Here is a 133920-nt window from a genome sequence, read left to right as displayed (position 1 = left end):
TGCAGTCTAGATCGTCGGAGTTCTATCGCAAAGGCATTAATAACCTTTCCATTAGATGGCAGCAATGTATAGATAATAATGGCAACTATTTTGATTAAATAAATTTGTTAAAACATTAAAAAATAAACAATTTAGATTTTCAGTACAAATCGGCAATTTCATACTTTAACCCCTATTATAAGGTTATATTAATTAATTAAGAGGTTTGATTACAATTAAATAAACAAGTAATAAATAATATACGACCTGTAGAAACGCATACGTTACATCATAACGGCACATCAAGAGCTACGAAGGATATTTTTGAAGTTAGTCTTCGAGTCATTTTTTGAAAACCAACAGTTGCTCATTTGTTCAATATAATTTCCACACTAATTAAATACAACAAAGAATGCAAAAAACGTCAGATTGACGCCGTGAAATCAGCGTTCGGCGCATGTGATTTGTTTTCTAAGGAAAGATTTTCTGCTCATTTTCTTAAATAGCATAATATTTTCCACTGGCTCTGGCTCTGTTAACATTTTCATCCGATTTACAAATAATCAAGAACTATTCACCATTTTCTTAAAACAATTCTAATTTTATTATTATTAGGACAGAGATCGTACAACGCAAAGAAAAATCCTTCGGTCGGACTCGAACCTGTGTCTGTTGCCCCACAGGCGTCACCGCTCACTGAACTCAGCTACAGACCGAGACTCCGTTGGAGAGACCTTTTGTTGTTTGATCAATAATAATAACAAACTAGTGGAGTATTTTCACAACAAAACCATTTTATAACTAAATTTTAATTTGACTTTACTTTTGTAGATGGCTTGGGGGACTGCCACTTGTATTAGTTCAGAAAAGGAAGTAGTCGTAAAAAAAATACAAATATAAGAATTTATATATCTTTGTCATTGACTTACAAATAAATGGACGACGGGTCTAATACAAAAACCACGAAAAAAATGTCCCAAGTCAACCTATTCGAAATTTAAATTGTAATGTCATCGCAGTATCGCGCTGTCAGTCGAACAAATGAAGACTAAAGCGGAGTTTGGCGCTCTGTATACGATTTTAGCGCCTTACAAGTGCGGACACTTTTTAGCGCGGACCCGACGTCCATATAATTGTAAGTCAATGATCTTTGTACACCAATTTACAAACTTCGTTCGTCTCCGGGCTCAATGACGTGAGCTAATACTATTAGGCAATTTTTTTAGGGCAACTTATTTTCAGTTTAGCTTCTCACAACTATGTAAGTCGAAGGCAATCTCCAATAATCTTTATTTCTTAGGTAAGCAAATTACACTCGTGATATTGAATAAACTCGGCTGCTCATTCGTAAGGCAGATTACCCTGAGGAGAATTAGCAAAAAACTCTAGGGGTAGCTCTTCTTAAATAAGCAAGTACATTTTTATCATTTGCAATATTCATTTTAAACATCTTTGATCGAGAGCACCTGCAAGAACTAAACGGGCCACTACTGTGGATTTTTGTCATCCAGTACACAGAAGCTGTATAATATGCTTTCGTATAAACTATTTGTTTCATTATATTTTAAACCTCGCGATTTGCAAATATTTGAATATCAACTGGAACTTTATTATAGAAGCATATGCATTTCCCCATATAGCGGTTACACATGGCGACTTAGCAGCGCGTTTGCAGCGACGCGGTCGCTAATCTTCTACCATTACATACTCACGCGACTCTAGGAGTTATGCAAACGCAATGCAAACGCGATGCAGACGCAGCTGTAGTGCAAGATCGCGATGCAAACGCGCGAATGCATCGATGCAACTAAAACACTTAAATGAATTTGTTACTTTGTGACGACAACTATCAAGAACAGCTTAATTTAAATTTTAAGTTTTAAGCTTTAGCTCCTATCAATCTAGTTGTGTCAATAAGTTACTTTCGTATACCAGAATATGGTACATTTCACTCAATGACGTTATAATGTTATATAGGACGGGACGAAATACGTCATAAGCATTCATATAAATGTTATCGAATTTAAATTTTGACTACCCAAAAACGAAGCTTTTAAATCAATACAATAAGACAATAAGCTTCGTGTAATATTTTTGCACATTGCAGGCAGGAAACATCCTTCCCCTTGTTACGGAACTATTTCTCTTAACCCTAATCATCAAAGTATCAAAGGCAAGGCATGCATTGATGTACCAAGCGAACTACTTTACTGCGGGTTAACCGCTCGCCGCTTTACAGGGTACAGTAAGTGAGAGTACACCTCCGAATTATTGAAACCAATTGTCGATGACCAACTAAACTGATTATCCTAAAAATGAGGAATCTATCACGATTCGAGGGATTGCGACGACTCGCCGACTCGCCCAGAGTCGCGAACCACGGCGTGAACTGTTTGCATGACCTTAGTATCGTCGTCAGGAAGTGGACTGCATTGTGGAAGTGTAAGTGGAGTTAAATGCTCCCTAAAGAAAAAGTGTAAACTTAGTTCATTCTTTTCCTGCTGGTAAAGTACTGCTTTAAAAAAAAATCTTTAATCATCACGATCATAACTTAAAACTGTCTACCTCTAGTCGAACAGGGCAATAAGTTAATCCCGTACTTTCGCTTAGTTTCCAGCAAAGCCTTAGTCTTTTCTCTTTTTAGTCAACTCCGTAAACACAACCCACTCGCTTTTATTTCAATCCGACCAAAACCGTTTACTCAGCAACCTTGCCACAGAGTAATATGAGCTAAATTATGTTATGCAATGAAGTGTTAAACTTTTAATCAAACGTAGTTAACGTTTACAAACGGTTTAATTAATGCTCGTGTACACTTTTTGTCGGATACTCACTTAAAGTTACGAAACAAAGTTGCATACGATGTTTACGAAACGTTTAACAAAATGAGCAGTCAATAGATTCCATTCATCGTTTTCCTCAAAAAAAGAGATATTGCCATAGTCCTGGTGCGATCTCGTTGTCTCAAACTCATACATACTCTTGTTAGATAAAGTAATTTCAACAAGTAGTACCTAAATCCTGAAAACGTAATTGATAATTAGCATAATAAGCATCTGGCACACAATACGCTGTATTATTTAAGATTCATGGTACAGTGAGGGATTACGTATAATTGCATTATTATCGTAGTTTATAGATAAACCATTTACATGTCCAGTTGTTTCACGAGAACTTTGCCCAATATCCACACCTGTACTAAACGAATTTCGTCAATAAATTGGTACACAGAGGTGCGTCGTAATATTTTGCATAAATTAAGTAAAATTAACAAGTACTCCTAATACAACCAGTCGATTCATAACGATAATTAGTGTGCGTTATTGTGGTAAAGAGTAACCACTGACCACTCTGATAAAACCACAGATATATAATATATCTAGATAGACGCCGCAAGTACTTCGCGTACCCAATGTAAGTGAAATACACTTAGTTACCGCTGCTACCGTTGTAGATAAACGCCAGTCGAAAACGCGAAATATGCATAATTGTGCCATTATAAACTGCAAAAACTCCATAACTGTTGGTAAACGAGTAAACAGGAACGTTTCCTTCCACGGGCAAGTGATTTTGTGATCAGAAGATACATATTTTTATTTTATTTTAATAATTATTTTGATTTTGTGTGAATTTCGAGAAAACAAATATGCAACCGATATGTGAACCGATATGTGTCATGATATGTAATACATTGCGGCTTTTACTTCGCGCGATATATTGTGATCCTTTGTTAATACGCCAGGAATATCGGACGAACGCACTTTTGTATAATGCATTCAGTTTCGTGATATGGCCGCTTGTACTTTTTTGGCCAAATTTAACATTTAATGATGTATACGTTAGGCAACATTGTTCTCGATTCTGATCGATTTTGAAAACAAAGGGACGAAAATTATTATGAACCTAGCAATATTATAAAAATATTCTATAACTTTTTTGTTATAATGCTTAGTAACGTTTCGTTTTTTTTTTTTCAATTTTGTAGTATCTATTATCAGTAGTATCTGCAATTTAGATAATTTTTGCAGCACGTTGCCTCGAATGTCCGAATATAGTGAGCAAATAATTACATACATCGCCGGATATCTAGTACAAAGTAATGCAAAAAAATACAAAATGTGAAGTATGTAACAGTGCGCTGTGTTTACAAAAACCTGGAGTTGGTCATACGTATGAGTTCGTTGCTTTCAAGGACGAAGGTGGTCTAGTTTATCCCACCTAAGATGCTATCCAAATATGCAGAGTAGCATGTTAGAAATCCGAGAAATATAAGTTTATATATTGACGGGCGTTTTCATTATTTAAGTTAATCGATAAGATTTTCTATTACAAAAAGATGTTATATGATAAGCTCATTTTATTGGAAGGATAATAATTTTAATATTTGAAGTCGATTAAAAATTAAAGTCTTAATTTTTCTAAGTAATGAACATTTTTTTAAAAACAAGTAAAATAAAGGAGTTAACTATCTTAGTGTAGTATTTTATTAATATTACGACTACTTGTAATCAACAAATACTTGAACAAAAATTATTCTATTTAGAATCGATTAATTGAATGGAATACGTGTATTTAAGCGCATTCCGTTCAATCAATCGATTTAGAGCGGAATGATGTTTCTCATCACTAAATAGTTCTTGTGACTTCTTAGTGGGTACAAAAAATGTGGCACGTTTGGTTTTCACACAAATTGCTGTACTTGCGGCGTCTATCTAGATATATGTCTGTGGGTCAAACATATCCCGAGCGAAATGCATAAATGCCATTCCCAAATGACCGCTGCATTTGGTACTCTCCCCCGAAGCTACGTTTCATATAAATCTAATAATATGTACCTCTCTATGTCGCCGCTCTAATCTGCTCGAGACTATGGCTGTTGCAACCGCACTGAAACGTCGAGTTCTAAAGGTATTTTACACCTACTTAATTAATTCAACAGTCTCGAATGCGGTGTAAATAAAAAAAATATGTATCTAATAAGCTCAAAAACGTATGTAATAACTTATTAAATACAAACTATATAATTCACACTCTTATAGTCTGCTATTCGCATTTATTAAGTAATATATTTGGGTAACAACTGAGAACTATGTGAAAGAGTTCGTCCAGAAAGTATTGTGTCATCTTACCTATTTCTGCCGCCAATCAGTAATGTGTATGCGTTTGCAGCACTACGTTCCGGTTACCGGCACCAAGTGCCTTGTCAAATTATATCTCAGGGTGCGGTGCCAGTGCCCCACAGGCATTTGCGATTTAAAGCTCTGAGTGGTATTACAACTGCCATGGACATGTGTATCGCTCACTACCAGGCACACGACTTGTTCTTCCCGGTACTTGATTTTATAAAAATAAAGTTGGTACGACATCTAACTTTGTCTGTGGCTACTAGCTATGAATGCTTTCAAGTTCAATAGCATTTTTCCTATTCTCATTTTTACGAGACGATATTAACACAAGGTCGAAGGAACGTAATAAAATTCTTCGAACGGTATGTGACGTGAACCCTCATCGACGTGCGCTTTTTCTATGATGTTTAGTTTTTAGTCTGGACTAGCTCACGTAGGGCGACTATTCTAAACAGGTGTAATATACTTTGTTCTACTTAAGTAATACCTAAGGAGTACCTGTAGACCGTAGTTTCCCAAAATAGTCCCTACCACTGCCCAGTGGGCGCTGAAGAGTCCTAGACGGGTGGTAGGAACATTGGAAGCAATTGAGGGGAGTTGATGCTCTCCAGGGAGTCCCATCTCTTGAAAAAAAAAAAATCTGAATTTTCTATATAAACTACTCTACAAATATATAATTTCTTAACTTGTGATTTTTTGTGTTAGGTTAATATAAAAAACATGTTACGTTTTCAACAATTTTTTGTGGTGGCGGGCATTGAAATTTGTTTATCTTACCTAAGTGGGCGGTGAAATCAAAAGTTTGAGAACCTATGTTGTAGACTTTTGAAAATTAACTATTTCCACAGATAATACTAATGTTTGTTAAATTTTATCACTTCAACATAGAATTTGAAGCAAGTAAAGTATATCGTATCGGTAAAATATAATTTTACTTGAAGTTTGAACTTGGTATGTTAGATGAAATACCTCGGGAACTAATAACAAGTTGTCTAAAACAGAGACGGGGAGAAGATTAATTATGTGTGAGCAAAGTTTGACGATGTGTATTGATGAGCCAGCTGTGAAGACAAATTTTTAAGACAAACGAATCTTCGTAACACAGTTAATTACAATTAGTAAGTTTCTAACCTTTTTGCTAGTTGGTTAAGTATGTCTAATTTCTTAGTTTCCACTAGATCATAGGTTCCCAAACTTTTTGGCTCACCGCCCATTTAGGTAAGATAAAAAAATTTCAACGCCCACCACAATATTTTGTTATTTATTATAAAAATAATTATTATTATTATTAAAAGACGTCTTTTTTATATTAACTTAACACAAAAAATCACAAGCTAAAAAGCTATACAAAATTTGCCCAACAGCAAAGCACTGATTTTCAACCACCACCTTCGAGGGTAGCGCGTTGCGGTGCATCAAAAGCAAAAACATAGGAGGTGAATGTAGTGTGCATATGTGGTAGTATCACGTGAGTATTATGTAGATTCTAAAAATATTTAAAAAATATATAAATTATAATTGATATATTTAAAATAAAATAATAATAATCAGTACTTAATAGCGATGAAAGTCATTGTCACATAAAAATGATAATAAATGTTTATGAAGTAAAGGGACTTCATTCTAGAAGCCTCCGCTATGTAAAGCGTTGAGGATTACCCAGTTTTTGCCTATCAAAAATAACTTCCCTCAATTGTTTGTTAAACGTAAACTTAGTTTTAAGTAGTCTAAGCGGGGTGGAATATATTTCCAACACTTTGTAGCTTGATAGCGGCAGCTTCCAGTAAAGGTGTGCACTGTGCGATGAATTTGTCCCGCCAAAAGACGTCTCACGGTTCTAATAGAAAATTAGTCGTGAAGAATTTTAAAGTGGAGAATTTTAACTTTCCATACAAGTACTCTGGTTTTTGGAACTTTATCACGCCAAATAGCATACACGCGAGATGTAGATGTCTTCGCGAGTCCATATTTAACATGTTTGCATTATTTAAATATTGCGTGATATGGCTGCGAGGTGGGATTTTAAAGCAAAATCGACACCAAGCGTTTTGTACGTGTTGAATCAGGTGTTGGGTTTTACTCAACAAACAATTACCGTAAACCATAACCCTGTTATTAAGTTTGGAAATAATCAGTGATTCGCAGGTGGTAATACAAGCATGCTCACTTAAATGATGACGTATTTTGTATAAAATTTTTAAGACGATAATAGCAGTTCCTAACTTGATCTAGTACGTGACTTCCAAAACTTAATTGACAATCAAGTGTTATGCCAAGATTTTTTGCCTCTGTACTGTTACTAAGTAATGTATTTATCAAGCATTAACAGATAACTTACATGTCAACATCACATAGCCGTGTGACGAGGAGCAGTAACTTCTTTAAAGTGAAAGGTTCGGTCCTGTTCATCCGTAATAAGTATGAAATTATGCCGAATTCCGCATTCGCCGTTTTTGCTTACGATTTTAGGCAAAAATGGATAAAATCCGGCGCTTTGAGTAAAAACTCGGTTAAAACCAGAGTGGGTTGATTGGGTTCTAACCCACTCTGGATATATCTGATAAATCATAGAGTTTCATTTGGACAAATTTAAAAATACGTTGTATTGTGTTCTGTACTGCAAGATACATATTGCACTATGTGTATTTCAAACATACTTACTATTTTTAATTTTTTTTTATTTTGCATTATAAGCACGGCCGAGTTTATGTCACCTTTAAATTGCACTAACATGAACATATTTTACATATTTCTTATTTATAAAATTTCTTTTTCTTTTCTGGGTCCAAAATGAACAGTTGTTCTGTACTGGTTTTAGGACCACATAGTTCCTTTTTGTGTACTCGTATTTATAAACCATAATAATTATGTTATTAAAAATACGATTGGTGCTTGCCCGTTATGGCGGCAACAGTACTACACGGATTAAATCCTCTTGTGGGGTCTGTATGTTGGTTGGCAACCAATCACTAATTAATTAAGTACCTACGTTATTATCTCTCCTGTATTTGTAACTGGCTATCAATAAAATTATTATTATTAAAATAAAACAAGAAGTAACTTGGCATAACACTTAATATTTGTATCATTTCACAGTTGAAAAAAAAAGACGTAATAGGTCAGTTTTAAAAATTTTATATTACAAGGATGGATAGAATTTTTAAGAGGCTGTCTCTTGCAACCTTTATAAATGGGTGAAAATTAAAAAAATAAAATAAATAATAAGTATTTCCTCGCGCTCTCGACTGCTAACGCTGACCAAGTGATTGGATATAGGTACCTACGTCAAAATAGTTTGCACAGTCAGCGACACGAAGTACGAGGTAAGACCAAAAAATACGCGGAATTTTTATTTTCTCTAAAAAAACTTTTATTTACTGATTGATTACAATGTTGCCCCCTGCAAAGTATTCCAGCTCAGTAATAATTCATATCTATATACTCGAAGCATTTCTGGAATGCAATATTTTAATGGTGTTATTCAATAGTGTAACTGGTCCGTAGGGGCAATTTTCGGTGTGGTTTTTAGTTCATTCGGCTGTGTCTTCTCAATATTGCCAAAACGTTGTCCTTGCGTTTTTTTCCGTTTCGTAAATAAATTAAAAAATCACACATATAAATAAAAATTGTTTGGCATGAGCCAATTGATATTCCAAGTTCATCAGCAATCTCTTTTTAAGTCTTTTGTAAGTGATTCAGCGACTGCCCATAAATCTTTTCCTTCACGTTTTTGATATTGTCTTCGGTTGTCGATGTGCTGAGACATCTAGGGTGCTCGTTTTCTTCGGTGTCTCCACGGCCTTTAAAACTTTTGTACAACTTGTAAATACTGGTTTTACTACAACGACATCAATCTATAGACAAGAACATTCACAGCAACTACGTGTTAAAAACAAAATACTATCAATAGTGATAGTGTTTTGTTTTAGTATTGAATTTTAACAAAGAGTATCACCGTAGTACCGTGGACAGACGTGACAGTCTATACCTATTGGAAATGAGCTAGGCAGGCAGATAATATTGAGTGTTTACCAATGATATTTCTCTATTGTTGAGGAATTAACGTAAAGCCTCTGGCAGAGTTAGTTGCACAATACATTTCATTTTGCTTTGGCCCAGGGGCCCCGCTTGCTATTTATTATTACTACATTACTAAATAGAATTTAAATGAAAAGCAAATTTAAAAGTAGTAGAATAAATTAAATACAGTCGAGTTGTTGAAATTATTGATGTAATGTTATGTACTTTTCCTTGCGGAAAGGCAAAGCTCTTTACACCACGCAGTCTAGTAAAGTATGTACATAGATATTGTTGAGCCTAGTCTTTTTGATATTTTTTAAACTTTTATAATATCCTTAATAACTGTTATAATCATATTATACTTACTCTGTTACTGTGTAAACAGAATAGACTTTTCCTTATTAAACTATGATTTATGGTTTTGTCTTTTTTTTTGTCTTTTTCTTTTTTTGTCATTCCATACTTGCAAAACGAGATGGATAGTGTGAAAATTTGTATACTGTGTCGGGATTATCAAATATTATACTGCCCAAATTAATCAAAAACCACAACATTACTTACCGAATCAATGTGAATAATATAAAACTTTAAATTTATGTTCACACAATTAGTCAAATAGCGAAATGTGAGCGACACACCGTTGTAAATTAATATTCAAAGAGGACTGCATTTGCGTCCGCCATCTTGAATGTTTGACAACCAACTTAATGATGTGCAGCGTCTTCACCGCACATCTAGTACGCTAGTACACAGATATCGTTGTTTTACTCAATGAACATTGGCCAATAGCAACATTTCCAATGTGATGCAGCTCTTTATTCTAATCCGCATAAAGCAGAATTTACGGTTAATTCTTTATTCCATTTTTATAATAATAAAAAAAGTTGCGATTTCTGTTAATCACTGTTTACTTTATCTACTTTCACAGTTTAATGACGTACGTACTTTGTTTGGGGATAATGCCGCCAATATTAATATAATCTTTGTCCTGCAGGAACGTGCGGTTAGGGCAATTTACAATCTGAGCCCCAAAGTGGCTTTGAGAGACAAGTTGAAAGAAATCAACATTCTTACAGTAGCCTCACAGAATATTTATGAAAATGTAATTTAGGTATGTTAAGAAGAATAGGAATTTTTGATGAAAAATAGTGACAAACATAATATTAATACGAGGAATAGACATAAACTGGCTGTTCTTGATAGTCATCTTCACAAAGTCATAAAATAATAACATTCAGGTCGATATTCAAAATTTGCCATTCAGAAGAAAATTTGCCATAACGATATTGTAATTAATATCTCGGGAATTAAAAAAAACTCGAAACCTAGTCTTTATATCCAAGCCATAATAACGGTTTTAATGACAAGAATTAAATAAAAAATGAAATTTTCTTTAAGTGTAGACATTTATTAGCTATAATAAGAAATTGGATATTATAACCAACCACTGTGTTACCCAAGAGATTATTCGTATGTATTAGTATGATACGTAAGTGATAAATGGTTTCGCATATGAAATCGCGGGCACAGTTAGTTTAGTTTCAATGTGCGCTAATAATGTTATTACAGTTTCATAACACTATACAATATATTTTCTGATCTGGCGAAAAAAGACACTTGTTACCATTGTGTACGGATACGTATTTAAGTTATGGGAAAAATATTAAATAAGCTAAATATGGAAAAATTTAATTTTCACCTCAGCAGCTCGAACAAGGCTATTTTGCTGTGTGAAATCAGTGAGCAAAATCTTATTTTGCTCACTCCGTGAGAAAAAGTAGCTTTTTGCTTTTTAAGTGGAGACTTGTCATTTAATGCGAAGGGGTCTAATACAAATTCGACATATTTCAAAATCAGTCGCTCCGTCCCTTTCACTTCATTACAAGAAAAAGGAAAAAGAAAATTATGGTTTACTCGTACTTCGATATTTAAGCTACATAGTAGACCCCCACAAAATGGCTGAACGAGTGCACGTTCGGAAACTCGTCAATTCATCTAAAAGATAAATTATGTGAGAAATACAAATACGATTTTATACTATGATAATTTAGTTTTTACAATTTTCATTAAAAATAAAGCAAGTGTTGCAATAAAAATATGCTAAATTTATAACGTCAATTAAAGATAACAATATTTACAATGTGTGATTTCAATGAATACAAGCGAGAACGTTCCGGAACGCAATAAATAAAAGCGCGCTTTCTTTTTTTTTTAATTCAAAATTTCTTATTTGCTTGCGATAGGTACTTCTTTGATAGTTAATTGGATACCTACCTACGTAATAAAATAGAAAATATGAGCGATTCCAGTGAAGACGACAATTTTTTAACTCCTCCAGAGTTAGTTGAAACTGTTAAAAATGCTGAACTAAGTTTCTTGCCTAGTAAATCTCGTGAAAAGTACCTGAAAGTCTACGAACATTTTGACAAATGGAGGCACGAAAAGGGCGCAGGAAACACTATGTCGGAAACTGTGCTTCTGTCTTATTTCATTGAAATGTCGCATACAAAACAGCCGTCAACGATGTGGAGTACATATTCGATGTTGAAAGCTACATTACAAACTAAAAATAACGTCCATATAAACACTTACGCAAAGCTGATTGCGTTTTTGAAAAGATCGGCCGTCGGCCACAAATCAAAAAAATCGAAAGTTTTCACGGCTGCTAATATTGAAAAATTTCTTAATGAAGCTCCAGATTGCACTTTCCTAGCCGCAAAAGTAAGTATTGAATATTATTACTGTTGTCGTAGCGTTATATTTTAATTGTTAATACAATTTGGACTTTGGTAGTTATGTTATCAATTTCTATCAACATAATTATACTTACCTACTTAAATGTGTTGTTTTGGCGACTTGTATTGGAACTTTATGGTTAAAAATAACGCTACATATTATGAGAAATCCACGTTTAAGACTGCTCTAAAAGACACAATACTTATTGACGTTTTATTTATGTTTCAGGTCATCCTTATCATTGGAATAAACGGAGCATGCCGCTCCAACGAGTTATTGAATCTAACTCCTAATGCCATTGAACAACATTCCAGCGACCTTCTTTTGATTAACCTGCCAAATACGAAAACAAATATAGACAGGTCGTTCGTCGTCCGTGAGGAATACGCACACGTTGTCCAGAAATATAAAGCATTGCGCCCTCCCAATACGATCACAGACCGCTTTTTCATACAATATCGTAATGGAAAATGTACGCGGCAACCGATGGGTATTAATAAAATAGGAGCGACTGCACGAGAAATCACAACATTTTTAGATTTGAAAGAGCCGCAGCTATACACTGGCCACTGCTTCAGGCGAACATCAGCCACTCTTTTGGCAGATGGAGGAGCTGACCTCACAACGTTGAAGCGCCATGGCGGTTGGAGATCAAATACAGTGGCTGAAGGATATATCGAAGATTCAATAGAAAATAAATCAAAAATCTGTAAGCGTATTATAGATTCGATAAACCTAAAACAGACTTCGCATTCTTGGGCACAACCTAGCACCTCCAGTGATGCGAATCATACCCAAACCCGCCCAGAATCACCAACTTTTACGGTGCGGGAAGGGTCACAATCCAGCTCAACTCATAATGAAACCTCGACCACTACTCAAGTAGCAAACACTACGACGATTACTGTTCCAAATAAAACAGTAACTTTTAATCTACAGAATTGTACAAACTTCACGTTCCACTTTTAATTTTTTGTAAATTCTGTATTTTTGTAAATATACAATGATGCATTTGCTTTCATGACGTGTTTTTATTACTTGTCCCTTTAGTATATATATATGTTCTCGCTGCTGAGGTGAAAAGTTGTATGTATCACGCGAGAGCAAAGTTATTTTGCAGCTCGTATTTTTGAGTCCCTCGCTTCGCTCAAGATCCTAATTCTGAATCACTCGCTACACTCGTGATTCAACTATAGAATCTTTCGCTTGCTCAGGACTCAAAAACAGCACTCGCACCAAAAAACGACTTTGCTCTCTTGTTGAACAAATAACTATTTTTCATATTTACTTCATTTCATACCTGCGATATTTTTTTTTAATTTAAACAAGGTCGAGGCGAAAAATATTTTTTAATACTTTTCAATATGGCCATCATATATGATTTATTTTATTGCTCGGGAGGAATTCGCTTCTACGAACACTAAAGTAAAAAAGCGCAGTGGCGTCCGCCTCATGATTGCGCGGTAGTCCCAAGTCCGTCTCAGGTCGTATAATATTTATAAATTACCATAGTACTAAATTGTTCAATTGCACCCATATCAATTAAAGAATTGTTAAAGGACGTTTATAATACGTCCACCGCGTGAAACGGGATCCACGCGCGGGTTGTCTCACGATGAACTGGTTCGTTCAACAAATCAAAGCAAGCACCAGTTCAAGTAGACACGCGCCACCGAACGATTTCGGTGACTATGTCGGGACAACTTGAAGGTGATTCCCACTTTACTCAGAGGCTGCCTTTTGGAATGGAAATCGAACGGTGGGAGGAATTGTTATTAACTTATAATAACCGTGAGTGGTAAAATACATAAGATTAAGTAGACATATTTAAGTATACACACTTAAGTAAAAAAGCATCTGTTTAGCTTCGTCCGCGTAGAGGGGTACAAAAGATAAAGTCTAGACGTGGTAGAGGCACGTAAAGATGTAAAGTGCAGGTTCATAAAAAATTTAACGCGACGTGCGAACTAAGAGCTTGCATCTCCGAGTTTCCGGCCTTAGAGCTAGGATAGTCTATAACTTGCTCGTGCCTAAAGGGCCACGCGATGGGTATGTGAGGGGCAGGAGGAATGAAAAATATGACAAACCAGCAAAAACGGACAGTTGAATACGCCCGTTAGCATTGTAGTAAATATTGCAGGTATTAATGGCTTAGCTAAACATAGTATCGAACGATGTGAGGCCAGGCCTTTTGTTCAGGAGCGGAATAATTTACATAATACGTGTCGTAACTCGTCTACATGTGTGTTAAGTAGAGACTATGGCTTTGTATTTCGACGCTTCTCACACAAAGCCTTTCTTCCTTAGGATCACCTGAGGTTTTTCATACAGTTTTTTGTTTCGAATACATTTAAAAAAAATTATAGTAAGACGAGCAGACGAGTCACTTGATGGGAGGTGGTCATCATCGCCCATGGACATTTGCAACATCAGATGAGCAGCCTATGCGTTGCCAGCCCTTGAGAGCCCCGTTGATACGCTTTTTGAAGAACTCCATGTAATAGCACAAAGGAAATACATACTTTGTGCTATAAAATTATTTATTTATTTTTGCTCCATATATAACACAATATTTTTAATAGTTGGAGGCAAATGTTCGTTTATTTGTGTATGGTATTCATTGCAGAGCTTCACACCTAAATTGCATTTTTGTGGCTGACAGCTGGAATTTGCGAGACAATTCTTAGCGAGGTTGGATTGTACATTATTAAATTTTTATTAAGTAAGATATGGTATATTTAAGTTTGTTTTTCTCATTTCTTGTGCCCTTCTAATAGGAATGTTTATAATGTAATCACGTTTTTATAATTAAATCTTGAATACAAATGCTGATACGTCTCTTCCGTATTCATTTAATAGTAACTAATTATTTCCAAAATGAATTTGTTTCGATAATTTCTAGGTTAAAATTAACAATTTGGTATAATAAAACCACATACTTCATAAAGGCTTTTATTACAAGAAAGTCATAAAACCATTACGAACCATATTAAAGAGTTCGTCCAGGGAAGTACTGCCACCTTACCTATTTCTGCCGCCAAGCAGTACTGTCGGCATTACTATGATCCGGTTTTGAAGGGTAAGGGTGCTGGTGTAATTACAGGTACATGGGACATGTCAACTTGTCTCAGGGTGACGGGCCCAGCGGCAGTACCCCTTAGGTCTTTGCGAATTAAAGCTCTAACTGCAACTGTTATCAACAGACGTGACGCTACACTTGACTTATTCGTCCCGTCACTTGATATTATAAAAAAAAAGAAATACTGCAATTCTCGCATACTGATCTCTCGCTCTCGCGCAAGTCGCGCCGTATGCTAGCCATACTGAGGTCGGCAAAAGCAAGTACCTATAATTACCCAAACATCTAGGAAAGTAATAGACTTAAAGTGAATAACACCTTTCTCTGAAACACGACAATTGCGTTTTATTCTATAGTTTTAAAGTTGTAAATTGCTACGTATTGCATTTAGAATAAAAGTTTTGTTCTTGAGGGTAAAGAGTAAACAATTGTCTGAATGTTTGCTTTTTATATGTAGTAATAGAAGAATTTCAGATGAAGGTATTTGTTTTTAATTTTAAGATTTACTTACATTATACTGTCAAGAATTTATGGAAAATATTATTTTATGGAAATAACAATAATAATACATAATTAATATAAACAAAAAAGTACTCTAACTTAAAAACAACAACAAAGGAACATATAAGTACTAGGCTCTGCTCTAAAATGTATCCTGCTGTACATAATTTGTAATTGTCTCAAAATATTTACTTCTGAGAAACAACTGTAGGTATTAATTTAAAAAAAATCGTAATGTCCAGAAAATATGCGATACCAATATTTTTAATTTTTCGTAAATTTGGTTATTTTTTACGTTTTAGTAAGTGACTCAATTCATTGTCTGTAACCAAAATTTTTGTTGTGCATTCAAGTCTTTGTGCATTGTATAAACCAAAGAGGCGTATTGCAATAAATTCGAGCTTTTTGTTGCCGATTCCCCGGATAGTAGCCGAAGAGCGGAAATTATGACAAAGTTCAATCTTCTGCCACCCTATGTGTTACACCTGCTGGGCACGCCCATTCCCGATGAATTTCTCCTTTATTAATGAACAACTCAGATAGGTAAATTGTACCTAATGTTGTTCTGCCGGCCTTTCTCCTTGCAACACTCGGCACGTGTAGCCTCTTCAGTATTAACCTTTCTTGTGTAGGGGAGACCGGGACTGGTAATTCCCGGGGTAAGTTGTTCTCACAGCATTAACTTTGTAAGAAAAATATATAGCAATACATGTGAAGCACGTCGGTAAAGCGTCAGGTGATGCGCATTGCCGGCAGCTATTTCAGTTACTCCGGCGACGACGGATGCTTGGCTATGTGCGTGGAGCTGTCAAAACATCACGTAAGTGCATTTTTTCTTGTTTAAATTTTTTCTGTCTGTCTTTATTTATTATGGGCCGATTCACACGTAACTTTTCCAAATTGTAGTGACATTAGTAAGGAATCTTGTTGTTTGAGTACTTTTTAATTGATTCTATTCTTTGCCGGTATGTCAGTCTTCGTATAAAAACGTAATTTGGGGTTATAAGTTCCTCCCTCGACGGGCTGGTTGTTCCTAGGAACAACTTCCCCAATGTATTTGCAATCATACTTAAAATTTTTAAGACCATTTTTCTTTGTTTTAAGGATGCGAAACTACAAAGGGGCTCATGTGAAATATTTAGACAAGATGATAGAGTCACTTATGTGTTTCTCAACTGAGATTCAGATGAAGAAATGAGCGATGAATAATATTACTGATGAATAAGAATATAGTTTTTTTTTAAGTTAGTTGTGCATAATATAAACATTACATACATACAATTATAAAAAAGGTGGTTTTATTTAAGAAAATCCTTGTTATCCTGTGAGTATTTAGGCGGAACAATTTGCCTCAAAGACGGAACAACGCGCCCCAAAGCGGGACTGAAAGTTCCGCTTCGAAATTTGTCAAAAATTTGCCTCTATAAAAAAAACTAGACATTAGTAGAAGTGACTACACTATTACAAAAAGCTATAAACATTTGTTCAATATTTCCACATGTTGACAATCAAATGCTTCATTCTCAGTATAAAACTTCAACTTATTTGAAAATCGGAACATTCACCGTGTACCGTGGACCTAACGTAATTAGCTGTGGCCAGATGCCCTTATATCCTGATACGGATGTCCTATTACTTCAGTATTAACAAAGGCAAAAGATAGGACGCCCGATCTGCAAGACTGTTCAAAAAAAGCTTGTTCACTCTACCAGCAATCGAAGGTCGTTTTCGCTTAATTGTATTCTCCGAAAAAGAGCCCGGAAATCGGTTGTAGGCCGTAAGTAAGCCAGTGGCACTGTTATAGACGGTGTTTCCTCTGACTCGCTGTCTGCCTCCGACCGAGTTTAAGAACTGTTCATCCCTATTGTATTGATGATGTTGTTAGTGCATCGCAAAATACAGGCCGGATGTCCTGACATGCAATACGTCTCATCATGTTGCCCAGTGGTTTTTTTTTGAGACCTAATGTTTGTTTCAGTATGTTGTTGGTGTCTTAATTTGTTCTCGGGTTTTCGACAAAATAAACACTCTTTAGCCGAATAACAAAGTGCCCCATGTTTTTAATGTTAATCGAATCGTGGAGCGATACAACTTCTTTTCAAATTCATAACTTAAGTTGAGTAACCCCAAGAGTGCCAAATCAGTGATGATGAAAACGAAATTGGAAACACATTAAATACATGTCTGACAGACAAATGAAGGTTTAAAACCATAAAAACAACTAATAAATAAAACAAGGTAACTTCTATATTTACGTGCAACATCGGTTTCGCATGTTTGGCAAGTATTTTCAAACCTTCTGGTTTACTACTAGCCAAACATGTATATGTTAGACGGTCAAAAAGGATCGGGACATGTGGCGTGTAAAATTCATGTCCTCGTTTTCTTGTTATAATAGCTGTTGCGTGGAAATTTAAAATCTATAGGTACCTATATAAAATTATCATAGGGTAAGAAGTCAAAATAAATTCATACTTACATAATATTCGTAGATCAAATAAATATATTAAATATAATTTGAATCTAATGTCGTCCTAGCCTGTCTGTACTGTGTCGGTACCTACGAAAAAATCATTCAACGCTTTTTATTCCTGCACCGCATTACGCATCATGATTGAGGCATAACGAACTGAGAGTCTCTTTCACTTTTTAATATTTGAAAGCCGCGTGAAAGAGATGACACTAAGTAGGCGTCGCCGCGCTGCTATACTGTATGAGGATTGTGTTGTTGACAACAAAAATAAAATTAATGGAATATAAAATAGAAATACTCATTTATGGATATAGAATTTCGTGGATTTGGTTAGTGTTTGTTTTTGCGTGATGCTTGAACAAGCAGCACACAAATGTTTTGAATAGTGCGTGTGATCCACGAATTGAAAAAAAAGCAATGAAGTACATTCGCACAAGTATGTAAATACATGTAAATACACATACATATGTATATTTTTACATATTATAATGTAACGTAGGCTTTCCACCTGATCTAGTAGGAATTCAGTCTCTCGATGGAATTTAATGTTCACGTTATTAAAAAACCCCACATTCTTCACGACACGAAACAAAGCAAATGTACCTCATTACCTAAACAACTTAATTACGGGGTACTAGATACTATATACTAGGGCTTTATTCAATGGATGAAATTGCATCCACTCGACAGGCTGTCCAAAATCCTGTCTGCGTTCCCCCTTGATATGGCTATACTAATGAATTGGGCAAGGTAACTGCAAGCCCCTTGGTCTTCAATTCAGTCTGTTAATTTAAATCGCCACCCTCACCCCAATCTCGACCTGAAGTGGACGATATTAAATTTACACGTGTATATGTTAACAACACATCTTCCGATCACGATAATCTTATTAATCTTATTACAGAACATTGTTGAAATTAAAAAAGGAGACCCTAAACATGTATAACGAAAGCAAAACCAAAAGCAACATGAAAAATTCAATTAATTAACCTTTCTCCGTCCTATACATGCTATAGGTTCCGCGGCATAGTTTAATTTTTAAAATATGTTTTCTATTGTCATCGTCAATCGATTATAAGTCCGATTGCTATATTTAAACAAACTATATTTGCTTTGCTCCCTACGTAAACTCTCAGCCAGCGATTGACTTCGTAATAAAGATCCACACATGTGGTAACTGCTCCTATCAAAACTGGAACTGTTCACCTATACAAAGGACAGCGATACTAATTATCTGGGAATTATAATTGACCAAAGGTTGTCGTGGCTATCGCAATGGAGTTGATTTTTAAAACTTCAATGCTCGTATTCGAGAACTTTACTCAATGCTCAAGTCAGGACTTGAGTATGATTTCAAGCACCGGAAATACGACCATAATGGCAGGGACTGGGGGAAGAAATGATATCTTAGCATATTCACGCACTGTCCGAACAACTATTGCCAGTCAACAGTAAAACTCGCAAGCATCTTATGTTTACAACCCCACCAATAAAACGCTACGTGTTGATCCCATGAAACAATATGGTTGTAAGAAGGCGTTAAAGCAATGCTTAAAAGCCTTTGGTATGAAGAAGTGAAAAACATCTTGGAACGCATATCATAATTAGCAACACTACAAATCACTCACACGCGCGCACAAACACACACACGTAAGCACACACACATACAAACTACTGAACATTTGTTGTTGTGTTCTATTTTAAATACCACTCTATCTTAAATAACTAACCCACTGATCTCTTATAAAATCTCAGTTTTAAGCTTAGGCAAGTTGCAAGGCTTTTAGCCAACACAAGCATACATTTGCTTAGTGGGAGAACCTAATCTTTCCTATCCCTCTAACTCTCCTATGGATCAAAAGATTATTATATTATACGTAATCATTAATAAACTGTAGAGTTATTATTTATTATATTAAATCACAGAAATCGTGAACTGTTGCACAGCATAAATAATATTCATACCTACTACTAGACATAAATGAAACGAAGGACACAACAGTTTTTTTCAATTCGTGAATCCAGAGGATCCTCGTGATAAAAGTTATTAATATTCATGAGTCGGTCGGTTATCAGTAATTCCTTACATTTTACAATTACTGGAATATCCATAGAACAACATCTAGTCATTGCAGATCAAACATGCTCAAAATTACAAGTAAATTTTTCGCAAATTACGTACTACTCTAATGTGAATTGGGGACTTTTGTTTTTGAAAGTTTTGCAATCACTCTTTATAAGATACGAGTTTGAGAAAGTAAGGCATCGAAATGTTAAATACTATATAGTGTTGCCTCTGCCATACTGTGGGACCATGTCCATGAATAAAGGTCACAAACCATACACGACCCGCCTGCAAAAGGAACTCGCTCTTCCATGTAACATTAAAAATATCGCTCCTTATGTTAACGATAGACTCGACTGCGACAGTCTATACCAAAGAAACATGTTAACAACACGAAAGCCAAATGATTTCGCAAGGATGTTGTCACAATAAACCTGTCATCACGAGATGTGATTACTGGTGTTTCGCAGTTACCACATCCTATTTTGAAAGAACTTGTCTGTGTAAACCTTCTGTATACTCCTGAAATCGTACACTGATTTTTTAACAAAGCCCTCTACACCAATTCCACAATTTGTGCTGCCTTCTTTGTCCACACATATCCATATTACAATGAGAACAGTTGCTAAAACTGGATAGTTATTCAATTGGCAATGATTATTCAATTGGTAGTGAATATAATACCATAACCTGCTAGTGAGGGATTAAATTTAGCGTGAATTTTCTTTAATAAGGCATTATTCTCGTGACCATTCCATTTTTATATTTGAGTTTCATTAAGATTCTTTACTTTTCAATTCAAATAAATGTAAAAATTTGCATTGTTCAATAAATATTTTTAGTAGGTAATTGAGGCCGTCAATGTACATTGGGAAATGATTACATTTTCCTCAAAGAGCTTTTGCAAGCTCAAGGAGCATGATATTTGGATTGATATAAGGTATTAAAATAGCGAATAGAAAGATAAGTTTGATGCAAGAAATTTTGTGTTACAAGGAAGAAGATGATAAATTTGAATAGAGTAGGTACATATGGACTATATTTGATACAGATTGCTTTTTCATAACTAGCAATAGTGATTTACGTATTGTTCAAAATTTAACTTTTTTTTTGTTTTGCATTTGACGGTACGAACTATTGATGCGCCTGGTGGTAAGCAACACCCCTACCCAGAACAGTTGCAGTACCGCTCAGAGATTTAAATCGCAAAAATCTGAAGGACAATGCCAGTACATTACCCACCATAGATATAGAAATTTTTTCTATGTCTATGTTGCTCACCCGTCACTTATGCAATTCCGTGTGCCTGTAATTTCACCGCACCCTTGCCCTGCAAAATCGAAATGCGTAATACTAACATTACTGAATCGAGTTCTTAGGTTTTCGCGATTGACTCAACCAACAGTCAACCGTGACCATTCGACTTGTAAAGGGCCCGAAACGTCGATGTGTTTGAAAAAACAAATGTACGCGATTTAATTCCGGAAAAATAGTTTCATTAACTCACATTACTGGTTAACGGCAGAAATAAGTATGTGGGCAGTACTTTCCTGAACGAACTCTTCTACACGGAGCTCTACTGTTATTAACACTCTATAGTAGGCGTATAAAATATTCGTGCTCTGTAAACCACATCACAATTTTTTTTATTTCGTAGGTAAGCGAATCACATTTCAAATCGTCACGTTGATTAAACACTAGTCACGCTCGTTCTTGAAGCAGATTCCCCTGAGAAAAATGACTACGAAACTCGCGTTTTGTAAATAGATATTTGTACACATTTAACATTTACAATATTTATTTCAAATATCATAAAGAGTTAAAAGGGTCATTGAAATGTCAATAAATTATGCAAAGTTTACTGTAGTATTAAATCATAAGCAAATTTTGAATATCAACCGTTTCTCATTATGGAAGCGTTGCTTAATTGACAATGTCAAGAACAGCCAGTTAATTTATATTATTCGTGTCAATGTTCTGTTTTTCACTAAATATTTTTCATAAATAAATTACTTCCCTTTTAACATACTTCAATTACATTTTCATAAATGTACCGTAAGGCAAATTTATGAAATATGAATTTATTTAAACTTATCTGAGCCACAGGGGCCCTGATTGCAAATTGTCCCAACAGCGCGTTTTGCAGGACAAATATATTGATAACTATTGATTGGCGGCATTATACTGAGAAAATACCTAAAGTAAATCAATGCAGCAGTTTCGTGTCTTTATTAGTAATGGTTAACCATCCCATTAATTCTGTTATTTATATCCTGTCCCTATCTACCGACCCGAGAGATAGGGTTTTCCGGAGAGACTACTGGCTCGACGGCAAGACCAGGGTACGGCGGGCGTCCGGGCCAAGCCCTCCGCCAGTGATATGCCTCTCTGGCGGACCCGAACTTGGGTAAGAACTCGATGGAGTTTGTGGTTAGCTGCAGAGACGGACATGCTTGTCTGCCCCGGTTTTACTTGTGCCGTGGCGTCTGCCTCGTGAGCAGCTAGCGCGTCTTAGTAGCGGTCTAGTTGAGAGCATGTATGCGAGGAGACGTGCGGGGCACGAGTTGCTCTTTAAGTTGGAAGCTATGTCCGGATATTGTCGCAGGACACTGCGACTGGCATCTCCGGCACTAGCCCGGAGAGCTAGTAGAGGACAAGCTAGATATCCTCCGGTCCCTCCAGCCGCTTAGGTTATTGGGAACTGGAGAGACGTCGTTTATCGGCGTCGGTAGGTGAGCGTGTCTTACAGCTCCGCCACCAATGAGGATATTTCGTTGTCGAATCACAGTCGACGGTTTAGCGGTGGCAACTGCTAGTTGTGCAATGTGCAACGGAAAGTGAGCGTGCCTACAGCTCCGGTACCTATCTGGAAAATGGGGAGGGTACTGTACGTGAACCCGGGGCGGCTCACCCGAGGCACTAGCCTGTCGAAGAACCGGATGAAGTCAAGTAACAGAGGTCGGTGACAACCCTGTGCACTGGCTGATCTGGGGTCAGAACCTGAACTTGTAACGTTCCTGTGCGCGCACAGGTTATAGTGTCCTTCTCGTATAAGGGTAGGTAGGGCCCTCCCTAACAATAAGTATAGTCCCTGAAAATAAGTACTTTGGACCGTAATAAGCAATCCAGCTGTTTAGTTAGTCGGTTAAAGATAGGACAACCCAATGATGCCGTTTCGTGAAAACGAGGGATGGCAGTAGCAGTGGCAGGAGTGTGGCGTCTTTTTGTGTAACCTGTAGTAGTTTCCTTCGATCACTAAAGCTTGAGCCAAACGTAACGATTATGGTAATTCTTTGATACATTTTAAGAGATGTACATGTGTGCGCAACTGTAAGTTAATTTGATATATGCAAAATAATATAAGCGAACATGAATGTAAAGTAATAGTATAATTGTTGATTAATTAAATTTTGTTGTTCCGTGCCGGCTAATAAGGATAATTTCAATAATGAACTTTGAAACACAATTATGCGTATTTGATAACTATGATGTGGCGAGCGATATTCGGTAAAAATATTTACCAGTAACGTTTCGTTTATGTGTCGACAGTAATTTATTAATTTAACAAATTGTCCTCCACCAAATCAATAAGTGACAATCATTACTTCATTAAGTAGAAAATTGTTGTTTTATTTGTACGTCAACTCACGTACATAAAATATGTTTTTTTCAAACAAATGCATGAAAATTCTAAGTGTAGTTTATTGTATTGCATCAAACTGCATATGTTCCACAGCCGGATACGGGTCTCATCTAAGACGATGAGATGAGCGAAATTTGTTTCATTTGTGTGTTATGATAAGAACGTTAAATCTCTCTAAAATGACACCAATCTGTTTTTTCTCCTTGTGTTTGAATTCAACAGATTTCTTTAGTGTTTATGTCTGTTGAATATTCAAAAGAATAAAGTTTGATTATACTACAAGTAAAAAGAGCGACACCTAAAGACAAGAACTGTTGCAGCGTGGGCCGCGATGCCGCGCTGCTACATGGTGAAAAAAGGCGCTAGCCAGCGGCATGAGGGCCCGCCGCCCTGTAGCCCCACCGAAGCCAGCGTGGCGCCGCCGTGCTACAGTCCCACCGAGCATTCCGCGCTTACAGGTAATATTTTGTGATCTTTTTAACTTGTGATCGGGTTGCCAAAGTTATTTTGTAAAGAATGTACCTCTTTTAATGTTTCATTTTTTACTTCCTTCCCTACTTACACATAGAGTTACATAGAGGAATATCGTTCCTGTTTTGTAATAAAATTAAAATTACCCCGATACAAATCAGCAAACTCTAAAAAGTCCATAAAATTACCATATTCTGCCAATCTACTCGTCGAGATCAATCAAACGAATAAAACACGGTGGGTCTACGTCTAAAGAAGATTAGTTCCTATTTTAAACTTCCTTCTCCATCATCAGACGCTAGTCACCAACTGTAAGCCAGCTACAGGTCTAGACCAATTCAATGATCGCAAACAGGTTATTTCTCATGTAAGTACTTAGGGAGTTAGGTCGTCTGCAGACTGTCCTAGTTGCAGTATCAGATCGAGGCTATTATATTATCGTAGTGTCATTGGATTTACATAGTAGACTTAACAGTTTCAAGTCGTTCGGACAAGTGGAAGTAAAATAAACATTCATTTTATGGCGTAGATTCCTACAGTAACTGGAAAAAAAAACTAATGATCTTTAAACAGCTTAGCAGATGTTCAACGAACGTAGCTAAGAGCCATCCCGATAAAATTAGCACTGAAAGAAAAATCCGCTATGAGATAACTCCATTCGTTTAGGAGCTATGATGCCACAGGCAGACAAACAAACACACAAACAAAGGCTTCAAACGTATAAGTCCCCTCTTACTGTGGCGGCGTTTAAAAAAAATAGCCGGTAATTTTAAAAAAGACGGGAGAAATTTAAACAGTTATTGAACAATAAGTGCTCTTCAGTTAACGATATTCGGCGATAAGTGGAATCGGTTAGGTATTTACATGCAAAATAACTTTGCTTTTTGACTGGTTTTGTATTCATATTGCACAATTTTATAATTGCCTGTGAAATACAAAAGGGTTAATTTATGGAGTAGAGGTTTTCAAGTGAGACAAGGACAGAAGTTGTAACCCTTCTCCAAACATTGTAAGCTCCTGATATGTAATAGATACGTAATTACGTACTAAAATAATTGTCTCTAAGTGGGAGCTAATACAAAAAATTACTTCAAAGTGCATGCTATAAATAATAAAACAAAGCAAATGTTAGCACGTTTACCGGATCACGCCACCAAAGACTTGTCTGACCTGTCGATATATTATTTACGTGAACTACTATCGATATTGAATGGCTTTCGACTAGATTCAGTATTTTCAAAGCGGCACTGCAAAAATACGTCTAGAAGCAACTTCTCAAATTTAATTTTGAAAACAATTGTTGACATAAGTCGAAAAAGCTTTCATAGGTCTCACAGGTGATGCTAGGGCAAAAAACCATTCAAAAATCTGCAACGAGCACATAGAGAAATTTGTAAGGTCTGCGAACTAATTCCGTAGCTTAGTTGGGAAACCGAGAGCCCCGGTTTGGCGAAAAAGTTGCTGGTTCTTGTCCAGTCCGGAATCGAAGATACTTTTATTTATTTATTTAGACACAATTCTCAACACTCAAACAGTTCTCAAATCGTAAACGGTACTTAATACTAACACTCTTGACTTTGGAACATGTGACAATTGTGCACAACATTGATATGAAAGTAATAGAGCTCCAATGGTAGAGTTCGGTAGCAATACAGTTCCTTGTGAAAGAGTTGCCTATTTCTGCCGCCAAGCAGTAATGTTGGCATTACTGCGTTCCGGTTTGGAAGGGTACTAATGAAATTACAGGCACATGGGATTCAACTTATGTCTCAGGGTTACGGGTGCAGTGGCAGTGCTCCTAAGATCTTTATTATTGAAAGCTACTACTGTAAGGATAGGCGTGTCGCTTACTTACTTACGTACTTAAATATTGTAGTTGTAAAAACATCATGATGTTCAATAAAATAAATATTAGAAAAATAATTTCCTGATTAACTCGACAGTTATTATTATCAGATGAATAAAGTTTTATTTATAAAACTATATAATAATAAGTCGAAGTCGAGAGTCGAAGCGTCGCGTCGCGTCCTGTTTTTCAACTATGACGCTTGGGGAAGCGCGACGACGCTCCCATTAGTGCGCCCGGATCACGGTGTGGTCGGCGTCTGACGCCCCACGGCACTCAAGTGACATGCGGCGTCGCGCGTCGACGCCTGATGCCGCTCGACTGCATCCAAGCGTCGACGCGAGTCGTCGCCCGATTCCATATTTGTATAACAGAAATTTGTACCTTAATAGTGGGAAACTAGAGATGAATGTACTATAGGCGAAAAACATGACGCGTCGTCGCTACGCTTTTACTTTGCGCCAGTGTGAGTTGAGCCTAATAGTTATTTATTTGCATACACATAAGCGATTTCTATTTTCGTCCTGATTGCATATTCAGTCTAAGTAATCAATATGGCGGTCTGTACTTGATATGGGAAACTTAAAACCACTTTCCCGAATTGGAATCTTCGTTTACCTTTACTGTAGTTTCGAATACCACTAAGTTTGTAGCAGTAATCGTTTCAATATAACTTTTAACAAATTAAATTTAACAGGCGTAATTTATTTTAGCGAATTCTCAGAACACACAAGTTTCGTTCCAGGGAAGTGTACATTTATTGTATAATAACAGAATTCGCCCGGTAAAAGGCGTTTAACTACACTTGAATCTAAAATACACGAGCTTTGTTTTCTATGTTTGATTTGTATTTATAGACATACTCCTTTTGAAAGAGTTCGTCCAGGGAAGTACTGCCACCTTATCTATTTCTGCCGCCAAGCAGTAATGTCAGAATCACTGCGTTCCGGTTTAGATGGGTAGAGGTGCTGGTGAAATTACAGGAACATGGGACTTGTCAACTTATGTCTCAGGGTGACGGGCGCAGTGGCAGTGCCTTTTATTGGTCTCATTGTCGATATTGGCTGAAATTTAAATAGCAAAATGTGTTTGGCAATATCTTGTTATAATAGTAACCAAAATGCAGCACTATTTTTTATATAGGTGTTAGCTAGTATAGAACTTTCATGTACGCCGGGTACTTAAAGAGTCAAGGCCGCTATCGAGTATATGTATACTTTTGAGATTTTGTTGAGTCGTTTTTTCCGTTGATATTCAATTTATTGCACATACTTCAGGACATGATTAATTCACTGATTGTTTTTCTTTGCCAGATTAAATACTCCTTTACATGAATAATAAATAGTGTACTATTGAAAATGAAACTACCATGTAACAAATAGAGATGCGTATCATAATCAAGTTGGTAAATTGAGTAACTATTTATTGACATGCGGAGTACCTACTCTTGTATCAAGCCCGTGGCAATAGCTTATACGAGTACATACAGAGATCCAATCGACAGCGAAGATTAACTATGTAATTGACAGTTAACAATGCCCAAACCTTTCAAAGTAGATTAGGGGTAACAAATTGGCAATTTGTGAGTATAGCATTACTTGAGATTTATTAAGTGATATCAAGGCTATCTATTTGCTTTCCTTTGATTAGAAAGCGTCATTTAATATTAAATCCCTAATGAAGGCTAGCTCACTCCATTTCAACTTCAACTCCAATAATTGTCAGTGCACGTTTCACACTACAACAATGGAAGTCGGACTTAAAATAAATTATTATTTGTACCACATAACTAATTACAGGGTTACGAGTTCTATAAATTCAATTCGCATGAAATGGATTTATGGTTGCGATGAAAAGTAGGACACAGAATAAATAAAATAACGTTGCGGGTACGCTATATCAGAACATAATAAAAAAGTTTCAATATGACCAATTGATGACTGCCACTATTGAGTTCCGTCAGGCTTGAGATTTTCATCGAGTATATAACCAGAAATAGAGACGAAATAAGGGCCATATATTCCTGGTAACACATTAGGGATACAGCTCTTATAAATATCAACTCCCGTTTGAACTGAAATATAGACAGGCCAACTACTGACCTGTGTGTACCTCTCCGTATATTCCAAAAAATATTCTGGATTTATTGTAATAAAGATAATATCTCTAACAAAGTCGTGCTGTTCTATTCGCTGGTGTGGGATAAACAGCAAAACATCTAATTACAAAACAAACGGAATCACATTTCATCGGTAATTAAATATTAAATATGTAATTTTGCAATTTTCGTCCATTATAGCAAAGCTCAAGTTAACTGGTCGATTTGAAGTGAAACAGTTGACGACACCCGTCAATTGTTTCGAATTCGGGCTTTTTTAGGCAGTTGTCATAGTAATGATATGGCAGAATAGTTTTCAAACCAAATAAATGACATTTCGTCTCTATTTCTGGTTATATACTCAATGGATTTTGGTTATGCAGCATGTTCCAAGTGAATTCAATAACCGGCTGTCATGAGAATGTGCCAATAACTGAAGTGAACACAATAAGGTACGTCAGCGCCGATATTATTATTCGGCATCGAATTTAACTCGTTGCTCTTCTTGGAGTGGCAGTTGTTTAGATTCAGTATCATATTTGGAATTTAGGAACAAAATTAATATCAGACTGGACAACGAACGGGTGTAGTTTGTTATCTTAGGATGCGTCAATGATAAAGTATTTTAAACCGCTGTGACCCGCAATGATCTGCATCTCTATGCCTATTGAGCAATACGCTAAATGAACATGGTTCTACCGAGTTGAGATGAATAGCCTTGAATAAATGAATGAATAAATAAGATATTCTTTATTGCTCATAAAATTACAGTTAAAATACAATAGAATGACTTAAGTATAGTCTTGTATTTATCCATTACATCAGATGAACCTTCAAAATAAATCTAAATAAACTAGCAAAGATAACTACGATGGTCTGGCAGTGTCATGATGACAAAGATCAAAGCAATGAAAGAAATTTATATGAAATGCAACAGAACTTTTAAGACAGTTATTTATTATCACACGTTGCTGTTAAACCGTATTTGCGACATTCTCCAGAGAAAGGAAACGGAAGGTCCGACTGAACATACATTATAATATAAAGTATAATAGATAATTATAAAAAATGAGTATGTACGTACACTACTTAAAAGTCAACCTATCAGATGGACGTAGTAAACAACCAAAGCGACCTAGCCTACTATGAACTCTTAGGCTCAACTCAAACTGGCGCAGAGTCGAAGCGTCGCGTCGCGTCCTGTTTTTCAAATATAACGCCTGGTGACGCGCGTCGACGCGCGAATACAACCAAGCGTCGACGCTTGACTTCACATTTGCATAATACAAATTTGCACCTTAATTATGGGAAAATAACGATGAATATGTTATAGGCGAAAAACATGACGCGTCGCAACCTTCGACTCTGCGCCAGTGTGAGTTGAGCCTTAGAGCAATCCCTATATAAGCCTGTAAGTTGGATTGCCTGTCAAATTCGTACTATGACCTCACAAAAACAATTCATTGTCCATGCAGTTTACGTTCCCCATTCGAAATTCGGGCACCTTTTCTTATCAAAATCGTATCATGACGTGCCATTTGCCATGCAAATGGCGACCACGTATGTAAAAATAAACAATTTAAAAAAAAGTTACTCCGTGACTAACTTTTACTAAATTTTGTTACATTTTTAAGAAATTTCGTTTAAGTTTTATTATATTTTCAGTTTCATAATTATTTTTACCTTTTTATGCTATATAGCCAATTGTCAATAAATAAATACTATTAACTATTGAGCGTTTCTTAAAAACTTTAGTTCGAGTTCCCAATCTTTAAAGTATTGTTGATAAATTATTAGCATGAATGTTAAAGCAATTTTTTATTGGAATTTTAATCATTTTAATAACTTTGTTGACCGACAATCGTAAAATAACTTTTAAATAGTGCCAAATTTGACTTTAAAGCAATCAATGAAAATGTACGAATACAAGATACGTTCCAATTATATTATCAAATTACAAACTCACCTTATTAATTTTAATGATAATGACTAGACATGACATGTAATTTTGTTGTACGACAAATTGTAAAGTATGATTGAAAACTTGCCGATATTACAAAACAACGTATTAAGTATAATCAATAATAATAATAACGCACACACTCACATAGCCTCGCACTAGCCAAACCCTGTGTCGAGAGTGCCATGGACACACATAGACAACCACAAATGACACCCAACTCACGAGATAAATAAATGTAGGCAACAGGAGGCAAGTAGGAATCGAACCTGGGACCTCTGCGTGGCAGTCCGGCATGGTAACCGTTCGTCCACAGAGGCAATAATAAAATTAGTAAAAGAATATAATTATTTTAAATGTTTATTGAATTGATATTCAATTATTTTTTGTGAAATTATTCCACTAGTTTGTTATAATTATTAATACAAAGATCGAACACTCAGAAAAACGTGGCGTAGTTGGTATAGCGTCTGGCACGGTAAGATAGAAGACGTCGGTTCGAATCCGGAAGGCTCGAAAGAATTTTTCTGAGTGTTCGATCTTTGTAATAATAAATAAATAAATAAATTATAACAAACTAGTGGAATAATTTCACAAAAAAATAATTGAATATCAATTCAATAAAAAATTAAAATACAGTGAATAGCGACATCACTCGCCAGGGCTGGCAACTGTAAAAATATCTACCTAGGTGATAAAACATTCATAGATTTCTCATAGATGGCGCTACGACCAAAAAGTCGTTGAAAAAACTAAATACAAAGATACGACGCAAGCACATAGAAAAATTCGTGAGGTCCACTGGTACGTTCCGTGGCTGAGTTGGTATAGCGTCCGGCACGGTAAGCTAGCTGTACATCTGTCTATGTGTTTCATATGATTTAGTATGTAGTTCCATCTCGCTCTTGTTAGGTGTCAGCTAGGCAGCCAGAGACCATAATTAACGTTTAAAAAGTAAAACTCATCATCCTGTCATGCCACTCCCGTTCAACTTTGTGTAGGTCATGATACGAATTTAAGCAATTCAGTTTTACCACGTCAAGAGAATTGTATGGAACTTGGCTGGCTGCTTATAAGCTCATAGTAGGCCCTCAATAGTCGGATCGGAATCTGGCTGGCTGTCAGAGTCTCAGGTACAAATGATCTAATTAACCGAGGTCCAAAAAACCGACACTTACATGGATGTCGCTCAAAGAGCAAACGACCAATATCGATAATCCTAGGACGACCCAGAAGCCACTTTTGGCGATGGATGAGCCAACAAGTCTAAATGAAATAAATACACATATTGTTCATCCCCTTATAAATATTTTGCACGTTTCCAGGAAAATAACTCATAAATCAATCAAAACTTACTAGTTTTTATTGATATATTTACTTAACTTACTAGTACTATATTAAATTTTCTAAGTTTGAATGGCAAATACTAGAATCGGTAAGTTACTTTCAAAGTTTAAACACATATCAGAAGAACTATTGTCTGAGAAGTCCGCATAATATTCTTTTATGCTATTTCCGATGTCTTCCAGATACGATTAGAAGGTATTATTTTATTAGATCGTCGTATTAGAGTTCAGATTTACTGTGACGCTGCATCGATGCATTGCATTTCAATTCAGCCTCATTTCCTTGATTAATACGGGGAAAAGTTTGCAGAGATCAAAGTCACGCAGAAACTAATTTCCGTGGAGCTATATAGACTCGTAGCAAGCGTAGCATAACAATTTTTTAGTGTAGCAATGATTCGCTTTGGAGTAGGAGAGACTCACGATATTTCATTTCGTTCAATAGAGAACTGAAAAAATTAGTTTGCCAATAATTTATTATCATAGAACAATCTGTGATAATAAAATAGAATTTGATAGCATTTGAATTGTTCGAAATAGTATTCCCGTTCGGCAATTCTGTAGTATCTCTATTGTTACACAATATACCGGTGTTTAATGAAACGAGTCAGAACATGGAAACTCTATTAATGCACCCGTTAACACGTTAAACGCTTCCGAGAATGCGAAGCGGTTTATTTTGTTTTGGTTACTTTAATTTAATACTCGTTACAGTGAATATCAAGCATTATCAAACAAAAATTGTGTAAATTATCAAGAGACGTAGTACAGAAATCGCTTTAGGCATAATATAATAGTTTTGAGTATATGACAAATTGCCTTGTAATTGTAGGTAATTATAATTATCCGAATAATTACTTTTGTTGACTAAATACACTGTCTGTAAAACCTAGTTGTGGGTAAATATTTCATTTGTCTTTTCATCATGTAGTACAACTATTCTAATCCATTACCATCGAAACCAACTATAACCCATACCGTATCAATCCATTAAAGACCCACTGCTGTATTTGAACTTTAAATCCACTTCTCTGGCCTGAAGCGGGTCGGGGTGACCATGATGAAAAAAAATCTTCATTTACGTATCTAGTAAGTAAGTTTACAATAAACTTCATAAACTTACAAAAAATGCAATTTTGTGGCAAAACTTTTCGTCAAAGTCTCGCCTTAAATGTTTATTCATCGCCTTTAGAACACCTTAACGTTGCAGTATTAAGCTTTCCTTATTGAAATAAACTCACTGCGAACAGTTTTTGCTTCGTTTTGGAATCTGATTACTTGAAGAAAGAGCTTATTACTAATCTTATTACTAATCGAGCTTATTATCTAATCCATTGTTCTTTTATAATATTCCCATTGAGTAATTAAAAAGTTTTTAGTGTTGTAGCAGTCTTTGTCTCGCTTGCAGGAAATGAAAACCGAATTTTTTGTAAGCACATTTGTTTTCGTCTCTCCTAAAAAGCTGATTTACAATAAAGAAAACTTAAGTAATGCTTTTTAGTTTACTTTACCCGGTATTAAAGTTTAATATTTCCTTTTGGCTTCAAAAGCAAGGAGCATTAAAGTGCTACATTGTAACAATCAAATGTTTTAACCGTCTATAGGATATATTTATCTTTCGAAAATACGAAGATTTTCCAAAGACATTTATACAATATGGATCTGTCGCCATGTTGACAGCTTTTTGTAATAGTTTTCAGTGTTTGGAATATACAGATTTTTTTATGCTTATAAAATGCTTAAAAATTATTACGAATATAATGAAAAACCTGTATAATTACGACCATACAAAATGATTTGGTCACTGCAAATTTCTAAGTATATTAAATTTGATGAGATAAAAATTCCACCTATTTTCGAAAGCATCAAGCTAATTTGTGAACTAGAAACATGAAAAAAGAAACGTAGTAGTTTATCATACTTGCCGATATATGTTACCTTATCGAAACATAAAATGTATGTGGACAAAAAAGAAGGAAATACATGCTCAACGCTTTATCCATCACCTATAGACTTCATTAAATATGAAACAATGCAAACAGTTTACAATTATTTTTTAAGAAACGGTATAATTAATTGAATTTGTTTTTATAGTTTATATTATATTAATTTTTACAGTTTATATTATATTAATTTATAGTTGAACCAATTAAAAGTAGGATGGATTATACATAGGGCGCACGATAAGTTTCCGGAACTGGTCACTTACATAAACAATATTTAAAAAGTAATTACAACATTTGAAAAGGGAACTCTTTGGCTGTAGAATATAGTTTGTTCTATCTGACTGTCACTTGTTTTTACATTGTGACGTCATTTTAGAAATTGGTTGTCTAGATTACCATGGCTTTAACTCGTGAAAATTTTTGAAGTATGATTTTCTACGACTTTAAGTGTAATGTAACAGCTCAGCGGAGCTTCGCTCGGATTCAACCTGCTTTTGGCGATGAAGCACCATGCAAGACGACTATTTATAGCTGGTTTTGCAGAATTCAAAATTCGGTCGTGTAAATCTCAGTGATGAATTTCGTGATGGTCGCCCATCCACTACTGTGAACAACAAAAACATCGATGCTGTGCGCTGTATGATCAAATCAGACAGGCATGTGATATACCATAAGACTCGGGCTTCCTTAGGCATAGGCATGAGTCAAATACAATCAATACCACACAAACATTTGGGTGTGAAAAAGTTGTGCTCTCGGTGGATCCCACACAATTTGACTGAGGCTCAATAAACGGATCGCGTCACTTGGTGCAATGCCATACTTACCAGATTCAACGAAGGGGCGTCAAATTTGGTGTGGGACATAGTAACAGGCGACGAAACATGAATTTATAGTTACGATCCCAAAACAAAGCAGCAATCGAGCCAAAAAAACCAAACTCGGTAAAAATAACCGTAAACGCCGTATCATCTGGCACCACGATAATGCCAGTTCTCACACGGCCAGACAGACAAATGAATTATTGACCAACGGTGACCTTATGAGCTATCCCACGTACAGTCCCGACCTGGCACCTTGTGACTTTTATATAATTCCAAAAATTAAGAACCAGTTACGAGATCAACGATTTTCATCATCTGAAGAGGCTGTCGAAGAGTATCAAAAATATGTTTCAGAGATTGTCACGGAGGAGTGGCATAAATGTTTTCAAAATTGGTTCATTCATATGTAAAAGTGCATTAACGCTAACAGAGAATATTTTGAGAAACAATAAATTCATTTTTGACCATTTACACAATTTTTTTCTTATTCATTCCGAAAACTTATAGTGCGCCTCACGTACAAGCTCTTTGTGATGGTCATATCTTCTAAAACTACTGCCGAAGTTGTACCGGTATAAAGAAGTGCGCACAAAGTTGTGCAGGGCGGCGATGGAAGCTGAATACATACACGCCCCGCCACATTTAGCGGAACACTAGTAGAAAAACATGTATGACAATGCAGTATTTTTTTCAAAAGACTGGTGGGTTATTTTACTTTTTTATTTTAGGTGTTATTGGAAAAAAAAATAGTCGACTGTATTTTTTTATTCATTTCTTTTAATTTCCTACATTTGAAACTCGTTTTTGGAATACTTTCAGATTTTGCATTATTGTAAATTTCGTAAACTAATAGGCATAGAAATTATAAAGAAAACTTTAGTTGAAAAGCTTTTTAATATTTACGAAAGTTTAAGTAAATCAATGTCAAATTACAATTTTGAATTTTCAGCTGTTTCTGTTTTCTCATAATAATATAATCTATATAATAAATATACATAAGTTATATATAATAAAAAAAAATTCGTCGTATTTCTGAAATTCCTTACAATTGCTGTGCTAAATGCGATTGGTCTTCCTTTTTCAAATTTACTTAACGCTAGGTATTATCCGCATCACATTTACTATTTATCGGATTATTTCCGTAAAGTACACAAAAGCTAGGTAAACCTTTTGACTGCACGATAGTTTTAAAACAACGAATAATAAAATGCAAGAATGCTCCTCAGTTGCTGTGAAAGAAAAGGCAAAGGTTTAAAACCATGCAACCAAATACCCAGGTACACTATATTTATCTTAAAAAAAAAGTGTATTTTTTGTATGGGACCATACCTTTAGCGCCCCATCGTTACAAAGTCTTAGTCGATCCAGTTTTCGAATCACCACATACGTATTATTAGGCTTATCTCCTATATGCACACTAAACGCGCGCCCAAACCTGCCTATTCACTACTTATATTGCACATTTTTTCACGCGTATAAGTAGTGAATAGGCAGGTTTGGGCGCGCGCAATTACGTCAATTTGTAATGTTCTTAAGTGATTTCCCGAATCCCAAAAAGGTCCTAAAAATATTGTCGTAAAGCAACCGCCATTTTCTGTCTATGTTTCTCGAAGTTTCGGTAATAAACTCTGCTTATTCCAATCCCTGGTTATTATATATCAGATGGACTTTGACATTGTGGGAACAACTGTCAGACTATTTTTGTTCTTTTGTGCCAAAGGTTTTACAAGTTAAAAGAGGTAGATAGTTTGTTTTAAGCGCTTCAAACGGTGGTATATTAAAGTTGGCGAATTCGCCAATTTGAACACAGACTCAGGTTGCACCCTGGAGTTATTGAATGTCGGGATCGTAAGTTTTTTTTAATTTTCCATTTTTTATTAACCTATTACGTGTTTATATTATGACGTGTTATGAGATTTGTAAAATCATGGAATCACTTTTCATGCGTTGATATTACTTTCATATTTACTATTTTAATAAATTGCGTTTTCGTTCACATAAATCGTGCATCCCACTTTCGCTTGCGGAAATAGACATGTCGTCCTACTTACACTCATTGGGTACATATAATTGAGACGTTTCAATGTGCTGATGCCATTTATAGGTGCTAGCTAAAACTACTTTAAATAGAAACGTAACATTACGGTTTTTTTACTTATAAAAATCGTTGATTTGTAGTATTTTTATTATACATATATACCAATTTATTTAAACGTTTGTCTCTCAGAGATAATCTCGTCCCAGTTTGTAAATTGCCCCAACATCAAATTTATTCAAAGCAAATGTCAAGTTGTGGAAAAACTATACTGACCAAATCTTAAGGTATTTCCTTATTAAGAAGCGGGGTATTAATTATTAAGCAATGTACTATCTCGAAAAAAAAATATTTCCAATCGTCATAGGCACAATGATGCTTTCAAAAATTAAAATCTCAAGGAAGCCTCGTCATAAACAATAATTCCATACCTTTCTAAACGTAAAGTGTTCTATACTTTCGATATTCGAAAAGTGGCTAGGTAATATACCTACATTAAGAATAAAAATGGACCTAGAATTGAAGCTTGAGGTCGCCCATAGTAAATGTTAACTGGCGACTTCATACGATTGAAATTGTTCAATCACTAGAGTATGAAATTTTGCACTTAAGTACCTATCATACTTTTTATAATAGTATCTATGTTTGTTAAAGGCTATGTGTAATTTCTTAATTAATTCCAATACAAAATAAATATATATTTATTGATTATACGCACTAATTATTCTATTATTTCTTGAGAGGGATAAAATTGATTTGAACCTTAGAAAATCCATCCAGGTCACCTTAATTCCAACAAGACTCCGGGCGTGTTCCTTAACTACATGTAATGAATCTTTCGATTTTTCTGCTGAAATTTCACGATTTGTATTCACTGCTGTCATTATCAGGACCTGTCCGGTTCTCGAAGTTGTTTTAATAAATTCGACACAATAATATTAAATGCTCGAAATTCACCATATTCATATTACTTATATACCATATATACTATAATATCATTACTCCACTAACTAGCAAATATTATATTCGAATTGAAGTTCTTTGGAACGTATAGGTTAATCGACATGTTGGTTCGTGTTTATTGTATTATAGGTTCATTATTAAGTATACGATTTGTTTTTGTGATAAATTATAGACGACTTTTTTTATTTATAAGTACACCTACAAATCTTGTCACCGGGAATGAATGGAAAGGAAATAATTTTTTTTTATGTACTATATGGGTATGTGTACATATGGGTTGCTATAGCATCCACAGCTACCGACTATGTAGTTCGTGGATAATATGGATCAATTTTGCTTTAAAACGGGTGTATCGGTTTAGACATCTGAGACTTCATCCTCTGCATTCGCAGTACCATTATTATTATTATTATTGTTATTATTTAATATTGCGGGAGTACGGGTAGATGTCAGGTGAAATTTTTATAAAATAATAAATCAGATTATTATTGCGCAGAGGGACGCAGCGCGGAGTATGCAGAGCTGTGCAGCGCGCCGTTTGCGGAGCGGTCGGCGGCGGACACGGAGGCGGCGCACGAGTTGCTGTCCCTGGCGCAAAGCCTGCCGCCGCTGCCGCCCACCGCTGTCGTCACCGTGCTGCACGAACCCGCCCCGCCCCTCATGCCTGTCTACACGTACACCATCCAACCTACGAATATCTACATCGTAGCCGAGGAACCACCACAAGAACACCCGCCTGTCTACCACACCGTGCAGACAGTCACTCCTGTTCAAACAATAGAGTACGTCGACCCGCCGCAGCCGGTCAACTATATCACCTACCCGTCTACAGATGATATTCAAACTGGGTATGTGGAGGAAATAGTAGAGGAGTACGAATATGTCGAGCAGGTTATAACAACTTGCGAACCAGAGTGCGAGGCGCCCGATATCGAGCTCGAGCTTATTCACGAACCCCAAGCTGAGCCCGAGCCTGATATTGAGGAAGAAGATCCGCCAACGCCACCGCCACGACCTACGCGCGTGTGCAGAAAGAGCAAAACGGCTAAGTATGATTGCAACGAGTGTGGAAAAAGGTATGCGACTTCATCAAACCTATCGCGGCACAAGCAAACGCATCGCAGCCTGGACTCGCAGGCGGCAAAGAAGTGCGGTGAGTGCGGTAAGGCGTATGTGTCGATGCCAGCGCTGGCCATGCACGTGCTGACACACCGCATGGGACACGTATGCGGCGTGTGTGGCAAGCAGTTCTCGCGACCGTGGCTGCTGCGCGGTCACCTGCGGTCGCACACTGGTGAGAAGCCATACAGTTGCGGTGATTGCGGTAAGGCTTTCGCGGATCGCTCTAATTTGCGCGCGCATCTTCAGACACACTCCTCTGATAAGAAGTATGAATGCGAGCGCTGCCGTAAAACGTTCGCGCTCAAAAGCTACCTTAACAAACACCAGGAGTCAGCATGCGTGCGCTCCGATGATGAGTAAGCGCGCCTCGATGCGCCCAAACCACGATTGCAACGAAAGTTTTCTCTATGAACTTCTTTACATCTATATAAGGAAAATATTTTGAAGCCTAGCTGCTCGTTAGTTTCGATGGCGTCATCGAAGGAATTATAAGCAATATTAAAGTACCTAAAATATCGTTATGGCTCTTTCCATAATTCTAATTTTAAAAGTTAAATTGTATTTTTTCAATTATTAGTCCGGCATCGACAAAAGGAATCGTGTCAATTTATGGCAAGAGCCTCCAGTGTTACATCGTATCGTATAGTTAAAAATAAAGTTAGTGGTAAGATAGAGCCCGGGAGTAGCCGCAGCGCGCCCGCGGTCGTGATAGATGTAGTTACGGTGATACGTAGAGACTTAATGAAACCGTCGAGCTGTGGTACAAAGAGAGCAATAAGTAACGAGTGTAGAGTGGCAGTAGCGCACGAGTAGCGTGCAGCGGTAGCGAATAGCTTGCAGGCAGTGGCTCGAGAGGACCAAACTGTTGCTCGGGCGCTGTCCCCCGGCCCTGCATCTGCCCACTCTCCGCGGCAGGAGTGCCACACATATCCACACTCATCACTACCTAAACACTACACAGTATTCCACACTATCGCATTACTTTTGTTACTTTGGAAAATGCATCATAGTGTTGAACTCTTTAAAAATTGTACCGCCGTTCTACAAAAGGAGACCAAATTAATAATAATATCTAGTAGTATCTGCCCCATTGTCGCGGAATATATGACGCTTACTTTCTAGTCACTGGAAGAAAACTTCAAAGGGTATATTTAGACTATACGTTCGAGGCAGCTTACTCTCACAATATCGATTAGATTACAAAGACAATTTTAAATTGCTTGGAAATATTCCAACCCTTGAAAGCGACCTGTTATAAGTTTTGAACACAAGACCAAAACAATCAATAAATATTTAGTCTCTTACTCATTGGAAACCATGTAAGTACAAACGGCGTTACTTCTTACCATCTCATAAAATTTACGCGTGACATATTTGTATCAGTTTATACCTATAGATACATAATATGAATAAAAACTTATTCGGCACCAAGATACAGTTCATGCAATCACTAGGGCTTTTATATTCTCGAAAAGTAGTCAAAGGTAAGTTTCGGGACCTGTTGGCATACATACCAGTAAGTGAAGCAAAATGAGGGCGTAATGAAGGATACATTTTGGAGCAATAATGTAAAAAAATAACATTACACAAATGGAAAGAAAATTAAGTACCTACGTCCTGGTTTTGAAGACACCGCAGTATCTTTGGTACTAGATAAGAATTGATATTACACGTAGTTGTAAGTAGCATAGACTTTGTATTGCTTTAAAGATATTATTTGTATTTAAGTATTATTTTAACATCAAGTACCTAAGTAATAAGTGTTGTTATTAAATTTTTCATGGTTTGCTTAGGCGTGAGGGTTTGAGAGGGCATCGAAAAGATTGTTGAAAAGATATTTTTGTAGAAAGTTGAGCAAAACCATGACGTCTTTCTGTATTTATTCGTAAGTAGTTTCAATAATGACTATGGAGTCAATTGTAGTATTATAATAAGCTAGTGGTACGTTTAGTAGTCTCGTGTTTTTTTTTATAAATACATATGCGTTTATAGATCTAAAACACGAGAAAATTTATATTTAAGTAAAAGGATTTTGAACAAACCAGAAAGCAATAATAACATAAAAATTTCGTACGTATGTCATATATTTAAGCCACAAAATATTTAGTCCATTGAAAGTTTAAATAGTATAACAAATTTTCATATTTCCAAGTCAAGAAATTTTTGATATTATATCATACAATATTGTCATAATTAAATCTTGTATTTTATATAAATTTCACTAAAACCAAATTTATACGCAAAAGGCGGTAATAAAATAACCACGTTTATTCAACTCGTTAAAACTTTATTATTTTCACCGAACCGTATCACCGGTGCTTATTTTATGGTACACGACGAGGTACAAAACAAAATGTAAAAACGTGTTTCATAATTCAATTGTTTTCACCTGTAGGTTTAACTCTTAAAAACGTTTTGAAAATATTTTGTTCACAACCTAACGAAACTCTAATCCAAAGTACCTACGACTTCTCAACGAATCATTAAATTATAATATATAAATAAAAATTCTATTCACGTTACACAAATTTTGATATTAATACACAATTAATAAAAAATATAATTATTTCTAAAAACGATGTTTAGGACAGAAGGATAAAATATGTCAGCTAATTTTGTTGCTATAAACAAAATAACATTGGGTTCTAATGAGAAGGCCTAAGCGTACGTGACACAGTGACAGTAACGTGCAAAGAATGTTTGGTATATACGAGTATCTTAAACAGACACTGGGAATGTATTTCACGTAAATAACATACCTTAAATACGTATACTTAGGAGTGCATGCTATTTTAGCCTTAATTATAGTGTCGCACATTATCTACTTTCAAATTAATTAATGTCAATTTTAGTAATGTTTTGTCAATTTCTAACGTTGGGTAGATTAGTGTAGGGCCTCACCACACTGGGGCGTAAGTAAGTAAGGTAACACTCTCTCTTTCAGTAATAATCTGAACATGTGTTTATTATTATGATTATAATTCAGTTTAAATTATATTTATTATAAATCTAAACACAAAATCGAAACAACACGAACATGAAAAACAACTTGATTTCTTATAATGTACCAGCAGGAATATAATGAAACGACTGAGTGTGAGACAAACAACAAACTACTTTGTCGTATTCAGACCTATTAGAGATTCTTTCGGTTTTTTTATGAATTGTCTAGTCCCAAAGTGTAGTCGGTGTTAATGGTTTGATGGATAACCATAATACCAAATACCTAGTCAAAAATTAGGGAATTCCCAGTGCCATGAATACCAGGTTTAATTCTAGGGGACCTACTAAGAACGTTTAAAGGTTTTTTCCTAAATAGGTCTTAGCAGAACCGAAATGGAGATCTCCCCGTCTAGCGTCCGATTGAATGGACCCACCCCGAGATCGTCAACTGACACAAAGTACTTAAGTCCTAAAGTTCTGAAATTGCGTTTGAAAGCAAAGTGCCATATTTCTAGTCATTTTTAGAGCAGTTTAAAAAAACTGTTCAGAATAAGACTGATAGACGGAGCGTATGATTCTCGAACCATGTCTTCCAAAAAATTAATTTGTGCTCGGTTCATTTATATCAACTGAAATTTTCCATAACAAATACTTTCGATTAAAGGCTGATTATATTTTTCGAGTATTACCGCAATGAAACTCCTTCAGACGACGCGTTGGATTGTACTGTGAAGATATGTAGATTCGTACCATAACATAGACAGATCTTGATATAAATGTAACCAATTTATTCAAGTAGACACAAAGAGTATTAATAATAATATTGACGCCTTAGCGTTTCTATACCGCATAGCTTTAGCGTAGGAATTCAAATAACTTTACTATGTAGTGCTCGATATTTGTATATTAGCCTTTACGGCGTCCTCTGTCTGCAGCGAGGCTCAATTGATAAACAAATCAAGGCACCGCATCGTGACGGGTCCGGCTCGGGTGTCAACTTGAACTGGTTGCGTTAATTTGTAATTTACCACTCTATGGTCAGACAACACGCGCGCAGATTTTGCTTCACGCCGAGGACGCTCTTGCTGTATTGAAACAAGGATGCGTTTTATCCATACCAGTAAACACTCGCTGTTGAAGCGATGGTATTAATCGATAGTTCGGTTTAGACATTATTTTACGTACTTAGTTATAATTATACCACTTTTTATACACAATAGTAATACAAACTTGATTAAGTGATAAATATCATTAAAATAATTTTTAGCGCACTATATTATTATAACTTTATATTTATATCTTTATACATTACCTACTTATATGAAATTTTAGGTATAAGAAATCTTTGTCGTAGGAACCCAATAAAATGTTCGAAAAGCAATAAAATTCGCCTATACAATTTCATAAAAATTAAAATAAATAAAAAATGTCAATGTTATTGGGATTAAAAAAATATATTTATAGGAAGTAAAAATAAAAATAATAGAAAATCATAAAGAACGAGTGAGTACCTACATACACGGGTACAAAAATTTGGTATAAAATATTTCAATATAACACATAATTTGATGGTTGATTGTAACTTGTTTGGTTTACTCTAGGTACAGTGTTTTCTATTCCACGTATTTACTTACATACCTAACTTGTATTATAATACTTTTGGATACTACAACGTCGCGAGGTCTCACCACGTGACACAAACAAACATAACGTCAGGTATATATATTCAACACGTACTACAAAAATATCAATAGTTTTTCACTACCTATGTGACTATAACTATGTATATACTCAAAAATAAATAGGTATCTACCTATACTGTTTTATGTTTTTGAGACGAATCCATCGACACTCGTCACCTAGAAAGTAGTTTTTCATTCTAAGACATTTTGTTATAGTATTTTTTTAAAGACGCTCACACCACCTTTTCTAGTCTTTAACTAGGGATTTCCCTATACTATGAGTACCAGAGCACCGGAGTTCACACCGGGGCACAAACCAGAACACCCAGACTAGAACCAATTAAGAAAAGTTTATCTCTCAAATTGATCCTACCAGAAATCGAATACTGAACCTCCTTAAAACTCATAACCGTCACATTTTATACTCTTGTACCCAAGGTAAATTCTCATTTAAAATGTGTATTCGCAAGAGATTCGTAAAGACCTGTGAACAACAAAACATTCTCTGCAATTTCCATTAGGCTATGACGCGCTTCAGGCAGGGCGAATACTCCACTCGACTAATTAGCAACGAGTTAACTATTATTAACATTGACAATTTAGTCTCGATTAATTTAAACGAAAAGAATAACTCATAACTTAAAACGTAATAAAGTTCCTAGACAAATAAATATAAAGTACAATTAATGAAATCAAAGCAATAGAAATTATATTTAAGGTTTCACAAAATAGAAATAATCTACTAGATAATTTTAAATTGGGTAACAAACTCGGAATGATATAAAGGGAAACATTAAATCAAGTTATTATAAATAAGAAAACTTAGAAACGTAGGTTATTTTTTTCATATCAATGAATAATTCCGGTAAGGCACTCCGTAACCAACATCTCGCTTCCCCGCGAGTCACAATAGTCGCATCATACAATCATGTAGGTATATGCCTTTGGAATTTCCTTTCAATAGCGAATGCACATTTCTCGTCTTTTCATGTCTTCAATTTATTCACCTGGTTATATTCCTTAAGCGGTTTACGGTTGGTACATAGAATAAACCTATGTATTTAACATGAATCGAATATAATGAATCTTTTTGTGATTAAAATTTTGAAACAAGCGGTCGCACTCTGGTAAGTAGACTAAAAAACGTTTATAATGCTTTGAAGTTTGAAGCGTGCTCAATTTCAACTGTAAACATTAAATTTCCTTTTTGACGTTGACCTTTGAGCTACAATACATAAGGTTTTTGCCTTTCAACGAGGCGGTCGTGGGTTTAAACAAAGTTGACAGAGGTACCTATACCCATTGTTTTATAACATTCATGAAAGAATATTATACGAACGTTATTACTGCATTAAGAACTCGCGACAGCTTGATGTTATTTACGGATAGTCTCTGAGGTTTAAATATATAGACATTACATTTTTTGCTAACCGTACAGTCCGTCTGTGTACAAAACATGAATTTTCTTGCATGTTTTGCTCGTTATTTCATCGTGTTTATATCTGATTATAAGACTGACGCAACGAGCACTCCGTACGAATAGAGTAGTGCTAAGAGGCGCCTTGTTCCTTGGGCGCCTTGTTCCGGGACGTGACGCATACAGCCAGTTACGTGTATTGCCCTGTCGAGCTTTGGTGTTGATGAGAAGTAGAAGCAATTACACGCGATGCTGAATAGCTTTTAATTATTGCAGTGTCGTGGATAATAAGGAGCAAAATAGGTTCACTCAACAATAATACTTTAGTAAATACATTTAAGATGTTTTTAGCTATTTTTAGTAATTGTAAGAAACATTTAGAAAATGTACATTTTTATTGCCAACGTTGTTATCGTATATACAGTGTTGTCATAGTTAAAAAGGAAATTGTGCTAAAAATTCGTGTCAAGTTTTTTAAAACTTAATTAATGAGTATAAAGCTTGAGTGGTGTAAAAGTTCAATCGAAGCAATAACTATTTAAAATATAATGTTGCTTTGATACCACATCAAGTGAACTTCATGTACAGTGATAAATTGCCTCACTTTTCCCGTTTTCCGAGCTTCCACCCAACACAATTTTAATACGGTAGGTTTAGTAGTTATCACAAGGAGAATCATTTCCCACTCAAGAGCCCTCATTTTCATTATATAAACTGACATTACGAAACAAATTTAAATAATTAAAATATGTTGGTTATAAATTTTATTCTCTTAATAAAACAGTAAAAAGCACCATATATTATGCAAGGCTACATATTTAGAGCAAATGCGTAGTTCCTATGCGCTGTATGTAGCACATACACAAATTGCTTATATAAACTTTAAATTGAAATAGAGATAATTTCCTCAAAGCTTATTTACAGACGTAGAGGGAATTAACTCAAGTGCCAGCGAAACTGCGCCAATTCGGTATCTGGTTAAATACGTGCAATTTTAAGACCCCAACGTGCCCTGTCAGAAGACTTCTTGATTTAACTTATTTATATTGTATACTACTGAGTGTACTAGGTTTCAAAAGCTCGAGTTCAAAGACACTAACATGGCGTACTTAATTTGACACATGCGAAAGATGCAAACATCGAGTTTTCTCTTCTGCTCATATTACATATTGGAATAGAAAGCACTAGCTGTAGAGATTACGTTTTCGTTAGAAATAACTATTGATTAATAAACATTTTGTTAGCGGTGCATAACAAATTTTTGTAATAACAAATAGAAATACGTGATCTTAATATATACATATAATAGAGTTATACTATCGTCCAATTATATAAGGAGCCTCAAAATATTCACAGGTCTCTTTATACACCGGAATACAGTTTAAACAAATATGTTCCAAATGAAAAAATAAGAAACACCAACAATCGTACAAAAAGATGTAGTAAACTATGTGTGAGATCGTTTTTACATTCCTAATTGTAAGTGATTTATAATCCATACTTTATATAATAAAGCGTATGTGTTAGTCTGTTATTTAAGGTATAATATAATATCACAATTAATTCAATTTCAATTAGTTTTAACTAAAAGCTACATTCAAGACATGTCGCTGGCGACTGCAGTCTGTAATTTTTTGGTCAATTTTAGATATTGCCTTCGTACATCTGTCAATTCTCCGTATCCTTTAGATTATCTCTTTAATTGTTGTCAAGTGTTAATAACATTTTTAGTTCCAAAATAATTCAAATATTTAAACAATTATTTCTTATACGTAAAGCTTTTTCTAGAACATTATAGTTACCATTATTTGAATTAAGTATCCTTTTTATAATAGTATATATAAATATAGGTACAACAAAATCACAGCTCTCCAATACCGTAGTGAAATAATTGTAAATCAAAGGCCTTAGAATCTAGCCACAATGACGTTATTAAAATAATATAAAATAACTTAATCACAAATGTAGTTGACAACGAAATTCACAATACTTTTTAAATGGAGTAATATTTATTTATATATTTATTGCGAAAATTACAATCCTTTCATATACACCATGAGTTCGTTCGAATTTACACTACAACGATTAAAAACTGGGAAAATTTTAGAGGTAATAAAAATTAAAATATACATACCTCTTTAAGCAAAAAATATACGTAGTACTGTTTTTGTAGGATACAGTTCAAGTACCTATTACTCGATTCAGATGGATAGATTGGCGGCCACCCAATCTCAACTTTATTAGTATTGTTTTACACAATAATCAAGTATAGTATGAATTTTTCACGTTCTTATTTAATGCGTCAAAGGCACACGTTTTGCCAAGGCGCTGTCAATAAAGTTTACGCCAAAATTCTAAAAATACTATAAATATCAATTTTCTGTTTAAAATTAAAGAAATTTTTATTCCCGTATACGTTGACAACCTCAGATGACCTTTTATATGTGAATATAAATGTGTGAAAAGACGCCATTTTTAAAACAAAAGCCATTCGTATGTCTAATACGTATCTGGTTAGTTTTCGGCTTTGGCGACAGCTTCATTGACACCCTACATAAGTGACTGATAAGTTTTTAAAAATGGTGTAATGTTTTCCATGACTACAAAATTTATAAACTTTAAGTAATTCTCGCTTTGCTAGTACACTAGTGAGTTTCCAAAAATGCTTAAAACATATTACATAAAGCTTTTTATAAATTGTGAACTTGAACTGTAATCCATTTAAAATGGCTTGATATTTAGAATCATTACAAATGTATTTCAAATATTTTACCGATAAACTCTAAAACCAATTGCGAACGATGAATAATTAAACACGATCCTCTGAAATGTATTTCGTTAAGTACATTTGTAATAAATAACCCTTGACTCCGAAATTCAGCCAATGGAATTTATCAATAAGCAAGATTTTTGCATTCCTGTAGCACATGAAACGCATGCCAATAGACTTTACAAATCATGGATCAGGACAAATTTAGCGGAAAAAGGCGGCGGATATACCACGCGCGTTTTGCTTTATCACGACAAGTAATTTAAGCAGCTTATGGTTATGGCCCTTGCAAATACCTACGTACATATATTGTCATAGAGAGTGCGTGTATTCAGGCGCATTGTTTCTGCTAGATTTGTCATTAGCTTTATACAGTAGAGGCCTTGTCTATTCGAAATAGTTATTCTTGAGTATTAATAAGAATTTAGGACAATACCTACTAACTTTTTTTCAGGTGTAAGTTTTTTAACATAGGTACTTACAAAAAGAGACTGTAGACGAAGTCTGTTATAGATTATAAACACCATATCATCACATAAAATGACAATACGAAAAAAACAAAAACATTACTGAATTACTCAAAAACAAAACGTATAGTAACTCAATGAATTAATTTTAGCGTCTCTTCTCGTCGTATTTCTGTAATTTTGATGTTCACAAAAGCGAATGATGATATCCTAGAAACATTCAATATTTTTTTACTTTTAAACATTTAAATATTCTTACTTTATTTAAGTATTTACTGTTCCATATAGAACGGTATCATTTGTATGCATATACCAAAGCAAAAATTGAGTATTTTATGTTTTCTGTAACAACACGTACATATACGTAATTTTAAATTTATTACTTATTATCCATCAGAACGTAGAATACAACTAATGTAAGGGAATTATAATTACAATTGTGCGAACATTTTTTCGTGATGTAGACTGTGAACACAGTAAGTAATATGTAAGTGTTGAATATATAACACCACAATTTTGCTTTAAGACAAGCGTAGAAATAATTTAGGTTACAATTTTATTTATTTTTCCGATTTGATGTTCTAATATTTATTTTTGTAACGTTATTTATTGTGAATTTACTGAGGTAAATGGATCATTATAAAACCAAGCAATGTAGATGTGGCTAATTTAATTATGCAGTTTGTAAAGGCATCGCGACTGTAAAATATACACATTCATCTGAAAATGCTCTTAACAAAATACGTAAATACATTAATAAATATTACTAGACGCATGAATGTGTACTCATTATAGGGTAACATAATATTACTTTGACGATTAAGTTACGGTTTTCACCTGCACAGTGCAATAATATAAATGTTACTTAAAATATACCATCGAACCGAACCAAATCGACTTAAATTAACGAAAAGTTTAGTCCACCGTATATCTGTGTTAGCAAATGGATTCAATCAATACTTACTTCCTGCTAAGTACAATAATTCGTAACAATTACAAAATTCGTTCTTCCATAATTTTGCTCCAATATATTTCACATTGATTCTCAGCGTACGACGTAATTAATGCATGATACTTAAAACAAAAAGTAGGTGTATTAACAATGTTTAATGCTATGCCATGCTGGGCCTGAATTGAGCTTCTACCGGAGCGCGATTGTCTAACAACTCATGCGTTTTATATGAACAGCTCGACCAGCGGCAGCGGTTTAACGTGGACCTTTATATAAAATATTATGTGATACTAGTTGGTCGTCCAATGGTCACGGCCCAGCACGGTGTTCAATGAAATGTCCTACACCAAAAGCTCTTATTACATACTTAAATATTATTGTTAAATACTGCCTGTTTGAATCAAAATGACAAGGGAAAATTAAAATCGATTTAAGTTTCAAAGTAAATACGTAAATATGTAATGTTTAGAATTTGAAACAAACTTTTTCATTCCTCTGTCACAATACAACATTTGTCACAGTAAATTCGATATACAAATTTATTTTCACAATTATTAGTTTAGACCATAATGTAAGGAGCACTTAGTGTATAAGTCACACTTAAAATTTTCAGCAATAACTTAAAAAGTGCTTAACTGTACAATCGTATATAACTTAGAGGTTCAATGAATAGAACTGTAGGTCACTGAGTTGAGTGTCTTTTATTTTAACCCCCCATTGCATGTCCCCTGTTCCATAAAACTGTCAAGAAATTTGAAAGAGTTAGAAGAGAATAAAAAGTTTTATTTTAATTATAATATTGAAACTAGAGTTTAAACTTTGCAATGATATTTATGACGAAATTCGTAGTACAAAATTGGTAATGAATTCAAAAGGTCCAACTAAAACCGGACGGACCACATAGTAGTCATGACTATAGCGAGCTATTTACAACAGGGAACATAAAAAATCTTTGCAGAATAGATTTTTTTACATACTACATTCCAATAGACGTAAATGGTGGCGCATTGGTTCAAATTGTTTCTGCAATTGCAACTCTTTACGAACATACATTGCAGAGCAAGTAAGCTTTCAACTCCACCAATATGATACTTCAGACGACATACAAAGCAAACTAAACTTATGTAGTTAATTTTAGCACACAGTACGAAATAATGGAACCTTGATATTCCGCTGTAGTATGTGAAGAATCCGCTATCGTATTGTTTCCGACGTTTAATTCAAGAAGTTTATATTCACGTCTATACAAATTTTATTGACGTGAATATAAACTTTATTGTACTTTGACGAATGAAATTAAATAATAAATTATATGTATATATGTATTATTTAAGGATTTATGTAAATGAAATTGGAGTGCCGAGTTTACTTCAAGTAACTTACGTAACATCGGCGTTTGTAGAAAGGGCGAAAGCGCCATTTCGAATTTTTTTTTTTCAGAGCAGTGATTTAGTTTTTCACGACTAAATATTTTAAAAGAATAAAACATGCTCATCTAAAAAATATTCGAAATGGCTCTTTCGCCCCTTCTACAAAATACCGACGGTAAGTACTCGCGACAAACGCGATGAAGATTCGAAATTGTAGGAGTGAATTGAGATGACTAATTAGAGTGACGAGTTATCGGTCTACGCAGAACTCAGCTGGTTAGGTAGGTACGATCGCACTACCTATTTTTTCGTAAAGCAGAAATAGCTCTAATTAAAGTCTCACAGGCGACTACGTATAAGTGATATTACATCAACACTTACCTACCAAGTTTTTAGGTTTTCGCGATTGCTGTACATTGGGAATGAGTGGAGTAATAAAATAATGAAATAATGAAATAATGAAATAATTTTGTTCGGACTTAGATGGCACATATATTTTTTATACAAACAAACAAATGTTAACAAAAATCAGTGGTACTGATCGTTTAGCTCTTACAGGTTATTTTGATCTACGATATTTGAAATATATATTGTAGATGACAAATGTGTACAAATAACGCGCGCACACTCATAGCTTCGCACTATGGAAACCCTGTATCGCGGGTGCCACGGACACACACACATAAACATCCACAAATTACACCAAACTCACAAGAGAAATAAATGTAGGCCATACAACTACTCTGCGTGGCAGTCCATCATGGTAACCGCTCGGCCACAGAGGGAGTACAAATTTGTATTTACAACAAGCAAGTCTTAGAATTACTTGCTCTTTCATCTCAAGGAAACTTGCCTCACGACTAAGCAGTAGAATTTGATCAATATGACGACTTCAAGTGTAATTTAGTTAGCTATGAAATGAAGATTAAACTTTGATATCAAAGTTTCGGGCTCTTTACAGTTCCCGGTAGTGACAAACTACTGACTAGAGAGGTGAAACCTCTCTGGGTTTCCGAATTCCGGGAAAAAAGTGTCGAAATTTGGTGCGTTCTCGAATAGTAAAGGCTAGGCATTTAGGTACTTAAAACATGATATTTTTGCAAGTTAACTTATTTTTTTATTATATTGTTTGAAGAAAAAAGTATAGGTACATAAATAATGTAAAACACCGTTAAACCCTACTTGGGTTTGTCTCGATGCCATATATATAACTAACTCAAAATTATAAAATAAAAAACGAGAAAGTTTTTCTTTCGTGTCGTGGGCTGAAACAAAAAGCATTTAATGTAGCTTCAAATATACAGAATTTGATGTTATTACTATCGTTCTTCAATCTCCACAGATTATACTAAGCTCCATCCTACAGTGTTGCCACTTCCATGTTATTCTCCAGATTAGTTAGTTTAGTGGATTTTTTCATAATGTTATTATTTGACAACTAAGTGACTTAATGTTGTCCCGAGACTTAAAACATCAATCTCTAGTGTCGAAAATGCAAAAATAAAATCAAGACTTTCCAAATTTTCGAGAACCAGATACCCAGGATGAAAATTTTATTGCTCATTATCAGCCGTGACTGTAAGCCGTGATTACCTTAAGTATCGTAAACGTCCATCCATCAGGTGTAAAAATTAATTATTTGTTTTACTCTCACTCCATTTCCCAAACCGAATATAAGTTTTTCTGTGCATATGTAAAGAGTGAATATCTCATGCGTAAATTTTGCGAGTCCATGATGAGAAACCAGGTGTAAAGTGAAGAAATATTAATGATTTATTTTTTATACTTTAATTAGACGTAAAATGAGTTTAGGGCAAGAATTTCAGAAAATTCATTGTACAACAATAATTAATAAAAAATATTAATTTCCCGATTTTCAATTTTGCTGGTGTGTCCACTTTCTGTTTCATTGTATAACATAGTCGTTCAGGTAAAATGTGTACGCTTTTAAGAAAAACAATTCCATGCATGCTATTCACTATTAGAAGCACCAACTAAAATCATTGAAAGTATTGCAATTACCAGTATGTGGGAGACTGGGTACTTGATCAAACTTTGTCCACGCGAAAATTGTAGTTTTGGTGGGAAATATTCAACTGGTTGCAACTGGTAAGTAGTTCAACTAAAAACCATTACGTTCTTGCCCCGCGCAAGCCTCAGTCGTGTATAGGACCTGGCAGCGAAAAACATGGGCACTGTGTTCCATTTCCCGCCAAAAAAGTAATTATATTGGGAAAAAAATATTTAACTTTCCTAGCTCCATTTGGGCTCAATTTTTGTTTTATCCTAAGGTCGTATTCTGAAAAAAAAATTAAGACACTAATTTTGTCATTAATTTATCACAATTTAATAGTCTCGGTTTGATTTTTAAGCTTTTACTTTTTTCCCGTAGTTTATTTTTTGAGATTTCATCTTACGTGGCTCAAATTTGGTGGTTTTGGTGGCGTTTGTGTTACCACTTTAACTTAAAAACGCTACCAAATTTTAAATTGTTATGATATTTTTGAATGTAACGTTCACTTTCGAAAATTGTTTTAAAGTATTGTGGTTTATTTGTCCCAATAAACTTAAGAAAGATAGTGTTATTCATAATTTTTCAGATAACCAAAAATTACTTAATTGCTTTTTGATCTATTTGTACCTTAGCGATCTTTTAAATTTGTATTTTACTTAAATCAACGGTGATGTCATTGATTAAACGATTTTGTTGAGAACGTCAAACCCGAAAATTTAGTTCATTGTTGTTTTCATTGGCAGTTGAATAACTACGATACACTACGCTATCTCCAAGAATGTTTTCTGAAGATAAATTGTAGAAACTCAAATGTTTACCATGAGGACACGCGGTGGGTTTATCGAGACATTGAGACTTGATGCAAAATAAGGCAAAGAATGCTAATTTACAGTTGTTATTTTTTTCCAAATAACCTGAAGAAATAAAACACTTGGTACAACTATAACTAACTACTGGAGTAATTTCACAAAAAATAATTGAATGTCATAGTGGTAAAACATCTTGACATTCAATAAAATTTATTTACAACCTGAAGAAAATTCATGTTACCAGGAAAAGGCCAGTCTTTTTCTACAATTTCGTAATTTTCTACAGGTTTAATTTTATTATCAATGGCAGGTTTCAATGCCAGATAAACGAATCAATATCAGTAATGTTGTTCCCAATCAACACTTTGATCTGCAGTTCTATTTAATAATCCTCCAACTCCTGGGCACCCTTGCCATGGCCACACTCGCAAAAATCGCGGGTGCCCCGGATGGAGTTGGAGGATTTTTAAAGAGAACTACAGATCAATTAGTATCGTTTGGGAATAACATTACAGACATTGATTCGATCATCTGGCATTAAAAGCTACCGGTAATAATATTCAAATTAAACGTGTACATTACGAAATTGTTTAAAAAGACTGGCTCATTCTTTAGTATATGAAGCCTTTTTTTAGTAACATGAATTTTCTTCAGGTTATTTGAAGAAAAAGTAATAACTCTAAATTAGTACTCAGTGCCTTATCAACACCACCATCTGATGATGATGACATGATGGTGTTTCAGTCCAACTACTCAAAGCAGGAGGAAATCCTGTGGTAAATGTGCTTGTGAAACTTTTCAACAAAGTTCTTCATGAACTCCAAGCTCGAACACCAGAGCAATGGAAGAATGCCATCGTCACTATCATCCACAAAAAAGGCGACATTGTAAAACTTAGCAATTATCGGCCGATTAGCTTGCTCTCTCAGATTTATAAACTTTTTACAAAGATGTTGACCATCTGGCTTGACGAACCAGTCAACTTGACGAAGCGCAGCCTATTGAGCAGGCTGGCTTTCGGAGCGGCTTCTCAACCATCGACCATATCCACACGGTTAATCAGCTGATGGGAAAATGTCTCGAATTTAACCGGCCCCTTGTCGTGGCCTTCGTCGATTATGAGAAGGCCTTTAACAGTATCAAACATTGGGCCGTGTTCCACGCTCTTCATCGCTGCCACAACGTTTTCCACTACGTGCACTCTGCAGGTACGAGTTCACGATTTAACCAATCCCGTTCCAATCCTGCGTGGACTTGAGGATGTCGTAAAAACCCTTAAATAGGATAACCGCCGCATTAACATCAATGGTGTAACACCATTTGTCTCACCTAAGATTCGTGGACGATCTCGTGCTATTTGCAAGTTTCGACGATCTTCAAAGGATGAAGGAACAACTATATGATGCTTCTTTGAGAGTCGGCCTAAGGATGAATATGTCCAAGACGAAGATTATGGCGAATCTCTCCAGTCCGTCAAATACGGTCACGGTGGAAAATGAGACGCTGGAGAGAGTCGACCAGTACGTCTGTCTCGGACATGTTCTGTCCTTTGGCAAAGAACATCAGCGTAAAGAGACCTCAAAAAGAAAAAAGAAAAGCTTGTTTAATCAATGTGTTCTGCCCACCATGACGTATGGTGATGAGACGTGGACAGTCACTCAGGAGACTATGTACAGGTTGAGAGTCGCATAGAGGGACATGGAGCGCGCTATGCTCGGCATCAGCCTTGTAGACCGAGTTCCGAACGTTGAGATCCGACGATGGACGAAAGTCCAGGATGCTGGAACTCGAATCATGGAACTCAAATAGGGATGAGCTAGGTGTCCCACCTAGCTAGGCAAGGTGATGCCAGGTGGAGCTAGACATCGACTGATTGGTGGCCGAGGATGGGCAAAAGATGCGTCTGGCGCCCTGTTGCAAGGTGGATTGACGACATAGAATGCGTCGCGGGGCGTCAATGGATGCGGCTAGCACGGGACCGTGATGGATGGCACAAACTTCGGGATGCCTATACCCAGCAGTGGGTGAAATCAGGCTGTGAACGATGATGATGCCTTATCAAGCCTCAATGTCCGGACAAGCCTATCGTATGTCCTCATGGTAAACATTTGGGTTTTTACAACTTATCTTTAGGAAACATTCGTAGAGATGGCGTTGTGTATATTCTTCAACTGCCAATAAAAGCAACAATGAACTCATCCCCAAAATCCAGGGAAGTACTGCCACCTTACCTATTTCTGCCGCCAAGCAGTAATGTTAGCATAGTTAGGTTTGGAAGGGTAAGGGTGCTGGTGAAGTTACAGGCACATGGGACTTGCCAACTTAGATCTAAGGGTGACGGGCGCAGTGGCAGTGCTCCTCAGATATTTGCATATTTAAAGCTCTGAATGGCACTGCCACTGTTATGGACAGGCGTGTAGCTTACCATCAGGTGCATGACTCGTTTGTCCCGTCACATAATATTAAAAAGAAAAAGCAGAAGAAAATTCCAAGTGTGCGTCTTTTTAAAGGGGCAAACAAATTTTTATCATAATTAAATTTAAAGAAACAATTAATTTTACTTAATTGTCTTTGTTTTTATATATATTCCAAGTTTGGTGACAATATTCAATTCTGGTTCAACCGATAAGCGTTTTGGTGGCGTTTCTAAATATTGGTGGCGAGAAAAATTTTTAATTGCTTATATCTCTGAAATTAATGGAAACGGTTATGTCCCGTATATATAAATGAAATGTTTCATTGTATTGCAAACGAGTGTCAGATACTGGAAAATCTAAAAAAAAATTGCGCCACCAAAATTTAAAATAAAATGCATTTGTTGATATTCACCTTAAAATATGGGCTATACATACAACGAAAGTAGTGATATTCTTATTATGTACACGGCTAAAGATACGTATTTTACACTGATAATGAGATTCGTAATAACCGTTACCTAATTAGGCAGCAATCTTAAATGCCACATACGCAATTTATATGGTACATTGTTAACAAGCTTTAAAACTAAAGCGGCAACAGGCGAACAACATTTTTTTTGACAAGCGAGACTCGAAATACAAGGCAATTTATGGAGCAAAGGACTTTACGGCCGCCTGGGGAGTTGTCAACGTAACCAGACTCTTCACGGTTGGTACCCTGTTGTCAAATGCCATATGTGCTTCATTGAAGTTTTTGCCAATATTTTAGTTCCGTAAAAGCGGCTTGCTGCTTGCTATAAGTGTAAATAAAAGTAAGAAATTTACCGATTTTGTGGATAATTAGCAATTCCTTAATATTTAAAAAGGTTCCACAATCCTTACGGAGGTTTTTAAAATGAATATAGCAGTGCTAGTCGGTACCAGTGTTAATTATCGGTAAATTATACAGAATTCAATAAAACAATATTCACTCTACACATTGTATAACTATGCAGAAAAAAATTAATTGTATATATTTCTTATTCTTCTATGTGCTAAAGTTATGGCCAGACACATCAAACGAACAACGACGTGACGTCGCAACTTTAATATTCCCGACGAGGACAGCCGCCAGCCGTAGCACGACGCGCCAAATATTTATTTATGCGACCTAAACTCACGCTAGTGACCAAGTCATTTAATGAACAGAATCGCGCTGTAGATTATTATTATATAGATTTCGTGGATTGCAACGTTTCAACGTTTAAACATGCTTTTTGTAATACATATATACCTACGGCTCACAATTTCTACTAAATATCATAACGTCCTTCAAGTTACAGTCGCCCGAGGAGTTGTCACCGACACCTCGTGGTGTACTACCTTAACATCGTACAGACCGCAAACTCAACGAATGCAGTGATCCCAATAACATCAAGTATTTATCTGTAGTAGGCACAATTTTCAAAAGTCAGTGTAGGACATGCTAGATTATGTAATAAAAATTACTGTCACATCCAAATCATTACCAGTTTTAAGGTATTTTTTTTCTTGTTCACATGTCGCATCCGTGACACACAATGCTATATGTACACTAAACTATGTGTTATAACGTGCTGTACGTAGCTCTCGATGACGACGAGGAGCGTAGGTATATTACACGGCCGACTGGGGAGTTGTAAGCGAGAGGGCCACTTCACAGAGCCGCCAGTGTTATAATAACAAACGACAAACTTTTTTTCTCTTCGACAAATATATTGGCTTCGTCGTTCTTTATTAAAGACCATTTACCAATAAGTCACAATAAAAATCCATCGCGTCTCAAATGAATTTAAACACTATACGGTTGTTACTTGCCAGAATTATATTTTATAAGACTAAAGAACTTATTACGAAATGAAATTGTTAGGTGTTTCTATACATCAGTAATCAAGTGTGCTTTATACAAGTATTAAAATTATTATTATTATTATTATTCTCATAAAGTAATTATACATAGTGTATACGAAAGTTTTAATAGTACGTAAAGCATGTAGCAAAATTACGTGACGTCATAGACAATAATGAATGTAACTAAACAAAAATCATAAATTTGGATAATAGTTCCTTTGAATATTTGATAATAACTTTCATGATAGTTATTGAACGAAACTTTTTATGAATGTAAATAAACGAATCTATTTTCAACGCTTCTCCAAACACAAATAAATAAATAAGTTAAATTTTTAACTGTCTGCTGACCACTTTTTACAGGGATCTCAGCACTATTTATTGGTTACTCTATATATATAATAAGATTATTCCGTTTAAAATCTTAATTTGTTTAGATTTCTAAATGATGTGATATGACAATGACAATACTCGAATCTATTGGTAACATTCTTTAATATAACCAACAGATTCCAGTATTGTCAATTCTGATAAAGCTAACAAACAGCGCGAAATGTTGTTACAGATTCATGCTCAAACATTAAGGAAAGTCAACAAATTACAATTATTTTGAATAAAAACACTAATATATTTTTATTTATTTAGTACGTGTGAATACAATACCGTTTTGCAAATAATTAAACATCAGTGTCTGATTAAACCTCCAATTGGTTTAGCTAGAATAAGCCGGTAACTAATACTTATGACATGTTTCAGTATGTAATTGCGATAGACATTATGTAATTGGTATACGTGCATAGTATCAATCATATTCCTTAAAACTTTGATTTAGAGTCAAACTGGACACATAGTGCCGGGATAACGGCGCGATTTTACGTGAGCTCATATCGAATGCACGAGGAAAACTTATTGTGAGATTACTGTAGCAAGCGCCGCGTCTCGTCCCTAATAGCTACCATCATAGATCGACACGGCACATATCTATAACAGGTGTATTTATTCTATGCTAAGGAGGACTCAAGTTTGTTAAGCGATGTTTGTAAAGCGATGGACCAATAACAATAACCTGACACTTTATTGTGTAGCCTTAGAAAATAGATTTTTCAAGTTTAACCAATAAATCGGATTGTTTCCACACAACTTGAACCACAATCGGTTCCAATTTACGGCGCCCTGTCGTCTATGTTCTTTGCGATAGCAATTATATGTAGATATGTATGAAGTTCGGTAAGTGTAAGCGTGACGGGGTCGCGTGCGTAGCTCCCTGAGTTGCAAGTGTGGGGTTGCAGCTTGTAAGCGCCGGGCCGCGCAACCAGTGGGAGTGTGGAGGTGGCATTGGCGGGTGACGGCGTGACGCGGCGCGGCATGAAGACGCGCGACGAAGCGGCAAGTATCGCGTTCCAAGTTGGCGACGTAAAGTTTGTGGGGCCGATCGAAGCCGCGGCGCGCGCACCACCCCTTGTGCCATATAAGCCGGTCGCCCCACACCCTGCCGTCACAACCGCAAGGGTACGCGAGCGATCGCGAACGCCGCTCGCCCGGGGCGCCGCTCTTTCTCTTTTCTCTCTTTTTCTCTGTTCGTCTGTCTCTTGATGCGGCCGCGCTGAGGCCGATGCGGGCGCCGCCATGCCGCGCTGCCTCATGGCCAAGAAGTGGAAGGTGGCCCCGGGTGCGGAGCTGGCCGACGAGTCTGACGAGGAGATCGACGTGGTCGGCGAGGGGCGCGGCCGCAGCCCAGCGCCTGCTGCCACCGCGCCGGGACCCTCACCTCGCGATCCCGAGCCCACACTCCTCTATAATGGTAAGCACTAACTTTTTAAAACTTCACTTAAACTTCTGAAAACTTTCTTCAACTTACTCCTAGCCACGAGACTCTGCATCCAAGGTAATAAAAGCGGTTAATGTATGATTTCTCCTTGACAAATTTTATCTCTTGACGCTGATGTGATGCGCTCACATGCAACAATCAAAACATAACCTAAAACCTCTTGTAAACAAAACAATTCAACCAACATCATCAACAATAATAATCCTAGAGAACCGCATGGTCCACAAATTACAAGCTTCGCAATACCTTACCAATATCTACATCGAATAAACCATGACACATAGTAGTTATAGAAGTTATAAATACATATATACATATAATACAGCTTATGAGCTTTGCTACAATGCGACTGCCCATGTTTAGCGAATTGGATATAATCAAATTGTGATGCGCATGCGAGATTTCAGGCAAATTTTTATTTAAAAAATACTGATTAAGTGCTAGTTGGACTCACACACCAAAGAATATGTCGGTATCAAGAATTACACATGTGAATTAATGAAAAAAATTAGTATATCTAGTTTAATGTCATGTTCGGTTAAACACACAAAAAATGTTTTCCTATGAACTTTAATTGTTGACAAGAACTCCATAACATCAATACGAAACATAATGAAATTTTATTTCACCTTTATCGATTCTCTCTTTTAATTAATGCAAAACTTGGCAAAAAAGAATTGGAAGTACTTTTTGAAATAATATTTCGAGTGATAATTAATGCGGATTACTTAATTAAATATTATAATTTGCTGTTTTTTAAGTTTCTTTGTCAAACGGTTTCTGGAAAATAAAAAGTGACTCAACGTAATTAACAAATATGGGTTCTGTCTTCCCTTTCTACAAAGGTCTCCTTTTTGTATGTAGATACAAAAAGGAGACTTGTAAAAAGTAGATTTCAGTAATCCTAATAAAGCTGCTTGCATCTGCAATAAACCAGACCAAAATAAAAAAGTGCACCTATGAAATGGCTGCAAATCAAAAAAGTCAACATCACGTTAGCACTGTGCAATATTTGGATTTATCAAGATTTTCGAGGTAATTTTATTTGAAAAATTTTGTTTTTGAATCCATGACTAAAAGATGCCATCGATCATTGTGTTTTGTTCTCTCGTAAATGATTAATCGCGTAATGAAAATTGTATTTTCCAGGGTAACTTCCATAAGTCTAAATAACCAACATACAACAACTATGAATAAATACACTTAGTAACTAGATAAATAAAATGGCAGAACAAACACCAGGGTATTCACAGGTAAAAAAAGGGCAATAATTATTATGAAAAACCCTGAGGGACACTTGCTACGCTGGGTTTTCCAATTATATTGCGGAAATACTTTCACGACACAATGCAAAGCAAGACAAGAGAAGCTATAACCCCTCGGCCAATATTATGACAAACATTATGGCTTATAAATCTACGTGATTGCGTACATGATAATAATAGATACCAGTATCCATAGCTCTACGGCGCTGTTAATATTTTACGGCGTATGAAATCGTTAACTTGAGATAACACTTAGAAATCGATAGAATTGTTTATTTCAAAACTCGTTAATAAATTTTTATAACACCCATTCCGGATTTGTACCAAATACAAATCCTTCATTTTAATATACGTATAAGTCAACGTAAATTGTTTATCATATTGAAATTTATGTTTTATTTTAAACAAACTAATTGTTTATGTGGTATAAATTCATTATTTCAATTATTCCCACTGAATATACTTACATACAAGTCATACGTAGGGCGCACTGTAAGTTTCCGGAACTGGCCACTTACATAAACAATATTAACAAAGTAATTACAACATTTGAAAATGGAACTCTTTGGCTTTAGAATACAGTTTGTTTCATCTGACTGTCACTTGTATTTACATTGTGGCGTCATTTTAGAAATTGGTTGTCTATATCACCATGGATTTAACTGCCTCTGTGGCCGAACGGTTACCGTGCTGGTCTGCCACGAAGAGGTCTCAGGTTGGATTCCCGGGCCGGGAGAAATGTTTGTATGGTCTACATTTATTTCTCTCGTGAGTTTGGGTGTAATTTGTGGTTCTTTATGTGTGTGTCCAAGGCACCCTCGACACAGGGTTTCTCTAGTGCGGGGCTATGTTGAGTGTGAGCGTTATCATCATATCATTATCTCGTAAAAATTTTCGTAGCATGACTTTCTACGATTCTAAGTGTAATGTATCAGCTCAGCGGAGCTTCGCTCGGCTACAAACTGCTTTTAGCGATGAAGCACCATGCAAGACGAATATTTATAGCTGGTTTGCAGAATTCAAACGCGGTCGTGTGAATCTCAGTTACTAATTTCGTGATGATAGCCCGTCCAGTTCTATGAACAACAAAAACATCGATGCTTTGCGCTGTATGATCAAAACAGACAGGTATGAGATATACCATGAGATTTGGGCATCTTTAGGCGTAGGCATGAGTGAAATACAATCAATACTACACAAACATTTGGGTGTGAAAAAGCTGTGCTCTCGGTGGATCCCACACAATTTGAGTGAGACTCAAAAAACGGATCGCGTCACTTGGTGCAATGCCATACTTACCAGATTCAACGAAGGGGCGTCAAATTTGGTGTCGGACATAGTAACAGGTGACGAAACATGGATTTATAGTTACGATCCCAAAACAAAGCAGCAATCGAGCGTATGGGTCTTTCGAGATGAGCCGAAACCAACCAAAGTGACGCGCGTGCAAAGTGCCTCTAAGTGGATGATTGCTTCTTTTTTAATAAAAGTGGACACGTGACTACTGTTGCTTTGGAGAATCGTTGTACCGTGAATAATGATTGGTACACGATCATTTGTTTGCTGGAAGTTATTGACAAACTCCGTAAAAATAACCATAAACGCCGTATCATCTAGCACCACGATAATACCTGTTCTCACACCGCCAGACAGACAAATGAATTTTTGAAGGTGTACAACGTTGACCTTATGAGTCATCCCGCATACAGTCCTGACCTGGCACCTTATGACTTTTATTTATTTCCAAAAATTAAGAACCAGTTACGAGGTTAACGATTTTCATCACCTGAAGAGGCGTCGAGGAGTATGAAAAATATGTTTCAGAGATTGTAACGGAGGAGTGGCATAAATGTTTTTAAAATTGGTTCATTCGTATGAAAAAGTGCATTAACGCTAGCGGAGAATATTTTGAGAAACAATAAATTCATTTCTGACCATTTATAGTATGTTTTTCTTATGCATTCCAGAAACTTATAGTGCGCCACACGTATGACATGTATATCATGTTAATGGCTTTAGGGTGTGAAAATGAGATATTGCCAGTCAATATAGAGTTGCCTTCTATTACACAAAAGTGAAAATTAATGAGACGAGACGAGTGCATATGAGCATATGAAAAGCTCAAGGGTAAAAATAATAAAATTGAAATAGTAATTTTCAATCTTGTGCCATTATTCAAAATAAGTTTCATATAGTTTGATAAGATATTAGAATCAATGTTTTGTTACTGGATTTTGTAGGCCGCATGACGGCAAAGTCCTATTCCATTTATAACACTAAAATGTATTGAATTCTAAACAATAGGACCACTCAGTGATCATACTTTTATATGATATGAGCGGCAACCTAAAACCAATCAAGATAGCTACTAATGCAATAACTTGTAGAATTGAAATGGCTTTCGAAACGTAGTCTTTCTTAATCTCTAACATCTAGATTAATTATTAATGGTTGATTGGCTCTTATTGCGTACAACGGATCGCCATCGCGGTCCGTGTATTTACCATTACCGCTATACTTGGTGGAAAGCTACCAACTACTAAGCTACTATTTCCTAGATATAACCGGGTAAACCTAGTAATGCAAACTACACTCTCGAAATCTATACATATAACAATTGAAGCATTGGGAACAACAAGGGCGGTCGGCACCCAAAGCCCGTTTTGATGTTATTGCATCAAAACATGTAAAACACTATCTAGTACCTTGTGCCAAAAACTCACTTCGATCTCCCTTCTAGATGGCGTAATTTTCATTCATTTAGAAGGTGGCATAGATTATAAATGTGCGTTTGAATTTCGGACACGTTACGATCAGCAGTTTATAAAAACTCATATTAATGTTGAAAAAAATGTCTGAGACGAGCGACTTCATCCTCAACATGGAGCATCTAAGAAGTCAGTGACCTGCTGAAGATGATACTTGTCGATTCATTTCAATCCAGCGAATTTAATAAATGATTAAAAATACGTTTAAATTTTTTTCAATATGACTTTTAAATAAGACAGACTCAGAATTTGTTTCCTTAAAAACCAATAATAAAACGAACGCCCCAATAATTTACCGGTTTGGAGCAACAAGGGCGGATGACAAGGAAAAAAACTGTTTTCAAATGTCTCTAATACAATTTATATTTTTATTTTGATAATACAGGTAAGATAAAAGAGACAACAAAAGCTTAAATACTAGAAAGTAAAACTAGGATCCTTAAATTATATGAACAAAATTGGGTTGCTGCGGCAAGGTGCCCAAGATACTGGCAGCGTTCCCCCTTTGTATTGCTATGCTAATGAGTTGGGCAATGTAGCTGCCGGCTCTTGGGTTTCCCAGACTGTCTATTAATTTTTTCGATAAAATTTTGTGCAGATGAAGGGCATTCGGACCCCACGGGCCAAGGATTTTGACTCCAAATGCTAAATAGGTAGTCGGACCCGAGATCCTGGTACTTGTTACTTTTTATTCTTTCCGCCAGCTCAGCTGCGGAGCCAGCCCTCTTGCAGGTGTGCTGTAGATGGGATGATGATGGGATGATGATGACATGTTTCTAATTATTTTAAAATATTAATAACACCTGAATCTTTTAGCTAAATCATAGGACAAATAAATAATAAAGTATATAAGAGTCATATCATAAATATTAAAAAGATATAAGGCATTAAAATTTTATTTTCAATTTTTTCGAATCACACTTTTACGTGATTAGCCCTTGTTAGACCCAATGCTTCAATTGTAGTCGAATTTCACGTGGTGTTCAATGGTTCATCGCTCTCGAACCAAATATTCTGATTGGAAGTACAGACTATTAATCCCATTTTTGCTACTCGCTTTAAGCTGAGCGGTTCACACTTATGCAATAGCGCTTTTGTGCATTTTGTAAAGTAGCATTGGTTTTATTATGCAATAAATTTATTTACTTTTAAGCCTTTTTCACATAGGTACATTGAATATCAGTTCACGTCTGTGAAAAAGATCAATTCCGTCGGTGTGTTTGTCCCGTCTGTCCGATTGAATTTAATTTAATTTAATTTTATGATTTATGTTGTCGTTGTAGTTTGCCACGAAAATGGCCTCTATTTGTGCCACTAATATCAAAAAATATTAGCAGAAGAGTTCCTACTGAAAGATTTCGTCCACAAAAATGCAGCCACCTTACCTATTTCAGCCGCCAAGCAGTAATGTTAGCATTACTGCGTTCCGGTTTTGAAAGGTAAGGGTTCTGATGAAATGACAAGCACATGGGACTTGTCAAATTATGTCTCAAGGTGACGGACACAATGGCAGTGCTGCTAAAATCTTTGCAACTTAAAGTTCTGAGTGGCACTGCAACTGTTATGGACAGACGTGTAGCTTACCATCAGGCGCACGACTTGTTCGTCCCGTCAATTGATATTATAAAAAAAAACTCCATGTCGAACTCCTGAATTGACGTCATTGAAACATTAATATTCAAGAGTATACTTAACTATAATTAATATTAGTCTTTAACATCCCTGACATAATTTAGTATTTAAAATAATTATTCAACGATTGAATGGGTCTCGAGCGGCGGCGGGCGGCGGGCGGTACTCGGCTTTCACGACAAATCTACAACAGGCGGAAAGCGTCCAGATACTAATAGTATTACTACCATTATAATATTACCGTGTACTTTTTGAGCTAAATTGTTTATTTTCTCCTCAGTGTTAAATTCCATTATTAAAACCAGCTGTATTAAGACAACATGATTTTTAGTAATCATAACTTTTTTAATAAAAAAGAAACGGACCTGAAAATTCTTTGCAATTATACCTGTTTGCCAAATTTATTGAAATCCGTTAACGGAAAGTAGGTGAAATCCAATAAACCAGATTCATCCCTTAATTTGCTACCCTTAGCAGTGGAATATTTTCTGCAAATTTGAATGGGATCACTACTGAGGCACTCAGGTATAAAAAACAGACATCGAAATCCGTTACCAAATGTCGGAGTACAACATATACACAAAAATGCTGTCGAATTGAGAACCTACTTGTTTTTTAAGTGGGTTGTAAAGGGATCGTATAGTATAATCAATATTGTATCAACTTCGTCTTGTAATTAGCTTAACAGATGGACTGCGATAGCTGTAATGTAATTATATATAGTTTCTTGGACAATTTATCGATTGAATACGTGCAATCTATTTAATACCTCTTATTATGTGAAGTGTCAAAGGAAATTCATGTCTAGGTGAAATTGCATCCTTGATTGTACGTTGTAGACGGCCTTCTACGTGTAACTATCTGTATACACAGTTCGTAGCTCCGTAGCATTGAGTCTCGTAGCACCTGCGCACTACGAAACAAAATGATTCGTTTGTTCGCGCTACCAATTTATAAATTGCACGTTAATTAAATATTGGAAATAATCTCAGACGAGACAGAAAATCGGAAATCGGAACAGCTTAGTCTAAAACAGTATGTTATATTATATTATATTATATTATATTATATTATATTATATTATATTATATTATATTATATTATATTATATTATATTATATTATATTATATTATATTATATTATACAATAAAATAAATCTTGATTATAAACATTTGTACGTAGTATATTAGTACTGTATTCTAGCAAGAGGAAAGATATTACAACGCATAGTTTCACGATCAAGCAAACCTTGCCAATTCATAACGTGTTGCTTACTTGTTCTTCACGTAACAAAATAAAAACTCGCGATAATATTATGAGGAAAATAATCCTTACTATATTAAGCCTTTGGATAGGCAACATAAAAATACTAAATTTTTTTTCCCATCTGGTTGGTTCGATTCCTGGATAGGTTAAGCAAATTTTTAAAAGTCTTTGAATGCAATATTACGTACTTTTAACAAAAAAAATTGTCTCCATCAAGCACAAAACCCATATACACTATTTATAGTACTTACCTCCCTAAGAGAAAATCAGAGTAATATGTTTATATTACTTTGTTTTTCCGTTATTTATATATTGCACAGCTATGACAATAGTGTTGTAACTCAAAATATGTGAAACTCAAGATTATACTCTTCCTAAAAGTAAAATTTGATCCTCTATAAGTCAATAAAACTCTTGTAAGAAAATTGTAAAAAACAATTAAAAGATTTCTTCTTAATTCAAAACTAGACAATTTTTTGTGAGCTAGTTCTGGACAAAACAGTCCTTTTACAAAAATATGAAGTAATTGTTTCAATTCTATTTTTGAATATATTTGGCAAGTCGGAAATTGTTTAGACATCTATAATAAACTTTAACATACACAAAATTTTCATTATCATTCGTTTTTCATCGATTCTGAAAAAGTACATTTTTAGACTTAATACACTCTTGTATTAACAGTGGGATATGTATTCTGTAATTTGTAATCTTCTGTTGTATGTATGTGTTCCTGTTATCATATAATGTATTATTTATTCAAAAGGGAGCGAAATCACAAGTCTATTTTTAGTGATCGCGACTTTTTAACCGACTTCAAAAAAAGGAGGAGGTTATCAATTCGACTATCTTTTTTTTGTAACTCCGGTCGATTTGTGAACCGATTTTGTTGATTCTTTTTTTTTGAAAGTGGGTACCTCAATAGTGGTCCCCTTTAAATTTCAAGAAAATATTCTACCTCAAAGGGTGGCAAACCAAAGGATGAATCCGTTCGCGCACTTTGCGGTAACCGATTTCAATAAAACTTGACAAAAAAATGTAATTCCACGAACTTTTGTGGACGGTTTTTAGTACTCTGTACTTAGATTATTAAAATTTTAAATTATTTTATCAATTTTGGCACAGCTCAAATTGTATAATCCCGATGCAACTGCAGTAATTAATGACTAAATACAGCATAGTGAAGCAGTACATTGGAGTACCCGATTTGGCTTCCGCCATTTTGGTATGCATATTGACAGTAGTTGTCATATATCGGTCCCATGCCTAATTAATACGATTCTATTGAGACCCATTCGTCAATATTAGATCAAGGGATCAGGTTTTAGATTAAAATTTCAGCTGTATACAATTTGTAAACATTTAAATAGGTATGACAATTTGTCCTATTGTAAACGAGTAAGTACAATATACCATGTTTCTCTTTTAAATTTTATTTAAAAAAAAACAGTACAGCGTACTAAAAAAACCGACCTCAAAAGTCGTTCATCCCTTAGTTTGCCACCCTTACAGGGGGAATATGTTCTTGAAAATTTAAAAGGGACTACATCTGAGGTACTCACTTTCCAACAAGAAAAGAATCATCAAAATCGGTTCACAAGTTATCACCTAACATACATACAAAAAAACAGTCGAATTGAGAACCTCCACCTTTTTTGAAGTCGGTTAAAAAGCGGGTTACTTGAATTTATTTTCTTTTTGCTTTTTAGGCGACTATGTAACATTCACGCATCAAAAATGTCTAGGGATCAAGGTATTTTTTAAAATATTTGGTTACCCTATTAAAATTAAGTAAAAATATTTGTACATATTTATTATTATAAATTTTTAAATTATTCATTTATTAAAGTATGAAATTGACTAAAAAACCAATAGTGTTTAAAAAAAATATAAATCTGATTTTCAGTAATTGGCAAAAACGTGAATAAATGAAATATTCTTTATTGCACATTAAAATTACAATGACAACACAGAACACTAATGTAAGTATCACAGAGTAAGCAATGCACAACAGGCGGCCTTATTGCTAAGTAGCAATTTCTTCCAAGCAACCTTAGGATAGAAAGTTACGACATGCTTAATCCCTATACACTTTTAATTGGTGTAATACTATAATCACAAAGTGTACTGTTTTCAACAGACAACTCACGAGTATATAAATTCAATTAAATCCGTTTATGAATCCGTCAATTGAAGCCTTTGATGTTTCGACATTTTACCGCAAAAGTCATGATACAAAATGCAATAATTGGAATCAATATTTTCAAGTTCAAACGTTAAAACTGACGTTTACTGGAAATATTAAATGTACGAATTTAGGTAGATTTTTATGTTTGACGGTAGTTATATGAAATTAATGTCTATCTGTACTTATCCAGTATGCATTCGATTATTATTCATCCGATTGATGTATATGTAGTTGTATCTATGATCGCAAAACTTTTTGAAGTATTAGATCCCACTGCTGATATCCATAATATTAACCTCAGAATTAAGTGCAAACTCATGGTGCCACGCTTTCCATTCAGTAACGTAAACGACGATTCTTTTATGGAAAACTTATTACATTAAGATTTCGGAGCATATATTAAGATTATCATTTCCTACGTTTAAAACTTACATTAAAAATATTTTAATTCAAAAGGCATATTACAAAATTGAAGACTACTCGCTATCCCATTCGCAGACAGGATCTGCATTGCACCTGTTCTGGACTGCTCTTGCCATCAGACGCACAACTTGTTCGTTCCGTCACTTGATATTATAAAAAAATAAATTTAGTTCACAGTTCAGACACAGAGGTCTTGCCCTAAATGCAACGTTGCAAGTTTGACACTGTTAATGTCAAAGTTGTCTGTAAGTTTATGAAATAAATAAATTTGTTATTAGGAAATGGAACTATTTTTCTGGACTTAAATCGCGTATATTTGTTCGAGTTAACCGTGACCATGGGACCTGTTAAGGGCCCGAAACGTTAGTTTGTTTGAAAAAACAAATGTACGCGATTTAGATCCGGAAAAATAGTTTCATTTCCTATGTGTAACAATCGCAAAAACCTAAGAACTCGATAAATTTATTATTATTGTCTTTAAACCTCTGCTGAAAAGTTGTAATTTTGCACATGTAGCCTTATTCTACCAATAATGGCGATACATAATGCTGTGTTGGTACCAACGCTAACGTACATACGTTAAATGTTGAATATGGCAGACGAAGCATGAGAGTAAAGTGAATGCAGTTGAAATGAGATCCTCAGAAAATTATGTAATGTGCTGTTACGCTGTGGTTTGAAAGAGGCTGTACTGATAAAAGTAGAAAAGGGTATGCTGTAGTGGTTGGCACACGGAGCAGATGAATTAATTTAGATTAACGAAAGCAATACAAAGAGCTAACGTAGAAGGCATCGTCGGAAGAGGACTGTCACGAAGAACATTCTCAGATCAAATTGAGAGTGTGTGTGTGTACGTAGTGAGAAGAATATTTAATTAGATATTTTTGTCGAAACTGTACTGAAATTCCACTTATCGCAACCAGTGACGGTGTGGTAGAGAATAGTGGAAAAAAATTCACTTTTCCCCATAGATATAGGAATAACTTTCCCCACCAGGGGGCCTGCTGGTAGGGACTAGTGGAACAGGCTAATAAAAGGGCCAGTATGAAAGATTAGTGAATCTAAGTGAGGCAAAAGAAGTTTGTGGGAATCGTACTAAATGGCAATCGATAGTCTCTGCCTGCCCCTAATCTTTATAAAAAATATACCTTTTTGCACTGTGGGCACTGGATGGTTCCAGATTCGATTGTCGTTAGGTAACAATTCAGGAAGTTACCCCTTGTCCGGCAATTAATTACCTAACTCACCATTGCCAAATTATTTCTGTTCATTTGTCTGTAGGAGCGTTTATATCGTTTAAGTATACACTAAACTAAGTTATCGAAACCATTGCTTTTTATTTCAAATATCGTGAGTTTAAGGCTTACATTTATCACGAGGTCCTTGAGAACAGTCGATTTTCAATTTCAGTTTATTATCGCAAAGGTCCGTAGGTGATTTTGCTGTATTTTTGCCAAATTTTTGCCAATTTGGTTTGGCACAAAAATTTTACACACTCGGCATTCGGTTCAACATTGAAAACTAAAAAATCTTAAGAGATTTCTTCTAGAGATAAGCATCCCACCTTTGTATATGTAATATAACAGCACAACGTATAACATATAACAGGCATTTTAAATGTTTTCTTTGTACAATAAAGAATATTATAGATAAATAGCAAACGAGGCAAGTAATAAAAGTTAGCTTTTGAACGAATACCCTTATCGATCAGTAGTCAACAGCAACACTAACTTTACTGAGTATAAGGCGGCCATATTTTTTTCAAATTTTTTGTCAGAAGACAAGGATATTATTGCATGCGACAAGAACCGAACCCAAAAAATATGTTTTCTACTTCTGATATTATTGAAACCGGCGTGCGATAACAAATATGTAAAGTATATGTAGTAACAAAATATCTAGTAACAAAAAGTTGCTTATTTCAAAAATTTCTTAAACAAATACTATACGACACTTTGTTGAGGAAGTTAAAGGTTATTATTAATTAAAGGTACTATTCCAACTCACTGATTCAACAAAATGACCACTCACCTGAAGTTATTATCAAAATGATTTTTGTTATATATGCTAAAATAATATTTTTTATTTGTTATCGACTACCTTCCACATAACACGGGGCGGTCTGTTATTGACCTTACAAACAAATATAATTTATTTTGTTCAATATTATTTAAGAAACGGCGTTGATGGTCTGAAATTAATAAATAAATAAACAAATAAACGATGGCCGCCGCTCCTTAAGCCGGTCTTGTCTGTAATTTGCTTTTTTTAACACACATAACGTATTAAACTGAGACTATTATTTAACCACACTAACCAGAACGTAATTTCTAGGCGACAGGTCAAACCATTCGGATATCACGACTTTGATTTAAATAAAATTTACTATGGGCAATCTAAAAAATAAAAAAGGGGTACCATTTATGTTGATTAAAAATTAGTAACCCGACTTTAGCAGGCTACTTATATATACATAATGTCATATTTATATATATGTTGAAATACTTTTATGTCTTGAAATATAAAAAGAATAGAATAGAAAAATGTTTATTCGTGGCTAACAAAAACTTGTACAATAATATAAGAGTAAAATAAAAAAATTAAAACAAGGTAAGTTTATACGTAGGTATTACAGTTAAAAATTTAAATTTTATATTTATACGTAAAAGTAAACAATAAATAAATAAATTAATTAATGTGTACAATGCAATGGCAGAAAAACAATGACGGCGATCTTCCGTGTCCTAGTACGTTCCGGCGTCGACCAGGTTTAAACAACAAAGGGATGGTCAACGCCTAAGTTAATTATAATGTGACTGTGAATTCTAGTATATTCGGCCAGACCGCTTTTCTTACCGCTAGACTAACTTTAGGCTTGCGTATAGTATGCCGTATAGTAATCGTGCGTGCTCACAGTCTATGCAGTACTCAGCCAAACTCCCACTAATGCTAGAGAGCACGACCCACAGCGTAGATAGACGTTATGTATTTACGTACTCAAATTCTAAATGAACGAGGAATGAATCAATTATTCTACAAACTGACAGTACTATTCTGTTTCCAGTTTCCACGTTCTATTCTGCTTTTCCTTTTTAACATCCTAGTTTCTCTTTTCAGCCATTGACTTACATAAGTCAATGTTTTCAGCACATTCGGACACAGAGAGCAATCACCTTTTCTTATTACAAAAATAAAAAGTTGATTATTCATAATCTAACGAAGATCTCGAAAAATTTGACTTTGATGATAAAAACCCATTTATAGCTTCGGAATTGTGTGAATTGCATTTGAAATTGTGATACTGAAAATAACGCGTTTCAGAAGGTAACAAGCTTTTAAGTGCTCTATTGTTTCGATTTGAGAATTTAATTAATTTTTAGGACGGTGTAATCGAGCTCATGGAGTTTTCACTTGTTGTTTTTGCTTGTGTATATGTTCCAAACAAATTGTGACATTTTGCTTCATAGTTAAACATAATTAAAAATATAGACAATTTTGCAAGGTAAGGTCCAAAATAAATGGGTGGAATTAGTTATGTCCCACTAGCTACAATAATACGTATACAACAAAAAATGAGGTCGTCTCGCGGTTGTTGAGGCCAACACTAATTTATCTAATACGTTTCTCGCTTTCATCATTGAAGTTGTACCTATTGCTTATTGAACTAGATCGCAAAGAGTATCTACGGCGACATGATCTTGCATTACAAGAAAGACATGTAGGTAACTCGTTAGTGTTTGTTTTTACTTCTTACAAACATTTGAAATCGTAACCTTTATTATATTTCCCTATCGCATGACTTGTAGCCCATAATTGGTACTACTCTATTACAAAGTTATGGGTCGTAATAGTCACAACCGAGTAACATACAAATACATGCAAAAACAACGTACTTCTGTTTGCTACGTTCTTGACGTACTATATTCGCTTCCTCCACGTACGAATTGTTATGTGGATTGATCACAAGGCAAAGAAGGCGTAAGAACTTGAAATGTCAAAACTACATACATGTAACAAATAATAACTTCTTTTGGAAGAGCGGAATTGTATAGCCGAGTGCACCGACGCGTTACAGCCAAGTGCTGACTTTCACGGCGTCACAATTTGGCTCTTAAAGGTTTTAGGCTCGCAACTTAGACTTAAACGAACTATAAATGCACTACTGTTTTAAAAAACACTGTTCTTTTTTGTCTTACGAATGACAAATACTTTGTACGTTGACGCGGTTACTATACTTTACTTGAAAATTCTGACTTTTGCTATTACTTTCGTTGTCTGCTTATTTGCAATATTAGAAATTGTTTCCGTAACAACTGATGGCATTTCATAACACTTAAACATTTCAATTCCAATTTTCTTCAATTTTTCGATCACGAATTAAAAGAAAATAAATAGCCGTGCTTAAATTGCTAACTGGCCCTGGAAAAGTTTTAAAAAGGCGAAATGGTTGCTCAAAGTTATAAATGTGACCGAGTGGGAAAAATGTCAGCTGCTATATGCAAATGCTTTTTTTATAAATGACACGCTGTGACATGTTACGTAACGAGCAACTCTGTTATGTTATGGGGGCGCAAGGTATTGTGGAGAGGACATAAAATACATTTATAGGAGTGAAATGATGTTTTTCAGTGGAACTCATTTATAACGTTCAAGTTTGATAATATCGCCGCGTTGCTGCTTGCTATAAGCTCATTTTACTGTATAAACGTGTTCATTACACACGAAATGATTTTTTTCCTACGCGCATAACTCAATGTGATGTGATGAAAAACCTTCTTGAATTAAATAAATGAACTAAATATAAAACTGCACCTTCCGATGAAGGTAATATGAAAGTCATAGAAGCAATGAAATACAATTTTTTTATTATTCTTCAGTAAGGTCTACAAGTTAAAGTTTATCCTGATAGTCCACTACGAAACTACGCTGACATAAACACGGTTCATGACTCATTATGCGACTTGGGTTAATAAAAGATGCATTGTGTCGTTCAGTATGCCTCATTTGCAACATCGAATTCAGTTGATATAACCTTTCCTAAAGTTCCCATACATATTCGCATTATAACTGTACTGTCGCTTGACTGACATCCATTCTTTCGTCAAGAGCAAACCGTCGATTCATTTTCTTCTTTGTACTAGTCACTACATGATCGTGAATACCATACGTCAAACTGTTCCCCACTCTGTAAGAGCACCACATACACTATGCCACGCTCTCTCTTCTACAGCATTCACCATATATTCGTGGTGTTTCTGCCGTTCCAATTGTTGCTTACGTACGTACATACGTTGCTTATGGTCTGACGTACGATACAATCGACATGCAAGACCGATTAAACAGCAAGACGTGTCTTTCTTGACACATTTTCACTGCACATTTTAGAGGATGGAATAGTCTAAGCTGCACACAAAGGTTATAAAGGCGTGGAAAACTTCTTTCGCTAATTTGCGGTTTAGACTCACATTTTTTTAAAAAGGTTACCTGTAGGGCTAACACGGCAGGACGCAGACGAGAGCGACATAACGGGTGAGATACTGCTATTCTCATAGAGATCTCGCGCTTTATGTCGCTCTCGCGTTAGTCGCGCCCAGTCGTGCTAGCCCTTCTTGCTTATTGAACGAATTCGTAAAAGCGACTTTGTGAGTTTTGTGTTATCGTAATAATAACAATTAAGTAAGTAGTTATTAAGCTCGCTATTATTTATAATTAAAGGCTCTAAGTAAGACTTGTTGTATACACTATCGCATTAGGTGCAACCTGAAATGATAGTTGTAAGTTGGAAATAAATAAATAAATTTCTTGAAAATTGACAGAACGAATAAGTCGTGCGCCTAGTGGTAAGCGAGACGCTTGTTCATAGCATTTGCAGTGCTACTCTGAGCTTTAAATCGCAAAGATCTGAGCAATGCACCCGTCACCCTGAGACATAAATTGACAAGTCCCTTGCTCACATTACTGCTTCGCGGCCGAAATAAGTAAGGTGACAGTAGTTCCCTGGACGAGATCTTTCACAAGGAGCTCTACTGCTACATGACAACTTTACTTATACTAGACTAACTAGACTAACTTTAATTATAAGATTATTCATTTAATTAAATTTTTATTGAATTGTTATTCAATTATTTTTTGTGAAATTACTCCACTAGTTTGTTATAATTATTAATACAAAGATCGAACACTCAGAAAAAACACTCAGAAAAAATTCCTTCGATCCGGTCGGATTCGAACCGACGTCTTCTTGCATACCGTGACAGACGCTATACCAACTGAGCCACGGAACGAACCAACGGACCTCACGAATTTTTCTATGTGATTGCGTCGTGTCTTTGTACTTGGTCTTTCAACGACTTTTTAGTCGTAGCGCCATCTATGAGAAATCTATAACAGATTTATCACCCAGTTAGTACCTTTACAGCTACCAGTCCTGGCGAGAGATGTTGCTATTCACTGTATTAATTAAATTTTTATTGAATTGATATTCAATTATTTTTTGTGAAATTACTCCACTAGTTTGTTATAATTATTAATACAAAGATCGAACACTCAGAAAAAACACTCAAAAAAAGAAGGATTTTTTTCTGAGTGGTTCGATCTTTGTATTAATAATTATAACAGATTATTCATTTATTAATTTCACTCTTTTTTCACAATTTCACACTTGCCGTCTTTTGCTAGTAGAGTATCAAGAATGTTTCATTTGTTCATTTCACTCTCTATTCTACATTTCACGTTTAAAATCCCTTACAACGACCAACCAAGGTTCTTTCACACTCATTCATTCGAGTGAATGAAAGGGATTCCTTTTCACCATTCCACATGTAGCCACCTTTGTTAAGAGACTACCAAGAGTATTACTTGCTCAATATTTTCACCACTAAGCGCAATTTTGCATTACATCAGACTTTTTTACTCTCAACCAATATTACTTTCCTGTTAATTTCGTTTCTTTTAAATATTTTATGCGTAATTGTTACCATCTCCAGATCAAAATACCTTAATTGTAAACGTAAAGAAGGTATTTGACGTGTCTCGTCGAACACAATACTTTTTATTATTCTTATTCATTCATTCTCAATCCAGAATCACTCCCTTCCATATCTAACCAAGAAATGTCCGTGGTCAACAACAATTCTAACGGATTAGATTCACAGACGGCGAGTAAAATTTGGGGCTAGCATAAACGTGTTTTCGTGTGATAAAGCGCTTGTTGGTAGGTTAGTGTTGAAACGGCAATGTACAACTGTGTATAGCATATATAATATCCGCTTGTGTACAATTGTTGTTGTAGATACGAGACAATGAGAAATTCTTTCTTCATTTGTATAACAATTGTCTGACCATTTTAAGACTTAAGTGCGACGTTATTTTATTGAGTGCTATGCTAGTCTGCTTTTAATTGTGATAAAACCTTTTTTTCTCAATATTAGCTTACAGACAAAAGAATAGTGTTGCGGTAGGTCAATGGTTACACTTTATAACAATCATTAATAATAATTAATTAATCTGTGCAATCGTTCTTAAAAGTGCATAATACATACTTAAGCGTTATTTAAAAAATTAACGGAATGATTCTCATCCTTTGAGAGTTTTTATATTTTATTATTATTATTTTATAATATCAAGTGACGGAACGAACAAGTCGTGCGCCTGGTGGTAAGCTACACGCCTGTCCATAACAGTTGCAGTGCCACTCTAGAGCTGCGAATCGCAAAGATCTGAGGGGCACTGCCACTGCGCCCGCCACCCTGAGACATACGTTGACAAACCCACGTGCCTGTAATTTCAATTTTAATCCCATCTCCAGCTCACCAGCAGTAGGGCTGGCTCCGTAGCCGAGCAAGCAGAAAGAATAAAAAGTAATAAGTACCACGACCTCAGCTCCGACCAACTGTTCACAGCCTTTAGAGTTGAAACCCGAAAGTGGAGTCCCGGTGCCCTTCATCTGAACAAAATTTTATCCAAAAAATTAATTACTTACTGACTATCTGAGAAACCCAAGAGCCCGCAGCTACCTTGCCCAACGCATTAGCATAGCCATACAAAGGGGGCACGCTGCCAGCGTCTTGGGCACTTTGCCGCGGGGACTCAATTTTATTCATGTAATTTAATCCTGGTTTTAATTTCTAGTATTTAAGCTTTTATTGTACTTTATCCGTATATTTATTAAAATCAATCAATTTAACCGTGTTAATGTTAATTGTACTAACAATAACTACAATCGACATTATACACCAATGCTTAATGTAATCTTAATTATTATGCTTAATTATATAAAGCGCATAAATAACTTAATTACATAAAGCGCTATTAGTTTCCGGAACTGGCCACTTACATAAACAATATTTAAAAAGTAATTATTACATTATATTTATATATATTTATAATATATATATTTTCAAATATACATTTGAAAATGAAACTTTTTGGCTGTAGAATACAATTTGTTTCATCTGGCTGTCACTTGTTTTTACACTGTTGCGTCATTTTAGAGATTGGTCGTATGATTTTCTATGACTTTAAGTGTAATTAAACACCTCAGCGGAGCTTCGCTCGGCTTCAAACTGCTTTTGGCGATGAAGCACCATGCAAGACGACTATTTATAGCTGGTTTGTAAAATTCAAACGCGGTCATGTGAATCTCAGTGACGAATTTTGTGATGGTGGCCCGCCCACTTGCGCCGTATGATCAAAACAGACAGGCATGTGACATACCATAAGATTCAGGCATCTTTAAGCATAGGCATGAGTCAAATACAATCAATACTACACAAACATTTGGGTGTAAAAAATTTGTGCTCTCGGTGCTCTGTGCTCTCCCACACAATTTGTCAGGGGCTCAAAAAACGGATCGCGTCACTTGGTGCAATGCCATACTTACCAGATTCAACAAAGGGGCGTCAAATTTGGTGTCGGACATAGTAACAGGTGACGAAACATGGATTTATAGTTACGATCCCAAAACAAAGCAGCAATCGGGCGTATGGGTCTGTCGAGATGTGCCGAAACCAACAAAAGTGGCGCGCGTGCAAAGTGCCTCTAAGCGGATGATTGCTTCTTTTTTCAATAATACTGGACACGTTGGACACGTGGCTACTGAGGCTTTGAAGAATCGTTGTACCGTGAATAGTGATTGGTACACGACCATTTGTTTGCCGGAAATCATTCACAAACTAAGTAAAAATAACCGTAAACGCCGTATCATCTTGCACCACGATAATGCCAGTTCTCACACGGACAGACAGACAAATGACTTCTTGAAGGTGAACAACGTTGATCTTAAGAGTCATCCCGCGTACAGTCCCGACCTGGCACCTTTTGACTTTTATTTATTTCCATAAATTGAGAACTAGTTACGCGGTCAAGAGGCTGTCGAAGAGTATGAAAAATATGTTTCAGAGGTTGTCACGGAGGAATGGCATAAATGTTTTCAAAATTGTTTCATTCGTATGAAAAAGTGCATTAACGGTAACGGAGAATATTTTGAGAAACAATAAATTCATTTCTGACCATTTATAGTATTTTTTCTTATTCATTCAGGAAACTTATAGTGCGCCCCACGTATTAAGTGAACTTTGTCATTTTTCAATACGTCGTGGCTGTCTAACTTAATCTTTATTTTTAATGCGAACTATATATATTCTATCGTCTTCTTTCTGTGAAACAAACCCAATGTTACAAATATTTAAAAATACAAACTTTTATTTTAAATATTATGTGTGATTTGAATTTCTGCAAAATTTTATTTTCTATATAATATTAGTGCCACTCAAGTGGAGGTGGGGATTTAAACGAAAAGCACTTAAAACATTTTTGCTTTTCAATATAAGCACACAAGCACGCTTCTTAAGTTACACAATTTTAAGTTCTCAGCGTTGCTCCGTTCAATACTCAACAATTTAATTTTTTACAACGTGCCTAGTTATCAAGTCTCGTCATCTACGACGTAAACAAGTTAATTTGTCAATGTATAAAATATTGTTATAAATAAAAATGAAACTCTTGTTTTACAAATAAACTTACTTATATTATGTTATACTTATCTTAATACCTTTAGTGGTCTATTCTCGCTTTACGCTGTCAACAAAATGATGCTAAGAAATTTTTAACATGACGCTTTGGTAATGTAAGTAAAAAGTATGGGCTTTAACGTTTTTCTGAACGATTTTGTTAATTTCAAACTAAAAAGGTATTTAAGTGAAAATAAGCGCGCTTTCTTATAAAAGTACAACGTTTTAGACGTTTCAAAATTAATAAGCAATTTTTTCCATCTCTACACTCAAGCATGTGTGGCACCACAGAAATCTAAATAAGTAGGCAATTTGGCACTTCACAAGGCAGCTTTATAATGGAAAAAGCTTTTGACACCGTCTTTGTCCCCATCCTTCTTAATAAACTGGAAGACATTCGAATTAGAGGCACTGCTTATTTCCTCTTTCAAAGTTACCTGAAAGAAAAGATACAGCGTGTAAAACTCGATAAAATCTTTGGTAATGATGTAAGTATACATTTTGGTGTTCCACAGGGAAGTGTTGTTGGCCCTTCGCTCTTCGTTATCTACGTAAATAACTTGTGTAACCTGGATGTGGCTGCAGGTAAAATTTTTATTTATGTGGGTGATATAGCGATAGTATTCTCAGATGATACATGGCGACAAGTGCATACACATACTGAAATCGAATTGGCTAGGATTGCTAAATGGGTTGACATAACCTTTTAACTGTAAATACTGCTAAAACCAATTGTATATGCTTTTCCCTTTAGAAACTCATCACAACCAGATAGGAGCTTTAAAATTAAGATTCATAACTATGATAGACGTGGTACACAAAACTGTCTTAGTCTTGAAATATCTTGGTCTTATTGTCGAAGGGAGACTATCGAGACTTGATTTCTAGTAGAGTTAGGAAGCTAAATTGGATTTTTAAAACCTTACAATATATAGCTACAAAGAAACTGTTAAATAAAACATACATAGTCCTTGTGCAATCTGTTTTGGTGTACTGTATTCCAGTATGGGGCAGTAATTCAAAAACCTTGAAGAACTTGAGATGGTATTCTTTATACCCTCTCAAGTTCTTCAAGGTTGAAAGTGATGTACTTGAAACCGAATAAATTTCCCACATCAGAGCTTTACAGGTTTAGTAACTTTTATAAATTACATATTTCGCACGTAGTCGGTAAGCTCCATAGGTTATTATAAAATCCCGCGGGTTCCTTTTTTAAGGAGAAATGGGACAGCAACAGGCAGTAAAAGCTGGGTACCTACTAAATGTAGCACCAATTGCTATAGGCATTTCATGACATCACATTAAATTATGTACATATGAATAACAACCGAAAAATTCATTAAGAAATAAATCATTTGGTTAATCAGGTAATATATGACATGAAACTCAGAGTCGCATTCGCAAATTATAGACCACATCTAAATGTGAAAACATTTCTGAAACATAGTCAGTTATTTTTCGTCAAGTTTTCAGGAAACAAACAGGAAAAAAATTCGCTTCTTCGCCTTCGGAAATAAGTATCTTCATTTTCTTAACAAGCTCGTCGACGCTATAGGTGTAGTAATATTCAGTCAGTTCAGAAAGAGGTAATTGTTGACCAACTATATCATATTTCAGATAGAATAAAGATTTTTATGATGACTGTGTTTTAATATTTCACCCCTTCCAGTGATCGGATTGACTTGAAATCTAGTAGGTTAATGAAAGTACTATGACAATATAATAAATCATTAATACTATGATTGTAGCATGTAGCTACGTATAGGCGCGCACACGCCTGCGTAGGTTATATCAATTAAAATTTGCGTGTAGTAAAACCTACGCTATTTCTCGAAGAAATTGCTTTAAATGCCGTTTCCATATACTCTGTGGTTAACCCTAATCATCGAGTATGTAACCAGAAATAGAGACGAAATAAGGGCCATATATTCCTGGTAACACATTAGCGATACAGCTCTTATAAATATCAACCCTCGTTTGCACTGAAATATAGACAGGCCAACTACTGACCTGCGTGTACGTCTACATATATTCCAAAAAATATTCTGTATTTATTGTAATAAAGATAATATCTCTAACAATGCCGTGCTGTTGTATTCGGTGGTGAGGGAAAAACAGCAAAACATCTAATTACAAAACAAACGGAATCACATTTAATGGGTAATTAAATATTAAATATGTAATTTTGCAATTTTCGTCCATTATAGCAAAGCTCAAGTTAACTGGTCGATTTGAAGTGAAACAGTTGACGACTCCAATCGGAGCCAATCGGAGCGCAGTTGTCATAGTAATGACATGGCAGAATAGTTTTCAAACAAATTAAATGACATTTCATCTCTATTTCTGGCTATATACTCGATATCCTAATTATAGCAAGTGTAAAGCAATGCCTAGTTCAATATTCCGCTAGTTATGAAACATAATGCCGATATCAATTAAATGTCACATCCCTATCTGTAGATTGTCAACTTTTTGCTTTTGTTCCAAGAAGTTTCTGTTCATAGGATTCTTAGCTTTTATGGACTAGTAATAATAAAACCTTATTAGATCCAAAGAAGTTTCAGTTTTTTTTACCAAAAGTTTTTTTATTATTGTCTATTTTTGTTTGATAATTTATAACCAATCAAAATTATGTTATCTCAGTACTAATGTAAGATTACGTTTACAAATATGTGTGCGTGTGGCGACACCGGTTTTGATACAAATGTTGAATGAATGAATGAATGGATGAATGAATGAATGAATGAATGAATGAATGAATGAATGAATGAATGAAATATTCTTTATTGCACATAAAAATTACAATTAAAATCCAGTACAATAGCTTAAGTATAACAGTAGTGGTAATTCAATGTGCAACAGGCGGCCTTATTGCTATGTAGCAATTTCTTCCAGGCAACCTTAGGATAGACATTTCGGATATGCAAAAGAGGTGCAACCAAAGAATATCATCATAAGTATACTACATAATAAGTAATAATAATAATAATAATAAAAAAAATATATATATACATATCCATAGATAGATATACATATACATACAAATAACAATAATATTATTAATACGTACATAACAATAAATACATAATAATATTAAATGCTTATATACTTTTAAAGGAAAAAGAAAAATGAAGTATAAATGCAGGAAATAAATGAAAGGATAGTAGAGTACAGACGAAATTTAGGAGTTGAGGAAGTGATCCTTGACACGTAGTTTGAAGGAATCAAGAGAAGTTGGTATAAAAGTTAGAGGTATGAGAGGGCAAGTTAAGTAAGAGAGTATCAGAGGAGCGAAGGGGACGACAGAGTGTAGAAGAGTGGAAAGTAAAGCGATCTTTAAGATAAGAAGGCGTAAGGGGATAGAACAGAATTGAATAGAGAAGTGAAAGGATATGAAGATCTCTACGCCGATGGATGGGCAGCCATTTAATTTGTGCGCGAAATTGGGAGACATGGTCAAATTTACGTAGTCCGAAGATGAACCTAACACACATATTTTGGAGCCGTTCCAATTTATTGAGCAGAGTTACTGACAAATCTGGGTAGCAAACATCTGCATAGTCCAGTATCGGGTGGAGAATGCTCTGGGCCAGAGTAATTTTGGTTTTAGTCGGCAAAAAGTTTTTAAGCCTTGTCAGAGAGAAATGCGCACCAAACACCTTCCTGCTAACCCCAGCAACTTGCGGCTTCCAAGTCAGACATTTATCAAAAATTACCCCCAAATTTCTGACTGTATCCAAATAAGGAATACGGACACCATCGAAAACCACAGGGGGTAAGGAGTCTAGATTTAAACGAGAATTGAACCAAGTGCTACCTATAATAATCGATTGTGTTTTGGATGGGTTAACTTTAAGGCCAAAGGACTGACTCCATTGACGAATGGATTCAAGGTCTACATTGGTAGCGTTAATGGCACTTGGTAAGTCTTGAATAGACGACTGGGTGTAAATCTGGAGGTCATCAGCATAAAGATGATAAGAAGAAGTGAGGGATTGTGTGATAGAGTTAATAAACAAAGAAAATAAGAGAGGAGAAAGGACGCCACCCTGCGGGACTCCGGCGGAAATATCGCACCACGTAGAGAAAGAATTCTCATTGCGTACACACTGCCGACGTCCACAGAGGTAGCTTCGAAATCAAATGTTGCTTGATGCCATTTAATTTCTTTTTTTCTTCCGTGACGAAACTGAATAATTTTTTAATGTATCTGGGTAATCCGTGGAATGGTTTGTTCTTCAAAACATAATTCATTATTACACACACACAAACACACATATACAAGCACATACGAACACACATTTACTATAATCACCTAATCTTAAATCATTAGATATTCCTGTATTTGTAATGTGGAAAAGCGGGACTCCTAGCACAAGTGTATATTTACATAAGAGGAGCTTCGAACTCAGAATTGTAAAATAGGCAATTTTTATTAGTATTTTTTTAATTTTTTTTTTTATTAGTTTTTTATTTTTCATAATGTGGCATCCTGCAGTCCAAATGCTTTTATTCAAACTTTAGACGTTTGGTCTAAAATAGCAACGAGTATTTGGAATAATTTTAACACCTAAAATGTTACAGTTTCGAAAACTTTGATGATTACAATTGAAATCTAATTAGAGTGCGGTTCGGATTCAGCGAGAGTTGTAAACTTTGACGTAGTTTTTGAATTACAAAGCATTCCAGTGGCGACGCCATAATTAGCATCCGCCAGTACTTTAACATGCAGTTCGAGGCGACTTTGGCAATTTAGTTAAAGCCGACACCTCAGAAGTTTCTCTCGATGTTCAAATTCATATTCATATACACGTCTGTTAAATTGTATCTTTATTAGATATTATGGCTACGGAGCAAATTGTTCCGAATCAGTTGTGCATGTCTATGTCAAATTTTGCGATACTTTTACGCGTTAAAGGTTGCACTTGAAATTTCGCAAGTTCGTGTATGCATGTCTTCTATAAATGAATATCCTGTTTGTATATTATCCTATGTGCGTAAGCATTATTTTTTTTTTAATATTATTGTTGCTCCCACGCCATCTTTTACAGATGCTCTTCCAAAAAAGATTTTTATTTGTTTTTGTAGTATTGGTACGCATGCTGGGTTCAACTAATAGTAAATACCACCCTCATTAAAATGTTTCTCTATTCGTTTTTAATCTAGTTATCGCCACTCCAGTGCATATTGGCACCTAGCCAAATAATACGGCAATACAGCTTTTAGTCGCATAGGAATAGAGGTGGTTGTATAGATACTGAGCCATTGCTACGGCGAGTGCCGCACGACCACTGCTCTAAAATCCACAGTAATCTTTGGGAGCTAGTAAACGAAACAGTACACAACTACCAGCATTGCTACGTGATACGCAGGCGCTGTACAGGCGAAATAAGGATCACTAGTGAATTATCAAACCAGGAGCCTTTATAGGTTCGTCGTGTCTATTATACGTACGTATGGATGGTCACTTTATTCGCTCTTTTACGCATACATAGACTTACAATTTGGTGTGAAGGCCTTGACAGTAAACCAAAATAATGTCATAAAAACTGTTAAAAAATCTACATGTTACATCCAATTGCGTGGGTTGATTATGATTATCTTTCAAATTATATGCAACAAAAAGTGTCCAAACTAAAAATTTTAGTCCACGTGAGTTAGTGAAAGAACTCATGTGAATAATAATATGATCGTATCTTCGTATCTTGCTCTTTGTGTATTAATAATGCTGTAAAATAATAAAAAATTAAATTTTCAATGGACATGTCATTCAGTAGTTCTGTCTCTATCGTTGTACGTAATACATACACATTATGTAATAGTAGGTATTAATAAGTACATTTTTTTATGATATTAAGTGCCATACCTAGATGCGAACTAGTCTGTGAGCTAAACTATTTCTACCTAACATGGGACACGTAAAGTTCAGTTCATTTGTGCGATGTGGCCGGTAACTAAATAACCACAAATATCTGTAACCAGAATCTGACACTTTGCTCTATGTGTTTAGACCGACCACTGGACCATGCACACATTTTACATGCGAACACCTCGATGGTTTGCCTATGTAGGAATATTTTGTAATGTTAAATTCACTGTTGTATTTCTTTTATCACACATTTATTATACAAACAGCTAATAGGATTTACCCGGAATAATAGGATTTACACTGAATTATTTATGGCGAGGCAACGGTATCTACCTATCTATTTGAAGTCTTTGTGGCGAGAACTATATTGCTGGAGCCATTTGATGGTGGTTGACGAGTGACAAGTGGCTTGCAAACGCTTAAAAGATCGCGTCTGCACGTCCCTGCAACGTTCCTCCCCTACGACAGTTTTGAAATTAAAAATATGATTTAGATAAGAAGTATAAAAGAAAGAAAACAAAGAATGTCAGCAATTTTCAAAACATACATATCGACTTGCATTCTAATAGCTTCTAAGCTATGCGTGTCACTTTTGATTTCCTTAACCAACCGCGCAGGTCTGGTTATGAAGAGCTCATCAATCATTATATTCTACATTCCCTTTGTGAATTAAATTTTTTAACAATGCAGTTGTCTGAGAATGTTTCCTATACTTTAAGATTATAAAGAAAGGTAAGGATCCGAAGTACCTCGGTATAAAAGTGTAAGTTGACGCAATAAAGTCGAAGAGTTTCCATTTACGCTCACAGTACATACGTAAGTACCTCAAAGGAGCTTTAAAACCCTTTTTTTTTGTTTAGTGCCTGTATACAAGGCAAGCGGTGGGCGGTGCGTAATAATTATAGTAGAGGCTATTACTCTGTGTTGTGTTTAGAGTACGCATCCCTATAAACGAGACATTTTTAGTGGTTCTTTTTAATCCTTTTAAGTAAAGTTATTCAACGTGGCTCGTTGCCTTTTAAAGACATTGTCAGTTACCATGCAATGGCAAAGCTTATGTAACTATGTAATTAAATTTTTCTGTAATATTTTTAGGACGACAACTTTATAGAAATTATTGAGAAGGGGTTTTGTACCACAATAAATTATCAATAAAAAAGTAAATTCATGGTGTGTAAAAAAGTGCTGTGTAGTAAGATGTTCTTTCTAATAATGAAATATTTTGTTCACACGTGCGTAATAATACAAGTGTTATTGTAGTTAAATTTTCATCTGATATTTAAGCGGACGGCTGAAATCAAATCCAAACCTGATAAAGTTTAATATTATATTTCTTATTAGCGTTTCGGAATAACTCGGTTCTTCAATCAACTAAACAAGAGGACAATCTTAACTTGAACAAAGTACCCTTACGATTAGAAAAAGCTTTTATGTCTGGCCTATTTTACAAAATCCATGGAGTTGAGACTCTTTTTTCACGCGGCATAGGAAGAAATATATTTGTTTGAAGTTTTTCCTTTATATCGAGCCCTTCAGTTCACGGCCGTCTGGTTCTGATTGGTCGCGGAAATCCAGTGGGCCGCTCTCGCAAACCTTTTATGATATTAACGGACATTGTTCACAAATGAATACTTATCTAGATTAAATGTGACACCCACAGACGGGTAGTACTTGGTTGACGTTTCTAATACAGTTTTGCCATTGATAATAATATTATGTAAACTTCTTTCAACATAAATCGTAACAATTGCACTTTCTGAAATTAATAACGGAATGTATGATGGATGTCGGTAAAGGATGAGTGAGAAAGGTAATTCAATACCTAGTATTATTGTTAACCAACTTCAAAAAAAGGAGGAGGTTCTCAATTCGACTGTATGTTTTTTTTTGTAAGTATGTTACGTGATAACTTCGCCATTTGTGAACCGATTTTGATGATGCATTTTTGTTGGAAAGAGGGTACCTCCATAGTGGTTCCATTTAATTTTAAAGAAAATCATCCACTTCTAAGGGTGGCTGTTCACGCATGAAGATTCATTTTTATAAATAGCGCCTAAATTTTATTATAAGGAGCAATTATTTTAATGGTTTATTTTGCTATTTTCCAATTCAAGGCGTTTTTCTCTCAATATACTTTGAGTAGTGAGAACCGATTTTTACGATCTCCTGTGTCAAGTTCCGTAAGAGACGAACTAGGGGATGAATCCGGGTTTGCGCGCTTTCAGGTAACCGATTTCAATAAAATTTGGCAAATAGATGTAATTCCACGTACTTTTAGGTCGGTTTTTTTAGTACTCTGTACTGAGATTATATATCTTTTAGTTTTCTCTTGCATACTAATAAAGTGGTTTTTGAAGAAAATCATCTACCTCTAAGGGTGGCTGTTCACGGTTGTTTTTCTCTTTTTTAAATAAATACAAAGAAAATTATTGATTACTTCCAGCAGCATCTGCTCCACATAAAAAATTTCAAGCGATCGTTTCTTTAATGAAAACCTAAATAAATATACAGTGATCCTCAGCAACACGTCTGCTCAACAATGTTCGAGAAAAACTGCGTAACAGGTTTGCTTCAGTACCACGGGGCGAGATCGTGTTTGCGGACGGGGGGACGTGGTGGGGTGAACAGTTCACCCCCAAATGGGACACTGGAAAATTAATGCCTCACCGACTACGCTCCGGACACTGTTTGAATATTAAAAGGTTTGTATACGCTAACTTGACATCACCTTTGTAAATTGTATTCCTCTACACTCGCATTTAAAAATACCAAAGAGCATGTGATTGCAAGAAGTTTTCAATAATGTAAATGTGCTAATGTAGTTATTTATACCACGTGTTAGATTATAGTGGCTTGACACTCTGAACAATGCTTCTGCGACCAAGCCAGTACAACAAAGTTTAAAAAATAAAATATTTCTCTATATCATAACTATTTTTTCGGATCGAAATCTCATATTTTTGTTTTTAAGAATCAATATATTGTACAGGCTACGTAAAGTGTGGAGACTAAACCATAGCCCCAATATTTAGACAATCAGGGCTTATGAGAGACTTTTTTTATGATACCAAGAGACGGACGATCTGAGGGGCACTGCCTTTTGAGCTCGTCACCCTGAGACATAAGTTGACAAGTCCTATGTGCCTAAATTTCAACAACACCCGTACCCTTCAAAACCGAAATGCAGTAAAGCTCACATTACTGCTTGGCGGCATAAATAGGTAAGGTACACTCGGAGCTCTATAAAACTTTTATACGCCGCGAACATTGACTTACAAATAAATGGACGACGGGTCTAATACAAAAACCACGAAAAAAATGTCCCAAGTCAACCTATTCGAAATTTAAATTGTTGTGTCATCGCAGTATCGCGCTGTCCGTAGAACAAATGAAGACTAAAGCGGAGTGTCGCGCTCTGTATACGATTTTAGCGCCTTACAAGTGCGGACACTTTTTAGCGCGGACCCGACGTCCATATAATTGTAAGTCAATGGCCTCGAACCAAATTTTTAAAGTATCTCTGAATCAATTCGAAAATATCTTAATTTCATAAGTAAACGAATTACAGTTGACATCGTCACATTGATTAAATACTGCCCACACTCGTATGTAAAGCAAATTCCCCTGAGAACAATGAGTTTCTTACTCACGTTTTATAAATCACGTTCGGTAATTGTTTACGCAGAGAGCCGTCTCCTGGAAAATACGAACCAGTTATGTGATCCTAATTAGTAACCAGAAAGTACAGGACAGGACAAGTTGCTAATTAGCGTAATCGAAACTCTCTCGGTTCAATATACAATATTCGTAGGTACAAAGAAGAAGTCTTTCAATTTCGGAATGCAATCAAGCTGAATGTCTTGCTCGCCTTCACTTGAAAATAGTTTCAAAACTATTAAGTCTTAACTTATATTTATTAATATGGTCCAACGTTTTCCAATCAATTGAAGTCATAAAGGAAATATTCTGAGAAATTAATATTCTGAAAACGTTTGTTTGCACAAGTATTACAACAACTTTTTGTTTTAAATCAAAGTTCTTATAGCAGACTGTTGAGGTACATAGAGATACCGATTTATTATATAAATTGTTTGCAGTAATTTTCCATAGAGTACTTCGTTGTTTAAATTTTTATTGTTAAAAAGTATTGAGACGATATTAACTTCAACAAATAAGCTTAGACTTTTATTTATTTATGTAATTCTTATATCGCTCTTACTATAATAATATATTTATAAACAAGTCTCATTGTATAAAAATACAAAATGAAGATTATTAGATCATAATCGGTAGTTTTAATCAAGGTTTTCTATAGTAGTATAGTAATAGTAGTAGTATATGTAGCGTACGTATGGTAGTGCACCTGACTCCACACCGCCACGTGCTTTATAAAACCGAACATGTCTACATATGTAGAAATGTGTCCGTATCCATTGCATGTATAAGAAACAGATTTATTATGTAGAGATAACCAGAACTATGTAGGTTGGTTAGTTTGTAACTTTTAAATAAAAAGTTATATGAATTATAACAGCTTTTTCCGAACAAGGTTCTAAAGATGCCTTGTTATATGAATTAAATACGAAATAATATTATCGTAAATACAGAGCTTATGTATGAACTTTCACATCATTAATATAACTATACATATAAATATAGATACTTGTTAATCTACATATTAAACTGTACATATGGCGGGGTGCCTAGCAACAGTACATAGTTCGCGTCGATTACATCGCAGAGCCATAATGGACGGCTCCAAGCAATTTATCAGGTTTCGCTGACACCATACGCCGACACTGCCGCCGACCGCCACTTTCATCTACTCTTTTAACCGACGTTTGCCGAACGCCGCCCTTTTTTCGACATAACCAGCTTTACCGCGTTTATGTAATCCACACAGCGGCAAACACTTCAATTTAGATTTTTAGAAGATACGACGGTTTACTGCGCCTAGCTTTGCTTTATATGCTTTTACGGCATGATTGTTATTTCAAAAAAATAAAAAGCGATATTGTCTATACACAAACAAGAAGATTTATGACACGGAAACTTAATTAACTTCGAGAGTGGAAAACATTTCTGTCAGCTTATTTGAAGATTGCCGATCAGTTAGTATAAAAATGTTACAAATGTGTAGGACATTTTTTTAAATCTTGGGAACAATAATAAGGGGCACCCGATTCGCGCTATTTGCATAAGCAATTCACTTCTTCTACTTCCTTCGACTACAAAAGAATTTGATCGACATATACAGGAATCTACGACTTTTTTAAGTGAATATGTGCGAAGCGGCTTTGTTTTAATCAAGTATGCATCTACGTGAACTTTTTCAATAGCGTTTTATTTTTCATTAGCGTTTATTGTTTTTTTTTTCGACCATTAAGTACCTGTCTCTAAAGTTGCAAAATCACAGAGGCAGACGAACCGGTACGACGGTGACGTCTTCACAAAAGTGGAGAGGACGCCGACGCTAGCCCTTAACCTGTGTGGCACAGCACCGACTGGACCGAACTTTCTGCTGCGTGCGGCCATACCGACGACGCTGCTGTACCTGTCGCAGCTGCATTACTCCACGAAATCTGAGGATATAGTAGAGTATATAAGACTGAAAGCCAAATATGACAAGTTTTATGTATTGGCGATTCCGAGACAGGTTATCTGACACCAAATTATGCCACACGACGCCGATAAATGCTGTTCGGGTAGTTTAGTAGTTTAGTTTTTATATAAAATAATGCAAATAAGTAACGCACACACTCATAAACCCACACTAGAGAATCTTTGTGCCGCGGGTGTCATGGACACACACATAGACAGCCATAACTTACACCCACACTCACGTGAGAAATAAATGTAAGCCATACAAATATTTCTCCCGACCCGGAATCGAACCCGGGACCTATGAATGGCAGACCAGCAAGGTAACCGTACGGCCACGGAGGCAATTCATACGTATATTAGTCCCAGTATATTATATATATATTAGTCCTTAAAGTACATGTTATATGGGACATGTTGTCTGATTTAAGTGAATAAAAAAAATTTTAAAATTCAAATTGTTCATACGAGTACCTTGTAAAACAGTAAAATTTTTTAAGAATCCGAAACCTCAAAGCACGGAATTTATTATTCCACGACTTCTTAACACTCTTTTTTTAATACAAGCGATTGTTATGAGAATAAGTAAAACTTTCGTTGGATTTCTTAAGGTCTTGTTTTGCTGTTGAAAAAGGTGTTATTTTATTGAAATTTCTTTCATTTTTATAAAAAGTATTGTTTCTAATACGTAGGTATATAATATCGTGGTGTATTAATCACCTACGATTTTCCGTCATTTGCGAAGGCAAATGTGTCAAGGAAATTTAAATGTCATGTCAAGAAAAGTGAAAAATAAGCAAATTTAAACTAGTAACTAAATCATTTCTTTTATATCATGCTGAGAGAAATATAATATGTTTCATACGTAATGCTTAAAATTAATATACGTATCAATAACGTATATTAATTTTAAACATTTACAAGCTACATTCTTAGAAGATTTTAGGTTTTCTTTTTCTTCAAAGATAACTCAATTAAGAAATGAATAAAGATAAATATTGATATTCAATAAACAATATTACAAATTACAATATTACAAAGATAAATAAAATAAAGCATTTAGCATAGAGGCTGAAAATTAATACTTAATTAAGTTACATCGAGTAATAATATCATATAATATACCCCTAAAATTCAGTAGCAGTAGAGCTTCTTGTGAAAAAGTTCGTGAGTGAAGTACTGCCACCTTACCTATTTCTGTGTGTTCCGGTTTTGAAGGGTAATTACAGGCATATGGATCTTGTCAGCTCGCATTGGCAGTGCTTCTCAGATCTTTGCGATTTAAAGTTCTTAGTGGCGCTGTAACTGTTATAGGTAGACGTGTCGCTTACGACCAGGCGCACGACTTGAACATTCCATCGCTTGATATCATAAAAAAACATGTTCAGAAACTTGGCTAAGAACCATCCCGATTTTTTTGCACACACTCATTGTTCCGCTCTAGGGAAACCTATATCCCGGGTGCCACAGGCAACCACAAATTACACTCAAATTCAAGAGAGAAATACATTTAAGTCTCTGCATGGCAGCATGGTAACCGTTCGGCCATTATTAAAGCCATTAAAAACGCTTTGAGATCAGTCCATCCGTTTGGGAGCTACGGCGCCACATTCAGACAACAGAAAGACAGACGCACACAAACCACGGCTTCAAACTTATAAAGTCCCCACTTTTTGCGTCAGAGATAAAAAATAGATATTTTGTCGCCCCTTTACTCGTAAAGATGTATTCCTTTTTCTTGGTAGAGAATGATTGGAGTTATAGTGTAAGCAAGCTACACACGTTACTTTTTCCTACATTTTTGGATAAAATATTATGTATATATTTTTCCATACACAATAAACTTGTAATTGAAATTAAAAGAAAATACTTATTTTATATTCGCACTTCAAATACTAGCTATATTATTATTTTGTTATGGGTAATAATGTCAGTAGTGATGTATTTTGCAATGTTACCAATATTAAATATTTTTGCGGTGTGCGGTTAGTGATAATGATTGTATTTTCATATTCATATCTTTATTGCTTACCACATGGTTTCACAACGATGTTATAAAAATATAATACATATAATAATATTAGTCACACATGTGACACCCTGTAAGGGCGCCGCAAAATCTGGAGAGCACTACTAATTATTAATTACAAATATAAATATCACTACAAATGACTAATAATTATTCCTATTTTCTCATAATACAAAATTAAATAACATTTATTTATTATGTAAGAGCTAATCTATATAAGGACTAGGAAAATGGCACTTATCTTTTATTAAAAAATTTCGTCTAACTTATTAAATGCGTTATTGATCAGGTACTTTTTTAGATGCGCAATAAATGTCGATAATTTTTCTAGGATTTTTATTTCCTTTGGTATGCTATTATAAATTTGAATTGCCATTGAGTGGGGAAAAAGCAGTTGCGGAAATTTTTAATTTATGTCAGTTTCTATTGTTCTGTGTTTATTGTAGTTGTTTGTGTAGTCTCATTGGAGTAGTTGGTATATTGTATTTTAAATCCATATAAGAGAGTATTTTTGATTACATTTTAATTAAAACAAATGTTATGTCTGTTTAATTGTATATGTGTTACGCCCACATTGTGTATGTGCTTCTTTCTTGCACAGGCACATGGAACTTGTCAACTCATGTCTCAGGGTGATGGGTGCAGTGGGAGTGCGCCTCAGATCTTGGCGATTTGAAGTTCTGAGTGGCGCTGCAACTGTAGTGGGGAGGCGTGTCGCTTTCCACCAGGCGCACGACTTGTTCAACCCAACCAAGTGACCTTGGTTATCATAAAAAAGTAGAAATTCTGAAACGTATAAAAGTACACAGTAGCAAAATGGACGCTGTAATTTTTAGTCACACGGCTCTCTGAGTCTATTGTCTGTTCTGGCAACCCAGCCGCTCCCACACTTCTGCAGGTTACTTCTGGTCGGAGGTCGGTTATCATTAGGGCTATCTGTATTTTAGAGACAGCTGCACGGAACAACGATCTTGTGCTCAGGTGAACCATGTCCGGAGATTCTTAAGCCACAAAGTACGCCTTCTTCCAGGTGGTCGTTTTCCTTGGATTTTTCCTTGCATAATTAGTGGGAGCATCATTACGCATTAAAGACCAAAGTATTGTAGCTTGCATTTTTTGGCAGTACTCAAGAGTTTAATTTCTTTTTCACCATCTGCAACACTCTTTCATTTCACACTCTATTCGTCCATGATATTTTCAACATTCTTCTATTTATTTTAAAATGCATTTAGAATGCTTATAAGCTCATATTTTGAGTTAAGATCCAGGACTCTATGCCATACAGAATAACCGAAAACACGTAGCACCAAACACAGCCTGGTGATCTTCAAGGATTGCAGAGTAGATAGCTCAACATTAGCAAACTCATCGGATTGTACCAATTATATAGAGGAAGGCAACTTTTAAATCTAAGTTTCTTTTTCATATTGCAAAAATTTAAAACAAAAACTCAAAACCTCAACTCCATAATTAAGCAACCTCCTTAAAGTTACTTTGCGATACACCGTCAATAACACCAATTATTTAATTGAAGTGTAATTTGATATTCTCTAATTATTGTTGAATTGAAACGATTATATGAACTGCACCTACTCGAAATATGGATACCTACATAGATTTAAAGTGTATGTATTGTGTAATATAATCGTATTATCGCTTAAGAAAGAAATGAAACAATGGTAACTCATTTGTAGCGTTCATAAACTGCAATTTAAGCCAAATTGTTCTGAGTTCATTTTCGTGTTTTGCCGACTCAGCTGCTCTCTCCCGCACAGCCGATGTGCCGTTCTCATATCGTATACGTACCAAGGTATAGTTATAACTAATTATCGAACGAGAAGAACTTCTGTGCGGTATCTACTTCAATGTACAATATCTGCAATTATATAAGCAGACTCATGTCAGCTTTACTAGTCATCTAGTATTGACTCTTATCTTACACCAATTGAGATAAGATTAGTTTTTTTTTAAATAAACATGGTTAAAATGTAACTTGTCTTCATACTGAAAATTTAAAATGCGTAGATGTAGTGAATTGACAGTGAAGTGACACGGCTCAAAAAGATCTGACAAAGATATTATCTTTATTAAACAAGTTACGCAATTATGAAGCAACGGCAGAAAAATAATGGTAGAATAGTAAACACGTTACAAAAGAATGTAAAAAACATTTTAAAAAATGCTGCCCTTGGTTTATTACATTATAATTAGTGTACAGCAATATTGTGTATGTTGTTATTATTTTAAGCACTGTGAAAATGGTTCAAAATATTATCACCACAGTTAGTAAAGAGGATATTAACGATACGAGGCCACGTAATCCTTGCAATACAATACTTAGTGAACTATATCGTCGCTATTACAGAATGATGTAGTCGTAGTTACCCTGACTTTTCACACTACATTGATATATGATACCGTAGTAACAAAATATCATCAAAATATACATTATACAAGCTCCAGACACTTCAGTGTATCGTTTACTTATAAACAAACGGTGCGGGTTTGTAATATAATATTGAATGATTCAATAAATAAGCGCTCGAAAACGTGTACACCAATTTAGAGAATACATATATTGCGAAACTAGCTGAACTTGATTCTAGCCTAAATGACCAGACAATTTTACAAATTGAAAATTTTGTTTTAGCTAGGTATTTCTCTTCAAGAAAGTAGAAAATGAACCGTGTGGGGGTTGAAAATCAATCGGGTGCGCATCCTACACCCGAGCCCTATATGAGCGAGCGTCAACAAGTACTCTCCACTGCGGGGGAGGGAGGGGCGCCCTCAGTGCCTCACTACGGCAACCATGCTATATATGTTTTAGGAGACTATTTTGAAGCATGTATTAGGAGACAATTTTGAAAATCTTTTATGGAAATCCAGAATTATTATTGAAAATGTGATGTAATGCACAAAGAGTTAATGTAGCTGCAATTTTGTAAGTTAATCATATTATTATTATTTTCTCAATAGTAACTCGTATGACGTAAGTACATTGATATACTAGAGTACAGTTAGGTATGGATACACTCGTTTAAGAATAGTTCATTAGCCACCTGGATTAAACATAAATAAAAATAAAGTTTAATAAACTCTACGAACAATTCAGGCTAGTCAAATAATATAAAAGTGAATGTCCTCTATTGAATACAAAATCATAGTTCCCCTTAAACGAGGGGTCGAGATTCAACTGGTGCAATGCGGCGTCCCCTCCCTGGTTTGTTTTTGCCATTGTCTGTGGCGCTTTTGGCACGCTAACCGGCCGCCATTCCCAGCTCCCGAACTATTACAGCCGAATATTATGTGAAAATTTTATTATAGCGTCTGATTTCATCTGTTCTCAATGCATTCATTGATTATTTGTCTAATTTGCTACGTGTTTGTAGCAAATTGTGATTTATATATTATATTTTCACGATGATCCACAATACTGACACATTCAAAATATTTCTAAATGGTAATAAGTAATCATTATAGCAGCGTATAACGCTTAAATATTATTAACACATGATTGTATAGAATCAGCACCGACCTACTTTGCTAGGCGTATAATACATGGTTAACGTCACAGAAACCTGCGCAGCCTTCTTTCTTTCTATGAATATTTCTGTTTACGCACGTTGCGGCAAAGACTACTCCGCGGAAACACGCCCCGTCTCGCTGCTCGGCTTTGCTTGATTTGTGTGTTATTCGCCTTAGCAAACGCGTTTATTACAACTAAACATTTTTTTTTGTACTAAAATAATAAAACGAAGTAATACTAGAGCAGAAACAATTCAACCAACTCTTTCCGGCCATAACATTTTCATTTTGGTTTATTGACTTATTTATCGATTTTAATCCGTACCTTATTGCACATATACAATACAGAAAAAGGAAGTGAATATATTATATTTAAAAAAAATATATTAACACGCCGACCAATTTTTACTAATCAGCTTAAACTATATATAATTTGAGTCAACCCGCGACCGTGGAACGTGTAACCGTTCTGAAATATCGGGAAAATAAAAAGAAATCGTGAAATATCGTGGTTAGAAACCTGTTATTACTGATAATCATTTAGTGAATAACCACGAAAGCCTTAAAATCTAATAAATTATTCAAAATAATGCCTATAGGCCACATTCAATATCCAGCAAAAATTAAAAAATTATATCCTCCCTCTGTACCCCTTTAACGGCTCATGAACCCCGGAACCTACCCTTTCTAGAAAGATGAAGAATTTAATTAGCAACGCCTGTCGGTCTCAAAGGCTGTCACACGGTTTTTTTTTTCACTGCATTATCTCACCTGAAAAGGCTCCTATAGCGCCTTACTTCTTGAATCCAACAAAAAGTTGTTGTTGTTGTAAGGGATTAACATCCGGTTGAGATGAATCACCTCAATATCTTGATAGACGTTACCTTCCCTCGACAAAACTAGTAAAAGGTAGAGAGAAAACTTCAGTGTAGAAAATCTAATGGTGCCGGGCAATGTCCACTCCGTTCTCGACGGTGCACATCGAACGAAAAAGGAACGCAGTGCCCCGCCAATTTCCGTAGGCAGCACTTTATACTTGCCTTACATCAGAAACCACGCGTGCGTCAAATTGCTAAACCCTTCAGCAATAGAAGGGCGGGTGCGAGATAGCAGTTAACGCTCTCTGTACCTTCCTTTATAACTACTTAAACGACAAGGTGCTGCTCTCATCGACGTCACAAATGTGTTTAACTCAATCAACACACACACACACTTTGCTGAACAAAGTTGAATTACACCACGTCAAGTTTACAGCGGTTTAACTTCAGTGTACTGAGAAAACAAACTACGTTCTACCGTGGGCCGTGCGAGCACGGCGATCCTCGCCATCTAAATCTAAATTTAAACTTAATTTTCTTGTCTGATTTTTAGATAATGAATCCCTATAATACTAATACATATATAATAACAATAATATAATCCATATAAATCTATCTCTGATAAGGCATTGCACATCCTGTCCGGAAAGCCGGTGCCCGCAACAAAATGCTAACAGAACTCCTTTGTACGACTATGCTAATATATATAGCTGCCTGCCCTTGGTTCTCCTAGTCGATTTATTACTTTTTTAGATGTCATTTCATACAAAGAAAGAGCAGTGTATCTCCACAGATGGGTTTCAACTTCGAAAGGTGCTGCAGGTACCCAATTTCATATATTTAATATAGCCTAAATTTTAGTAGGTACGCATTGAATGTTAATATAAATTGATTTTAGGAAATAATAGTTTTATCTACTATATAAGTCTTGTTTGTCCTACAACGCTTACAAGATACTTAGAATCTTTGCATGTTTGTTTTTAAAATTTGCCATAATCGCATTGCAATGCTTGGCAAGCCGGTAGGGTTTCATTACCTTTGAAAATAACTATACGAGCACTTGGCGACAAAGAGTTAAATATATTGATCGCAGCGGTTAGTGATCTATTGATTAAACGTTAGTATTACTCACATTCACAAATCAAATAATAACCTTCTGATATTTTAATAAACAATTCTGCTCTTGATACTAGAAGTAGTACAATAAAATACGTAAATAAAGTTTGACTGCACCGATGTCTTACTTCTGTCTGTAACTGTACCGCGTAGCAGATTAGATACCGAATTTTACGATACCATAACATTTCAGAGACAAACAAGATCGCAATAAAGCGAGCGCTGATGTCGTTGGGTTGTTTTGTTCATTTGCTGAACGGCGGCGGTGTCGATACACACGAGCCGACTAATCGGATGATCGGTCTTACCTCAATTTCACGCTACCACAACAATTCTTTTAAAAACCAGCAAAAAATTGAAGCGTTTGTGGCTTTGAATTTACTTTGTTCGTTCGTCGAAATACTAAATACACGCATGGGCCAACAAATCCAATATTGAAATCAAATTTTAGGTGGAATCCATTTTCATTTTTAAAACATACTGCACGAGGAGATTTCCCGGATTAAAATAATTAAATGCGCAGCTTACAAGCGTTCACGATTTGTGTTGGTTTTTGTGTGAAATTGTATTTATTTATTTTATAATTGTTTTAGACTATTTATTATTATTATTTAACTGCCTCCATGGCCGAACGGTTACCAAGCCGGACTGACACGCAGAGGTCCCAGGTCGGATCCCCGGGCCGGGAGAAATATTTGGATGGCTTACATTTATTTCTCTCGTGAATTTGGGTGTAAGTTGTGGTTGTCTATGTGTGTGTCCATGGCACCTGCAACACAGGGTTTCCCTAGTGCAGGGCTATGTTGAGAGTGTGCGTTGTTATTATTAATAATAATTATTAAAATGTTATATTGTTTACCGTAAAAACTGCGATGCTGGTCAGGAATTTTGCACTGTAACACTGTGTATATTTCTTAGTATTGCTGTTTTCTCCGGAGCACTTTATAAAGATTGGGCCATTAATAGAGAAACCGTTTGGAATTCCTAATTATCGCCTGTCGGATAATCTGCCTGTTTAGACGACTGCCGGTGTCTTCACTAAGCCTTTGGTTTTAGATGGGCTTTGGCTTCAGAGCTCTTAGCTTTACTAAGAAGCACTTAAGGTTCCACAGCTTTATAGTTCGTGTCAGACCTGCTTTGATGCTACTGCAGTAGTTTATTATCACGCTTTATTGATTCCCTAATATCAAACTGGTTTTATTGGCGAACACTTGATGCGCAATGCAGGAGTGGAGATGGGGGGTGTATGCAGCGAACCATTTCATTACATGGTTAGCTCTTTAGCTTCATACATTTGTGAAGTTAAAGTTTTCGCTGTTTTCTTTACACTTATTTATCGGCGTTAGAAAGAAAATTTTAATTAACCACAAAGTACATCTAGAGTTGCTTCTTCCGATCAAATCAAGTGATAGGGTCTTTTTCTAAGAAATATTGTGCATGTAGTATGAATTCTCATAACTCGTTCCTGATTCGACATGAACCTGCCCTCTAACTATTCTTCTGCTATTTAGATAATCTTACCAGGCTTTCAAGGCTTATCTTATAACCTATTATTATCCTAGGCGTACGGATTTTCAACATATTCGACGCGTCTAATTTTTGTACATAATAAGCTGAATTTCTGCCCGATTTTCTTTCTTTAATTAACCGACGTCAAAAAAAGGAAGACGTTCTTAATTCAACTGTACGTTTTTTTGTATGTATGTTACGCGATAACTCCGCTATTTGTGAACCGTTTTTTATGATTCTTTTTTGTTGGAAAGAGGGTACCTTCATAGAGGTCCCATTTAATTTTGAAGAAAATCATCCACCTCTGAGGGTGGCTGTTCACGCATGAAGATTCATTTTTATAAATAGCGCCTAAATTTTATTATAACGAGCAATTATTTTAAAGGTTGATTTTGCTATTCTCCAATTCAAGGCGTTTTCTCTCAATATACATTGAGTAGTGAGAACCGATTTTTATTATCTCCTGTGTCTTGACACAGTCGACAGACGGAACTTGCCCGTATAGTGTCGGACTAGGGGATGAATCAGGGTTTGCGCACTTTCCGGTAAGTTTTCAATAAGTAACCGATATCAATAAATTTGGTAATTATATGTTATTCCACGTACTTTTGAGGTCGGTTTTTTTAGTACTCTGTACTGAGAGTAAGTCCTCCACATTTTTCAGAGCATATCCATGGATTAAATGAGTATAAGTCAAATTTGTATTTCAGCAAAATCAGATAGCATTATCATTCTTCAGACAAACCCCGGGTTTATACCAAATTTTTAATAATTAAGTAATATCAAGTGTATATTCAAAAAAAATCTCTTTAGTTGCCTTGTACGGCATTAAAACAGCCAGTTCGGTAGTTGCATGCAACAAATTTGCAATTGAAAAGGAATGGATCAGTATTCCACTGGCTACAATTTACATTAGAGGTAACAAAAAACCAGGTTAAATAGTTAAACTTCTTGCCCGTGGACCACCTGACAGGTTCACCTCGTTGGATAAGGTCAATTATTTATTCCCGTGGTACACCTATGAGCAATTATTTCTACCTGTGGTTCGTCTATGTTCACCTAGCGACTTTTCTTTTCTCGTGAGTCACATTCAAAACAGAAAGCAGAGGAAAGAAAAGCTAATATTATTCTTCAAATACGCAGATGAACTCTGAATGAGAAGTAAATTCAACGAAATATTAAACGTGTTTGGCGAACGTCATAGAACAAATAATATTACAGTAGCTTAGATTATCTAAAAAAATTGTTTTAGATTTCTCAGGTCTCAGGACCAACCCTTTCGCTCTCTCGTTAGGTTCATTCAATTCCGGTTTTTATTCTCACTCTTTCACTGTTCATTCGGTCAGACTTTGAAACTTCTTCTCACTTCCTATTTCTGTTCACGAAAGTACTTCGTTAGCTACTTTTGAATTGAGAGTTAAGGAGCATTATTTATCTGGTGTTCGATTTTATAGGTATTATTTATGAAATATGTATTTTTTTAAATGTTTATCTATTTTATAATAGTTTAATGTTATTAATATTGTTTTACATAATTCTGTTTTTTGTGCACGTAAGCCCGTTATTGTAGTTATTAGGTCTGCAGGAAGAAATACAATAAAAAATTAGTACTTTAGTATAATTTGGTAATATTGTAGAAAAATAAATAATGTGGGTTACAAAACTTTTGCTCTGATCGCCTCAATTTAGTGACCGTCACGTGTTTAAAATATAAGATACATTACGAAAGTACTAGGAGAGATTTATCTCCAAAAAATCTTTACGTGTATTAATTAATTAATAGTTAAAGTAATTATTTTTTATTTCACATAGGCTTACTTTTGCTCACAGTCTCTCCTGATGGAAAGTGTACATGTGGACGTGGATTGTGTTAAAACGATATCCTGATACAAATTCAGTTTTACATTCCTTTTTTTGTGTACCCTGTTCTTAAGAATTCAAGTTGAGAACCTTATTAGAGAAAGTTATTAGAGTTAATTAAACAAAATTTTATGCCAATTTACAAAGCCTTTATATAAGAATGAAGCATATTTCAAATAAGTACGTGCTTAGTTATACTTGTAAAGGAACCAAAAGGCTATTAAAGGAAGTCCGGTAAGATTACATCAACGGATAAACAAAATAGAAACGTTTCAAAGCATTATGAAAAATAAATTTTAGAGATATTTTAAAACTTTCCTCCTATTTCCTCGATAGTTGCCGGTTTGCACTTGAGCTTTAATTCCCTTTCGTTTTGTTATAAGTAATCGTAATATATATATAGTAATAACAAACTCATCATTTGTTTTAGGCAATGTTTAGCCCGTATTTATTAATTACAAGAAGGACTATAACACTGGTAAAACATATTTTGTAAAAATAAAAATAATAACGTATTATGATTGCTAACAAATTATAATAATAAAAAAATTTTAAATTAAATGTTACAAATGAAAAATCAGTTGATAAATATAATTACATTAAATTAAAATACAATAACAACTTTTTTAAATTAAACAATTACGGAATGTTTCAAATGTTCCATTCCAAGGAATTGTGTAACAGATTATTGACATTATTTTGATAAATATGAGTAAGCAATAAGTGTACATACGATAGGTGTAGAATGTCTTGAGGAATTAAGAATACTAAAAATAAGCAATGAAAAGTTACGGCAACCTAACAGCTCATTGAATTTATAATGTAGGTAAAAGTTGAAGTTAGAATAAACAATGTAACTTTAACTTTTATTTGAATTTCCTCTTACGCACGACTAAACACATTCTAGAGAAAGGCAAATATTTATTCACTGCAAATATTCAAATAGCTTGCAGCGATGGAAGCTAGGTCTGTACGACAACATTTGTGTTGATTGCAATCCTCACATATTCCGAATTAAATTATTTCGCAAAAACAATTTGCGAATGAGTTTATTTTACCTTTTTTAATGGAATTCTGTTGTAAATAAAATAATACTTGAAGTTTACAGTAGTAAATACCACTCACAAACTATTTAATAAGGCGAAAATTATGCTCCACAAATACGATGTGCTTGCTCACAACCAAATAAACCACAGCAAAGCAGAGTCTAGTTCAACTAAAAAAATAATATAACAAATAAAGAGAACAACAAAAAAATAAAATTGAAATAGGAGTGTTGAGCTGAACATACCAAAAAAAGGCCGTATCTTTTCAGGTTTATTTTTCGACTCAACTTTTATCCATTTTTCATCAGGGGTTGAAGAAAAACTGCTATTAAAGTAAAGCCTAGCACATTAGGCTGGACCTCGTAGGATTTTTGTTAAAAAAGGCTAATTAAGGTGGGCGTCTATCTTTAGCGGAGCGCACCTGTTTACTGATCTGACCACAGAGTACATGATCTGACGACGATCATTCACTTTGAGCCGCTGGTAACTCTTGGACTTTTTTTCCATCCTCTCTAAGTGGTTACTACATTTCTAATGTCAGTGTAGTGTCAATGCTAATTATAATTTTGACTTCATTTTTATTAATAAAAAAAGGAAATATCCCTAGTTAATAAGATTAATGCTTATAAACAAATATTCAGAAAACTACCATACATTTATGCACTAAACCATTGAGATAGAATTTCATAATATTGTTACTCTACAGCAAAACTTTGCAAGTCTTCAACACTGTACGCGAATAAAACTGCAAAGCGTCCGACATACCGATTTATTCAAGTGGAAACTTCTTTCAAAGTTCGTCCATGGAGACCTGCAATTCTCGATACTTCATCAAAGGCAAGATTTTGTTCAAAGATTGCATAACGGCTGCGTGAGTTGTTTTACAGTTCGACATGAAATACATTTCGATATTTTTTTCGTCGGATCCATATTAAAGACCGTTTTGTTTTGAAACTTACTTAACGTCTTATTTGTCTGACAATTAATGAATATTTGTCAAATCTTTATTTGAATAAATAAAATTATCTTTATTATTACTACACAAAATGTCGATTGCCTACCTTTGTTTGTTTTATTCTTATTTGTTTTTTTTATACAGTTCTGCACATTTGCTCTGGCAAATATCTACTTTTCTTATATTTTATTTTATCATAGTGTAAAATTGTGCAGTTGAATTTTTCGCACGTGAAACCAAACACTGTTGTAACTCAAAAATGGTGAATAAATGATTTGAATTTCAAAAAATCTAAATGGATCTTATATAGATTTTAATGTGTTACCATTTTGTTATGGTAAAAATAACCGACTTTTCCACTACGAAACCAACATTAACACGAATTAAAAATGCATTCTTTAGAAAAAAATATTTAAGTTCAGTTCGTTTAAGTTTCCATTCAATCGTTTCTTTATGTTTGTAATCAAATCAAATCAAAAGTCATATAAATTGGAGGTTTGTTTGTAGAAGACACTATTTCCATTTTAGTTTTTCATTTTGTTACAGTCCGTTCCTACAACGGTTTGTTACTGTTTGCTATTCCATTTGCAAGCTCGATACAAAAAAAGCAATTTTGTTTCTAGTAACGTAACTCTAGAGGCGTTTTACCGGCAAGTTGCGAAATTAATCGTAAAATAAATATATTGATTATTACATGCATTTTAGAGTGAGGAACTAGAATTGAGTAACAATACCTTCCTAAATTTTTGTGTAAAAGGTACAGATAGGTTATAGAGTCCTATAATACTAAGTGGAACAATACTAAACTACTGTATACAGTAGTTTAGTATTGTTCCACTTCAATAAATTTTTTTTCGTCAATTTATCATCATCACACATTGACGAAAAAAAAGTATTTTTTATTAACACATCTAAACAAATTTTGCATTATACATACTATACACTCCATAAGTACAAAAACTATAAAAACAAATTGCCAATAATTGTACACTACGTAAAAATATGATCCTAAACATATCTGATGCAGAAATAACCATTTTCGCGCTAAAACTGTATACTGTATTTTCAAAGTTGATTTTAAATTAAATTGAATAGAAATTTACGTTATTTGTGTTTGTTTTTATAATGCCTAGAGATGTAATCTTGTTGGTACACATAATAGTGAAAGAATTTTATCTTTTTAATATTTCTCATTTACGTTTGTAAGAATGCCTAATTTACGACATTTTTTTATGAATTTAAAACTATTCTTCTTTTTATCACTGTCGACCACTATTTACTTATATAACATAATCGATTTATTAGTCTGTCTTGATTAGGTTTTATAAATTTTAGCTGCAACCAACTGCCACCTTGGACAAGGCTCCGTCACTCGCTTAAGCTTACGCGATAAGTGCCTACCGCTGAGTGCGCCGACGGACGTCGGCGCAAGCGCTCATAGAGTGTCGCACTCACATCTGAATGGTTGTACGGCATGTTGCGTAAAAAAACCGTTGCAATGTCGAGAACGCATTAGCGTTTAAAAGTAAATAAATACATATTTAGAATCATGCCTAATGTAAAAAAATACATATTTATTTTCAATTATTTTATGTAAGCGAATTTCAAGCAAACGGCTTTTGAATCATTTCTTTCTGTGTTCTATCATCCTACTTTGTTTTCATTGTACCTACCCACTTTTTATTATCGGTACCTAACCTAGGTAAGGACTTTTTTGTTCATGGATTTTTTACTGCCTCCGTAGCCGAACGGATACCATGCCGGACTGCCACGCAGAGGTCTCAGGTTCGTTTGCCGGGCCGGGAAAAATAGTTGTATGGCCTACAATTATTTCTCTCGTGAGTTTGGGTGTAATTTGTGGTTGTCTATGTGAGTGTCCATGGCACCCGCGACACAGGGTTTCCCTAGTGCGGGGCTATGTTGAGTGTGTGCGCTATTTATTTATAGCCGTGATACGTTAAATAGAATAATCTAATTTAATATTCATCAAGAATAATAATAATACAACTTATTGGGTCAAAGTGCGACACAAACACGCCAATGACCTCAAACTAGAGAATTCCCGTACTATGAGTACTAGAGTAAATAGTTTCATTTGGGGGCACAACCCAAAACACCCAGACGAGAGCAAATTTAGTAAAGTTCATTTCGAAAATTAGTCCAACCGGGTATCAAACCATCAACCGCCAATTGAGAGGCAACCGTTCTCCCATCACTTTACTAAATAAATAATTGTAATTTCAAAGTCTCAGCCTTTGCGCTTTCAATCCGTTTTGTTCAAACAAGTTCATTGTGTTTCAAACATTTGCACACGGCGGACAACCTTGCTTTCACCTGTAGGAGCGCAAGCTTAGGTTCCTTTTTGCTCGTAGATGGCGCACGGTATTATTAGTAATATTTAGTACGCTTTTATAGCGTATGTATATTCGATTTTGTATGAGAGTGATGTGTCTGCTAAGTAGTAACTGTTAAGTAATCTGTGCCTTGGATTGTGAGAACACATTAACTAACTAACCTCAAAAACCAACGAGTTTTAATTTTGAAACTAATCATTTCTATTGAGGGTATTAGGATTAATACTGCATGCAATAAAACAGTGCATAAAATTCTGCTACATGGAGGGAGCATAATGAATGCTGCAACCTAGAAGCACGAAATAAAGACTACGGAAGATATCGTTTCAGCCCTTCGAGAAAAACTCACAGCAATTACGGTTCACGGCAATCTGGCAAAGAAAGATATTCACATGCTCTTGGCTTCGGCGGATCCTTCTATTATTTTTTTTTTATAATACCGACAGACGGGACGAACAAGTCGTGCGCCTCGTGGTAAGCGATACGCCTATCCATAACAGTTGCAGAGCAGCACCCTTACCCTTCTCAACCGGACGCAGTAATGCTCACATTACTGCTTGGCGGCAGAAATACGTAAGGTGAAATACTTCCCTGGGCGAACCCTTTCACAAGGAGCTCTACTGCCGCTGAATGAATAATGCTAGCAGTACCTTCAAATACAGACTTTTCACTTCATGGCTGTATCAAGACTTTATTGGTTCAATGACTAATTAACGTCTATGATCTAATATTAGAACAAATACAGAATTTGCATAATAACTTTTAAAAGCTAAAAGTAACCGATCTATCCTCACCGTAGGCTTTTCAGGTAGAAATAAATGATACAAAACTATTAAATTTAGTATTATTAATCTAATATCTAATATTATATAATGTAAATATTACTATGAATCTAATATTGAAAGAATTATTTTAAACGAATTGTAATAAAAATTATTAATACCGAAAATGTTAATTATACGTATATTTTGTAATCACAAAAATATTTATATCATTCTAAAAAACCAATGGCCCTGTTTTACTATAAAAGCATAATATTTTCCGCGGTGCCATACAAAGTGCACCACTGACACTCATCATAATTGCATGCGGTTATCGATAGTAGGTACTCGCAAATTAAATACTGGTGTGCTTAATATAATGCAGCAGCAGTACATTCAGATATTTAGTATATAAGGGGAACAAGTGAAAACCCATGAAACCGATAATCTACGTGAAACGGGTAAAACCTATGGCATTACTAACTGTTTAAACTGCATACGTTTAACAGCTATAGCACAACATCTTACACAAAATGACAATAACCCACCACCTCATTTAGATATTACGCGCGCTACGCTAAATCACTGGATCGAGCGGCATAGCTATCAAGTACTGTCGACGGAACGTCACTACTAACTACCACGTTTGGTTCACGAAGCCATCGAGATCACAAAGTACCAAATGTTTAACCGTGAATGGATTGAAGCTATCTATTATAAAAACAAAAATGTTTCGACTTCAATTTCGCTTTTTAAGTGTACGCAGTGAGTGTGGTTTGTCGGAAAAAAAGTAAGTGACAATGGTTACGCTACAAGTGATCCAGATGAAGGCGGTCGTCGACAGCGAAAGAGGGTAGACAGATATGTCTGCTCTTAAAGTTATCATCTACCGCTGGCCAGTTAATCCGTGACCATAGAGTAATATCGGGAAAACAAAAGAACTCATTCCGTGGTAAGGAACTTGTAATTAGTGATAAACATTTACTGCTTACGTTTAACTGTTGGCAGGGCCCCATTCTCGATCCATAAATGTCCCAGTACATTACAACATGGTGGATATCGATCTGAAACCCTCAGAGCTCGATATACGAGGCAGTATCCCACCACTGTGTATATGAAACCGAAACATACCTGCATGTCGGAGAAGGTTCACAGCCCTCGGAAAAAGAGTGAAGTCCCTCAATCCGCATTGGCCAGCGTGATGGACTATGGCGTAAACCCTCGCCTGAGAGGAAAGCCGTGCCCGTAACAGTAGGACGTATAAATGATGATGAAATTGAAACAAAATCCTCCGGTACATCCTAATATCTAATATTTTTAGTCCATCACTTTTATTCGGTAATACAAATACAAAATAAAACACTGTAACTGCCATTTGTCTTGACCCTGTGAAACCTTGTATTGGACAGACGGGAATATTCGGTTTTATCTTTTAGATATACGTTACATTTTCGGTTTTTAGATTAGTTCTGAATACACCCGTTAGATGCAAACTTTGATTCTGACAAATTGAGTCACAGTTATACAAAATGCTATACTGAAAATTAAGGAAAAACGTTTCCTGTCCTTGTTTATAAATAGAACAGAGATCAACCACTAATATTTTTTTTACATTTACACTAAGTAAAGTTTACAATTGTTTAAGTTTTTTCGATGGACAATGGATAAATAAATATCTAGGTGCCTCATTTTTTTTAATTACGCCGGTAATAGTAAGTATGACAATCTTCTGCATAAATATAGGTATTATTAACAAAACCCCTCCTTAACCATAGCATTTCATACTACTACTTATATAGTGAATCGATTTTAAGATTAATTATTTCCAAGGACTGAAAATTAAATCACGCTATTTAGCTAGGTACGTTTATTGCATAGATAGATATAGTTATTCTTTGTTTGAGATACCTCCCCGTTCCGCGCAAAAAACTAAAGCACATTTTCCCGCTGACTAATCCTGATCGTCGGGGTGGGATTGCTACACTCCAACAACTAAGGGGCTTTCATATACATTATATTTTAAAAATAATAATGACGTCAATATTGTCCTAACAGGGCTTTTTTGTCAATCTGCTGATTAATAATACCATTACACTTTGAAATAACACAATGTAATTTTTTGATTCAAAGTGTTGATCTTGTTGGTTTCTGTCCACGGAAGAGAAAAAACAATGGAAATGCCTTAATAGAAACCACGGAAGAAAAAAACAATGGAAGGGCCATAAGCCTCCATTACTATCGGAACCGATGTCGCCAAAACGCAACAAACAAAATGAAAAACACTTTGAAATCTTGATGATGATTGGTCATGGTTTCTAATTTACAAACAAGTAACAAATTCTGGATTGTTTAGAATCGTTTATTGTTTGGAACATAATTGAAACCTTACCCAGTCGTTCAGTGACAATTTGTATTTTATATTGAAACTTATTCGCCGTGCTGCCATCTTGCGGCCAGTAGCTAGACTACGATGAACGATTAACGTCTGGATCAACTCGATAAACAGAAAATTGAAAATTTATTAAAATAAGACTTATCGGTGTTATAAAATACTACTACGGGGAATATTTTAGTGCGGCTATCATTTTTGCAGTCAATAAAGCATTTTTCTGTGATTTTAGATTATTAGCGCGAAAGAATGACACAATCATACCCATACAAAGCGAAAATGGCGGACTGAGTTCAAGTAGGTCTTTCGAGACATATGGTCGTATTCCAGAACTCTACTCAATGCTCAAGTCAGGATTTGAATATGATTTCAAGCACTGGAAGTACGACTCTAATGGCAACTACTTAAGTATGATTTCTAGTGCTTTAAATCATACTTAAGTCCTGACTTGAGCATTGAGTAGAGTTCTGGAATACGACCCCTAATGTTGGCACACGTCAGACGCTAACTAACCACTTCTACTGTATTTATTGTTCTACGTTTCCGTCGTATCTCGTATATATTATAATATTTTATTATATTTCTATATAAAACAACTGCTCTACCTTAATAATCACAATGTATTTTTAACAATATTCAATATTAATTTGGTGCAATATAACATGGCGTCCTACCAACCCTACAGTGAAGCGCCAGCGGTCAGCTTTCATTTACTGCATTCCCTGCGCCGTAAGCCACTAAACTCTCGGATTACTTGTGTCTCCGTTCTGTATTTAGCCATTCTCCTTCGGGACTTTCTGCTAGCTAAGAACTCCATTAATAGCGTTTTACTCGACAACTTATCTGTTTCGAAATAAATTGGAATTGGTGCTTAATTGAACGCGTTCAACAATAGATTGCAAAGATACTCTCAAGCCATAAAATAAACTGTTTCTATTGTTTGGAGACGTTAACGATGGGATTTATATTTTTTTAGAATTCGTGCCATTTACTTCTTCTTTTCAAATTAAGATCGTATAAATAGAGAACTGGCAAAGACAATTATTTTACATGAGGCACTTTCTCTGTGTTATATCATGATGCCGCTTAACAATTCGTACCCCTAGGTTAACTAAAACAGTGACTAAAGCCACATGTGACTATATTAGTCAAGAATGTATTTGTCACATGAAAGTCATAAAAATAATACGAACTTCATGAATCAAATTCTGCCTTCCGCTAACTAAAACGCGGCTGGTGACAAAAGATTTTCTTTTAATATCGTAATAAAACCATAATTGTAATAACCAGTTTGTGCTCTATCTTTTGCTATTTCAAACGGATATTTGACCATTTGTCACTTAGCCGCGTTTTTGGTAGTAGACGGCAGAATTGCGTATATATGTGAAATTTTATAACTCTCCTATTAAAGCATAAAAAATTTTCGAACAATTTCGATATTAGAATCTTTAAACCTCTCTAGAGAAAGTTCGCATTTTGCATATTTGGTCTTTACATCAAGGTTACAAATTTATGTTCTGCTTTACTTAGCACGACTTTAATCGATCTATTGTTCAGGAAATAGCCGCAACGCCGAATTGAGTGTGAATTCAAAAGGAATTTATAAGCATTTGTTTGTATTTCGTTAAAATAAGCCTGAAATATTAAAAGCCACGCCGAATTTCTCGTAAAATACACTTCATTTGGAGGGGTCGCGAATTGGCAGCTAATGCAATTTATGTGAGCCGTGTTTGTGACATTTAGAATTTTAATAAAATGTAAAAAAATATACAGCCGAATTCATTAATCTTGCTATCATATTTAGGATGCCATTGGTGCTCTTACGCGGTCTCAACCTCTGTGACGCACTTTTTTTGAGCATCAATGCGTAAAAAACATTTATGCTCTGGCCATACATACAGAGACGTACGCGGAAGCGTTCCGGGAGCAGGAATTTTTGTATTGTACGAGTTCATATGAACTCTGCCACACTGACATACATTACAAAAATTCCCGCGCTCGGAACGGTTCCACGGCCAACTCTATGTGGCCTAAGCATAACACACGCATTCGCAAACATGCAGAGGCGCTGCCAACGCGAAGAAGCCTCAACATAACCCTAAATACGTAACAACACACAAGACGTTATAAGCTCGCTGAGTCAAGTTGGTCCATAGAATACATAAAAATTATGGCAATAAGCTCTAAAAGAGTTATTTTTACATTTATGGAGCACCTCTAAGCCAACATGTTACCGCGCACCGACAACGCCCTGTGCTCCCTCACAACAACATCATCATCTCCAACATCTATGCTATACTTAGACCGAGAGAGACGATTCAAGGGTATATCATTTAAAAGAAGCGGTGGAATATTATTTAGGCCTTTATATTTAAACACAAGAAACTCACTCTTCTTTTCATTATAACTTAGTTCTTGCATTACGGCATAACTTTCACGTACATTCAGCATCTTTCTCAGACCACTGATCGATGGGGTCAGCAGCGCCATATCATTTACGTTTTTCGTTTCAAAGAAAATGGTTTAAGATTTAAAGAACGAAAACTCATAGGAAACATGTCGAGTTGTTATCGCGTCGAGATTTTCGCGATTTGGAAATGAAACTATTTTTTCGAATCTTAATCGCTTTAATTCTTTTTTTGGGAACTATCATCTGGATACAATATTAATACTTATTTATAAAGATAGTACAAACAAAAAAAATGCTCCGCAATTACGAAAAGAATCAATATTAATGTATAAAAAACAAAGACTGCGGAATCGTAAGAATGCGTCATCAACGTGACTGCGCTGTCGATTGTAACAACTTCTAGTCTTACTCATAACCATTTGTTCTTTAGGACATATCCACAGGTAAACGCCACAAGTTGACAAACCATAGCCACAGGTTGCTTGCAAGTTATTAACTCCGGGCATAACTCTTGCAGCCCCTCCACCCGCGTTCGCGGTCTATCTTTGGCCGTCACAGGGACCCTCTCGCCCTCTCGTCCTCCCGCACTCCTCACCACCTAGTACCTCCTTACCAACCTACCTATTAACGCTAGAATCGCGCGAAGAAATTCGACGCGAGGTTCTCAATTCGACTGTATGTTTTTTTGTATGTATGTTACGCGATAACTCCGGTATTTGTGAACCGATTTTCATGATTCTTTTTTGTTGGAAAGAGGGTACCTCCACATCATCCACCTCTAAGGGTGGCTGTTCACGCATGTAGTTTCATTTTTATAAATAGCGCCTAAGATTTGTTATAAGGAGCAATTATTTTGGTTGTTGATTTTGCTATTCTCCAATTCAAGGCGTTTTTCTCTCTGAATGTACTTTGAACCGGTTTTTAGAGTACTCTGTACTGAGATTATTATTTATTAGTCTGTTGCTAGCCCGTAAGTAAAAAATGTGATATGACCTCCTAGTATATAATTATCTTTCTCTGTCATTACATTTTTTCCAATTGTCGTTTTAGTACTTGCAAGCAATACGTATTTACTCGCACTTATGATTTAAGTAGGCAGATATGTAACTGCTTTTTATTCGATTACTATAGAACCAAGAAGATTTATTATGCGAAGAATAGTTTGAATGTAAATAATTTAACTTGTGGGTATGTCTTTCGCTGTAACTTTAACGCTTCTAAAGTTTTTCGGTCAATGGAACGCCCGTAGATTCGTATTAATAAGAAAAGTGATTGACGAATGATTTGACTGATATCATATAACCTCATTGGGTTAACCCAAGGTGTACCGTGCACCAAATAACATGACGACAGTAAAAGTGTTGTACAAACTTTATTTACCATAAGTAGTCATTTGCACGTTACAATATAATACACATTAATGACATCACATGCCCTACCGTCTTTTTTTAAACATAACAATATAACATAAATGTAACCATAATTTTAAATTTTTATTGAATTGATATTCAATTATTTTTTGTGAAATTACTCCACTAGTTTGTTATCATTGTTAATACAAAGATCGAACACTCAGAAAAAATTCCTTCGATCCGGCCGGACTCGAACCAATGTCTTCTAGCTTACCGTGCCAGACGCTATACCAACTAAGCCACGGAACGAACCAGCGGACCTCGCGATTTTTTCTATGTGCTTGCGTCATGTATTTATATTTGGTTTTCCAACGACTTTTTAGTCGTTTTAGTAGTAGCGCCATCTATGAGAAATCTATGTGAGATTTATCACATTTACAGCGACCAGTCCTGGTGAGAGATGTCGCTATTCAATGTATTTTAAATTTTTATTGAATTGATATTCAATTATTGTTTGTGAAATTACTCCACTAGTTTGTTATAATTATTAATACAAAGATCGAACACTCAGAAAAAATTCCTCTCATCTAGCGTTAACTGACTCTATGTATTTTTTGTTGTAACAGGGTACACCGAGGAGCAACCTTCCACGCAGTTCACGGCCCAACTGCCGAGCGAGGTGAGCGCGGCCCCCACCGGCGCCAATGACGCCTCCCCGCCTCTCTCTTACGCGCTTCTACAACTCTCTGCATCTGACTCGCCAGATCCACCCTTCCTGCAAGTGCCGCTCCAACCTTCTGTCTCCCCTCCCCCGCCACCGGCGAGCGGCAAGTCCATCTCTATGTGCTATACCAGCACCGGCACGCTCCTTTCTCTTCCGCCGAAGAAAAAAGACATCTACCGACCCTACTGTCTGGGCGAGCAGGCTGCGCACCTCAATCGTGCTGAGGAAGACCTTAATGCGGCACATGCCATCCTCGACTTGAGCCAACATGCGGTGTATCTGACCACTCCACGCGTGGAGCCCACCCCAGTTGCTCCACCTGAATTGCCGCCACCACCACCTCCACCTCCGCCGCCACCTGAACCAGTTATCGTCGAGGAAATTCCTCCGCCGGAACCGACACCAGCACCCACATCCGAAAAGCCGCGCGAGACCGTCGCTTATACCTACGACGCCTTCTTCGTTAGCGATGGACGTTCGAAGCGGCGAAGTTATGCAAATGTACCAGTCGAAGGCCCACCACCACCCGAGCCCAAATCTAAGTACACATGCAGCGAGTGCGGTAAACGATATGCCACTTCGTCGAATTTATCACGGCACAAACAAACGCACCGTAGCCTCGACTCGATGTCGGCTAAGCGATGCGGCGAGTGCGGCAAGGCCTATGTGTCAATGCCAGCGCTGGCTATGCACGTGCTCACACACCAACTGTCCCACGTGTGCGGAGTGTGCGGCAAGTTATTTTCGCGACCGTGGCTGCTACAGGGCCACCTGCGCTCGCATACTGGCGAGAAACCATACGGCTGCGCTCACTGTGGTAAAGCTTTCGCGGACCGTTCTAATCTACGCGCACACATGCAAACGCACTCCTCCGACAAAAACTTCGAATGTACTCGCTGCCACAAAACATTTGCGCTAAAGAGCTACCTCAATAAACACCAGGAGTCGGCCTGCGTGCGCGATGAAGATGCGCCACCCGACGCGCCTGCCTCTGCGTCAGGCTAGAAGTGCAAGAACGCACGCACACGCAACTAGGGACCGTAACTGCTGGTAAACTTAAAGTATTAATATGAATTTAGCATGTTAGCGTAATATTATAAATTTTACAAATTTAAATCTAGAATTGCCCGTGTCCGCCGACGCAGTGATACCTTTCGTGAGATCGTGAGACGGCGGGCGCGAGCACCACAATCGAGCAACGTTTCGCAAACAACGAATCACGTACGACCCCGTAGTGCCGCGGCTGTCGCGGTGATAGGCCGTAGCAACAGACGTCCCGACTTACACTTTAATTGTGTATATATTCGTCGATAAAATATACCCTTATATACATAGATGTATTGAAATATGAATGAAAAGTAATATCTTTTGTAGGTGATTTTTACAACCGCAAAGTAGGTTATAGAAGATAGGGTGTAAGTTTAGGTGTGATATGCGAGCGCCGCGCGCCGAGTCGGTCGAGCCGGCGGCTGCGCCGGGCGCCCGCGTCCTCGTCTCACCGAGGAATTTGCCAAAACTTTCCGTCCGAAGGTCCGCACATGCCGCCGCGCCCGGCCCTCTAGCGCCGGCCCGAGATACGCGCAGGCGGCCATCGCACCGTCAGTGCACCGCAACACGGTCAAAGGCCACGACGGCCTCCTGCGCGCCGCCGTGGCTGCACATTGCTGGCCTGGGACAGTGCCTTAGCGGCGCCCGCGCGCCGCATCCGCCCCGCCGCCCAGCTACCATTACCGCCTGCGCACTGTTTACTGCGCACAATTTATCTTCACAGAAAAAATAATCATCTCATAAATTTGGCGATCACCAAATATTTAAGCCTAGCGTAGCGTCTACAAAAAATTAAATAATGAAGTAACACTTCACAAAGAATTCTAGCCTAAGTCCGGTACAAACAAACATTAAGACTTAAAAAAATATTCAACTTAGATAACGTCTAAGACAAATAAGGGGGGGCGGCGGTGGCGGGCGCGCCCACTGGCGACATCACCCAGCAAACATGCCTTTAGTTGAGCGTGTGTTATACTAGTCAAGTCTACATAATTGGCAATAAATTAATCTAGAATAAGCTAAATATAGGTAACCTAGGCTAAAGAGAGCACGAGGTGCTCGGTGAGAAATGGGTATTCGAAAAGCAATAATAATGTAGGCACTTGTCAAGTCGCGCACCGCTGTCGAGTAGACGCAGCAGACTTAGTAAATCACCTGAAAACTTCGTACGTTACCTAAGGCGTGCAGTTCTGCTAAAATGTAATATTTTAGTAGAGAAGTATTTGGTTGTGTATGAACTTTTTAGATGATTTCTTCTAAACCCTGTAGAACTTCTGTAGTCCTCTAGTTTTACCTGCATTGGCTTCACGGGAGGTAAGTTAATTTTTTAGATAGAAAAGAGAACGAGAAATTTTTAAGTTTTTAAGCTAATTTTTTTATGTGGAACCATATAATTATTGTCGTAACTATATACATCATACTATTTTAAATTATAACCATATTACTGTACATTATAATGCACAATTTATTGCTCTGTATATTGGTTCTCCATTCAGTAAATGAATAACTAACCGAATGCAGCAATTAGCGCAAAAAGTGTTCTTTGCGTGTCGTAAGACGGAAATGCAACTCGTGGAAAGCATTTGAAACTAAAGCAAGTAAACCAGAGGACGATCATAATGAAGCCGGAATGCCGGAGGTAGATTAAAAATGGTTTTACAGACTAATATGATACCCACGCACAGCATAGTGACCTATGGTTTCACCTTTTCTTTTCTGGGATGTACAGTCAAAATATACTTTTATTATTACCTAACGTCGTCCTAATTTGATCATCGCGTAAATCCGTTTTCGGACGAAATCCCTTTTTTACTCTTCAAGCGCAATATCGGGCAATTAAAGCTTAAAATGTAATTAATAGACTCTGTTTTCACTATAAACTATAGGTATAATCATAGATTGTCATATAATTATTACTAGAAATTCTATTTTCTTGTGCCTACTCAAAAGTGCACATCAATGACTGTTACGAGGTTCACGAATTTAACCGACGCTATGTTTTCTCTGTTTTTTTTTAAATGTCTTAAGCTCAACTCACACTGGCGCAGAGTCGAAGCGTCGCGTCGCGTCTTGTTTTTCAATTACAACACTTGGCGACGCGTGTCGACGCGCGACGGTGCTCGCATTAGTGCACCTGGATCACAGTGTGGTCGGCGTCAGACGCCTCACTGCGCTCAAGTAATGCGCGGCGACGCGCTTCGACTCTGCGCCAGTGTGAGTTGAGCCTTAGTGAATCAGGTGTCAATCCCGTGAAGCTAATGAAACTTTGTCTTGTCTATTAAGTAGTGCCTCCCATGTCAATTCTTATTGGTGAATTTATTTAACCCTGTCAATTACAATATCTTAGAAAGAATTTCCTGATTATTCAATAAAGGAATTTTAGTAAAGGTAAAACGAGCATACTTTCCTGGAACGTGGCTTTTAACGTAACACGTTTCAAGTGTATAATTCCGAAATAATTTTCAAAAATTTAACGAATAATTTAAAGGAGAGAGGCACTTTTCTCGATTCTAGTTGTATGACCTATCCTACCTAATCCAAATTAATCCTAGTAGTGTAGTGCCACAATTTAACTACTTGTACGTAGATTAGCTCCCTTCACTTGTAACGATTTATTTTTACAAATAGGCTTACAGACAAAGGTTGCGCGTTAAAAGCAATACTGTAATTCGATAAGCAATATTAGATTTTAAGTAATAATTTATATTAATTGTTTATTAATATTTACCTAGTAGATTTTTAGATGTTTTGGTGCTTTGAAGTACTTGTAACAATTAAAAACGAAACGAATCTGACATCGAATATTATGTAAAACATTGTGATTGTTTCTTAAAAATTTAAAATTTGTTGTGTTGGTCTATTTCAGACTTTGTTTCGACTTTTATTATTTTCCTTTCTCTATTAATTTTTGAAAAATCTGTACGTCTTCATCTATACTTAGTCTAGTTTAGTCCTATGTACTCTTTCGCGTACCTCTTCAATATTTTACTCTAGCTACTAACCCTCGTTCGTCTTTCGTAGAAAAGCAAAATATTGGCTTCTATATAAAAATTAAAACGAAATATTTTATTCGAAATATTTATATTAACGTTATTATTGTAGTGGTTAATAGTAATATAACGATTAATATAAAAACCAACTTATATACAAAAATATTATATTACCTTTACATTTGATTGTAAATATTTCCAAATGTACCAAATTTCCCTTCTTTACAATTTTGTAGGCGTAGCGTTACATTTTATTAGGCATCTACTTACATAGTGGAGAAGTTATGTAGAACATTGTGAGTCGACACAAACAATTGTCGCACGGAATTTCACAAGCTGATTGAAAGTTGTCTATTATCTGCTTAAGATTTGCCGTGAGTCGATTAATTCAACCATTGCAGCAAAGTTAAACATTATTGACACAAAGTAACTACAAGGAATTAATTGTATAAAAATGCACGCCTCTTCGTTCCTTAGCGCATCGTGGATTGTAGAGTTAATAGCTAATTCGTACTTTCAACGCAAAGACATTATTATGTACCGCCACTGAAAGAAGTCATCGTATTGTTTAATCAATTGAGTTACTGACACGATAAATAGCGAATTGGTCAGAAATATGTTAAGAACTTCCTATACTAATGAATGCATGAGCTAGAAGTGCCTTTTTGAATACTTTACTTACATAAATTCTGCTACTATAGGTACACGTGTACTGAACAACTTAATTCTCCACTAACGAGGCACAATGGGAACAAAACAATATGCTCAAAAGGGTATTTCTAACTCTACGTATAGCAGTAACTAAAGTAATTTCCTCTTTTCTAAAACGAAAAATAAAATAATATCTTTAATTATAAGGACGCAACTACAGTGATAACTTTGAAATGTCCAAATAATTGTAGCAATAATGTCCTAAGCAATATTAGTGTTAACATTATTTATATTTAATGCGTGTTTCCAATTGATATGACTTTACGTAATATTACGTGCATGAGTATACAGAACTTTTCAGTGCAATTAACCAGCAACATTTCGTATCAATGTACGAAAATAACAATCTGTATATCATTATAGTTAGCTGCATGCGACGTTTGTTATATAATGGATCCACATAAATTAAACATATCGGTAAATATGAAAGTTGCCCAGAAATAAATCAAGTTTAAAACAAACTTAATTTTAACAAGGTTGCAAATTCTCCTGAATATGTTTTCAGTTACATAATCTCAGTAGACATTATACTTGACCGGTATTATTCTAATCATTATTAGTTGGAAACAGGCAATACTAGAACGATAGCAATAAATATCGACTTAAGAGCAATACTCGAAAGCAATATTATTACGTAGAATTAGCAGGGTTAGACCATTGTCTAAACCGAATCGGTTAAGTGTAGACTGCAAAGAAGTGATAATTATAACAAATTTTAAATAGGTCCTTTGTTTGCTTAGGGTTTAATCACTCAATAGATTGTAATGAAGACATAGGTAAACTCGGCTGAAATGTTAATCCAAAAGCAATATTAGGATTAAGGATGTTTTTATACTTAAGTATTCGTAACTTCATTTTGTACCGCACTAATGATTTGAAGTAAGAGCGACATTATTATTAGATTTCAATAATTGCGTAATTCTGTCAATATTGGACAATTAGAACTAGAATCCGAGTTCATTAAATAATAAACTAAAACATGGAAAGCACATAAAAGTGAAAATATATTTATAGCCTAAAAAGATTAAACCTAGATTGTACTGCGGTATAAAATATAATATAATTTTAATAGCTAAATTTTTTACAACGTACGTTTTTGCAGAACGTACATATATGAATAATCGCTATTATGAAAACCATATACAAAACAATATGTAATACATCGTCCAATATCATCACATTGTTCTGGTTTTATGATGCAATGTAATTTAAAAAAAAAGATAATTACAATAAATTTATACCTTTTGGAAGTAAAAAAAACTTTTTTGCTTGCAATTGAAACTTTATTTGTGTGTGTTAAACTAAGTCGACATTAGAATCATCTCGTCCTTGTTTTTAATATGAATATTATTGGCCTGGTAAAAGCAACAATTCTTATATTCTTTGATTATTAGACATAGAAGAATGGTTTAAACTTTATATGAAATTGTTTACAAAAATATATTTTACAATTTTTTGTCAAACTATAGAGGCAACGAGGGCAATGATTAAACAACGAATTGTGTTAATTAGAATATTTTTTGCACAACGAAAATATTTAAGGATTATTTAATAGTCTATTAATGCATATTTTGTAATAATATTATATTTATTTCTTAAGGTAATGTTGTAAGGACTTTCGGTAAAGAATTCGTAGAACAGCAATATCATTTAAGTCATTCGAAATGTTGACCTATGATTAGACAATTTTTGCATGAGTTATTTTCTCGTTACATTAGCTCTATATTCTGTAGAGACCCTTGAAAAACTACTCTGTGAACACTGTGCCCAGAATATTCCGAATATTTAGATTTTTTTTTTTACTCCGAATAATATGTAGTATTTGTTAGGTAATGTAGATAAGCAACAACAATATAAATAAGTACAAACAGACTGTTTCCATGTGCGGTATTCGACAATCGATTGTCGCTGACTAAAAGGGTCTCAAAATTTTGCTATTATTTTTTCCAAATCGAAGATTAATTTAAGGCCGAGGATCTAGGCTAGCGTAGCATTATAGGTATAGGCAGTTAGAAATCGATAGAAGTAAACACTAGAAGTAGGGAGACATGTGATGCAATGCGTAGTTCGTGAGAGTGGTAGGGCGTTAGCGAGTAGTATAGGCAGAAATGAATGATAAATAAGTTTGCCTTACACGTTTTTGTGTAAGTGAGTAGTAAACTAGTGAGGAAGCATTGCTTGCATTGGATTATTATGGAACCATCCAATTTTGCTCTGTTGACGAAAACAAAAATTTCGTCCCATCTAAGAATATTTCGTTAGTACGGTGGCCCAATTTATATAATTAAATTAATTTCTGTTACTTACTTACGCACTCACTTACACAAAAAATAACAATTGATAAGATCGGAATGTGGTATTTATAAGATAGCGTAATTGATCCATAAATCTGTGACTCCCACATTGAGAAGCATTTCCAAAATGATTCAAATGTACGGGCCTGCGAACGATTTGGATTGAATATGAATAGTATTTTTCTTAAGGTAGCAACGAGTTCCAATGATTTTTAACGACGACCAACGACGGTGGATGTCACTTTTTTAAATGTAGTTTGAAGTACAGAGACCAATACATACTTAAAGGCTAACATATTGCGACTAGAATCAATAAACGTCCTGTTACTTTCGTTTAAATGATTAATTGTATCGTGTACTATTTGGTCGATAAACCCGCTAAGTTCTCGTAAAATTGTTGAAACATAATACTCCTAGCGTAGGAAGTCAATTTTTAATTCACTTTAGTCCTTCCTAATAAGCAATTATATTATACCAAAAAGTACCTACAGAGTTAGTAATACCATTGCATGGAATATTATTATTACTATTCTAGCGTAATATGAATACATAGGTAAGCGTAAAATTACTCCTATTATTGCATTTGATGAACAAGTCGAATTTAAATTTTGTTCCTAATGTTCATATCATTTTGTTTGGTTGTGTCAAAAAGTAGCTCTACCAAAAGAACCATCGCAAAATAAGAAAACTAAAGACAAGTGTTTTTGAAATTGTTAACAATATTGCGGGGAACATTTATAACTACCACTATACAACCACATGGTCCTTGACGAACAAAAGTAGATGAAGCAGAAAAAAACAGTATACGCGCTACACACGGTAGTCACTTTCAGTCAATTCAACAGTGCCATTTATTGTTTACATTCGACAATTTTGACAAAAAAATAAGGGGTAGAGATAGGCACAAATAGGATGTCTTTTTGTTATATCGATAATATGTGCTAAACAAATGTGGAAGGCTGCATACAAAAGCAAATATTACATGAATAAACTGGTCTCGATATAATAATACATACGTATCTAAATAAATTTAATAGTTTTTGTATAGTTGCCGCGTGTTCACTTTACCACCATGTGAGCACTTTACCATCGTGTTACAAAATTTCTTTACATCTACAAACATAATAATGTGTTCCAATAAGTCGATTATGCGCTGCTGTAAGTGCATCATGCGCATTGTTTTAACTAATTGCTTACCAGAACTAAAAATGCATTTTCCCATTGCAACTCTACTGTAGGTACCTATTTCTACATTTGTAAAGCATTTATAAAAATTACGAGTTAAAAGCTGAAGGTAATTTGCTTATGTTGCGTATTTGTTAAGATTTGTTTCGATTATTCGTAAAAATAAACAGTATTATATAAATCGGTGGTTTTCTTTGTCCTTATATCCTATAAATACAAAATAATTTATATTCACAATAAAACAATTACTGAAACGAATGACGTGTCGGAGTCAGCAATTCATAATAAAAGGACAGCGACACGTGCTTTATTCCAGCATCACCATAATCGAGTTTAAAAAATTTTACGAGTCTCTTAAAAAGACGAGACTTAATTCGACCGCTGTTCAAAGTTACAAAACTGTTTTACTTTTCACACATATATATACACAATAATTATCTTATTCTATTTCTCAGCCACAGCACTTAAAGTGGATAGTACAAAGTAAATTGTTCCTTTCTGTGATATTTATTGTAACTGTCTGTCTAAAACGCCCCATTCACTACCTGCATGGCAGTCCGCCGCGCAGGCAGGAGACTGCTTACACAATACTGCATATAGTCGCCTTACTTTCTCGAACTCGTATCTGACAGCAATAAGTTACTGAAATGCAAAAAATGATTGTATTAGAGAATGCATAGAATGCTTAAAGTAATGCATCCAAATTAACCCCCTTGATAAGAAATTTAAAATAAATGGAAAGTTGCCATCTCCTGAATAAGATACGAGTTTGAGAAAGTAAGGCGACTATATGGCCCACGTATGGGGTCTCGCAGGAAGTTATTGCAGGATTGCAAAATGGCTTGTACGCTGCGACTACTTTACGCGGAGGACAGCTAGGTAGATTGCAATACAGCATAAGGAATGCCCCTTTAATAACATCGGGGTAAGTAGATCTGGTTGCGTTCAAATTCTTATCCGATAATTCGATTAAAAGTTACAATTTATTGGGTATTTTTTATATATGTTATTTTACTATTTATATAGATTATTTTACAGTCCCCGCTGGGATGACCCTACTTCGATAGCACCGAGACTGCATTCGAAAAATTATAGAATTAATCACTATTTTGTGCAAATGCTCTCGAAGATATAAATTATTTCATTGAGACGTACAATTATGTAGTAAAGTACACTATACACAATGGAGAATATGTTCCCAAGGCCAAACCTCCATTATGGCGCCTCATTTTGACTTTGTAAAAATGTCTGAAAAAATACCGACAATATTAACTAGTGAATCTTTTTAGTCACCATACAGTCAGCCGAACAATGATCTTATATTTACCTAAAAGACAATATCATCCTTCACCATTCTGACATAACAATGCCACCACTATACCACATATAGAATATATTCCAGCCTTAGCATGCATGACAGGAAATAGACAAAACTTGCGCTATTACAGAATTATTATATATATTACCTTTCTTTTCTGTGATGACTATGGCGCTGCGCTAGCCATGAAATGACCATTTCTATCTCCGTGTTATTTTGTTATACAAGAAGAATGTGAATGTCGTGTGTGGATATTGGCCTACTAGAGGCGAGCGAGACGCACAGAGTACAATTGTGTGAATCAGAATTTATTAAGTAATAATAATGGAACAATGTGTTATGTGAAGGTCGATAATCATCAAGAATTATATAAGGCAAAAAGACATGGCCGAAATGAATGAATGGAGGGTGTACGAAAAAATTACGACTAAAATTTTGATAATTATTATACCGGAGCATTGAAAAACGTTCAGCTACGGTAGTTTAAAGCTCATTTCATGTTTTAAGTAGCATTATAATAGTTGATAGAAAACAAAATTATGGAATATAGAGAAGATAAGTTACAGAAAAACTGCAATAAGTCGATTGCATTGTTTTGATGGAATGGCGAACGAAAAAATTATAATGTCCTTTACGTAAATTAAACGACAGAGATGAAATTTGACCACCATTTTTTCCCAACATATTCAATCACAAAGAACAAGTAGGAATGGAGGTCGTTCGAAGCCACACATTCTTGATTATATTCAATGCTTTTTCACATAGCTATACCTATCAACGAAATAATTTGTTTACCTACCTATCCGTTCTTTTGAACAAGGAGCCTATTATTTAGCAGTGTTTTCCTTTGGTCAGATTGATAGTCAGACTGGTCCCATTATCCAGATTGTTTTGACAGCTGATGGTTCGTCAGTATGACATAGAAAAAAGTATAATCAGCTTTGATAATGGAATAATATAAGATAATCAACATCACAACATTTCTGCTAGTTAGATACTGGAATGGACTCGATTAACTTTTTTGGATGCGATACGATTAAAAATGGATAGGAAATTAAACTACTTCTTTTCCCGAGTCTAAATCGCGTACATTTGTTTTTACAAACAAACCAACGTTTCTGACACTACAAGCGGTATAGTCAGCCGTGAATGGGACTTGTAAAGGGACCGAACAATGTTCTTATAGTATAAAACTCAAGTAGGTACTTAAAGATAGATGCTGAGGTTGTCGAGATTGAAGAATGGAGTCCCAGGCTCAAGCCGGCAGCTGAAGCTTAACCCAGAGTCGACTAAATTTGAAAACAGTGAACCAACTAAATCTACTAACCAAAGACTACCGATTAGTAAAAATTTATTTACGATGACGCTGGAATAAGGAAAGACTTAAGAAGTGACGAATTACATGATGTGCTACCATAACCTCGTAGTCAGTGGCAGACACAGTCTCTTTCGCAGCTACCCATGCAGGTAATGACAACATACAGCACAATTAAGTTTTGCGTTTATTTCTGTTCATCGCATGAGAAGCATCGTTTATTCGTTAATGTAACAAAGTGTAAATTCTCTATTGCACGTACCGCAGTAAGAGAATGATACTAATTTTTTTTAATGAAAAATAGTGACAGACGTAACACTACTAATACGAGGAATTAAAATAAACTAGCTGTTCTTGACATTCGTCTTCATAAAGTCTGAAATTCATTTAAGGGGCAATACTGCCCTGATAAGCCGAAAAGCGCTATCTCAATCGGAGTAAGTTTTGAGAAAATCGACTTTTTGTAAATTGCATTTTATGTAATTGTATTGTATTTAAAAATACTTCTTAGTGGTTTTTTAAATGTTTTAAGTTAGATAGCGCTATTTCTATTATACCATTAGATGCGAAATTTTTATAGCTATTGAATGACATAAAAAAAACTAAAAAGGCGTAACTCAGAGATAGCGCCTTTCGGCTTAGCAGGGCAGAATATATATGCTTCTATAATAAGATTCGGATTGATAAACAAAATTTGCCATTTACGACGTTTAAAACTATTGTGAAACACAAACTTTATACTGAAGGTTAAAAACTCTGTGAAAAAAGGTCTGTGGTTAAAAACTTCTGCGTACTAGGACAAAAATCCGTGGTAGTGGCCCGTTTAGGTCTTTTATAGGTATTCTCGATCTAAGATGTTTAAATTAAATATTGTAATGATAAATGTATTCAGATGTATTTTTACAAAGAGCAAACCCTAAAGTTTCTTGCTTATTCTTCTCAGGGGATCTGCCTTACGAATGAGCAGTAGAGTTTAATCAGTATGACGATTTGAAGAGTAATTTGTTTACCTATGAAATAAAGATTATTTGACTAGCGCGCCAAAAATTACGCGCCGGGAGCGCGAAAATTAAGCGCTGCCTACGTGGCTTCACGCGGCGTCCTGTGGGCAGCCGGCATGCGGAGGAATTCGCCGACGCGTGGGGTTAGTTGACTTTGAACTCATGTGGTTGTAAACGATCCATTACTAACGGCAAGCAACACGAATAGGATTCATTCCTACGTAAATTCACACAAGGTTGAATAAAATATACAACAAGCCGTAATATTCAGCATTCATTTATTCATTTGCATAACATGTAATACAAACAAGAAAATTAATGATACATTTCATTTCATCTACGTGAGTTTCTTATAAACTGTATCTATATATTATGACCTCCATATATCAAAAACCATATTTGTACAGTGTAATAACATAAAATATTAATTTGAACATTGTCCATAAATAAAATATTACCAAAAAAGTTAGTATCTAACAAAAACTTTGGATCAATTTACTTTAGGTACAGTCAGCGACACATTACATTTTTTTTAACATTTGACAATAAGCCTTATCTCATTGAGATTAAATAGATGTTTCTATTGTCACAACGTTAATTAAAAGTGTACTCACCAACAAGTGGCACATAGTTGAATTTACCCAATTATACGGATATTTTAGAAAGTTCGAACGGCACGATGATGCTGGCGATACTTTAAAGTATTACATAGTTAAAATATGAAAATATAAAAACACAAACATAATTTAATAATAAATAGAATTCATATTAATAATACGGACAACAATATCATGTTCGGCAATGGGTCTTACTTACGTTGTTAACATGTTAAGTACTATTTAATTAAATCGTGAATAGAATATCGAGTTTCGAGCATATAATTCAATTACCATTTTTTGTAGCAAACCTTAAAAAATGATATAAATGAAGAGCATCTGAAATTTATCAGGTTACACTTGTTCTTTTCTTTATTTGAAACAGCAGAATGATTGCAACGATAAATTACCGTTATTGGTGTATTTGCGTAAAACTACTTCCCTAATATACATGAAAAATTTAAACCAACAAAAAAAAATGAGACATTGATCCTTAAATAAGTAACTTCTTCCTTCGTAAATATTAATAAGAAATAAAAAACTTGTCACTCGAAAAAGGCTTTCCTGTATTTCACTCAGAAAATACGACTAATCTTTAATGCCCGAAAAACCGATGTTTACAGCCGACACGCAGTCAGATATGCCACCTGTCTTTGAATAGAAAATCAAACGTAACTTACAACCTGTACGACTGGGTGTGCAACATTTTACAAAACAGTGAGAACTATCGATAGTTATGTTAGACAACTAAACAAAGTCACAACTACAGCTTTACTACCAATCTTCTGCACACCAATCAATGGCATACCTTAAGAGGCGGCATAACTTAGGCTGAGTCCAATTTTAGATCCACTTATTTTAGATTTATTTAATATATTAGCAAAACAATGTAAATCTAGTTATTTAACTACGACGAATTATTTTGACTAGTATTCACAAAAGATGCTCGTTTTAAAATAAATAAACTTTTATGACAGTATCTTCTGCAATAATAACTATACTGCCATCCGTTAACTAAATCGCGGCAAAGTGACAAAATATTTTTTTTGAGATATCATAAATAAGCTATAACCCAGTTTTGATTATTGAAATTGTTTAATAATATTTCAACTATGCATCGTTAGGTTAAGTCCCGATAAGTCAAACACGTTAACTCATTTTAACAGTTTTTAAAGTGAATTTTGTGCTCTACCTTTTGCTATTTAAAGTGGATATTTGACACACGTTTTAGTTAGTGGTCGGCAGTATAGCTCAGTTACCCTAGCATAAATAAAACACAAAATGAGGATTACAAATAATTCTTACACAAGGATCTCATGGTCTCTTAAAATATATTCGTTGGACCGAAATGATTATAAGCAATGTTACATAGTGACCATACTACATGTCCTAAACATAAAATAATATTTTCACTATTACAATTACGATGATAGGAAAAAAGTCAATGCCAAGCGAACTCTGCGAGTAAAACTCTGCGTTTAGCAAGTAAAAAATATTGGGCAAATACGAGTGCTTATGTTAGGATTTTAGCTATCTATATATTTATACAAGATATGAAATACTCTCTCTAATCAATATTCGTCAATTAAAACATTCATAATCTGTTATACTCTAAACTAGCGCCTTTTGGCATAATATTGTTATTGCAACAGCCTTGATATCATTTCTGTTCGACAACAAAAATATGTGAATGAAAGTCGCAAAGCTACACGTGAACGAGAGCGAAATTTACGATTATATTATTATGTTTAGAGTTCATGGCAGTTCAACAATAGCCTTAACTACCAACCTAAATTAATGTGATGTAAATGACAACCACATTCAGCACGACTTTATTCACTTACAAAATATTCCAAGCTAACTGGCACCTATAAACCTATTAAGCACTTTCCACTAGATACTCAAAACGATATTGTTTGTGAACTTTAATTCGTTACAATTAAGAGTAAAGTATATCGAGGAAAATGCAATGCTAATTAACTTGGAATCAACAAAGAGATATTTATTACATTACAGTTACACATGTATTAATTAATATTAATATAAAATCTCTAATGTTGTTTCTCTACTAACTAAACTAGCACTACAAAAATTATTTTGGTGGTTACAACTTGTACATAAATTCTACATGAGATTAAAGGTAAAGACTGAAGTCGAAAAATTAAATAAATAAACAAAACTATACACCGACTCAGTCTTTTGTAATATATATTTTTATATTATGAGCAATGCAAGTTTTAAAGTGGCGCGGTATAAGTATCTAGCCAAAAAAGCACACAATTTATAGTAACGAATGTCTAAAACACAACGCTTGGTGCCGTGCACACTTCACTTCAGAAACGTTTAGTATGTGACATGCCTAATTTTGGTGGATGGCAAAACACACAAATTGGCGAAAAAGTAGTCGAATGTTTACAGAGCGCGAATAATTTTGTAATTATCGAAATAAACGAAACCAATATCGTCGTCGTAAGAAATGTCTTAAATTTGGAGACATTGTTCAAGCCATATAAACAAAAATATTCATGCCCTGTGAGCTTCCGATTAGTGAATAGGTGAGAATGGATTTTGAAGGACCAACACTTAACCAACCAATTCCTAATTGCGAATGCAACCAAACTCCTAAGTAATTAAAAAACCGACTACACATCTCCACAAATCCTTTTTATCTCCACATATTGGTATCGTGTACAAAGTGCAGGTGACAATAAGTGAATTTAAACACAACGAAAGAAATGCCTAGTTTCAATTTTTTTTAATTTGTTGGCATGAAATGACATACTGTATTGTATGTACGTAGCATGTGCATAGTTCCTGGATGTAGATTATGTACTCCATAAAAAATAAATAATTAAAGGGTTTTTAATGACGTTGTATCAGATCAAATAACGGTTATTAGGGCAGCTACTGTCGGTACACGTTTATACACTAGACCTTTAAATACGTACCTATTCACTTACAAATTGACGAGAACTGCAGGTTTCGTCGAGGTACACACGTAAACGAAGTCTGAATCCGAGTTGGGGCGTGCGCGGCTTGCCCTACGTTAAGCTGTGGCCACTTGCCACACAACCAGGTGACTTTTTGTAGCTCGTTCAGCCAATGAGCTGTGGCCGCTAGAAGACCCATCCTCGGCTACCACCACACTGTCTTCAAGTTCGGAGTCGGCTGTCGAGGTAATGCTAGTGTTAGTAACTAATAATAACCATAATAATACAAGTGTGACAAAAAAGTTAGCTGGGCCAACGTCAGAAATTCGTAATTTAACGCGTCACGCAACCTAGTATCACAGTGTCTTTAATGCCCAGCTGTGTTTTCATCCACCTAAAAAAATCATATATTTTTTTATTTTCTTACCAAAATTGTTATTGACACTGTTTCTAGGAAGCGTGATGGGTTACAAGATTTACGAATATTCCCATTACTAATATTACCATGACCACATATAAAACCTTCGTCTACTGGGCATGGTTGGCATCTAAATAGGTGGTTTGGGCCATAGACCGATCTTACATTAGCAGGACATAAAAAAGGTGTATTTTACTGTTGTTTATATCCGTTGCACGGTTTGAATTGGCTGCTAAGTACGTATGTAGATGAGAAGCAAGAATTTGTCTTTGAAAGATTTGATTTTGGTTATGTATTTCAAATGAATGAACATTGCCGAACCACAACTCCCCAAGTGAAGGGTAATGGAAAATGTTCCCTTATTTCTGAATTATACTTTATATCCATAATATCTTATATATGACAATAAACACGAAAACACTTTCAATGTTCCGGGTAGAACACTTAGGTCCCGGGAGATAGGCATCACAAGGTCCCGGATAGCATTAACACTTGGTTTTAGATTTTGTAAGGGGGCAGTGAAACTTATAACTATCGTCAAAATTGTTAATGGGAGAATGTTTCAAACGTTTATAGTAATTTAAATTAAGATTTTGTCTCTATTTTTATTTGAATATTCAGCAGATATACATTTATCAAAGCGTGTCTGTCCTCTAGGAACATTAATTATATAGTTATGTGGAATTGTGGTCAAAGAATAAGGCTATAAGTAAGAAAATAATTTCAAAATATATGTTTAAAATATATGTTTTAATTCTTTTCTAGAAACCGAAAGCTAGAAAATTACTATATCAACTCGCCTCAACTCAATCGGTATGAGCAAGCTCTGTTAAAAAAATGGAAACTCTAAAGTTAAGATCATCCTCACAAACTGTTTAACAACTTTTTGTATCTTTTTACCTCTTTACATTTACCTAAATGTAAGATTTCAAAACCAATATTTTGGTTTCTCGAAACGTACAAGCAAAACGTCAATTCTATAGGCTAAATGAGACGAGCAAATCAAAAAAGGTTAAAACATCAATATTTACAGTTTCAATACTAGCAACATACACGTTAGCTGTACATATAACTAAACAAGTTACGTCGCAAAGTATCCTTTAGAACAACGCTTACCTTATTTTTAGTTATCTAGGTTTATGATTGCGTGTGATAATTTCATGTTACGGTGGTATGGTTGTTAAAATCCAAGCATGTGAAGCTGGTGTTGGTTTGGTATAAATATAACAATTATAGTTACACATTTTAGTGACATGATTATGACTATGAATAATATGAATGTTCCATTTATTTGCCCAAATGACATGCGTTAGTATACTTGTATATAGATTCATAAAATGTATATGATGTATGTTTACGACTAGCAATTATTTATGTTAGTGTATCTTGTGGCCCAAGCACATGCTATTTGGTTACCGTAAAAAACGTACCATTGTTTTACTTTTTAAATCTTATATTTAAATCAGTGAACGTCACTTAGAATCTGCCAAACAATGAGGTGGGAGGCGGTATCTCTGACGTCATCCGCATGCTCTTCTAATGGCAAAAATAAAAAATCGAAGAAAATTAAAAAGGAACTAAACCAGACAATATTCGTCCACTAAAATGTTTATTGGTTAATAATGAATTAGATGTAATGAAGTTTTACGATTTTTGTTGATGAAACAAGATTATTCTGAAGCAATGTTCTAAAGATGTTGTTTGAAACATTTTAGTAGAAAAACAACATCTGAAGGCTCAAATCAAACAATAGGCACAAATGAAATAAGGTATAGTTATTACTCATTAATTGGAATAGTTATTTACTATCTTTATACTTTCGTAGTAATGAAAATATAAAATCTATAAATGTTAAAAGTCAATTATTTTTTGTTGGATGGTAGAAGCATATAAGTAATATATGATAAGCATATAAAGCTACTACATGTGTATCGGTTTCTAAGCAAAAGCTAGAATTTTTAAGACATCTCGTATCTATGCTAACGTGCATATTGCTTGTTTTGATTTTGTCGATTATTGTCTTGTATTTAATTTTAATCATTAAATATTGTAGCTATACAATAACGATACATAAATACAATAAAAAATAACGTGCTTTAGCACAAGTAAATTACAAGATTAATTAGGCCACAAGGCACAAAGGCCACAAGCCTCCAATTGCCGTGTGGTAAACATTTTTATAGAAATGTTTTCTATAAAAATTTGGACGATTCAAAATGAAACACATGCACTCGTAATAAATTGTTTAAGACTCATTTTTAACGTTAGGTAAGACTTAACACGGCGATCTTGTTGCGCTCGGTTTACAATGAGTAAAGCTACTTACCTATTCTAAAATCAATATAGCCCTCCCCGCCAGATATGACCAGCATCGGTGGCGGCGTGGGGGACTGGCGGCGGGGGGACTCCGGGGTACGAGCAGGCGACGTTGCAGCTCCGGGGACCGCCACGAAAAACGTGACGGCGTCGCGATGTCCGTGGAAACTTAACTGGGCGTGCGCCATCGAACACCACGGAATCGTGCCTGTAGGACTGGTGGACCGCGCTCGGACCAGTGTCGCATGCCCTACAATTAACCAGTTTGTCTCAGTTTTTACCAAAAACGTTGTCATAATACATTTCTTAATTTCTTACACTGAACATAAGGGTGCTGATGAAATTACAGGCACAAGGGACTTGTCAACTAGTTGTCAGTAGTTAATTGATATCATTAAAAAAAAAGATGCGACACTGGATGAATAAAAGAATTTTATCTAGAAGTTACATAATATCTGCACTGAGAACTGACTCTTTCACGCCTGTGGTACTCACAAAAGCATTAAATAAATGCGTCCAGTTTGCGTCAATGTTCTGATCACGTATGACATTGTAGCGTTTTCACATTGCGTACTATCACCTGAGAACGTCATCTGTTTTATTTATATCGTACTACGTACACATTTAGGATCATCGCCATGACAATATTGTTACCGATTGGTATCCTGGTATCCTGTCGTCTAATGTGAAAACGCTCATTCAATGATAACTGACCGGACATGACGGCGGATTCAGCGGGACACATGGTTTTATCAGTTCTTATTACAAGTGTAATTGAAATCCCGTACTGATACTTATATGGAACTAACCTGGTATTGGTGGTCGTCCACTAGTCGGTGGTAAGGAGCCTCCAATAGAGTCACGACTGGAGCCTTCCGACAGTGGTACGGATATGACCACGCCATTACTGGTTCCGATCCACAGCCGACCCGAGCTAATGAGTAACGCAGTAATTCGCACGAGAGAGAAACCTAGCTTCCCGGTGCCCAGCATCTTGCTGACGTACGGCTCGATGTCTACATCTTTCAAGTGTTGGTATGTGTGAGCGTGATACAGGCGCAAAGTGGAGTCCATTTTAATTGATACCTGGAGATGTATAGAATAATGAAATTTAAATTATATTCGTCTGCTTAAAAGTAAAACCACATACGTGACATTTTCCACAAAAATTCTCCCAATTATGTACCAGTTGTAAGAAATTCACAATATTTCCGCAGATAAAACTTAATAAATTTATAGCTTTTTTCTTATCTAGCTTCACGTGCAGAAATATAGTGATTTTTTTACTATAGCTATATAAATTGAAGACTTTTTGGGGACAATGTCACTTATGTGGTTTTACCTTTAAGCAGACGAACATATAAAATCTTTATTACACAAAGACTTAAAATCACGATACGAAGGATATATACAAAAGTGAGTTTATCTCTAGAAAAGATCTCGTCCAGCCAACATTAGCTGTTGTGAAAAAAGAAAGTCTGCAGGGCTAATTATTGTACAATAAATGTGTTAAAACTTAAACCTTTACATAATCCTTTATATACATAAATACATTACGTCGCAATATGGGTATGTATATGTCGGAGATTGGCAAAATCGTTACTGTCACGGGATGATTAAATAGAACCAAATAGAAAAACAAAGGCTAATAATCAGTATTGAGCGACTAAAATCATTACCCAGACGCCATCTCCATCGCAGGCCATCTGGCGGACTTGGCTCTCCTGGCGCGGGTGCGCCTCTAGCGTATATAAAAGCGCGCGCGACCGCGGCTCGATCACGTGTACTTTGTTGCGGTATCCGCACCACACAGTGCACCCCACGGCGCTGAGGCAGCGCACTATAATGTAATATATGCACATAATGGTATCATCAATACAGAGTACCAATAAAAGACACCACAGTTAGTTACTGTAAATAGCGTCGGTAGTCTCTAATTATTAATAATAATGGTTTATCTCTAAACAAAGGAGCAAATTTTACATATTTTATAAAGACTATAGTATGAATCGTAATTGGACGTCCTAAATGTTAACAAAGAAATGTCATTGGCAAAGTGTGAATGCAGAACCTTCTATATTTAATGGAATTGGAAAATGAGGTTCTCATTTTCTACAATTTCAATTATCTGTTACAAAATATTAACAATAAACAAAAACTTTAACAAAAACACAATATAATTGAACAAACGCACTACAAAGACAAGAAAACATTCGAATTCGAGAAACGAAGCACGAATGAGACAAGATACGACAAAATGGCGACACAAAAAATTTTATCGATTCCGATTGTGTTACACACAACAGACACACATGTAACATCTAAGAGAGTATACTCTATCTTTTCAACTAGGTAACGTAGATAACAGATATATTTTGTTTGATTGATATCGCTTTCGCCACCAGGGCCACTCTAAAAACTAACTGCATGAGACGCAATATCAATGTTTATTATTATAATATAACAGCGATGCGGTGCGTACTTAAATAAATTAAAAAAATAAGACATTACCCGAACATTTAGGGTCGCCCAGCGTGAGTAGCCAATATTGCGTAAGGTCCCACTGTCCGTCCGCCAGACGTGCGAAAATCGCCACAGTACCGTCTGCGAGCGCTACGATGCAACGAGACGAGCATGCCACAATCGAAAGGATGGCATCGTTCAATTTCACTCTGTAATCAAGAATAAAGAGTTGAATCACATAAACTTGTACTGCTGATATTCTCTTTAGGTGATATTTTAACTTTAAATAAATTGTAGGATGGTATTTCTTGGAAGAGATCTTTGTAACTGCATTTAACCCCGGGTAATAGAGATACTACATATACTAGTGACTTAACTAAATCAATTAAACGTTTACTTCAAAGTGTAAATATGAAATTAAATTAGAAGTGACGATTGAATGGATAAAAAGAATTTCTCAATAATTATTAGATTCACGTGTTTCCATTAAACTCGAATGAAAATAGCGCTGTTCTATTTACTTAAAAAAAAAAAGATTTGAGAAATTTCATAGAAACAATTCCCAAGTTAATCAATTTATTAATAAAATGGTTAATTTCGAAACTTTCATCTTGTCTATTCGTGATTACTTTAATTTGTCAAATATTAGTGGTTAAAGTATGAAATTGCCGTTTTATTGCAATAGGTTCTTTGAATT

The 133920-nt window shown here is 35.4% G+C and overlaps 4 protein-coding genes and 2 long non-coding RNA genes across 7 annotated transcripts; 4 read left to right on the top strand and 2 right to left on the bottom strand.

The window, feature by feature from the left end:
• The first annotated feature begins 11148 nt into the window (after positions 1–11148).
• On the top strand, positions 11149–13137 carry LOC113229357. Its single transcript, XM_026462912.1, has 2 exons — positions 11149–11846; positions 12090–13137. Exons 1-2 carry the CDS (start codon positions 11421–11423, stop codon positions 12828–12830), a joined length of 1167 nt encoding a protein of 388 aa, XP_026318697.1. The 5' UTR covers positions 11149–11420; the 3' UTR covers positions 12831–13137.
• Positions 13138–23953: 10816 nt separating this feature from the next.
• LOC113229358 (zinc finger protein Gfi-1b-like) lies at positions 23954–38678 on the top strand. Its single transcript, XM_026462914.1, has 2 exons — positions 23954–24080; positions 37608–38678. Exons 1-2 carry the CDS (start codon positions 23954–23956, stop codon positions 38591–38593), a joined length of 1113 nt encoding a protein of 370 aa, XP_026318699.1. The 3' UTR covers positions 38594–38678.
• A 19724-nt stretch (positions 38679–58402) lies between these two features.
• On the top strand, positions 58403–114510 carry LOC113229352 (transcriptional repressor scratch 2-like). Its single transcript, XM_026462909.1, has 2 exons — positions 58403–58744; positions 112542–114510. Exons 1-2 carry the CDS (start codon positions 58570–58572, stop codon positions 113642–113644), a joined length of 1278 nt encoding a protein of 425 aa, XP_026318694.1. The 5' UTR covers positions 58403–58569; the 3' UTR covers positions 113645–114510.
• Positions 78623–89875, bottom strand: LOC113229353. Its single transcript, XR_003310408.1, has 3 exons — positions 89619–89875; positions 87841–87886; positions 78623–78758 (listed from the first exon to the last, which is right to left on the bottom strand). It is a non-coding gene; the product is annotated as an uncharacterized LOC113229353 (long non-coding RNA).
• Positions 95737–102452, top strand: LOC113229355. The gene is made up of 3 exons (XR_003310409.1): positions 95737–95856; positions 96790–96985; positions 102401–102452. It is a non-coding gene; the product is annotated as an uncharacterized LOC113229355 (long non-coding RNA).
• Positions 114511–126226: 11716 nt separating the features above from the next.
• LOC113229356 (C-Jun-amino-terminal kinase-interacting protein 4-like) lies at positions 126227–133428 on the bottom strand. Of its 2 annotated transcripts, none has more exons than XM_026462910.1 (5): positions 133272–133428; positions 132440–132600; positions 131570–131846; positions 130771–131010; positions 126227–128264 (listed from the first exon to the last, which is right to left on the bottom strand). In XM_026462910.1, the coding sequence occupies exons 2-5, from the start codon at positions 132464–132466 to the stop codon at positions 128143–128145; spliced, it is 666 nt and encodes a 221-aa protein (XP_026318695.1). In that variant the 5' UTR covers positions 132467–132600; positions 133272–133428; the 3' UTR covers positions 126227–128142. The 2 variants fall into 2 exon arrangements, with proteins under 2 accessions (XP_026318695.1, XP_026318696.1); XM_026462911.1 differs by lacking the exon at positions 126227–128264 and adding an exon at positions 129892–129980.
• Positions 133429–133920: the final 492 nt, after the last annotated feature.

This window comes from Hyposmocoma kahamanoa, unplaced genomic scaffold, assembly GCF_003589595.1.
Source record: "Hyposmocoma kahamanoa isolate Upper Pololo Valley unplaced genomic scaffold, ASM358959v1 55111, whole genome shotgun sequence".
In the NCBI taxonomy this organism is placed as follows: Eukaryota; Metazoa; Arthropoda; class Insecta; order Lepidoptera; family Cosmopterigidae; genus Hyposmocoma; species Hyposmocoma kahamanoa.
The sequence above is the reverse complement of the archived record's forward strand: the minus strand, read 5'-3'. Positions and strand labels throughout refer to the sequence as shown.

Excerpts from the sequence above, each read along its gene's own strand:
- LOC113229357 (XM_026462912.1), top strand. The coding sequence starts at position 11,421 with ATGAGCGATTCCAGTGAAGACGACAATTTTTTAACTCCTCCAGAGTTA. Across the intron at positions 11,847-12,089 it reads GCACTTTCCTAGCCGCAAAA|GTCATCCTTATCATTGGAAT; the intron begins GTAAGTATTGAA and ends TTTATGTTTCAG.
- LOC113229358 (XM_026462914.1), top strand. The coding sequence starts at position 23,954 with ATGCCGCGCTGCTACATGGTGAAAAAAGGCGCTAGCCAGCGGCATGAG. Across the intron at positions 24,081-37,607 it reads CGAGCATTCCGCGCTTACAG|AGGGACGCAGCGCGGAGTAT; the intron begins GTAATATTTTGT and ends ATTATTGCGCAG.
- LOC113229356 (XM_026462910.1), bottom strand. The coding sequence starts at position 132,466 with ATGGCCTGCGATGGAGATGGCGTCTGG. Across the intron at positions 131,847-132,439 it reads GCGATGGAGATGGCGTCTGG|GTATCAATTAAAATGGACTC; the intron begins GTAATGATTTTA and ends ATACATCTCCAG. Across the intron at positions 131,011-131,569 it reads TGGACGACCACCAATACCAG|GGCATGCGACACTGGTCCGA; the intron begins GTTAGTTCCATA and ends GGTTAATTGTAG.
- LOC113229352 (XM_026462909.1), top strand. The coding sequence starts at position 58,570 with ATGCCGCGCTGCCTCATGGCCAAGAAGTGGAAGGTGGCCCCGGGTGCG. Across the intron at positions 58,745-112,541 it reads GCCCACACTCCTCTATAATG|GGTACACCGAGGAGCAACCT; the intron begins GTAAGCACTAAC and ends TTGTTGTAACAG.